Below are 121,807 nucleotides of genomic sequence, written 5' to 3'. Positions count from 1 at the left end.
CAAAAAACCCTGCAGGGAGTTCAGGGCTGGATGCTGATGTGAGGCTTTGACGAAACGAAGATCATGGTTTGTTGTTGCTTTCTGAAGGGAGTGGGATTCGCTGCTTTATCCCGACATCAAAGCCCAGAATCAGCTGGGAGGGCGAGACGGGTTTAATCTGGATCTGAATGATTTTCACCACCTGGGAAACGAAAGGAAGCAGAGCCTGCAGAACACTGCTCGGTCGTTGTTTGATGGTGGAGACTTAAAGCAAACATTATTTTTGCTGCTAAATGATGCTCATCTGCTCTTTTTGTTTGCTGATTTGCACATGAACAACCAGGGTCTGAAAAGCTGCTTAACTTTTTTAAGTTTTTCTGTCATCTCTTAAACATGTGTATCTAAAATGGCAAGCATATTACAAAAATGCCATTTCTATTATAGTCAGTTTTTAATGTGCAGTGGCATCTTTTGACTGCTTTGTGAATCAAACTTGCAGGCAAAGTATAAGCAGGGAGAATTTGGATGTTCTTGTGGTTTGGAGGCCCATGGTGCATTTGGGTTGGGATTAGGGGGTAATCATTGTCGGCAACCTTTTGGCATCCCCTTTAAGAGCATCTCTCTTCGTGTCGTGGCGTCCTGATCTGAGTTGTCCAGAGTTGTAAATGTAACTACAAAATAGCTAAAATATGTCCCAAATGAAATTCTTATTCATTGGTGACAGTTATGAAGCCTAAAGCTGCACTAATCATTAATCCTTATATTATTATTTTGTGAAATGTAAAAAGTGTCGCTTGTAGTGACAAACCCACAATTGATTAATTATCACCCAACTCAGTAGTTCCCCACAACAGAAGCTGAGAACCGCCGTGCTTCCAATAATTTTTTCATGTTATTATCGAAATCACAAGCTTTGTTATCTTATGAAAACAAGATAACTAACCTGTTGTCTTGGGAATGAAAAAGGTTGTTTTATTTTGTTATTAAGAAAATGGGTTTGCTGTCACGAGATAATTACTATAAGGTCGTTTCCTCCTATTAGACTACTTGTGTTTATCAGAGTTGGCATCAAACTCAGGAATTCTCTTCAGATTGATTTAAAGTGCAGTAATATTTGTCAGTTTAAGAAAATATACAAAGAGACAAAATTGGAAGCACAGTCGGCTTCCATACCAGTCAGGTCTATGGGGTGTTAAAGAATCGTTCAGCTCATATTTTTTAATTCTACAAATTTACTGTTTCAATTCACTCTCGCTGTTCCCAGCCTTATTCCCAGCTGCAGCAGGTGTTTTCATTCAAAACGTACATATAAAATCACTGTGTGCTACCTGCTCAGGACTGAACAGCAGACTGACAAAGTCAGCAAGTGTAGCTTTAGAGTGTAGTGGAGCATCAGTTGTATACATTCTCATTGTACTCATGTATATTCTGTGTTGTACATTGTTGCATCATACACATATGTTCCATCTCTAACTTGACATATTAGTTTCATACATTGTATTGAAGCATAAGGCACATAGTTTTCTATTTTTACAATCTCAGCACATTATACAGATTTATAATTTTACATATTTACATACTCGTGATAACAGTATTTCTTTTATTTATATTTTTACATACTTTGTGTTGTACTTATTTCTACTTTCTATAATTCTCTCTTGGCATCAGAGTGACTGTAATGAACCACAGTTTCCCTCAATGGATCAAGAAAGTATTTCTGATTGTGATTCAGGAGTTGGTGGAGACCAAAAAGGAGCTCACAAGGCTTAATATATAAATGTTGCTCTATACTCACTGAAGCTTAAAGTAGGTGACTGTTTAACATGTTCACCATCAACTTTCAAATAAATTATTTTTGTGTTAACATGTTGTGCTGCCCCCAAGTGGCCAAAAAAAGACCCCAAAACCCTCAAGTAATGCTTTAAATAACACAGTGAACCTATAGTCATGTCATTTAAAACAGATAAGCATATTTTTCAAATCTGCAATAGTTGGCAGATTGGATGTACATGCTTTAGACTGCCTGTGGAAAGATTCACCAGACTTGCTCTCATTAATAATAATCATGTCAACATGATAAAATGTAGGGATTAGGAGTGGGAGTGTAATGAACGACCGGGCTTCTGCTGACATCATCATAACACAGACTCACCCATCATTTTACCACTGCATTTCTCAAATAGATGTTGGTCGATTAGGAGAGCTGTTTGTGTCACATTTCTTCCCCAGCTGTATTAACGGTGCAAAGCCCACATGGTTCCAGCTGTTTGTTGAGGAAATCGATGAATAAATGAACGTCTCCGTCTCATTTCCATCTCCCGCTGCTGCCGCTAACACTCTGCCTCCTCCAGTCGCTCTCTGAGGAGCAGCTTTGCTTTCAGTTCATTTACTCACTAAATGAACAGATTATCAGAACCCTGCAATACCACCTACAAGATAAACACAGGTATTTTATACGTGGGCTTTAGCATCCTGGATTCGCCATGATAACAATGGTCTGTAATTAAAATTTAATCATTTACTTCACTCATGAGAGTTGTGCACAACCAAGTGATGGATCTCTTGGTGACTGATCTATTTATTTTACAGTTTCTGTTTTCTCTTTAGACATGTTATAAAACCAAACTGATGCATAATACATGGTGTTGATTAAAACTAACCCTTGGAATTATATTTTACTAAACTTCTTCATTATCTGCAGCACCAAATTGTATTTCACAGGTGTGTTGAAAATCAGTAGGATTGGTGCAGCTGGTGCTAACATGAAAAAGCAGTCACTAATTAAGATTTATTACAATTTGTATTGTGTTGTCTTATTCTTTATTCACAGAGTAAATTTTGTGTTGAAGGCAGCCACTGACATGATGCATTAGTCACATGTGCACATTGTCAGTGTAATATTCATAACACACTCACACGGGGAACACAATACCAATAGTGATGGTGTACTTTGGAGAGCTGGGACTAACCAGATATTTCGTCAGGAGCTTAAACAATGCAAAAGCCAAATAATAATAAAGAAAAATGCAGTGTAGCGACAACTGTTCAAATTGAGATAATTTCAAGACTTTTTTAGAAAACACTTGATTTCCATTGATGGTGGGTTAAATTATTCTATTCACAGTGGTCAAATGCTAAGTCATGAGACAGCTGGACTTGCTTGATATTGAGTGGTTGATCTAAAGCAAGTCTAACTGCCTGTTGACTTGTATATATTTTAAGAAAATAAGACATTACTGTCTCAGAAAGAGATAGAAGTGTCTTTTTGCAGTGGGGAAATGGCACCCCCCCTTGTATCTAATGTCAGCCTTACGAGATCTAGGCCTTGATGAGAGACTTTGCCCAATCACAGGTCATTTCAGAGAGAAAGTGTTCCTTGCAGATTCATGTTCCTTGAGTATAAATCTTATTCAATGATGGTGAACCCTGAAGAGAAAGTTCTTATTACAGCATTGGAAAAAGCATTTCAGAGATGGAAAGAAAATGTTGCTAATAGTTCAGCCTTCTGCTAAACTGAGCTGCGACATCAAGTTCATGTTCATGTTACTAAAGTTAGCTAGACCCTCAAACTCCAGAGTGTCTTCCGCCTCGATCCCCGCCACTACAAACTATCTTGCGAAGAGGAGAGTGGGCAGCAGCTCCAGAGACAAACCCCCAGTCAGCAGCCACTGGAACTTGAATCCAGCCAGTGCGATCTGCAGCTCTTGGGGATCGGACAGCCAGCCCTGACTTACTGCCAGTTCAGCAAACTTTCTGTTGCCGCCATCACACAAGTTACACTGTGTGCTGATGCTGGCCACCAGCATGCTGCCTGAATTCAAACTGTTACAGCCGCCGATCAAAGTTCTGTTCCCCGAGCTGCTGCCCGCTGTCCTCCTGGAGAATCAGTCCACAGTGGTGGAGAGTGAGGCAAAGGGACGGTCAGTTGGCTAGGGTTAGTGGTCTGATAAATGATTAAGAGAGAGTAGGGCAAGAAGGGGCTGAGTATGTACTCTGTGAAACTGAACAATGAAATAAGATTAAAAATATGGGAAACACCTGGTTTCTGTATTAGCCCTTTTTAGATTTCTACCTATTCCAGTTTTAATCTTTCTAAACATGAAACAGAGTTGTCATTTCATTCGTCTGGCACTGGTCTTATAGTAATTCGCAGCCAGTTGACACAGACTTTGTTGAGACCAACAGTGAAGTGTGCTTAACAGATTATGACGTGCTGAACAGACAAAAGCTTCAGCTCTTACGTCCACAAATTCCCTCTTTAAGGTTCTTTTTGCCACAATGTTTTATCGTCACACACAGCTCAACAGTGATAAATGTGTTTGTGTCTGGTGTAAAGCATGAGTGGAGATACACACATATTCGCACATCATTTTTACATCTGGGCCCAGAATTGTCAGATGCTCATGCAGGCAGCTGATTGGAGATGAATGTCTTTTTCACCAAGAACCTGCTGGATTAAAGACTCACTATTTTGGGCTCCCCACTGATCCTCTGTCTGTCTTGTTCTGTATATTTATTTCTAATTTTTACTCTTTATCTTTAATTTCCCCCCCAGCATCTTTTTTTTTTTTTTTGACTTTTTTGCCTTCTTCAGCTGTCTGTCTTCTTTGCTTAAATTATAATATTTGAAATTGTCTTCGACTGTGTTCTTTCTTAAATTTCCAGTCAATTCTTTATCCGTAAGAACTGATTTAGCCAGCTCTGTCTTCCTGCCAAATGTTAATAGCAGTCTTAGTGTTTTCTTTTTTTTATGCAACACTGACAATTATCATTGACTGTGCTGCAATTATGCTGGAATAGACTTAAAAAGAAATTATTGTGGCATAGTAATCACTCTGTAACTGAATAAGATTTAAAAGTGGAATTAAACTTTAATTGGAACCTGTTCTGGTTGTGGGTGTAAAGATATCCAGCTAATCAAGTATTGATTACCATGTGTATGTTCAGTGTCTACTTCATTGTAAAGTTCAGATGTTACACTTGAAACTCGAGTGGAAATGTGTTGTACTTTGCCTGCAGGAGACATCCGATGTTTCCCAGCCTGCCGCATCGGGCCCATTAGGGTCTCTGTCTGCCTGACATGTTATCAGGCTGCTGAAATTACCATCCAAGCTTAGTATTCTCATGCAAACTATGAGCTCTCACTCCAGGCCTGTATGAAACAGTCTGCCTGTTACCTGTCTCTCCTCTATTCCTTTTAGCTACCCTCTTCCTGTTCCCTTTTCACTCTATTGGCTCACCTCTTCCTCTGCCTGTCTGGCCTTTTCCACTTCACCTGACTCTTCATTTTACTCATGTCTCTCTGTACCTGTCAGGTGGAATATCGGTGCATTATTAATGATTCAGCGGTCCTTTCTTTACTTTATCCATCCATCTGTTCCTTATAGTGAAGCCGCTGTAGAGAGCAGACTCGCGTCAAGCTTGGCTTCCCTTCAACAGTAAAGCTGAAGGAGAGCTGTGCAGCCTGACCGGCTCTTATCCTCACCTGTTACATACACTACCTGCACTGCCCTAATGACTAGATGGAGACAAATTGAGTTGGTTTCAGGTGTCCGAGCTGTTACAGGTGAAGTGGATTACTGAAGTTTCAGCATTGACCAGAGCTTAGTTTGGTTATACTTAGTTTTTTACTAGATGAAATAAAAGAATAGCCAACTGTATAGGATCCGATAATCATGATTATTATTTATTATATTATTATTATTTGACAATGGGATTTTTAAGGGAAAACATGCCTAAATTAATGGGTGATGCTCTATTTTACTAGTCCATAATTTCCAAATAATATTAAAGATAATATATATTCATAATATAGATATTTACCAGAAATTTCCTAGGTGATATTAACAGAAAAACAGATTTTTATCTCAGTCAATATTTTAGTTGTGCAATGTGAATGCAATGTGGAAAAACTGCATGCAAAAAAAAAAAAAAAAAAAAAAAAACAGAAAATCTGAAAGCAAATTTTCCATATAACAATAATGCATACTGGATCCTTTTTTTCTGTGATGTGGTGTTTCATTTTCGTTCCTCCAAAGAAGGAAAATTCCTTCTAAATTGTGCCTGTGTCCATACAACAGAAACCTATCCAGAAAATCTGCGGAAATCAATGTAAGAATATTTTTCCCTGTGCAGGAATGTTTTGCAGGACTGTACAAGAATTCCATACCCTCTTGTTGTGAAATGGCATTTAAAGGTTGACTTCAGCAAGGAAGGGCTTGGTAGTTTTTTGTTCAATTTTACCACTGCAACAGCAGCTTGATTTGTTTAACATTAGCAAGCTGTACACCCCAAAACTAATCATGTTTACATTCACTCTTTTATTGAGAGATGATGGTAGAAATACAACAAAAAACTGCACCAATAGATAGGAGAAACCTTTAGAGTGGGGAGTGAATGAGTGAAAATGTGCTGTGGGGGTGTTCTGTAAAAACAAAGCAAAAGGAAACAAAAGACACAAAGTAAAAGTGTAGGGAGGAGGTCTGCCAGCCACAGACTGACTGCTGCTCTCTTATGTGCATTGGGCACACTGAGTACAGGTGTGTCCCATGACACTGATTGCACTTGTTAAGTCTGTCGCCTCTGAATGAGAAAACAAACAGCACATGCAGAGGAACGCCACACTTCTGTTGGTTAAACTTGTAATTGCATTTTTTAAGGATACTAGCCCCTATTTAGCTTACAGTTAGAACAAAGGATAGGAGCTGGAGGGCTGGTCACAAACAAGCAGAAGGTCTCTTAACTCAGTAAGCAACAGACAGAGGAACATACAAATGGTTAATTGGATAGCAGCACAGCAGCGGCAGAGGGGAGAGGGAGAGTAGAACAGAATAGAATGCCTTTTTTGTAACTGCACGAGAAATACAACAGAATTAAAATTGCTACATCTGAACAGTGAAAATCTTTAAAAAAGATAAATCACACAACATAAAACATAAAGACCAATAAATAAACATAAAACCAATACATTTAGATAAATACTAAATGAGTGTCTGGTATATATACTGAGACTAAATTGTGGGAACTAAGCACAGGTGTGCTCAATGAGGAAATGAGGGACAGGTGTGCCAGTGAGCAGATGACTGGTAAAGAGTGGGGAACTCTGAGGACATCTGGTGGACACAAAGTCCACAAGATAACAGACTACTGAAAACTCAGCGTTGTGACAATATACAGGCTATATTGCTATTTTTTTTTTGCTACACTTACATTATGTTTGGGACCATTCCGAACTCTTCCAAATTCAGCAAAATAGCAGTGCTCTGTCAGTGCTTTCAGCATACCAGTGTGATGCCAAAAACCACCTTCAACATGCAGCACGCATAGATGTGTCAGATGATAACACAGTCAGGCAGAGCTGGTGGCATTATTATCATATGCTGGCGGACAGCCAGATGGCAGTAAGTGCATCCACATGCAACATGCACAGGCGGCGTCGCTTTACAACACGGCCGAACAAAACTGTTCACATGCACCTGAATTGCTGAAAGACACTGCAGGTAGTAACGCCGCCAGTAAGCACATAATATAAGGAGCTCAAGTGTGCTTATAGGATGGGTGATGGGGATGGGTCTCACAAACAACCGACCTTGAAGTTCGTGGAGTTCGGAGTTTGCCTCCAATGTTGATGTATATGTGTGTTTCTTCTACACCTTATCATGTGCCTCTTTTGCCCAAACCTAACCATCCGTGACTTTGGTGCCTAATCCCAAGCATTGTGGTGACAATGGTGAGGTGTGTGAAGTGACAGATGGGTTCAAGATGGAAGAGGGATTTTATCAAGGATCATTTCTGAGCTCCTTCCTTATTGCAATGGTGATGCTTGACATACAACATCAGACAGGAGTCTTCATGAAGTATGATTTTTGCAGATGACATTGTGATCTATAGTTACAAAAGGAAGCCGGTTGAGGAGAGCATGGAAAGATGGAGGTATGCACTGAAGAGAAAAGGGAATGGAAGTCAGTAGGAGTAAAACAGAATAGATGTGCATGAACGGGAGGGGCGACGGTGGAATGGTGAGAATGCGAGGATTAGGTGGCAAAAGTGGAGCAGTTTGATCAACTGATCAAAGTAACAGGGAATGAAGAAAAGAGATGAGAAAGAGAGTGCAGGCAGGGTGGAGTAGGTGGGGAACACTGTCAGGAGTGATTTCTGACAGAGGAGTACTAACAAAAGTGACAGGAAGGTTTACAGGATGATGAGACCTGCTATGCTGTATGGTTTAGAGGCAGAGGCACTGACAGAAAGACAGGAGGCAGTACTTTAGGTGGTTGAGTTGAAGTTCTAAAATTTTTATTGGGAGTGATGAGGACTGACAGGTTCAGGAGAGAGACAGCGCAGGTTGGAGAGTTTGGAGACAAAGTTAGAGGCAACATTCAGATGGTTTGGACATGTGCAAAGGAGAGATGCTGGGTATATCAAGAGAGGGATGATCAGAATGGAGCTGTAAGGTAAAAGGAAAACAGCAAGGCCAAAGAGGAAGTTGTTACATGTAATGAAGAAAGACACACGGGTGGTTGGCGTGACAGAGGAAGATGCAGAGGACAGGAAGAGATGATCTGCTGCTGAAAGAAGGAAGAGAAGAAGAGGTTAAGTCCGATGTACAAATATGCATGACAGACCAATAGGAACAGTTTGGACATGTTAACACAATAAAAGAATCAACTGAGGAGAATGTATTGCATGGTGGTCAAACAGTTTTGCAATAAAAAAAAGTTTGCTTAAAATGATTTGACAATTGCTTGACAGTTTCCCTTTTGCTAATTCAGCAAGCTTTTTGACATAAATCATACAGTGTCACCTCTCTGGCATACTGTATATGACATCATTGCTGTAATTGTTGAGATAAACTCAGATTTAATGCAGGCTTTACATAACATTGTGTGACTAAATCCACCAATAAAAAGCAACTAAAATGCTACTAAACTAAAATAGATAATTGACTTTATGTTGCTTCTTCTTGCTCTTCCCTGATTGGTGAAGCCATGGTTTAAAATTATTTGTAGGTCTTATTGGCTGGCAGAGTAGTGATATCACTCCGGACCGTCAATTACTGTAACCACATCTCTCATTGGCTGGTTAACATCAGTTTCTTGACAGACACTGGGTGCAAAAATAAACCAGCAAGATCTCTTTGATTTGAAGTGACAGCCGTGACAGGAAGTGTTCAGACCATCAGCCATCACTTCACTTCTGTTTTAATTATATCTGACAGAGTGGACACAGCAAATCTTTGTAACGCCTATGAAACTGTGAGCCATGCCCCTCTTATCCCTTTTCTCGTTTCTTCCCTTAGTGAAGTGCTTATTAGCTTTGCCATTTAGCTCTTTAAGGATCAGGTTCCACCAGTCCCCAATTCATTTTCACTGCAGCGCTTTCCTCCTGATCTGCCACTACACATTGTTCAGAGCCAAACTAAATACAGAGACTGTTTATTTTCCAGTCCCACTGCCCACACTTAATGTGGATAGAAACTTGTATTACTTCAGCGCATAAATAAGGAGCCCAGATAGATTTTACCAAAATCAAAATATCAAAGTAAATATCGACCTCAATAACATTTACCACAAGTACTTTTGAAACAAAACTGACCTTTTGACAAGAAGTACCTAACATGTATTGAACCGACTATTTTGCCTGTACATGTGAACCTGTCTCTCTTGATTTACATTTGTTTTATCTGTTGTTTTTTTTTTGTCATTTTGTCTTTATTGGACACGCTATAGAAGGTGAGCCTCAGGAATCTGTGGTAAAGGGCATTAACCTGAACCAGTAGTATTGCAGATTCATAGTATTTGTCTTGTTGGAATCTCTAAAATCTGTGTCTGTTAAGGTCGAGTTGTTGGAATGAAAGAAATGTCATTATTTACCAAAGTCTGTAAAAGTTTGCAGAGACGCCTGTGCAGACGTCCATGCTCTGCCCAGAGATTTGTGCCCTTGTGGACTGTATCCATCAAAATGTGATAATCCTGCAAGCAAGCGTGGCATTCCTCGGTATCCTCACAAAGTCAATCAATGTCAGATTCAGAAGGACAAATGCAAATGTTGTCCTGGTTATGCTATAATGGAGCAACTCTTTATTCTCACAGGAACAATTGGAGTTCATAAAAGTTTTCCCACTTTCTCCAAATCCTTGGAGAAGGCTGATGACCATATCTTCCTGAATATCTGGTGGCAGTTACTTTGAGAATGGTTCATTACGAGCCACCCTTTGCTTAAACTGTTCTCTTTATTCTCATCCTTAAAGAGATCACTGCTAAAAGATGGTCTTAGAAAGATGCAAATACTTTTGAAAATGGTTCAATATGATGAATGAGAACTGTAGAAAAGGACTGAAGCATTTGCTTTTGTTCAAGAGGTTGAAAACCTACAACTACCAGACCAATAAATGTTCCTGCTGGTGGGTGATGTGTTGTGAGTTTGGCTGTTTTGACACAGGAAACAAAATGGCGGCCAACTGGTAACAAGAACTTTCAAATACAGGTAAACTGTGAGATAAAACATTTTTCCAAAAACATTTTAGGTGGGAAAATAGTCAACACAGAAACAGAATCTTGGTTCATATTTGATTATCAGTGCCTAGTTTTACCATTTGATCTAATTTTCTTAAGCCTTCTTTTCACATTATAGGAAACCGTATGGCGCCCACTTCCTGTCAACAATTTCTCATATTACAGCTAAACAGTGCACTGAAATATGTCACTGAAGACACTTTAGGCGAGAAATATGCATAACAGTAACAGAGTCTTGTCTTTTATTTGATCAGCACTGCCTAATTTTACAGTCTGATCTGAGATTTGTCTGCGTTTGAGAGAGAAGGGTGACTCTCTCTTGTATACAGAAATTTGGAGCTACAATCTTGATGTTTTGCATCATCTGGAGGATTTGAGCTGGAAAATGTGGGTGCAGGGAGATCTGGGTGCTTGTAAGATGGAGAGAAGTTTACCACAATTAGCTTACACATACTACCCACATTGCTATGTTACAAACGTTTGGTGCCAGTCCTGACGCCATATGCAGCAAGATGTTATTTTGTTGGCTTTCATCAGACTGGGACTTCCATATGGTTGTTTGCTGCTGAACATGTCAGTGTCAGTCAACGAGTGTCAGCACCTCCAAGTTTTTATGCTATTGTTCTCTGCTGGTCAATGGCAGACTGCCCCCTTTTGTGAGTGAGTGGCAGCCCCGCATGATGATGTGAAATACTTGGGGATAAAGTAAGGTAAAATTGAGTGTGTGCTTAACAATCAGATTGACTGAGGAATTGTACTTAATTGTGAAGACAAAGCTGAGCTTGAAGGTGATTGTTTTGTGATTTGATCTATGTACAGTTCATACTCTGAAAACGTTTCTTCACCTCCTGGTGGTCCCTGCTTGTTGTACCCACATGACATGGGCTTCTTGGCCAACTGCTGGACCGCACAAACACAAAATATTTTACAACTCATTCATTTGTGATGGATTTGTGGGGCAAAGGGGCTTTCTAGGTCCACAATTCAGGCATCACATTGCCTTTAGCTCCTATACCAAAACTGAACAGCTCTGTGTTGTCCCCTGGAGGCTAGGGATGAATTCTGTTTGTTGCTTTGTTTCAAAATGTTAGCCTCCTGCTACTGCAACAAAAAGCAGATAATAGCATGGTAACATGAGGACAAGTGACATTTACACTGTTTGTGTGTTTGTTTGTTCTTTTAATGCTTTCCAAGAGTTTGACGGCTCTCAGCGTTTGTGTGTGTACAGTCTCTCCCCCTCTTGCTCTTGCTTTGTATCAATGATTATGTTTGTGCTGTGCTCTTTTTATTCGTGTGTGTTGTTGTGCGGGTGAGTGTTTGTGTGGGAGCTCAGTGGGACACCGGTCAGCAGCCTCCTCCTCCAGAATTGTCCATCTGGCGTTCGAGCTCTGAGGCATCGCTTTGGCCTGACAAAGCACTTACCAACAACAACACACACACACACACACACACACACACACACACACACACACACTTACACGCACACACAGGCTCCTTCTTTCTCTTGTAGCAGTTGTCCATATGTTTGAAAACATTAGTTAAGTCAACTTTAATGACTTAGCTAATCAGTAACACCACAGCCTTTATTGGAATAAGACACATTTTTCTAGCTTAATGTGCGACTCAGCAGCAATTCTATACAAAGGAAATGCTACTAGCTTATTGAAAAAAAACACCTTTTAAACACGTGCCAGCGTTTCTTTCAGTGAATCCTCTTTTATTTTTTTCAGCATATTGACCTAGAATACAACCAATCAATATGTTACAACACTGCTCTTTATTGGTGATACGTAATACGGGAAAAGATGCAGACCTGCAGGGGTACTGTAAAACTAATCAATGTTTGGCACCACATCCTCCTACTGATAATATTCTATATAGCAAAGGATCCAGACTTGCAAGCAAACTGTACAACTAATCAATAGATCATGCCACAGCCTCCTAGCAATGCTATATTTGGGAAAGGATGCTAATGGTCTGGCGATCTGTGCAATGAATCATTGCATGCCACCGCAACCTCCTATTGATGATGGTTTGTTTTGGAAATGTAATATACAAGAATGTATGGAGTAAACTTGTCTGTCACGAATTCAATCCAGTAAAACACATCTGCCATAAGGTCAAAGAAGAGGGAAGCGTGGGATCTCATGCAACAACATTGGAGAGAAGAAACTGTTTCATAAATATTGAAAAATACCACATACTTCTTCTGGAGCTGCCCTTTTTTTAACAAAGAAAAGGCAATCAATGCATAGGTTCTGTTGTGGCTGTCAAAGGGGATTCTGAGATGCAAGGGAGAAATCTAGACCCCATGACTGGACCAATTGAGAACCACAGCTTTATAAAATGGCAGCTAAAGTTATTGTTCTATTAAATTACCTAATTACTTTTTAAAAACGAGATTTATCTTTTTTCTTTCTTCTTTCGTATACATTTTCTGTGTGGGAAGCAAAGAAGGGGCTATATTGGATTCCATTATGCAACCATTTACTGTATAATGACAGTTAAGAATACAGCTTGGAAGTCACATATAATGGTGCATCTGTGGGCTGAAAAAGTTAGTAGAAAAAGTAAGAAAGGCTGTCATCCAGAGAGCCTGCTAAATAGCATTGCATTGTCTCATAAAAACCCCCACAAATGTCAAACCAGCATTAAAGGCTGTGGAAGCTGCAGGTTTGTAAATTGGAAAAATTGCTCACAATTGGCAGAGGCTTTCATTCTGATGAATGTCTTCTATTGATTTATGAAGACAAATGGACTCATGAAATTCCAACATGTACTGTGTCTGAAATGGAAATCAGGAAACAGTCTGTGTAATACACCGCAGCAGTCCCAGCGCATTACATCTTCTAAATTCAATTTTCGACATTAAAAAACTCCTGCAGTGTCCCGCAATGAAACCAATCATCTGTTCCAGCACAACAAGCAAAATACACAACACAGTGTTCAATTATGGTGCTGAAATTGGTTTTCACAAAATTGTGCTTTATCTAGGCTGTGTAACAACAAAATGTGTTGTTAGGTAAGACTTAAAGGTCAAGCAATTCATCCCTCGCACACATAAACCTCATAGACCGACATGTAATATATCAATCTGTGCTTTCATTTTCTCTCTCCCTGCAGGTGCTGGAGGTTGGTCTCCCCTCACCTCAGACAGGTATCAGTGGCTAGAGGTTGATTTGGGCGAGCGGACAAAGATCACCGCTGTTGCTACTCAGGGCCGCTACGGTAGCTCTGATTGGCTGACGTCGTACCTGCTGATGTTCAGCGACACTGGACACAACTGGAAACAGTACAGACAGGAAGACAGCATAGGGGTGAGTCCATAGATTGGTGTTTCCTCACTGACAACTTTATCTGGAGTGTATTTAACAAGTATGTAAACAATGTCAGATAAACATATACAGGAAAAAAATACTTTCTCTGTAGAACACATGCCTTATTCAAGTGACAAGGTATTTATAATTTCCCTGAAACACAATTGTAAAACTCAAATAAACTAACCAAATGCAAAAAAAAAAAAAAAAAAGTAAAAAATATGTCAGCACATATGTGTTTACATGTGTATATGAATTCACAGTAAACACAAAGTTTATGTTGTGCACTCCTGACTCTTTTGCTAACTATAGCTTTCAATCTCAAGCTAACAGAGAGAATATTATTCTTAATCAGAGCTTTAAAAGTCCAGATTTAGTGGGAGTATAAAAGTAGATTTTCTTTAGTGTTTAATCACCTGAAAATAAGAATTGTTTATTTTTATCTACATAGGGAGCGGGTCCTTGTCCACAGAGTCCAACATGATACACTGCTATGTCTCTAAAGTTGCCCAAAACAGACAAACCAAATAATGATTCAAGATATGGCTATTCATATTTTCCCATTGGCCACTGTGGTTAGCAGCTCCTCTGTGATGAGCAGCGTTGGAAAGAATGATTTCTTTTTCAACTTGAAACTGTTTTATTTAGTGTTTCTAGTGGTTTAAAATCACTGGATTTGTTTCTTTAGAAGAGAAAGAGACCTCTGTGGGTACTTTAGCTCCCATGTAAACTTCCCCAACTATAAGCATTGAATCATAACCAGGAGTTCATGCTTGGCACGTGAGAGGAGTTTCACCTCTTGCTGTCTGCAGTCCTCACCACTAGGTACCACTGAATCCTGCTTCTTTGAGTAAAATGACAGGCCAATCAACTATTTCTCAACAATTATGACTTGTAAATCAAGAATTTATACTTATTTTTATCTTATAACAAAGCATAAATTTATTATCCTTCTAACATGAATGTATTGCGTTTTAACTTGTCACATTGGCAGGAAGACATTTTAATTATCTATGATAAATGTTACTTTTGGAACAGGAAAATATATTAAGGGCCAAACAGAGGACAGTAATAGTGCATTCATTTCAAACAGAGTGAGACAGTACCACCTTCAGAACTGTTTCACAAGTGCACTAACTGTTGTGCAGATACTGTATCAGGTAATAGATATAAAATTGAAGTTCATTACAGCTCATTTCCCTGCACTTCCACAGTCATATTTACAGTGGATATGGTGTTTAGCATTGCTGGTCTGCAGGGATCAGTCCATCCTGAGGAGATAATCACAGTCATCACGAGCCTTTGACTTTCCATTAATAATGGATGGACCAACGAAAGAGCTCTGCTGACTGTGCGGACCTGTTGCCAAAACACTTAAGCTGCTGTTGATGGACACAGAGCGGGACAGAAAGGCAGCCAAGCCACTTTCCTGGCTGAGACCATGTGGTGCAGCCTGGAGCACGGCCAGATACTGAAATCAGTGAGGAAAAATTCCTCTGTATCAAAGTTGTGGTGCTTTTATGCACATGCAATCTCACCTGTTCTGTTTCTCAATAATATTTTTAATGATTTGTTGTTTTAAAATACAGTATGGAGTGAAGAATGATAATTAAGACAGGGGAACAGATGGGATGACCTTAAGTGGTGTCATGGTAGTGTTCATTGAAGACAAAAGATACTTGATACTTTTTATTACATGTGAAGCCACATTAGACACTCAAGAAATAGTTCAACATTGTGGACTGTTTGACCAATTTCATTTGTTTAATTTATACAAAAATGGAAGTATATAGACCAACATTTTGCCGTGTTAGGAATGTTATGTGCTGAACTTGTTCTTGTTTTTTCAGTCAAGATATAACATGTTAATATGTGGGCTTTAGCAGTGCTGGTAGTCAGATTTTGTTACCTTTGGAAAAAATTAGATGGTACTTGCAATGTCATTCTTATGGTCACTACCTAAAGTTCATGACCATAGGTGAGGGTTGGGACATAGATGGAACGGTAAAGTGAGAGCTTGGCCTCCCGGCTGAGCTCCTTTTTCACCATGACGGTGCGGTGCAAACACCTGCATTGCTGATGATACTGCACCAAACTTTCTGTAAACCCATGCTTAATTTATCCTCACCTCCACATACTTGATCTTCTTTGCTTGGGTCAAGAACTCTTTCCCAGCCCAGAGGGAGCAATCTACTGTTTTCCAGCAGACAGTCACAGCCTCAGACAGTCACAGCCTCAGACATGAAGGAATGGACTGTCATCCTGTCTGCTTCATACTCGACTGCTGCATGTTGGAGGTCATGGTCTACTGAAGTCAACAGAACCACATCATCTGCATAAAGCAGATCTAAGATTATGAGACACTGGCTGCACTTTTACAACTTGTCCACAAATATCACTATCTTCATGGATATACATACAAAAATCATGCATGGAATACTGTTCAGAATTGCAGGCCTACATCATGTACTTATGACTTTAAACTGTAATGTCAGAAACAGCTGGTCTCTGTTGAGCTGATTAATGTAGAAATCAGTCAGATGAACAGCAGAGGCAGTGAGGCGTCACCTCACACATCCTGGTGAACACAGAATTCTTCTTCAGTATTTTCCTGTCACACAATTGTTGGACTTGTATCTGTCCTACTGTGGTGATGGTACATGCTTCAGTATGCAGCCACAGGAATAGAAAGTAGTTTCGTTCATGTAGAAAGCAAACACAGTGAAAATTCCTGCAAGACAGAGAGCCGTTTAAAATACATTTTCCTGCATGCTCTCAGTGAGCCCTAAACAACAAACATGTAAAGACATGGTTTATCAACACACAGTGAGCATGGACATAATCTCAGCAGTGAAGATTGTCTCTGAGAAAGCAGACAATGACTTCTCACATCTTAAAACATGTTATTCTGACACTCTACATAAACTGAGCACAATCCAAGTCAAAGCATTTCCCAACTTCTGTGCGTTAGTCAGTAGAGTTTACAGAGACTCTCAGTGGAGAAAGTTGATGGCAGAGCTGTCGGATCTACCACGACACATTCTTTACCGTTCCTCTGCTTTCAGCTCGGAAAGCCAAAGAACATGGGAACATTCCTTTTTCTTATTTTTCCTGCTATTTCCCTCTTTTTCTAACTCTTCTTCAATTGAACAACCTGCAGGCAACATGCAATGCTACCTTACCAATGCTTCTTAAGTGCATATTCATTATGTATTAAAATGCTTGGGAAGGCATTTAACGGTGTGAACACAGGACATAGCACTTCATTTTCTCCGCTTGAAAAGACTTCTTCCCATGAGTTTAATCGACAAGATACACATATGTGGTATTATCACACACCAAACAAATATTGGTTGCTTTTGGGTGTGTGTTACTTGTGTATCCAGCAGTGATGCTTGCACGCAAGCACACAATGTACTACTATAAGACTAATATAAATTACATAATACAGTGTCTCTCTTCATCAAATGAAACCTCCACTCTGTCATAATTACAGAGGAATTAATAAGTTAATTATGTGTCTAAGCTTTTATACGGCAGTGGGAGAGACAGTTGACCTGCATGTCAACTTCAAGGGAGGAACATAATTAGGATGGATTGCCAGATGGGAAAGATTGCAAGAGTAATTCAGCAGACATTTAGAATTCACTCAGGTGATCAGTTCACACTTAACATTCCAGATTTTGCAGAAAATGTTCATATGAAATCAGAAGAATTTCATATGAAAATGAAGTACTTTGAATATATGTTACTTTGAAAATGTTGGCAAGACAAAGTATTTGCGCACTGTAAGTGCATCAATACAGCTATAAGGTGGTAACATGCAAAGATGTTCCAGGAATTCACCTGAAAAGAGGCATGTCTTTTAATTTGTACAGTGAATGTCTGACACAGAGCTTTTATTTTGGAGTGCGGTTTCTGTTTATTCTTGCAAGCCAAAAATGACATCATCACACACTTGACATTAAGTGCAAAGGCTCTGCAAGTTGTCAGTTATGGTATCAAAGCTGCCCCATATCAGATAAGCAGTTTTGATTGGCCTTAAGTAGACCTGGTTAGTTTGAAATCAGTCTGAACAGAGGGGGGATCGGAGGCATTTGCCTGAGAAAATTAAAATTAAATTAAATATGAGCTCGCAGATTCATGGAAACGGAATGGAAACAGACTTTAAAAACTGATTCATGACCTATGTGAAGCAAGTGACTTTAATGATCACTGAGGAGACAACAACCGACGTGTGGAGTGAAAAAGAGACTGTAAGCATATATGAAAAAACTTCGTCTTTTGAGTTAAGTGTGTTTGTATTGTTAGTCTTTTCCAGGCAACAGTAATGCAGACAGCGTGGTTCAGTACAAACTCCAGCAGCCAGTGATCGCTCGCTTCCTCCGCCTCATTCCTCTAGACTGGAACCCCAGCGGAAGGATCGGACTCCGGCTGGAGACCTACGGATGTCCTTACAGTAAGTCTTTTCTTTTCCACTGGCCTAACTGGAATCTCAAGGGTTTTTAGGGAGACAGGAGATGCCGGCTCACACCTAACCTGCACATGAATATGTTAAGTGTATTTTTACAAAATTGTACAACTTCATAATTCATCATTTTTCCAAGAATGACAAAAAGGCTGCTCATACAAAAAAATGCCTTTTAATGTTGAAGGCAGGCCTTTTTTTATAATTGTTTGTGTGTGTGTGTGTGTGTGTGTGTGTAGGAACTTTTTCCTTAGTGTAACAAACTTCTAATTGGATTCCAGATTGTTTTCACCCCTGCTCTGTGTATAATAATGATGTGCCGTATCATCTGAATATTTATAATAATTTATTGGTCCTCATGGTTTCTCATTTTTACAGTTTTCACACTATATCGCCTTATTATTTTTACACTGTTTCACATCACTTATCACAACTTTCCTCATGTTTACAGTTCATACACCGAGAGACATGAAGGCTTTATGACAGCCGTTATCTACCCCTACACATTTTAATTTCCACAGCTATTTTTATCATTGACAATCGTCACGTTTCACACTCTCCTCCTCAAACCTGGAAAATGGATTGCCATAACAGTTTTAATGGTTCTGTTTCCATTTCATTGAAATGCTTAGGTGCAAACTCTGGCATTAACACAGTGAAAATTAAACCAACATCACACTGGGATTTGAGGACTTGATTAAGCTTCAGTTTTTCATGTTTCACAGCAGATCATTCGTCCCACTGTTACTCCCATTGCATCCATCTATTCATATCACAGTGTTTATTACTTAATATATAAAAAATACAGCTGACAGTTTAATATGCTGGCAGTAGATTAAAGCTCTTTTTATGCAGAGTGCCTCACAAATTTATTTTTAAAAAATACAAAAAACATCAGCTGTGATATGTACTTTCCCAAGTATTATCTCAATAATAGTTTTGCAATTTGACACAGCTAGATGATGCTATATGTTTGGGAGAAACTAACAATAGATCTATAGTCGTAAAATCAAGAGTCTGTGACCCTGTCTCCTTCAAAATGGCTTTTTTATTACATTGTGATGGCAAACTATGAACGGATATTGTAAAGCAAGACCAGCTATTCTGTTAGAAAACAAATAAATTACTACACCAATGAATATTTTATTGATGATTTAACTTTTTGTGACTTGCCAGATACATTTATTAATAATATTTCTTCATCAGTAAATAGTAATTTGACTGGCATTATGTTAGCCAAGTAAGATCATCCTGATGAGGTGAGCTCAACATTCTGTTTTGCTCTCTGTATCAGTCTGGACTCACTGCCGTCCCAAACACTTTCAGTGAACGGGAATACTAGTGTAATTATAAGCCAAACAACAGTGAACATGAAATTGCAAATTAGCGAGGCTAAAAATTTCTCCCATGTGAAGCAGCCTTTGGTCGAATGTCCTTGAAAAAAACTCAGGGTGAAACATCTCACAGTTATAAACCTTTAGTGAGTTACTCCTCTTTATCCTCTCCCAGAACATAAAGTTGCATGTATGTATTTTCATCTATGCTTCAAGATAGTTAGCCATTTGCTTTTATGACTTTTTAGTTGTGTAAAAACTCTCTCAGCCACAACTTTGCATCACCATAGTTTAGCTCAGTGGTTCCTAACTGGTGGTGTGTGGTCCAAAAGTGGGTCGCTGGTCCATTTTGAATGGGCGGTATGTGACTTGTGAATGTGTCATGTCTGTGAAAAACACAAACTTGAATGTCTGACACAGAGCTTTTATTTTGAAGTGCGATTTCTGTTTATCCTTGCAATATGTTTTATTCTTTTCTAAAACAACGTGGTGTTCACATTTTGTGAGATAAAATTGAATATGTGGTAATTTATCTAGTGTGTGGACCTTGAACTACTGACTTAGGTGAAATCTGGACCCCGTGGCTGGACCAGTTGGGTACCACAGGTTTAACTCAAATCAATAAAGGTACTTTATGAATAGTTTTTCTTTTTTTGTTTAAGCACCCATCATTATTTACAGTTTAGGCATCGATTAACCCCCGAACTCATGCCTGTTTATCAAATTATATATTACAAAATTTTTTCTATGAAAAAAATCCCCTCATGCTTTGAAATGGAACATGAGTTCACAATGTAACTCAACACCTTTGCTTCATTTAGCATGTGCAAATTTATAAATATGCAAATTAGCCTCGTCCCTCAGTCGCTCGCTGGCATCTTAAGTGTACCTGATCACCATCCACTCTGCTCATCAAACACACAAACCTCCACTTGTACATGGTAATACATAACATAAGCCTTTGGCTTGAATATGTTATCAAACAGCTCATAATGTGTTGCTAATCTCAGATGAACCTTGTCCCCAGCTTTGACAAGTTGAAGTCAAAGTGAGACTTAGATTGCAAATATGTGGCCTAGCTTCTCCTTTGATACTGCTTGTTTCATCATAGCGTTATGGGACTGGTTTCTGGTTTGGTTTGGTTTGCAACTTAACAAACTCTGTAAGCCGGAGTCTGTGTTTTTGAGATTTTCATTGGTACACTAGTAAACTAGTACACTACTATTGGTACACAAGTACTAAACTACATGGCTGAAATGTTCAGCCATGTAGTTTAGTACTTTCTCTACTTCTGATATATTTTCAGCCCATAAAAAACACCACACGAACACATTAACAAGGTTAAAAACAGTTTTTTACTGAAGGTGGTCTCTAAGGTATTAGTTTAAAACCATAAAGACCTGACTCTTGTCTCTTTTTTGTCTTTCAGCCTCTGATGTCGTGAGTTTTGATGGCGGCAGCAGCAGTCTGGTGTACAGGTTGAGTCCAGGGCCAAGGCGGATGTCCAGAGAGGCTGTCTCTCTGAAGTTTAAAACCCTGAGGAATTTTGGGACACTGCTGCACTCAGAGGGACAAGGAGGACATGGCCTCAGTCTGGAGTTAGAGAGAGGAAAGCTACTGCTGCTGCTCAGACAAGGTACAGTGGACAATATGTTGACATCTACTGACAGATACTGACATCCTTTCAGAGATATAGGGCTGACTCAAAATAATGTCAGTGAAACAACATTTGGCTGTTGAATACCAGTATTCGACTATTCATTCCTTTTTTCATAAAGAACTTGAACAGGCTTTGGCAAGCATTCAATGTCAAAGTGATGCTCACGTAACATAGTAAACAAGCCAACTTAGCCCTCTGAGCTAATGTGTGCTAACTACACTGACAAAAAATCTGACACATTTTTGCTGACTCTGAAATCCAGAGGCTGTGTTATATTAAGTTGGTGTGAGCTTTAAATTCACCACTTTTAAGGAGAAGGCAGAAGATAACGTTGTCTTGGAGCCCCAGGCAGCAGCTGTATCATATTAGTACAGAACATCTGTATAAAGTGCAGGACAATATAAACCCCTCTGGGATCAGTTTAGATTGGTTGTGGTTGGCCGAGATTTATGACACGCATGCTGCGGCCTGATTGGTTTAAATATTGGCTCATACTCTGCTGCTGCTTCTCTGTCTTGTTGCAGAGATGATGGATGGTTACCGTTCACTGTAGCATGTGTTCGGGGTGCACTGTGCAAGACTTGTGCAAGATGCATGGCTTACAGTTTGTGCAGTAGGAGGTCTGTATGTGTGTGTGTGTGTGTGTGTGTGTGTGTGTGTATGTGTCTGTGTGTGTATGTCTGTGTTAACAGAGTTAAACCAGTGGTTGTCAGGCTGCCATGCTGAATCATCACCATGTGATGAGGAGCCCCATCTGGCTGCTTAAATACTGTCTCCATCCATCTATCCATCCATCCACCTATCCATCCATCCATCCATCCATCTGCCCACCTCTGTCACCCTCTCTTGGACTTTACATTCCCAAACACTCTCTCCTCCATCCTCTGGCCTTTTTCTTTATCTTTCCTTCCTTTCTTCCTCTCTGCCATCAGTTTTTTCCACACATTTCTCATTCCCACATCCTTATCTTTCTGCCATCCATCCATCCTTCATCCCTCTCTCAGTCTTTCCATCAGAGTAAAAGAGGACAAACAGAGTCTTGTAAAGACTGGGCAATCTTAAAGACCATAAACAGACTGTTCCAGCTTAAAGAAAGTCTGTTTCTTACAGGAAGGCAGTTCCACCGTTAAGACTGTGTCATCTGTGTTCGAAGTCTGTGTCACCATAAAGGGAGACTCAGTGGGAGGAAATTTAATGAAATGACAGAAGAGAGAGTGAGAGGAGTTCTGCTTCAGCTGTGACAGACTGACAGTGAAAACAAAAAGCAGGCGTTCTCCCTTTATTTGTCCCCTTACAACTCTTTTCTGTTCTATTTTTTTGTCTCCACAGATCTCCCATTCCTTTATTTTTTCCATACCACAAGAAGCCATTTGCTTTCTTCAGCTGTACACGCTTCATCTGTCTCATCGTGTTTTTTATTTTCTCCTCACAGTTTGGTTCACTACTGCAGCTCTCAACCCTTTTTTTTTTTTTACCATTTTATCTTAGTTGGATGCACTTCATCATTCTGTCTGTCATTATTTTTGTCTCTGCATTTCTTCCCCTCTATTTCGTCTTTATCCTTTCTCCCTCTCTTTCTCTCTAAATTGGCTTTTTAGGTTGCATATTGTGTAATTTAGGTCATCTTGCTCTGTGCATTGACCCTGAGCTTATGCACGGTCTGCTCTGCTCTAGTAACACTAACACCTTTAGATCTGACCCTGTGGAGCAGATGGAGTTCACTTCATGAGGCAACACTGAGTAACAGCCTGTCACAGACACAACAACTCTGTTCTCGATAATAGCAAAACAAAACACTAATAGTTAGGAAACTTGAAATAATGAGTTTTTCTTGTTGTCTTTCATGTTAAAGTTTAAGATGACTGAGTTTAAGTTGAATTTGGCTGACAGGTGCACAACAGTTTTACACATGAATATCTAAAATACCTAAAATCAACAAAAAGTACAATTAAATATGCTTATGCTGCATGTATTTTCATTTTCTTGCAGCAGCATAACTAAATATTAAAGAATTTTGTAAACGGTTTATTTTATTTTATTTTTTCTTCTATTTTGATGTGAAAATGTAAAATAAAACAGTTATTACAAAATTTCCGCAATTTCTTTTAGTGGTAAAACATAATTATTAATGCACAATAAATGAACAATATGATACTTTTTGCAGCACCCTTGCCTTGTCTTCAAGGTACACCCACTTAAGGAAGCACTGTTTCATTTCCCATCATATTTTGCACTTTTCTGTAGTTTGTGAGTTTGATTTCATTTTTGTATTTGTCCACCGACTCTTTGAAAGTGGGCTGCTTTGTTTAGAGACCATCTGGGTTTCAAAATAAAAGTCTCAGATTTTTTTTTCTCTCTCAGTGAAAAAGTCTTTGTTTTGGTGATCTTCATTTAGTGATATTTTCAGATTCCAGTTCAGGAATCAATTTACAGAAGCCTCTTACAGCAGACTTTTCACTCCACTCAGTCTGCTAGTTGTTGCTCAGACAGCTGGAATAAACATGGATTACAAGATTTATACGCAAAACCATTCCCTTCTACTTTACATTCATCAAACTGTCAGTGTGGTGTATTGTATCTTTGTTGGCTCATAACTCAGTGCAGCCCTTTGCTGATACTGAAGTTATTTTGATAAACAAACATGCAGAGGGTTGGTGGGTCCTGCTCCAGTGCACAATGTCAGCTGTAAACTGTTGCTTGGATTAATCAAGCACATATTCAGAGTCTAAATGGTTTATGAAGAAAAAATAGAGCAACTTATAAAATAATAGTTGTAAAACAAAGTTTGTCAGTCTTGCTCATCAGCCATTACCAGTGGCTGGTACAAAGTGAATGCTGGGAGACCTGTCTACTCCAAGAAAGAAAGACAGAAGCCTTATGTAAAAGACATGGGCAAAATACCTTCAACTTTCAGCTTATATTATGACAAACTAACAAGTTATCTCAATCCATTTTACCAATCTAACTAAACGGTAAGGATTCTCTTCTGTCCTTCAAGTTTCTTGACAACTGTCCATGCGGTCAAAAACCCGGAAATTAGTTATTATCTTTGCCTTTCTGGTTCCCTGTCTTAGAATCAAAGGGTTTTTGGTTAGATACCTGAAATAATTACTCTATTTAACACAAGCTTAAGAAATTGCACACTTTGTTCTGCAACATCAAATACGCCCATAAATAATAAATTTGTAAATTTTGAAACTTCAACCTTTCTTAAAAAAATTAGTTGCTAACAAGTGGCCAAACGAGACTACAAAACGTCATCACATCAAACATGGGTTTGCAGCCTTGCTGTGGTGGCAACAATGAAGTCATATGACCGTGATGTAGTTCATTTGTAGCTAACTTTAGCTTTTCACTTTTGATGATTGCAGTTTTACTTCAAATATATTAAAGTGGTTGTTGCTGAACAAAACATAAGTGACAAAAAGTCCTGCTTTCCATAGAGCTTATTTTCCATTGTCTTTCTGTGAAGGGAACCAGGGCAATGCCAACCTCTGTGCTGGCCTACAGTTTAATATCATTCCTACATCACTCTATTGCTCAGGACCCATGAAAGCTCTGTGTTTTCAGTGCAGACTCTTGAGATCTAAGGGATATATTTAGTGGTGTGTTACTACAACCAGAAGGACACACTGTGTAGAGTATTGAGAGGGGACCCCTATATACTGTTACACTGCCAAATGGCATGCTGGGGACAGCTTGTCCTCTTTTGCTTGCTATTGTACATTCAACAGCAGACGAAGAGAGAGAGACAGGAGATGTTACATTGTAGCAAATTCAAACATCTCAGCATTAGAGAAGTAACTTTTGAAATGAATGCTTTTGTCCATGGAAATAATTGGGTCTTGACTTCATTGAGGCCATAAAATATTTTTGTGATCATTGCTGAGGGACTCAGTTGTTTCCTGGAACGTGTAGTTCTCAAGGCCGGAAGCCTGATGTCAGTGTGAAGTTGTTTTGATGAGCCATTCTCGAGAAAGCTGCAAGCAGCAATACCGAAGGGCAAGCAATTGTCTTCGTAACAGGCATGTTTTGAACGGGCACTGAACTAATATGTACAAACATTAGAAAGATGAGGCTTGACACAATCTTAATGACCTATCAGTGTGCTGAAATATTTGCTCTCCCAAAGTGTGTTTACAGTTTGAAAATTATGTTTGGATCTGATTACAGTGACAGCGGCTCCTGATAAGGGCTGTCGTTGTCTTCCTGTGTAATCAGATTTAGAGTCACAGTGAACAGCTGTAATGAAATTGCAGACAGAATGTGATACAGAGTTACTTGGCAAGGAAAAAGTTTGGGAAGTGTTCAGCATAAGCTGCAAGAATGAAGCAAACACATCCAGTCTGTCCCTCCTGCATATGAATAAAAAATGTTGCCATCATTAGCAGTTTTTTTAATTCATTATTTGTCTAGAAATGTTGCTAAGTGTGCTCACTCACCCTCAGCAGCTTCACACATCTAGATTTATAACTGCAGCCTGATTTTCTGGGTTTTCGTAGATCTCTGAATACTTAGGAAATGTACTGTGCACATTCATGCACTCAAGATAAAAAATGATTTTTGAGGCCCTATGACCTTTCTTCTGTGCAACCATCACACTGAGATTTTCATATCTGCTGACCAGTTGCTTATTAATATTTCCTGTGCACATTTATGCTCCCATCAGGATGCAAACCATTGATTTCATTGAACATTCTTGCTCAAGGTTTTACACATACACAGAGGGCAGCATTAGTTTTCAGGAGTTTTCCCAAATGGTCAAAAAAATAAAACTACTGACTGCTGTGTCATGAAGCTACATGTGTAATCCATTGGTGTCAGTTCTTAAAAAATTTAATTAATAACTTTTTCTCCCTGGTGACCTTGATACTGCCAAAAAAAATCTGCTGCAGAGGAAAGAACAGAGACAGCTACAAAGAAAAGGAAAAGGGGTGTCTGCATATTAGAATCAATTCATTTTCTATTTGTTTGCCCTCTGATCTCTCCTATTGATTTCCGCTTTCTCTTTCCAGTCATTCAGCCAGTAATCAAATCATCCAGTTTAACAAAACCCTCAATCATAAGATCCTCTCCCTCTCTTTTCTCCGCCTCCAACAACATCAGATTTGTTTTAAAGTCTTGCCATCCTTCCTCACATATTGATTTCACTGTCTCTTCCCACTCATCCAAGCTATAACTCATCACAATAAATGTTTTGACAGGACGGACGTCCCATGTTTCATGAGGTCCACATCCTAACTGTCTCTCTCTAGATGAAGTTGTTTTTTTCATCCAAGCTGCAGACAAATAAACCCGCTCACCAAATGGGCTGAAATATCAAAAATACATTTGTCCATCATCTTCCAAACTCTTTCTTTGTTGTTGGAATTGTCGCTCCCTAAAGAATAACTCATACATTTTTAATGGCTGACTGTCTTCAGCTCTCGCTACAGTTCAGTCTTTCAGCAGAAACACAAAGTTTCTCTCCCAGCACTTTAGGGGATGCAGAAATGGATCCACTTATTTGGACCTGCTGCTGCTCATCTATCATTAATGATGTCTCACTATGTTTCCACTGCAGTTTTTCAAATTCTGCATTATCATATATTGGGATTTGGTTCTCAAATTCTACTATGCAGACACTCTATAGTCCCTTGTGAGATGAGACTGGCTGACCTTGATTTGTTCCTCTCTGTGGGATACTGGGAAAATTAAAAAATTCATCACAACTGAGAAGCTTTTCTTGGCCTTGTGTTTAATTTTCTTTGCACTGGGTCAGAAAATGGAATACAGTTTATACACTGAAATCAGAAAATTACTCTCATCACTTTCTTCACCTCTTCTCTTCCAGGTAGGATTTCATCCTCAGAACCCCAACACCTTGCCTCACTCGGCAGCCTGTTAGATGATCAGCATTGGCACCATTTAGCAGTGGAGCGACGGGGCTCTCACCTCAACCTCACTGTGGACAAACACACAGAGAGGGTTCAAATCCCTGCAGAGTTCAGCCATTGGGACATTGAGAAGGTGGGAAAAACACAAAAAACCTACATCCCACACTTGTCATGCAATGAGAAAACTACACAACCACTGAATGTTTACAATTGCGTCAGGCCAGAGGAAATGTAGATATTGCATATTTATGATTATGCGTCCTCATCTGCGATAGTTGTGGTCCTAGGCATTATGTTTTTGTGTTGTCTGTCTGTCAGTCTGCCCATCTGTCCCATTCTTGTGAACTGGATATTTTCTGAACACTTTGAGGGAATTTCTTCAAATTTGGCACAAACATCCACATGGACTCAACAGTGAACTGATTGGATTATGGTGGTCATAGGAAATAGGTCAATGTCAGTAAGACCTCCTCAGTCTCATTCCTGCAATGCAATGTCTATTATCTATCTATCATATATCAAACTGAGGACATTTATTTAAATTTGGCACAAAGACTCAAGAACTGATTAGAATTTGGTCAAAGGTCAAACATCAAGGTCACTGTGACCTCTTTCTTTTGGTCATAACTCAAGAATTCATACTCTAAAATTTCACACAAATAGGATATAATGATGAGGTGATGACTACTATTTCCAAAAGGTCAAAAGTCAGCCTAACTTTGACATCATTATTTTCTAAAAAAAAACTCTTTTCTGGCCATCATTTTGTAACAGAAGGGGAGATATTTGGTCAGATACTGAACTGGTGACACTAATTTTGGGTATTCATCTTGACACTGTGCTGATTTTTTATATTTTCTGTGCAGCGCTGGGGAAGATGCATGTGAAGCATCCATGTTTTCACAGACATGGACGAAAACTGTAAGCACAACTTGACTGGTGTTCACAGGCACACAGTCACAAAGCAGTAATTCTGGTTTAATGTGCATGCAAACCACTGCATGTATCTTTTTGTCTTCATACAGCTGAGTGTAGGGGGACTCCACAGCCAGGGCTCTCAGAAACAAGTTGTCTCCAAGAAGAACTTTCATGGCTGCCTTGAAAACCTGCTGTACAATGGCCTCAACCTGATAGAATTAGCTCAACGCAAGGATCACCAAGTTACTGTAGTGGTAAGTTATTTTTGATTAAAACACAACCACGTGCTCTTAGGTGGGCAGGACTCTTTTTATCTGAGAGGGAACAGCAGAATCACTGGAGAGGCAAACAGAAATCAAAAAAACTTTCTCCAAAATGTGGATAGAATATTCTGCTTGGTGTTTTTCGTGACTTTTATGTGACTAATAACGAATAATTCAACACAGTGCATCCACGACCAAAGACCAGCATGTTCATCTTGTTTCAAGCAGTGGGGTTGTTTTCTTCACTTGGGTTTTTTTTCTTGGTTTGTGAATTTATTCTTTTTGAGTGTGATAGATTCTCTTGTCCCCACTGGGATTCAATCTTCGTGGTGAAATATTGGCTTTACCTCTGTGGCATGTCATTTGCTGGTTATACTGGACGCTGCTGAAACAATCTGCTGACTGGTTAATGAAGCCAATACAAAAGGACTGTAGACAGTGGTTAGACCCTCACTAATGCCTCCTCATCTTGGCCATTAGGACCTTCAGACGTTTCTATATTCACAATGAGTGGAGCAAGCTCATCGGGGAGAGGCTGTGAAGCGTTTCTACGGGGAGTAAAAAATGCTCTCTCATTACATTAAAGGCCCAAGCAGCAGAAAAAAAGAACATGAATTCTTGCTAAAGAGGTTCAGAGATTTCACATGCATGGCTAAAGATATAATAGAGGCAATTTAATGTTGGTGCGGAGGCTCTTACAGTACTAACCACAAAGTTATGATCCAATTTAACACAGAGACTAAATGGTGCATCATATGGCTCTATGAGGGGGCATTAACACAAAGAAAATCAGAGTGAAGGAGGACTGGTGTATCAGTGCTGTTGTCCTTAAGCTTATGTGGATTTCTAAGTTATTTTTTTTTACTTTCTGTTGTGCAAAAGTACAGCCCACTCCCAACATGAATCATTGTACATCACTCTAACTGCACCACAATGGGCTTTAGATGTCATCTGTGTTTCCAAAGCATTATAAAGATAGCAGGCTGATATTCCCAGCAGAGAGCTGGGACTCTCATATATTACTTCTGCAGGCTTAGCAAAGAACCTGGTGTCATCACCACTACTCAAAACAATGGACTGTAACAGAGATGTCAAGATATTTTAGTGCTGGCTTACTGTATGCTTTCCTTCTTTCATTCTAATTTGTTATCTCTTTTACCTCCATGCGAGGTGACTTTGGTATTTTCAGTTTGTTTTCCTAATCTTATACTAAGCCTTGCTGTTATCATTATGGTAATATCGGTGTCCTCTTAAGGAGACTTGCTGATGAGATCATTGTGACAGAGGTCACATCGACACGCCCTCTGCAACTGATTAATATTCATGTTTTATGTTGTTTTATCTCTTTAGTAATCATTTTTCTGTCCCACCTCCTCTCTCTCCACTCTATCGCTCTCAGGGCAATGTGACCTTTTCTTGTGCTGAGTCAGTTTCTGTCGCCTTGACATTCCCCGGCCCCGGGAGCTTCCTCCAGTTGCCGGGGGCGACAGTGTCCTCCTCGGGGGGCTTGTCTGTGGGGTTCCAGTTTAGGACATGGAACAAGGCGGGGCTTCTGCTAACCTTTGACCTGCCTCAGGATGGGGGCGTGGTCTGGTTGTACCTGAGTGAGGCCCGACTCCGGTTGCAGATCCATAAAACTGGGAGGTCGCTGCTGGAGCTCAGCGCAGGTAATCCTACATCCTCTGATTCACTTCTAACCAAAACAGTGCAGTAAGTGGTGACTACACTGAGTAATAACTGTGTCATTCCATATTTAAGTGAGATAAGTTAGCCCTTACACTTAATCCCAAGCTTTTTAAATAAACAAGAAATCAAGGGGATAAAAAGAATAGAATAACCATCAGATTTGAGTGGCAAGTAACAATTTGCAGTGGATTTGCTAGTCATCGGGATGTAACGATATATAGAATGTCATGATATGGCGATAACTAAATGTATTGATGTCGTTATCGGAGTGTGACAAAGTCTACCTTGATATTACAAGAATATTTCCATGGGTTCTACTGTCTCTCCCTAAATTTTTGAAAATCAAGAGAGGTCATCATTTACACTTGCCTTCTTGCCTATGGAAAGTACAATCCCTTTCAGAGGCTTTTTAATCTAGCCTTACATTGCAATGTCTCATTGAGAACTTAGTAAAATAAAAAAAGTTAAAAGTCATAATGACAAATCTGACAAGAATTGTCTTTTTAAAATATTTTTCCATTTTTTCCATCTTGAAAAAAAATGTTGTTGGTTATCCACCAGCTGTCAGAATTTGCAGGTTATTGTATGTTTTTTTGTTAAATTGTAATACTTGTCCAAATCCCTGATTGTTGATTTTTCTTTTTTTAAACTTAATGGCAACTTAATGGCCCTGATAGTAGTTTGAACAGCAGAGGATGCAATCATACACATCAGGAAACAGCCTACCATCATCCTTGGCGTACAAGCAAAGCACTCACAACTGGTTTCTTTTCAGAGACAGATTCAGAGTCAGACCCAGCGAGAAAACGGCAAATGTACACACGAAAGAGTTATTATTTAATAAAATCAAGTCATCAATTTTCTTTGGTTTTTAATATCATGCTAAATATCACACCATTGACTTTTTCTTGTGGTTTTATAGTGCTCTGTTTTTGGTATCCTTACATACTTTGATGCATATGTTAGAGCAGATAAACACACTTTTGAAGCCATTCCCTTCACTTTCCCCCTTGGTCAAGGCAATAAAACAAATACAACCCTTTAAATGGTTTAAATGCCAAGTATGCAATGCAAGGGAAAGAGTTTAGCAGTCAGTTCGAACCATTTCTCCAATAAATTGGGGCCAAGGTTTAAACCAACAAGGACACATGAGCACTCTCTCTTTCAAACTATTTGTCACAAGCAGGCTCAGTGAATGTGACAAGGAGGTAGTCCACATAAGAGATTAAATAAAAAATGATTAACTAAGATTAATTCAAATAAACAATGGCGTGTGTAGATAAGGAAAGTCGGTAATGAAATCTATGCATGGATGTGTGTCAGGTGTGCTGTGGAGGTGTTGAAAGTGCAAAACCAAAAGGCAAAAATGCAGGTTGGATGTCTGCTGGAGGAAAGAAGGGAAATGAATTACTACCTTGCCCAGCTTTTATAGCCTGCAAGGCCCAGGTGAGCGTAATCAAGGTAACCGCCCTCCCATGTCAGCCAGCTGCCTGATGAGGTTGACTAGGATAGTTGCTGAGACAGTGGGAGGGGTGCCATGCCCAGGCTCAGTGAGCTTGACAAGAGGGAGATCACACAAGATTCAAGTAATTTGAACAAAAGTCCAATGTTTACTTCATGATCTCCCATATTAGCCTTATTGCCAAAAGCTGTGGTCACACATCCACATCACTGTGGCAGAACACTGTGCAGCTGATGGCACTGGAAGATGACTGGGGTGTGTTCTTGAGCAAAGTATTGTCAGTAAGAAAAATAGAGGAGATAATGAGATATTGATTTATTTCCTCGACTCCTACCAACATCCAGATTCACAAGGCAAGCACAGTCTTTCTGGCACTGTTGCAGATCAATCACACATAGGATGCAGGAAAAAGTAGACGCCTGTGTGGTCTGCTTTCACCTGCCCCCAATGTTTTCTTGTAGTCCATTTGTACCAAGAATCTTTATTCTTTTTTCCAAATCATTTTTAGTTTTGACTGATACTATTCTCCAAATTACTGTTTCAGTGTGAGAAAGACATGATTTCCAAGATGTTTCCAAATCCGGATTTTAGTGCACATGTGGCAGGTTGTGGTGTGAAACGATATCTAATAACGCTATGTGAGTGTCCATGGCTTCAGCCTTGGAAAAATATCTCATACTGGCAACATCTGCGGCAGGTCTACACGGCTCAGTATGCAGCCATGAACACATGGGGGGAAAAAACTAATTTTCAGTTGTGTGTTTTAATGAATATTTGGTTCCCAGGTTCTGCTCTGAATGATGGTCAGTGGCATTCAGTGGAGCTGAACTCCAGACGAGGTCGTGTGAGCATTACAGTGGATAAAGAGGAAGGAGGCAGCACTCACGAAAGTCCCTCGTTTCTTGTCACCATAGAAGGTCACCTCTTCTTTGGTGGTAAGAGTGGACCATGTTAACTGCATCTCTTTAAGTAATTAAACACTGTCCAGCATCATACACCCATGGGGAACTTGACTAAAAGCAGTTGAACTTAATTGTGCATGTCAGTTTACATATTTCTCAGACCCGAGTGATAATGGTCATATATGTCCCCTATTCTATGTGGCATGATAGTATCATATAAATACTGTTTCGATTAGATGATGACTATTATGTGATCTCAGACTGATGTTCCCTTTGTCTTCTCTTCAGGTTGTCCATCTGAAGATGACAGGCAAGAGTGCAGAAACCCCTTTAATGTCTTCCAGGGCTGCATGCGTCTCTTGTCTCTGGACAACCAAATTGTGGACCTGATCCTGGTGCAGCAAAAGCAGCTGGGAATCTACAGCAATCTGCAGATTGACATGTGTGGAATCATTGACAGGTCAGTTTAAGAAAATGTTCACTGACATTTGCTGAGACACATTTTTGTTGCTTTTCTATTATTTGAGATGTAACCTTCCCCTAATATTCTGCACAGCCCACAGAGCTTCATGACACGAGCATTTGAATTCTTGCAGAGTTAAAGCACCATCATGGTTCTAAGGCTTACTTTGACACACAAATTGTGATGCTTACCTATTGCAAACCTTAATAACAGTGGCGTATGGAGAGTCAAAGTCCAACATGAAGGATTCTATTCAATTAAGCTGTGTTGAACCATTCAATTTAATAGTAGTGATGATGCCACAAAGCTTCCACTATGATGTATTTTTTATTGGATTTTGCTGTGCCACTTTCTGATCAGACAAGGCACCGATAATGTGCCTTTTTTTTTTTGTTTGGTTTTACATAATTTCTACACCCCGTAATCAATAAACACCTATCAGGAGTTGGATTCAAACCCAAGGGGACTTGTGTGCAACGCATTAAAACCACTCTGCCATCCTGATGAATGCAGCCTTTTTGTGTTGATGGCACATGAATGTGAAGATAAGATTGCCACGTTGTTACCTGCACAACATGTCAGTCAAGAGTATCCAAGCACAGACTAATTTGCCTGTGGATTTGAACAAAGACAATCAGAGACAAAAGACCTGCTGTTATCCACACAACTGTTGTCGGAGGTGCCTTACTACAGCATTTTGATTTAATTTACATCTTAAGATCAACATTTGAAACCCCTCAGAATCCTGGCGCATTCAGATTTTTTTTTTAATGGCAAAAAAATCATCAATATTATGATCAAACCCCCTGTCATTATCTGCCCAACACCACTTTAGCATCTTATTTTAACCACTCAGCCATCCTGGTGGGATTAGCAGGTATTTATAAAGGCTGCAAATCAGTCACCTGAAATGAACTTATATTGATAGGAATCATGACAGTATTTATATACTCAAGCACAATGTTCAGTTACCAGTGGTTTGAAACCATGAGGGCTTTGCCCATTGGATCTTAAGTCCAACGCCTTAACCACTCAGCCATCCTGGTGCCCTTTGGTGTTTTGATTTAACTCCTAAACACTGAAACCAATCAGTTACATGGATTTCAGAGTGTGAAAGGTCAAAGGTAAACTTCTCAAGGATGATAAGCTCTGGATGTTTGTCTGAACAGTGTTGATCTCAGATGTCCATACATGCTTACTTCAGTAGGTTTCACATGTGTTCTAACAAACACGCACTGTGCTTTCAGAGAGACATTAAAACCAACAAGGACACTTTTCCACTTTTGTCAAATCCAATAACTTCAAACTCTTTCAACAGAAAACACCCTAAACTAACAACATAATACATCATTCTTTGAAAGTTGTAATGGAGCGACACACTCAAGCAGAGTATATTTGACACGATGACAGGAACTATTATTTCTTCTTCAAAAACTCTGGAAAGGTCTATTATTCTTAATGGCATATCTGTAACTTTTCACAATACAAACCTCACACCAAGAATGGGATTTGAACCCATGAGATTTTATGTCCTTTGGAACTACAATGCAATGCCTCAACAACTTTGCCACCCTGGTGACATTAGTGGCTACTTCTAAAGGCAGAAAACCAACTTGCTCCCATCTCACACTATAGTTACTGATTTCTTAAAAGCTGCATAAAAAAAAAAAAACATATTGAGGAATTCAGAAACTCCACAAGGAAGTTTTTATTGCATTGATCCTGCTAAATGAACATGTCCGATTACTGGGAATAGGAGGTGAACCAGGGGAAGCTTTTACCCATTGGATTTGAAGTCCAATGCTTTTATCAATGCTATCCTGTTGACTTAAGCTACTAATTTTTAACAGCAAATAAGCAACAATTTGACATTGATCAGGAGCATTGAAACAGTATGAGGTATCTTAACAGAGCATATGGATTATTTAGTAGGAGTAGTAATATTTTATTCAGTCATCATACATAATACAATAAGCACAAACAGTATCGTCAGTATAAACAAAAACAACAGTCTGTGTATTATGTAGTGACTGAACAGTAATATTATAGTAATATAAGAAATACTTTAACTACTAGGAGTTACTAGGAGTTAATATTTGTCACTTCGACAACTGCAATGCTTGATGGCAGGTCTACAACTTTTATCAATGTATTTACGGATACCAGAAGTGGGAACCCATAGAAACAGGATGTGTGCATTTTTTCTGAGTCACTCAGCTATCCTGGTAACATGAGCAGCTACTTTACAGGCCATTAAACAACTGTGAGAAAATAAAAATGGAGAGGTATTCATTAAGTCAGTTAATCAATCAATATTCCGTGGATCTAAAGACTTGAACAACCCCAGACTTCACAGTGAGAACGTAATTAGATATATATCCATGTTCAATAGACCTGCTTTTGCTGTGGTTGGCAGTAGTATATATAAAGGCAGCTGGGCGTCATAATTAATGCCTCCATGTCATTGTTAATGTTGGTTAAAAGACGGAAATAAATACGCTACTTGCTTACGGACAGAATCAAACCATATAACATAAAGGATTTGTTTTGTATTGCATTTGCATTGCAAATGTCATGTTTTCTGAAGTCAACCACTTTTTAAAGCTTGTTTTGTCGTTTACCTATTTGCTTATCTCATTTAGCCAGAAAACTGGAGAAAATTCTGTCTCCTTCAGCTTGTAAGAAGAATTTAATAAACAGTGCTTTCCAGGTGAAAACACAAATATTTGACAAGGGAAAATAGCAGCGTCAAACTGCGTGCTCTGCTATTTCTTAAGCAGGAATGTTTCTTTTCTCCTCAATTGTTTTGTCACATGGCATTTTTTGAGAAGCAAAGCAGCATTTTTTGTTTTGAACCATTTTTCTTCCCTTTTCTTTGCTGGCAGAGTAATAAGTTTGTGAGGTGAAGCGGGGCAGCAGACGGCACCATCCAAGAAAGACACACACACACACACACACACACACACACACACACACACACACACACACACACACACACACACACACACACACACGCGCGCGCGCGCGCACACACACACACACACAATTACGCACACGCATCCTTGGTGATATCTGGAAGTCAGCTGCTCTGCTTGGACATTTCATATCCATTTTTTAATTCTTTTGATTGGCATCTATAGAGCCATCAGTAATAAATGCATTTATAGTAATGTGCGGGTAGAAAATGTCAAGTTACTTTATACAAATGTCACCTTCAACTGAGTCATCTCCACGTGGAAAGAGATATGAAAGATATGTTTGATAAAAGGCTGGTGGCAGTTGGACTGTACAATCATCAGCGCCTCGACATCTAGCGATATATTTATGAATGACAGGGACAGAGAGAGAAACACTAAACATTAAGTGATTGTAAATAGAATGGAGATTGATACAATCTGATGCAACTGTAACTTTGGCACTTATGATGCTTGACTTACTGTACATGCATGTTGTTAAACACAAAATGATATCTTATATTTTATATTATATTTAATTTTCAATTTAAGTCATTGATGATTAACATATACTGTAATATGTATATCATCAATAACAATGCAGGATCAGAGCAATAACCTCAGGAGATGAGAGAGGGAGGGAGAGACGATGGGAGGGAGCGCAAAACAAATCATTTTCCTGTCTTGGTGTCACGCCAAATAGCAGCACAATTAATGAGACAATTACAGCAATTATAAACCCTCCTCTAGGGCATAGCACACACGTACACTCTTACACACATGCACACACACACACACACACACACACACACACACACACACACACAGAGTAAACTGGATGTAAACACCAACGTACACACAAATATTGAACCAACCACATATCCTTGCCAGATAAGGAGAATCTGCTCGAGTGGTTTTAATTAAATGCCTCCCTTTCTCTGCATGAATTAGATTATTATTCAGCAGAATGCAGTTCCTGCACAGATCTGACTGCTCGCTGAAACAAACTTACAAAAAAAAAAAAAAAATCCTGTTTTCCAAGTAAAGAGAGAGAGAAAAAAAACCACCATATGCTTTCTTGCTGTAATCCTGCTGATTGCATTTTGGGCCCATGGGATATATTGTACTGGAAAGTTAGGTGGAAAATTGACTCACCGGCTCAGCTTCAGTGTGGTGGTCATACTTCACAGTAGGTTATTATATCTGAAGCAGTGTATGTGTGTGTGTTATTACTGTTGCCAGTAGCAAACAGTATTATTAGCCAAAGCAAACACTCCATTAACAGCACAAATGGAGCTCAAGCCCACAAGCAGCCTCTCCATTACATTATCAGCTCAACGCCTTGTGTTGCCTAACCTGCCTGCTCATTTTAAGTCACCTCTGAAAAATGTTAACAGCCATCAGCCCAGTTTCTAGATGAAAATGTGGACATTGAATGTTTCAGCAAACCTCGATTACATTACATTTGTATGTTTTATAGATATCATCAATATCATCAATGTTTCTAAAGTGACATAGCTCAGATTCCATTCCATTAGAGCATTTGTCTTTCTCATTTTCATGAACATGATATCTCAAGAACACCTTGAGAGAATTTCTTCATATTTGGCACAAATGTCTACTGGGACTCAATGATAAACTAAATAAATTTTGGTGGTCAAAGGTCAAGGTCACTGTGACTTTGTGCCCATCTCATTCTTGTGCAGTATTTTACTAACGCCTTGAGGGAATTCTTTCAAATTGGCACGAACATTCTTTGGCTCATCTATACGAAACCATACCATACCATACCATACACTTTATTGTCCCTGCAGGGAAATTTATCTTGGACTCAGATTCTGTGCCCAAAAAACATTCAGTCACAATGAAACAAACCACATATAAACATAACAGCACTAGCTATACCAAATCACCCCAATAAATTGCACATAGTCGAATTTGTACACACATCACACAAAACACGTTGCACACACACCACTGTTAAAAAAACATAAACTAAAGCACAATCTCTGCAGCCTTAAGCAGCATTGTTTGAACGTTTGATGGAGGTAGGAACAAATTACTTGACTTGCGTATGTGTCATTCCCATGAGCACAGTATCTAAAGAAGGCACTTAGGGAATTTCCTCAATTTTGGTACAAACAACCACTTGGGCTGAAAGATGAAATTTTTAAATTTTGGTAGTCTAATGTCAGGGTCACTGTGACCCCAAAACACATGTTTTTGGCCATTACCTCCAAATTAATACATTAATTCTGACAAAATTTCACACAAACGTTGAAGTACATTTTATGTCCAAAAAGTCAAATGTCAATTTCACTGTGACATTATAATGCTTTGAAAAAGCACTTTTCTTTATAATAAAATCCAACATAATAACTCATAATAACCAGTTGGATAAATCTAGATCTTCTTCTGGTGTCCTTCTTCTTTTGTTCAAAACTGGATCCAAATGTGGGGAAGTATTTTTTTAACACACCTGAATCTGTACACCAAGTTTACAGTGACTATAAACAAAAGCATGGTGCACAGTCTGAAAGAAGACAAGAATGGGGCTCAGTTGAAGTTTTTGTTTGGTCAGTCCAAATTGGCCCCTGTTGGACCCTGAATTAGTGTTGAAAGCGTGTGGGTGCCTCAGGGCTGAGTGGGAATATTGTGTTTTTGTGAATGACATTTCAATGGATGTGGGGTTTTAAATGAGGTTTTTTGAAGACTGAAAGAGACTCAACTGTTTATCTATTAGTAACACTGCATTGTTTTGTCTCTGCGGGAGAAACCGGTTGTCAGAAGCTATCAATGTTTTGCTTTCATGATGGCATGGCAGTGTGTAGGTATATATGAGCATGGAGTGTGTGTGCATTTGACAGAGTGGAGGATGAGCGAGGGTTTTTATTTCTTTCCTATTCTGTCTCTGAGTGGTGTTTTTGTGCTCAGTGCAGGTAAAGGAGGGTAGAAGTCAAGTTTCCGTTTTTTGTTGTTTCTTCAAGTGCATGGTCTTCGTCTCTCATCTTCATCTTCATCATCCTGGCTGAACAAAGAAATGCACGCCTCCTTGACGACTCATATCAGTTAATGTCTCTATGTCACTTTACTTACACACTAAAACTCAACATAAAGAATAAGACAGCAGCAAGCTGCGGTAGTTAAGGTTAAAATTCAATATGGAGTTAATGTGAATGGTAAATAGCTCAGTTTGGATCACAGTGCTGTTGAGATAAATGGAGGAAAAAATCACATTGTAGCAGGCTGACAGACTCCTGAGTCAACACTTTTATCTAAATAAAGGGGAGCTTGCAAATTCTGTGCAGTCATCTGTTTTCTCTTCAATATTCCTACCTGAGTTTGGGCAAACACAAACGCTGTCACATATGTTTCCATTTCAAAACATGCATTTCCCAATATTACAATATTAAACAGAATCGTACAGAATACCAGCCCTGCAAAAACAAAACAACACACAAACACCCTGTGCACACTCACAAAGGTAGAAGTGAGAATTTATGACATAGGGATTGGGGCAAAGTGATTATTATTATTATTATGTATTGTGTCCGTGTAGGTCTGTGAATCAAACCCAGCTGAAGCAGTCATCCATGGAAACAATCCAAGTGGAAAAATATACTGTTATCGTGGTCCGATGCAACAAGAAAAAGATGTTTTAAAAGAGGCCAAGACAGAATCGATATAAAGACAGTTTAAAAGCTCTTGGTGCACACAAGTCACACGAAAGTGCACACAGTGCAAATGACCAAGTTGATGTAACATGCACAGCTCAGGAAGAGGAACATTTAGCAAACAAGGTGCTTCCATGTGTATACAAAGCTAGGTATCTTCATTTTATCCTCACTGTACTCTTTCTTTTTTTTTCCATTCAGCAGAATGAGGTCACTTGACGTCTTTATTTATCGACCCAGTGACAATGCAGAACTGATGCTGAGCTTTGCTGAAAGAAGACAAAAAAGCCCTTTTACATAGAGATACAGCCCTACAGTGTATGTATTTTAGTAGTATGTATTTTATAATCTTAGAATAAACTGTGGATGAACTTTAAACACAAAAGGAACATGCGTTAAAGGGTATCTTCACCCATTCATATCATGGAACTTGCTCAGGTGTCACATGACCAACAGTAAGTGTTTGAGTATGAGTGGACATGAGGTGATATTCATTATTTCACAAAATTATTTATGTCAATTATTTAAAATTAGCCATCAGAAAAAAATCTATTGCTGGAGTCCCTAAAAACATTTTTGTTTATTTATTTGTTCTTTTTGTTTGCAACCATAGACTGTATAAAAATATGGACAACGCATCACCACTTACTCCCACTGTACAAAAACTTAGCCATAATTATCCCAAATATGGCTGCTGCCATGTTGCACTGTTGACATCATTTAGAGCCATAGTCTGCCATCGAGTTCCAACCCGTACATCTGTCCAACCAATGGCAACCAATACTATCTATCAGGCCCCCGCTTTATAGAGAGCCCCAAGAATGAGTCCTAAAACCAGAACATTTGTTGGCATTTTAGCAACTCTGGTTCCCTCGTCTCAAAGCCAGTGAGGTTTTTTTTAAATAAGTTTTTGGTTAGAATCCTGAACTAAGGTCTGTGGGTAACACTAGCTTAAGAGACTTTCAGGTTTTGTCTACAACATAAAATGTCAGGAAATCTCCCCACTCATGAACTTTGAAGCTTTTATGTGTCTTGAAAAAGATGGTTACTGACAATTGACCAAAAACTACAGAAAGTCACCACAGTGAGCCACGCCAAACACAGCTTTACAGCCTCGTACTGGTGGTTACATTAAATCATGCAACCGTATGGGGCTGGGATTTATGACCTTTACTGCAGACAGCCATCAGGGGACAATTGCAATGTTTTGGCTTCACTGTTCAGGAACTGTGTCTTTCTTTATTATACAGCGTATGTTTGCAGCTAGTTTGGAACAAGACAATGATGATATTGTAATAGGTCTCAAAATAATAGAATAAAAATTATAAACTATATATGTGTATTTGAAAAATGTCTTGACTATGTCTGGACTAAGTTTAAAAGAAGATGATAAAAAAGTCAGCATCTTCTGTTATCAATGAGACAGAATGTGTCAGTTAGTTTATTTTTTAATTTCCAGAGGGACAATGAGCAGTGGTCTTTCCAGTCAACACCAGAGGCAAAATCTTTCAGATTTCAATTCAACAACCTCCCACAACATGTTGCCTTAATGGAAAATATGACCTCCTCCAAATGTTAGAAATGAAATATTTTCTCTCTCCACTAGTTACATTATTCCCAACCCTCCTACACACATCTAACCATGAAATAAATATGCTTGGGTAAACATAATTTGAAATGCTCTCTGCCCATTTGATGGAAATATTTACGTAATAGAGTCATTTTGACATTTATTTTGAGTACACTTTATTTTTGTTAGGATTGCAAGAGTCTGAAAGCAGTTTTTGCCAATCATCACCATCCATCATCATCTATAAAATAACCCCAGAAGGGCAAAGGTTTGATCCCGACTAAGCCTGCTCACTTATTGTGAGATAAATGAGTCAGCAAAATGATGTTTCAGCTGCTTTTTCAAACAAACAAACAAACAAACAAACAAAAAAAGTTAAGTTCTCCTGACAATAATGGATGAAAGGTGTTTTTTGGCATAGACTGTTTTCGTCCTCTTTGAAAGGTTTTTGGCAGTAAACCCTGCAGAATTGTTTCCAAATGTTTAAGCTGCCAAAACAAGCAAATGGATTTTTCAAAACTGCTGTTTCAGTATATATAAAAGAATATATAACAATACAATTTCTCTTTTTTTGCTGAATTGTCTTGACAAGAAAAATATATCCTCCCACACATGTCTATCAGGATACTGTTGGGGACTAAAACAAAAGAAACTTTGCGATAAAGTTTGGTGACTTCTTGACTCTCTCCGTCTCTCTCTCTCTCTCAGGTGTTCTCCCAGTCGTTGTGAACACAGCGGCCGCTGCAGTCAGTCCTGGACCGTCTTCCACTGTAACTGCTCTGAGAGCGGGTACAGCGGAGCGACATGCCACAGCTGTAAGTCAGACATCAGCACATACAGTAACTAATGGATAGTAGGTCCTGACTGAACTATTACTGAGCACCACTACTACTACTGAGCACTATCACCCACCAGTGACCCTTCAGTTAGTCCCACTCTTTTTGCATTTTGACTGTTGCTTTTAAGTACCCATCAGGTGCAGAGCACTCAGCAGGTCAGTGCTTATTTGATGATAGCACAAAAGTTATACTATTTGGTTTGCCAATTAAGTTTTGAGGTAAACTGGATTATGCTGCCTGGTTTATGTTTGGTGCTACAAAGCTAGGGACTTTGACACTGAAGGTCAGAGTTGCATCTTAATTTCAGCCTGTAGTTAGGTTTTGGCAACAAATGAACTCAGGAAAAGTTGCATCTCTTGGTAAATATCACTAAAGTAACCATGCTGTATCTTGGGCTTCAGGTCATTCGTAACTTTTTTCAATATTTAGAGGTCCAGTGTGTAGGATTCAGGGGCATCTATTGGCAGAAATGGTATATAAAGATAAACAGATTGTACTTTAGGGAATAGATGCGTGAAAATTCGCTGTAGGGGTGTAATGCTGCAAAAACAAAGAAAGCAAGGGTGTGGTGAGTAGGTCTGCCAGTCAAAGACTGACAGACTGCTGCTGTTCTTATGTGCATGGAGCACACCAGCACAGGTGTGTCCATTGACACTGATTGGGCTCGTCAAGTCTGCTGCCCTGGAATGAGAAAACTGTGAAAGCGTTTTTTTTGCGTGATCACACTGCTGCGCTGTAATAGATGATGATTTTCCAGATGTAAATATTTTTGTGTTGTGTTCCCTGTCATTTATAGTATTATTGCGTTAGGAGATGCGACCACATCTCTAATGAGATCAACCATAAACATTGGAGCTACACTATCTACTCTGTAGCATTTCTTTACTTATTGCCATTCAGCATTTAGAGAATATTTTTCCTCCCTTTTTATCTTTCTGTCATTTTCTTCTCTGCTTAAGAAACTCTGAAGCACCTTACAAGTTCTCCTCCCTATACTCCTAACAGTTTTTTACTTAAAGAGCCCCCCTAGGCAAAGATGCTATGTAAATAATTAGAATCTTTACCGTGATCTTGACTTAACTTCAGGGAGAAATTATTAGAAAACTTTAAAATTCTAAGAATTTTCTTAGAATTTTGTCACTGGGAGCAGCTCTTTGTCACAGGAGTTGTGCTTTAGTTGCTATGAGTGAATCTTTTAATGCATGAGTGAAGAAATGAATGTGCTGCCAGTCAAATGTTTCCTGATTTTGTTGATATGAAACATAATTGGGGCAGAAATGCATCACCTGCAATATGTATTTGCTGTTATGGATTTGTGGCACATAAATGTCACTTTTACAAGACACAGCTGGAGACAGATTTAGACAAGGAGAGACCAAGAGTAAGAGAGCTATGACAGATAGAAATTGAAATTAAGTGAGAGGCAAAATGTGAGAGAAAGTGTGCAAGAAAGGTAGAAAATGAATTTCCTTTTACATACAGTTACTTTTACATTTCAGCAAGGAGCCAACAAATATGACCTAAAGGACAAAATGTAAAAGCAATAGTGCTTACAGCAAAACACTTAGGGGAAGAAAACTGAATAAAGCAGCCTGGAGGCCCCTCATAGTTTTCTTTGTTGCTTCTTTTATGCACATGTCAGTTGATTCATGTCAAAGTGCTGTCTCAAGCCGGCAGTTCCAAACGGCAAAGAGTCCAAGTATACAATTTGAACGTCAATCTGCCAGTCACAGATGCACTTACAAGTTATAGTTCAGTAATTATAGTCGTTCAGGTTTCCCCCTGTAGTATTGGTGCTGCAAATTGTGCTACAACAGAACAGAAAAAAGAGTTTTTGTCTACATGCAATAGCTGCACTGGTAGTTTGTCCCCAACTGCAGAGTATTTAAAAAGCCTGTTTATATGTGAGAGATATGATGAAGGTTAATTGGGCTGTATCCATGACTAAACCGCCAAATACTGACAAAATAAATGAAACCGCAGCAGTGAGGTGAGCTTTGGTGAGGTCTACCAGCTCTGTGCTAACTTGCTCGAGTCAAATCCTTGAAACCAAAAGAGGAGAGTTTCCCACACGGTTCACCTCTGCTCTCATTTTTATTGCTGATGTTTCTGTGAAAACCTTTTTCTAACCACACTGAGGGAATGAGATGAATAAAAGGCCTTTGGCTGCAGAAGAGAAGAGAGATAAACAGGTGAGCAGAGTGTGGGAACCTTCAGATATGGATTTGACTTGAAGGGCTTGATTCTTTGATTGCAGAGGATGTACCGGTGTGTGAGTGAGGCAGAGAGAGGAGGGAGGAAGACTTATGGAGTCAGAGAGGAAGAGGCAGGGCTGATAAAGGTCTGAAATTTTATTTATGGAGTCTCTGTACTCCCATCAGTCATTACCGTCCTCTCCAGTTGGATTAATCTGTACTTTATGGGACGCTGCTGCAGAAATAAAACTTGAGATGATTCTCTTCACTCCAGTTATGAGACAGTGATTCAGTGGTGGCAGCACCCATAATCCTCCACAGTGTGTAACCTTCATCCCCTCATGGCTCCTGTGTGCGTCTGCCAGCTGATGTGTTGATGTTGATGTGATTCATGTTGAGCTGATCTCATTATTTTGTTCCCAGCTGTGTACGAACAGTCGTGCGAGGCGTACAAACACAACGGCAACACGTCGGGGCATTTTTACATCGACGTGGATGGCAGCGGACCAATCAAACCGCAGCTGGTCTACTGCAACATGACAGGTGACACATAAACACACACACACACACATTCTCCCGCTCTTCCTCTCATTATCACTTTTTATGATTAACATTTACATAATTGTAAATGATGATCCTCATCACACTCTGATCCACTTAATCTTCCATCCCCCCTTTTTCTACAAGACTCTCTCTTTCTGTCCTCTTCTCTGCTTCAATCTCTCTCTCCCTCATTCATTCCCCTGTCTGTAAATGTCTTTGTGCTTTATATCATTTGTATCATGATGATAAAGAATATTGTTGATTTTATTTTTGTCTCCTTTCTTTGTTTACATGTTTCTGGCCATCTGCATCAGTGTGCTACACCATTTACATAACTGTTGAAATTTGAATAGATGAGAGTTTGGTGATATATGGATGTTAGTGTATTGCTCTGTATGACAAAAATTTTAAGATTTATGATGAATATTGGTACATTTATTTACCCTGTTAATTGTCTTATCATTTTCTAATACTTTGATAGTTTTAAAGAAGAAAAAATATCTTCTTTTAATTATGTGGATGGTGGCATATGTGTTTTTTTTCAAGCTGTTACAAACAAGGGGTTCCCAACTATTGCATGCAAAGGCCCCCACAAAGAACATTAGCTTATGGCCAGGGACCCCCTTTTGCAAGATGTCTTTGAAAACACATTGACAGTACTCCGGCAAATGTAAAAAAAAAATAATGTCTAATAATCTTTTGACAAAATTAAAAAAGAACTCATGAATATATTTCTTCACTTATTCATAATGATAAAGATATGTTTTTAGTTATTTTCCTTTATCTTTCCTCCAATTTGCTGAAGCCCCCATGGTGGGACACGCACTTTGAAAGTCACTGGGTCTGTACCATTAGCACTCTGGCATGTGCAGGAGTAGGAGGAGTCAGCACACCATTTAATAGTTACCATAGATTAGATATGCTAAATTTTAGTGGCAAGAGCTGCGTTTATGTCACCACAACCACATGGCCCATACAAACACAAACAAGAGAACGGCTGAATGTCATTCAGGCTTCCATATAATCAGATTGTGAACATTACTGTCCATGTGGGCAATTATTTGTCAACTAGGAAAGCTGCCGTGGCATTTGCCCCGTAGGCCAACGTTGTTGTTTGTTTTGTCAGCTGACAATTATGTGGTTTGGACTGCTGGCTGACAGATTACCCTCTATTTAAACAGATTTCCCAGCCCTCGCCATTACATAGTAAGTAGTGCACTGGCTTGCTGAATTAGTGTGGACCCACTGTTTCCAACAATTGGACTTACTGAAGTGATACTCTGATTGAGCAATTTAGCCAGAATCTCTTTTTACAGTATGAAACTGTGATGGCTTCCTATTTACCTGATAAATGTTGGTTTAAAGGTGACATCTGATGCAACATGGACTTTTTTGAGGCTATTTAACTTCAATATGTGTCCCTAGTTTGTCCAGAGACCCCAGAGTATCCATCATCTTTCTTTTCCCTCCGCGCCATCTATCTGAATACCCACAGTGAGTCCTATTTGATGCTGGATATGACATCCTGTGGAGTCAATATGCCATACAGGTTCTTGGGTGGATCAGTGTAAAACTGCCTTGAGCTAGTTTACCACCCCCATTCATGGAATACCACTTAATTGACTTGCTCTGTTGTTAGCTGCAAGAACCAGCATGAAAGCCAACATACACACACATTGTGGGAGTATGTTACTTCATTTTTGATGGAAATATATCCATAACTATCACAAAAAATAGCATGCGTGAGCAAATCATTTTACTCCAGACGTGGAATTAAGCAAGACAGCGTGCAGAAGTTTTTCCACTTATGTTAAATGTTTAATAGAAAGAGGGCAGGAAAGTTACTCTTCAAAGTTAAAAGTGAAGATCCGTAATAATCCGAAAAATTTCCATTCCTGATTTTCAGCTTTTTAACTTGCAAGTAGAAACCAAAATACTTTTGATCATATAGTGTTGTTTGCTACACAGTGGTTGTGTTGTCTGTCTACAGAGGAGAACACGTGGATGGTGATCCAGCACAACAACACAGAGCTGACCAGAGTCCAAGTGTCTCCAGGTGGAAATCAGTATTCAGTTCACTTTGACTACTCGACTAAAGAAGAGCAACTATTGGCCGCCATCAGCCAATCAGAACAGTGCGAACAGGAACTTTCCTACCACTGCAGGAAGTCCCGCCTCCTCAACACTCCAGGTAAGGGCTTGTTTGTTTACCTGTTTGTAAAGGTACCTGTTTAGTTGGCTCTGTCATCGTCCTGGCTCAGATTTCTGTCACAGGGATTAAAACCAGAAATATACAAAGCTTCTCTTTTCTTACTTGAAGCCAGTTGATGAAAAATGGCTTTGTGAAAGATCCTTTCTGCTTCATTTACATCCAGCAGAAAAAAAAATAACAAAAAAAACGGTTTAACTCAGACAAAACAAGGGGAAAACAAATCATCATCTTTAAAGGAGCGAAATATTCTGTTAGTGTTTTTCTTTTCTATCAAGAACATGATTTACTCAAGCTGTAACCACTGAACCGCATGGATAGTTGTTCTACATTTTTTTGCTGTCTTTGAATCTAATTTTATCAGAGTGAGTTATGAGGCGTTTTGCACGAAAACAAAACCTCTGGAGAAAACAATCCAACTCCCTGCGGCTCCACACATCTTTCTCACTCTACCAGACAAAACAACATGATTGTTATGCTCATTGCTGCAGACTTAATCAGGCTCCAAGGATTTTCTTCCTTTTTACGAGTGAGCCAGGCGAAGGGATTCTGTGCAATTTGTTTAAACATCTCCTTCTTTTAGACTGAGCCCAATTAAGTTTGTCTGTTTTTTTTTCCAAAGGTGTTCTCACTGTTTCTCTGTCTCTATCAAGTTTACAAGTCATTAATTGACCATAATGCTGTGAAGAACAATGTTTACTTGTGGCAAAACACTGCCAACAACAAAGCGGACTGAAAAATATTCTTGATCGAAGTTTTACTTAGATAATTTCAACAGTTATCTCATGCATTATAATCCCTTATCCATGTCCTGTCTGGTTGTAGCAAAGAAATGAAAAAAAGTAGCAGTCTGGTGCAAACAGATGGGTTGAGGGGGAAGAAGGGGATGAAACACATGTAATGGAGTGTTTTATTTTCTTGGCATTCAGCAGATACTCTCAAAATGGCTTACAATAAAGTGTAATTGTTTAAAAAGCTGGAGTTTGTGTTTGATCATTAGTAGAAAGGACATGCTGAGTATTTCCGGGCAGTATTTATAGACATACTTTACTGTTGTCGTGAAGGAGAGAAGTTGCAGTAAAATACATGAAATAAAAGCAATATAGAGAGTCTATATGACTTATGTTTTGGAGTTAGAAAAGGGATGGACCTCTCCTGGACCCTAACTCACAATGTTCTCATATTATAATCCTCGCCGCACACAATAGAAGACATTTTTATTTCATGGCTTCAATGTTGGTTTTGTCCAAAGAGCGTTTTCAGTTTTACTGTCAGAGCCAAGATAAAGTCCACAGCTTTCCTCAGGGGAAGGGAAAAGAAAGCAACACTTTCAGTTTTTTCTTAATTCTTACACACTAATAGTGATTCTTGACACACTATCTCTGAAACCATCAACACTTATAACCAGTGCATTTATCAGATGTGCCAAACTCAATCTGCTTAACGCTCAGTTTGCAATTTAATAGTGAGACTTTGCCAATATAGAGATCAATGTTCACAGTATTTTGCCAATTGTCTTTTCACACTGACAAATGTGAAAACACCTTTAGATCACAACCTGAGGACACTGGAGCAAAATATAGGACAGAGAGATGAGTGTAAGTCTTTTGGCAAGAGAAGGCAAGATTGAGTATATACTTTTTCAACACCACTTTGCTTTTGTCATTTGAGGAGAGTCAGAACATTTTGATGAAAAAAATGTTTCCCCTTATGTGTGTTTATAGTGTGTAGTGTGCTATGTTCAGAAAACACATCCATACTTTACACATTTGGATTCCTTTGTGTATGTGTGTTTATCAATTGTATGAATAAAACATTGATGCAACCTGCTTGGGATTCAGAAAAAAAACTAAAGCCACAAGTGTTGTTTGAAAAAAAAAATAGTTTGCTGTGGTTAGTTTTGTGGTTAGTGTAGAAAGTTAGGGCAAAACAGCTAGTAGTTTCAAAGATAGTGTCTGAGCAATCAGAGAAAACTTGTTAAAAACATGTTACTTTGAAGCCAGACGTTGTTAAACACTTATTGTTATCTTATATATGTCTCTTTTTTGCTCAAATAGGTATGAAACAAATAAATATCCATATCCCCTTGCTTTTAAACAGTAAAGCACTTAGTACTTCTCTCTTGGCACTTATTTCTTTGTTCATTTACACAAAATAGTAAGAACAGAATTGTTAGACTAATGTAAGAGGCTGGACAAACATTTTCTATATGAAATATGTATCTGTTGTTTTTGTTGCTGGCTGTGTGTGTTTCAGAGGGTTCTCCGTTCAGCTGGTGGCTCGGGGGACCTGGTTCCGGTCGTGTCCAGACTTATTGGGGCGGAGCTCAGCCAGGCAGCCAGCAGTGTGTCTGCGGCCTGCAGGGCGACTGTGTGGACCCACAACACTACTGCAACTGTGATGCCGACCGCATGGAGTGGTACTGAAATTCTTTACATATTTTTATCACCATTCAAGGTAACAGCTCTTTTGAGAGGAGTATATTACTATTAATATAATTTTACACATTTCAGTTAAAGCATCTACTCTACCATATTTCATGAAAGTCTCAGGCAAGTTCCAAAGTACTGTTGTAGGAAACGAGGAAGTCAAGTTGAGTTTGTGCTTTAAGTCAAGCAAGACAAATAAAGTCATTGCTCAGGTGGAGCAAGTAACAATTGAGTCAAGAAATTCTGATGATCTGGTCAAACGTTAGCTTTCTAGCCAATAAACTATCATGTAAGTTAGCAAAGAAGACACATTCAGACACCTGTCTCCATGTGATTTGTAGTTACGAAGTTGGATGTTGTGTCACTGATTTTTTAACTGCATGCCGCTGTTCTCTTTGTTCTACCAGCATCAACAACATAACTGCTGAATCCAAATCTGATTACATTTAGACTTCCCCCATTCATGATAGCTGCCTCATGTGTTGGCCAATGCTTGTCTGCTACATCCTTGTAGGCCGCCAGGTTTGGAAAAATGTAAATATTTAACATTTTAAAAAGTCCCTTTGAGTTATCTGTCTCAACTGTTGGTCAAGTCTCAAGTCATGAATAAGTCAAAATCAAATTTAGTCTTTTATCAGTGTTTGTCGAGCCATTCTCAAATCCCAAAATGTGCGACAAGTCTGACTTAAGTCTCGTCATTTGGTTCCCTGGGTCCAGATCTCTGAATCCAACAACTCCATTAAGTTTGAATTTACTGAAGATGGAAACGGAGAGATAAAAGTATTCCGTCTGCAAGTCATTTCACCCAGGTCCTCCATCTCTGCTCTCAATTTTCGTTTTCTAGAATACTAAACATGAGTTTAGCAAACATCAAATCAACTGGGATAATTTGAGCAAAAAGAACAAAACAAAAAAAACAGAGCAGTTTTAACCTCCTCCCATGTTGACACTAATCCTGTCTTTGCCTCACTTCCTGTCTTCTATCATTTCCCAGTACAAACTGTTTGTGCAGTGCTTGACTCTATTTTTACAGACTGGAGCTGCTGCTCTTCAATATTTCATCACTCTCTCAAAGTGCTGTATACACTCCTCGCTTCCAGTCCTTCTCATCCTGGATGTATTTTTTATACACAACTATCCTCAGCAGCAGGGCTAACAGACGGATTATCTTAAGTGCGTGAAGCTGCATGTGGGCGTAAATGGACAGGAGGTGTCTTGTTTGGGGAGTAGCTGTTCCAGAAACTGCCAAGGATGGATATTAACTGTCAGGACGGCTATAATTCAGTTTAGGACTAAATAGGTCCCAGAGAGATTGCACCTACACACTGCAATGTTTTCATCAGCTTGTTAAAGCATGTAATATTGTCACAAGAGTGATGTAACATTCAAAACAAACACCAAGAAATCTGTGTAAACAAGTGGTCATAGTTTGCGGTTTCTGAGTATATTTGTTAATTCTCCACATCCATCCATTTTCTTCTTCTACATATTAATATTGTCCTAATCCTCCCCCTACATCTCCATCTCTTTCTCTTCTCCTCTACTCCTCCGGCCTCTTGTCAAACCTCCCGATCATCTCCTGCTTTTTTTTGTGTCTTTTCTTTTCCTCCAGGGCTGAAGACTCAGGCCTGCTTACCCATAAAGAGAGCCTCCCGGTCAGGTCTCTGGTGCTGGGTGACGTCCAGAGGCCAGGGTCAGAGGCCGCCTACAGGGTGGGGCCACTCCGTTGTCATGGAGACAGTAAGTCCAACCTAGTTTCCAGTAGTTAAAGAGTTACACCATGATTCTAAGATGACAGAAATGCCCTTGTTATGGAAATTACTGTTGCCACATGTTTATTCTGTCAAACTGCTCAACTAACACAAAAACAAATGTTTTTGTGTGAAAAACAAATCCTCATAGAACACGCAATCTTCAGATTTCATCACATAGTAACCTTCTAACTCAGTTATTTCCAGCCCAGAAATGTTTTTAGTTAAAATTTTGACATTTGGAGGAAATGCTCTTATTTACCTTTCTGGCAGAGAGTTACATAAGAAGATTGATACCACTTTAATATCTGTGTGTTTGAGTTGCATAAAGACTGGAAACAACAACAACTACAGCAAGGTGGCTTACCCCAAAGGTGAAAGGTAAAAAAAATCCCTCTACCAGCATCTCTAAAACTTATGAACATGTTAACATGAGTGGTTTGTTTAGTTCTTATGTTGAACTGCTCATTTAAAAATCAAACCCTACAGAATACAAAATCCTTGAAGCTGGCACCGAGGCATTATATTTTTGGGTTTACTGTCCATCCATCTGTCTGTCCCATTCTTGTGAACACAATATGTCAAGAGTGCTGTAAAGGATATCTTCATATTTGGCTCAAACATCTACTTGATGAATTGATTACATTTTGAAGGTCATTGGTCAGAGTTCAACGTCACGCTGACCTGATCTGTTTCATTTTTATGAATGCCATATCACAAGAGCACATGGAGGGAATCTTTTGTTAAAATTTGGCACAAACATCCGGTTCGATTCACTAAGGAAGGAATTAGAATTTGGGGGTCACTGTGACCTCACAAAACATTTTTTTGGCCATAACTGAAGAATTCAAGAATTCATATTCTTATGGTTACACAATTTCACAGAAATGTCTCAGGATATAAAAATGAAGTGTTGACATATGATATCTAAAAGGTCAACTATGACATCATAATGCTCTGCAAAAACACTTTTTTGACCACTACTCAACGTAATATCTTAGGAACAGAAGGGCAGACATTTGGTCAGATACTGAATTGCTGACACCAGTCTTGGGTGTCCAATTTCACACTGTGTTGATTGTATAGATCTGCTGTTCTGTCGGTGGGAGGATGTGTGTGAAGCATTCATGTTTTCATACACATGGATGTAAACTGTAAGTGCAGCTTTACTGGTTTGTGGAGGCAAACAACTGTGAGGCAGTAACTGTTGATTACCTGTTAAATTTGACACATAAAAAAAGCTTCAGCTTTCAGCTTAGTAACTACATGGGATGACTAATTTGTGTCTAAACTGATTTTCATTTAAATATTTTGACAATGAAGCTTCAAATTGTTTCTCAGAGAATTTCTGGAATGCTGCGTTTTTCGACAAGGAGACGTCGTACCTCCACTTCCCCACCTTCCACGGAGAGCTAAGTGCAGATATCTCCTTCCTGTTTAAAACCACGGCCTCCTCCGGTGTGTTCCTGGAAAACCTGGGCATCAAAGACTTCATCCGGATCGAACTGAGCTGTGAGTAGGAGCTGGAGGGTGAAGACTGAATACAAATCAAACACTTAAAAAGGGATATGTGTGTGCCTTTTAAACCAAGGCTGTAGCTATGGAGTCAATATTGAAGAGGATCAAATCTGCCTGGGGGCCTGTCATATTATTTTTGTTGATATGATGTTACAATAAGTTTCCCGTCAACAACGGATGAGAACATCCACAAATCCTAGTGTCACGCAAAGCTAGCCAGTGGAATATTCTCAGTATGCATTTTCTGTTCAAAGAAACTGCTTCTGCTGGGGTATGGCAACACCACTTGGACAAACCACACCATAATACTAGAACCAGTAATAATAGCATTGGCAGTTTGCTAAGTTTAAGTATGGTTATGATTACATATTCTAATGATTATTTCTGACGGCAATATATTATAATACCTGCTTTGTTTAATAATTTTATGGTTTGTTTGTACTTCATAGCATGGCAGCAACACTAATAGATCAAAACTAGTTTTTGTACCAGGCTGTAAATTATGTTTCTGCTGTAAAGTGAGGCATTTTAACATAGGGGTCTATGGGTATTGACTCTTTTTTGGAGCCAGCCTCATGTGGCCAGTAGAGGAACTGCAGTTTTTGGTACTTCGTATTGGCTTTTTGATTTGATTTTTAGCATTTGAGGTTACCACTTGATATAACTGCTGTTAGAATATGCAGTTAGAGGACACTTTAGAATTTAAATTTCATTTTTAATCTGATTTTCACTTAAATGTGGTGCTTGTGAACACTTGCATTTCATAAAACCATGCTTCTATATCCTTATAAGTTGTTTACCAGGGCTTGGATTAAAGTGTCTCAAAACAGAGGACGGTTAAATTTTTTCCCATCATTTAGCACTTAACTTTTGAGACTGAATAAAACTGGCTGTGCTGTTTCTGCAGGCTGTATGGAGTATGTGTTTTACCTCTCACTGCTTGCATGTTTCCAACAATTTGTTCTGCTCTAGGATGCATTGTTTGTTGTTTTCCGATCAATTTCCCTCCCCCACAGAATGCAGCTGAATGCATTACATAAGCCGCCGTAGACAACATATGCTTGCCCACATGGGACAACAGTGCATTCATAACACAACAGATAAAATGTAACCAAGGTGAAATCCATAAAAAAGGGAAGTCATAATCATTGCAGGGCTTTGTTTTTTGCACCTTTGTTTTTAATTTGACAGTTGTTTTATGAACTCTCAGGGGCATTTCAGCCGTGACCCTCCATTTACTCCTGTTGATTGATTCGTGTCTAATACACACATTTATGGGCCCCATGGTGTGTCATTTAGATTATGACAGTAATAACCAACAGGGTGTTATTTGGTTTATGGGTGCCATGGAAATGTGGCGGGGTGTGAGGTGTATGTTTATAGCCTGCCATATATTGTGTCATTTAAAATATAGCTGTATTACCCAACAAGGTGTCCTTGTGTTTATATGGTTATGGCAGTATTGCGGATTGTATGAGAGGCATGTTTATGGCAGCAGTGTTGTATGTCACTCAGAACTGCTTGTATCGATGCCTTGAATCTGTAGTTGCCTTTTGAAGCTGTTTCACCTCACTTTACCTTTTTAGTTTAGTTTGCTGTTTTGTGGTTCTTTTGTGCTGCATTTTGGATGAAGTTGTTTTAGAAATGGGATTTGAAGGGACACATACAAGAGAATGTAATACAGGGACACTGCTGCACCAACAGCCTCTCTCCTCGGGGAAATCATTGTCAGTGTGGTTGTTCCAGCTCTGAATACTGCTGCTCTGTTGCCTGCTTCCTCAGATCTCTTTGTAACACTGAGACTGAGCCTGAGAATGATTTCCAAATGAAGTTAGTGTAGGATGCTGGGATAGTGTTTCATCCTGCTTTTTACTCCCATAGTGATACATCTTCACCTTCCACTATTGCAACATGAGGGATGATGGTTTCATTCATCTGCACTCTCCTAAATCTTTTGTTGTTAGTGGAGAGAACAGAGAACGCGAGTGGAAAGAATAAGATACAGATGTTCAACACTGAGGTGCTGTCCGTGGTGCTGAAACAGGGCAGCACCAGCAGGGCTGAGGTGCTGGCCGTGGTCCTGACTCATGATGTGGTGGTTCAGAGTAGGGGGAAAGAGGGGCAGTGGTGGAAGAATTATTCACATCCTTTACTTGTAACAATACTACAAAATTATGTACAAATGAAAGTAAAAAAACGTCCATTGTAAGAAGAAATCCTACATCAGAAAAAAAACACCAAATTAAAAGTCTTGAACTTTCAACATTTCAGTCCTCATTTCAGAGTTTTAAAAGCACAGGTTAGGTATTTTCTTTCATATATAGACTATTTATTTCTGTGCTGAATGCCTCTTTTAGAATTTCAACTCAAACCAATTAAGATTTGTGTTGTGTTTAAATGTTGTAGTTATAGCTATAGCTATATATAAACGACATGGCAGACTCTGTGGACTCTGAATTTTTCATTGTGATGAATTTTATACTCAATTTCTACTAATAGATGCCCCTAAATTCTGCATACTGGACCTTTGAAATATTAGTTAAATATTTCAAAGTATCAAGTACAAAAGTACACATTATTCACTCTTTCGTAATGTGATATCATTACTATATACTTGTACCTCTATGCAACATTTTATGCTGTAGCTGATAACAGAAGAGCTCATTTTTACTTTATACACTCTTAATCAGTAATAATACATTACATTTTATAGCTTATTGTATGTTTTATTTGTAGAATCTCTATCTTCAAGTACATCATAATTAGATAAGTGCAGTATTTCACTAAGTTACCAGCCGGGGACTAGAGGCCCTGAGAATAGTCTGCACCTGCCTCCACCTGGAATGTTGTATGTATGGCATTTTTTCCCTTCACACTGCAAGGTTTAGCAATCTGAGGTAAAAAAAAACAAAAAAAAAAAAAACAGTCTAGCAGTCTGGAAGGAGGCACTGAAGTCTAGTTCCTCCATGTAATCAGGACATAACTTCTTGCCAGACCTTCTAGGTTTTTGTTTGTTGTTTTCCTGTGAGAACTGTACCCTGTGTGCCTTTGTAGAGGCTCTATTGGCTTTTTTCTTTGTTGTTTTGTTGTGAAGGGGTAATTAAACTACATTCCAGGGAGCCCTATGTTTCCCCCATCTGCTTGTTTGGTCTCCATACACTTGAGTCCAACCTACCTGCTTGTTAAAGCCCCTGCGTCTATTCCCATTGGTAGCTTTGGCAGGTCTGAAACGGACTGTAAGAGCAGTGTGTAAATCTGCAGCTAAAGAGTGAAGATTCATGCCAGCTTTTTATGTAAAAAAATGTACCTGCCTCCTTGAGCCTAAATCACAAAGTGAGGTTTCAGCAGAGTTTCATCCGCATTATTGACATACTTGTGTTGTTTACATTAATTGAATGCTGGCATGTGGGGTCTGTGGCCTTCTTGGTACTTTCTTTGTTGAGACTTCTGCAAATCTAAATCTGAATTGTCTCCTTGAAAGCCCGACACACTAAACTGATATCAAAGAACTAGTAGTGATGATGGCCAACTGTGGTGTTACCTGTGTTTCGGCCAAAAAATTGCAGATGACAGCAGTAGTCTGTGTTTATAATTCAAAAAGGGAAGACGGAAGACCATCATACAGTTATCATACTCCTATTTACCAGTTATCACTTAACACAATCTATATATAGACAGACAATTACCATGCACTCGCGAACAATTATGGAAACAATTAATCCATTTCTGCCCTTAAAGAACTCAAGGGCCATAAACATAATCTCCCACAATTTAACAAGTTTGTCTCGATCGCACACCTTCTTGACTTTAGCCATTTCCATTGGCTCAATGTGTTTAAAAACCCATCAGCACCAGTGAATCAGCTTTCTGTCCAAACAAAAGTAAAGGACAATAAAAGACTTCCATTTGGCGACATTACATTTAGTTTATGCAAAGTTTTACATTTCCAAAAAGTACAACTTTTTACTTTTTAGATTTTGCATTTTTTTAAATCCTAGAGAAAACACAGCTCTAAGTAGAAAATGTTTTTGGCTGATTAAGAGAACAAATTTTATCTGTCTGATTAAATCTGATTCTTCTTTAATGTGACAGTTTGATTAAAATACAGCATTTTTAGAATTGTGGAAGAATTTAAAAAAAAATGTCTGTTTCTGTAATAGCATCGTGTTTTTTTTGGTAAATAAAGGGCAAGATGTGCAGTGAACTTGGTTACCATGGGATTTGATTGCTTATCTAAGTATAACTCACACCGTAAGTTAATTCTTCCTCTTCTTCTTTTGTTTTGAAACTTCTCTGTTGCCCTCTTTTCCCATCTCCCTTTATTCTTCATTCTTTCCAATCACCCTCCTTTTTATCTCCTTTCATTTCTTGTCCCCCTCATGTCTTAACCTCTGTCAGCCTCCACTCAAGTGGTTTTCTCCTTTGATGTTGGTAACGGGCCACTGGAGGTTCACATGGAATCGAGTGTGCCGCTAAATGACAACCGGTGGCATCGAGTTCGAGCAGAACGGAACGTCAAGGAGGCGTCGCTTCGATTGGATGAACTTCCTGCTGCCACACAAGAGGCTCCTGCTGACGGACACCTCCACCTGCAACTCAACAGCCAGCTGTTTATAGGTGAGAGGATGTTCTCCTAATACTCCGTACTCTCATTGTTTTCTTGCTTTGCACTTCTTTAAAGGACTGATTATAATTAAAAACACCATCTTATAATCATATAAATGTGTGTGATTTTCTGTGTGCTGTGTTGCTGATGGGTTCAAGGCCCTTTATAAAGTCTTGTGGGACTCAAACAATAGTCTCTTTCTGTCTCTGCATATCTCTCTAACTCACTGACTTCTACTGTATGCGCACTTGCCTTGTTTCCGTTATTCCATTTCTTTTATCGCTCTCCAGAGAACCAGTGGTTCAGTGCTCCTTTCTCTGCAACTCCTGAAGTCAGTAGCTTGATCACAGAACTTGCGGTTGTATTTTTTTTTAAGTCTTACCCAACAGAAAAACTGTTTCTTGCTTAAGTTCCCATCAGGCTGCACTCTATGAATCACAGCCAAGAACAAAGCTTTGTCTTATTATGCAAGCTTTCACAGAGAACATGTCATTTATATAGGAGGCCACTGGAGTCTTTCGTCATTTTTACCAGGAAGTATATACCCTCCAACAAAGTTCATATTCTTGTGTATTTATATCACAGGGAAATCTCAAAAGATTTCATAGAAACTGACAACAATTAAAAGGTATGTGTATGGTGTGTACCTGCACAGCGCTCAGGTGAGGTCAGGGCTTTATTAAAAGGTAGCAAACAGGTACCAGACCATAAGCAGCAGGAATTCAAGACACACAGCGCCAAAACATGCACAGCAGAGCAAAATGTCAAACAAAGATGAATCTCAGGTTGGTTTTTATTTTCACTTTCATTGACAAGCGTGTTTACAGACAGCAACCAACAACTGTGCATAGTATACCTTTATATTAAAAAAACTGCATTATGTGAATCCTAAAATGCTCCAAAGCCTAATACATAAGTTAGTTTCATCTCTTTCCCCATAAAAACATTTGAACAGCCAGGGTTCGTGAGAATTTGAAACCTATATTGTTACGATATCTTCCCAGTCTTTGATGGGACATTGTTACACTATGAAGCACAGTACTGCCATCAACTGTTGATCCTTTGTATAGCTCACAACCAAAACTGTGCATCAAGTAACTTGAGCACACGAGATACTAAAAAAAAAAGAAGAAAATCAGTAGTGTAATAGCCTGCAATGACTTTCCAGATTGATTGTTCAGTGCAATGCACTTCTGTGTGGTTACAGAGTGTTAGTTAGTTAAATGTTCTTTTTGTGTCTTTAGTTTGTTAGTGACCTTGTGACATTTTTGACCACTACAAGTGCTGTGGAGCATTATCTACAGAACTTACAGAATTCCTTGGTGAAAACATTAAAAATAAAATAAGAGAGATGAAAAAATATTGTAAGTATTATTTGGAAGTTAAAGGACATGAATGGGATTTACATTTAATTGATTTTAATGAACAACAAGGTGTATGGAAATATGTACTTATTTGCACCCAAAATCATTGTGGCATTCTCATATGCTAAAATGTTACTGACTAATTTTCATTCATTTGTTATAAATAGGGAAGATGCGAGTTGGTCACATTCACATACAGGGGATTCAGTACAATCCAAAAATTTAGTAACAAGAAGTACATGATCCTATAGTGCTGTGTGTCTCTGTCACACTGAGATGAAATCCTCAAAAAAAAAAGCTTAAATATTATCTTATTATGACATATGTTAGTCCACTATTGACTGATTCTTGTTGTCTGCTCAATGGTACAGGAAATGAAAGATGCATATCTATGCTATAGGGCTTTTCCTGCATCTCCATTCATGGCCGTACAGTATAAACTCTGGGTACACTAAGATTCAAGTCCCAAGACAGCAGCAGGCCTGACCTCTTCTTACAGAGTCCTCTTACTCTGAAAAGAAAATAAATATTGTGTTTCAAAGTACTAAACTGCTATTGGTTAAATGCCATGAGCTGCTCAGCACTACTGAATGGAAAGTGCTGAGTCGATGGTTTCTGACCATGAACAATCATCAAGTTTTATAAATATAGCATGCATCAGGGAGCAGTAATGTATAGTGTAGTAGTGATGTGATTTCTTGCATTGAGAGTCTTTAAGTAATCTGTAAATGAAGCTGAATCTGTAATTGATTCATTAGGCAGTCATATAATTAACCATCAGAAAAACCTCTAAAACAAATGTCATCAATGCTGCAGACCTGTTTAACTCAACCTTATCAGTCCAATACCACAATCTGAATTCTACATGTGACCTCACAGTAGAGCTACAGGGGAAAAAATAATGAAAATCCATCATTTATTTTCAGGTTTTATCATTCTGCAGATATTATGTTTGTCACTTCTCATCAGTAAACACCCACCATGGGGGGGAAACAGCAAACAGTGATGAGATTGGATGAAATGAGCATCAGGGAAATCAAGGCGAATATTGATTGACTGAATAATGTGCTCTGAGGTCACCAGCATTAGCCTAAACCCATATATGTTTACCTCTGAATTATCAGTATCAGAAAATGTGCTGGTGTTATTTCCCAGAATGGATGCTTGTATTAAGGTATTTGACTCTATGGTCTTGATTTGACATGCTAGAATGAAGAATTTCCATCCTCCTTGTTTAGCGTGAAAACGGTAAACAAGTACAATGTTTACTGTTTCTGTAAAATTGTCCTTGAGGAAGCTATTTAGAGCACTGACTGTATGAACTGTCTAAAAATAAAATACACAGTGTAAAATACACAGTAATAAGCATTCATATCAACCCAGCCTGCATGTAATCATAAGCCACAACATTGCTGTACAAACTATGAGATTATGTACATCTTTATTTATAAGCTGTAATCCTGCCGTCGACAAACAAACATCGAACTATGTAATCACATGCGGTGCATGAGACCTTCACAGACTTAAAAGTCAGTCTTAGTTTTACAAATTGTGTCGCCACCATAAATTCATAAGCCATAACTCATTAAACAATGTATATTTATGAGCCTTAATTATTCCTTCCAGAGATTTATAAGGCAATGAGTTACATAGTTTTAATTAATAACCCATGTTATTGCCCTGCATGGATTTATAAGCCATAGGATTGCTTTTCCACTTCCTTTATTGCCTGATATTTGTAGGTGTGAAATACTCAAACGCAGCAATTTCAAGTAATAGGTTTTTACATTCATTCCAAGCAGCATTTCACATTACTTGTTGTATTGCCTGGTTTGGGCAGATAACCAGTAGCTTCTTGGTGCTGCGTTGGCATCCCTGTTAGCTGGTGTGTTGAGATATTCGCTTGCTGTATCCTGCGAGTGGCATTGTTAAGAGACACTATTTTTTATTTAGTTTAAAAGAGAACTATTCTAATTGTCATGCTTGGAGGTGTTGGTCAATATCCATCCATTTAGTATAACTGCTTCATCTCTTTAGGGTTGGGAGGGACAACAGTCTGTGGACAGATGCCACAATAAATTGTTTGGAGGGCGAAATGATTGACCTCAATTTCACACATAGAAAAAGCTGCATCACCAGCTTTGCATTGTAGTAACTGTCGTTACCGTAGCTGTGATGTCTGGACTGAATTCAGTCTGATAACAATTAAAAAGGTCTGTAAGAGCAGCGAAATTAAATCATTTTATCTGCAGTCAAATTAAAGTAGCTCTAATCCTGATGTAGCCTGTCAAGCCTGTTGAAGTCTCGAGTGTCCTTTTTCTATGGGCCACACAGTGTCGAAGCAGCACCAATCATTCGGGTAATTTTATGTGTGGTAGTTGAACCATTTTGGCTTCATGTGCTATCGAGCAGCTTTCATAGGAATGCACAAGGCCCCGCTCTTAACGCCATATCCAGAATTCTTTATACACCCATGGTCTGAAAACACAAATCCAAACTGATTATTTGCAAATAAGAGTGCAGACAGGCTGTTTTCAAGATCTGAATGGCCTGCACCTTGCCTGAATGTAGCCTCGAGCTAGGCAACCATTCATGCCCACTCCCACACCTACGGCAGTTTAAAGTCACTTTACTTGGGGCTGGAGTCTATCCCAGCTGACATTGGGCAAAATATGGGGTACAACAAGGTCGCCAATGTATCATAGGGCGGACATATAGAGATTCCCTTTCATATTTACACCTTTGGGCAATTTAGACTCAACAGTTAACCTAATCAGACTTTGAACCTGGAAAAAGAAAACCTCGCTGACACAAAGAAAGACCACACAGAAGAGCCTCAGTCACCAACAGAGTTTGAACCCAGACACCAACAGTGCTAATCACTGCACCACCATGCTGCCCATATTGACTGATTTAAACTTTGTAAATCCTCATGATTAAATCAAAACTTCATAATAGACCCTATTTCTGTGACAGCACAAAAACTGGTACAAATTGCACTCGCTCTGACAAATGCATTCAAAAGTTTTTTGATTTAGATGCTATTAAAGCAGAAGCACCAGTGATAAAATGGTTTGCATGGATCTATGAATTTAAATAGGTGACTTTTACACTATCAAGTAATACATATGTAATAGCTATAAAGATGTTTGGACCAACTTTTAAACTGATTGGCAGACCAACATTGCTATCCTTGGAGCTTTGGAGCACTGGTGTTGCTAAAATGAATTATCTGTAAACCTAATTGATCATTAATTTGATTTCAACCTCACAAATATATGGCAGATGGCTCTATCTGGTGTGTGCTTTATTGCATAATATCCTGCTTCCACGTCCTCTCAGAACGGAGGCTGTGCTTTAAGTAGTTGAAACTCTCTCTGCTTTGGTGTTTTCTTCTGCAGACCCTCCAGTTCTAGGTTAATTTTCTCTATTTGCAATTTCTAACGCTTTCTGTTCCTGCAGGTCGAGGCTCTTTGCATTGTGAGCCATGCGCTGTTTGCCTTTGATGCTTGCTTTGATCTTCATTTCACTAATTGTTTTTGCATTCACTCCCATGTGGTTTCATGCTGTATGTACAGAGCGTACTCTCACAGCGTGATCTGGTGTAGAGAGGCTGCGGTTGACTGGTTAAAGCTTAGGTTGTATATAAGGTCGAAATTCCCACTTGATCTTGAAGGTCTTATTTGGTGAGAGGTGGAATTTGTCTGCATTAGGACTCTTTGATCTTTGTTTTAAACTTTTCTCTACAAATCACTCATTATGCTTTTTTTTTTTTAAGAAATGATCTAACCTGTATCCTGCAAGGCCTGTCTTCACTTGATGTGTTATGATCAATGTTTGACAGCTGGATAAGCATTGAAGCTTCAAGTTGGCAGGCATTTCTGAGGGTTTCACTCTCAGGCACTTTGGGTCATTTTTTTTGGAATGTTAAGAGGATAGACACACTGAATCTATTAAGAGTGACTATCTAAGTAGTTTTACAATCTTTACCTCTGAAGTGTTACATTTATGATGGCTCCCCATTTCAATATTTCACTGTTTGGAACTTTGGGACTTGCAGAATGAGGGGCTGAACAGAGCTCATTGATTTATTAGAGTGAAAAGCAGCTGCTGTTTAGCAGCGGGAAATTGTCAACTTTGAAGACCTAATGCAAAGAGAGGACAACAATAATTTCAATGTTTGATCTTCGCAGAAATGCCAGGTTGTCAGGTCTTAACTTTTGCTGCTGCCTTAGGAAGGCTTAGTATATACATTATATGTGGGCAAAGGTGCACATGTATTTTTGATATCTTTTCAGTGCCCTCAGGTTTGTTGCAACAACAACAACAAGAAAAAAAAACAGATTCCAAATGAAGTGCTTGAGATGGTGCAAGAAAAAGTGATTGAAAGGGAATGGAATCTGTCTTTTTGCTCCACACAGACAGACAGTATTTCAACAGGGCAGCCAACTACCTAGTTAGCCAGTTAAGAGCTAAAATGATGCTATATGGACTGAGGAAGACAGTAGTTGAAACTTATGTCCCTTGCTTGTTGCCTCAATGCTGTTTCAGCGTTGTGTCATTTCATAAGAACAGTGTTGACAGTTTGGAGCTTCTGGGGGAGCAGAGGTGACATGTGGATCTGCTGTAGATGATGGGAGAAGGAGAATGAAACACTAGAGAAAGAAAACACACACACTTGTCAACACACAGAAATAAATGAAAGGCTGGAACAAAGGGCACACAGAGATATTTGCTCTGGGAGTGCTAGCTTTGATTCCTATATATTTTGACAGTGATTGCTGGTGATATCAGCCATAACATAGCTGTTCCATCCACAAAGGAAGTTTTAAACTCAGAAACTAAATCGGAAAAATAACAAATTTTTTATGTTTTCAGGAGGCACAGCATCCAGGCAGAAGGGCTTTCGGGGCTGTATTCGCTCCCTGCAGCTGAACGGCGTCACTCTGGACTTGGAGGAGAGAGCGAAGATCACACCCGGCGTTCGACCAGGCTGCCCGGGTCACTGCAGCAGCTACGGCTCGCTGTGCCAGAACCAGGGCCGCTGTGTAGAGAGAGCCAACGGCTTCCACTGTGACTGCAGCCTGTCAGCGTACACTGGAGTCTTCTGCCACACAGGTACACACATACTGCAGTTACTGTTTTATTAGAAAAAAATAATCTGTTTGGAAGACATATCTGCTTAGAACTTTTGTTTGTTTACTAGAAAACTGTTTGCATTCAGCGTTACTCACTTAAATGCATTGTGTGTATCCTTCACGTCTAACAATATGTTGAATGCATTTCTTTCTTCTTTAACACCTGTAAAGCTCAAGTCATTGTTAACATCTGTGTCTGCTTGCTAGCAGTCCTACACTTCTTCTCTTTTATGTCCAGTGGACAAAGTCAGTCACAGTCTTTGTGGAGCTGACGTCATTATAAGGGTTCATTCTGTCATATATTTTTCTTTCACTCAAATAGCATTAATGGTGGCACTGCCTTGACCTCCATCCCCTACTATGTGCTTTACATTTACTGTGACTGACTTTTGTATCTCCAAGTTAAGGCTGTTGGGATGTGACAGCTCATGGGTCCTTGATAAGGAGAATGAAAAAATTGATACAAAACATTATCCATCAATCAGGAGATGTTTCCTGAACTTCAGTGTCTTCATAAAGACATCTAATCAGTCATTTATTGCATATAAGCACTACAGCTGCAACAGTTAGTCGATTAATCGAGTAGTCGATTAAATGACAATTGACTGATTAATCGTTTCAGTCATTTTAAAACAAACATTTGCTAGTTCGAGCTTCTTAAGTGTGAAATTTGCCTTTCTTAGTTGTTTATGGTAGCAAATGAAGAATCTTCAGGCTTTGGACAGGCAGATGGACAAAATTAGCAATCTGAAGGTGTCACTTAAAGCTCTAGGAAATTGTGATAAGCATGTGACATTTTATAATGTCATAGCCCGGTGCTTAGGCTTGGCAAAAACAAAGACAATTACCAAATAAAGTGATTTATTGAGCAAAAGTAATCAAAAAAAGGGAACAAGTTTCACAATAGGTACAAATAAACAAGAGAAATCTGTAGGGGGTGGGGGAGAATGTGCTGTGTATCTATTGTGCAGTAAAAACAAAGAAAAGCGAGCAAAGACACAAAGCAAAGGTATGGTCTGCCAGCACAGACTGACTGCTGCTCTGTTTTATGTGTGTGTGGAGCACACGAGGCCCAGGTGTGTTGCATGACACAGATTACACTCAATCAGTTCTGCTGCCCTGGATTAAGAAAACGCGACATAATCAGAGGAACCAAGCAAAGGGGCCATCATAATAGACTAAATGATTAATCGATTCATCTTGAAAATAATAAGCAGATAAATAATTCATGAAAAATATAGTTGTAGCTCTTATGGTGAGTTATATCTATGTACTCCAAAAAGTTGGACATTCAAATTAAAGTAAACACAGTATGAAGAGACTTCTTTCTAAAGCTTTCATGTGTGGCCCTATTTTTTGTTGCTTCTTTAAAAGGTTAAGAATCTGTAACATTTCAGGTAACCTTTCAGTGCACTCTAAACTCATGAAGTAGTACTTAATATAGCTATATATCAGAGTCTTCAATGCAAATGGTGTCTGTGGTGTTTGAGTCTATTTAAGTTGCCTTTTTGATGATAAATTAATTGCACTAATATTGCATCATCGCCTTGAACTTTATATCTGAGTTCAATAAGTTAAGTGAGCTCAGTGATTAAAAGGACTCCCTTTGCCTTCTTACCAAATATGGCTGTTATCTACTACACTTATCTGCATCCACATCAGCAGGCTGAGGGAGAAAAAAGTGCATTTTAATTGCTTTGATGCATCCGTGAAATACTGCATGGATATATTTGGAGCTAAAAACTGTTTTCTGTAATCTGTTGATTTTTTTAAAATTTGTTTTTATTTTGGTATTTTGAGGACAACCTTGAGTGGTAATGTCAAAGATGTTTAGATGCTGCAAATGTCTTAGAGCTAAAATAACCCCAACAATTTCATTATAATATTGAACAAAAGTGGAAAGTTACTGTAAATATAGGAGCTGTGCTCTGACAGGGAAACAATTATTCTCTTCCTGGTCATATTGATCATCTACTCTACTGGAGGAAAAAAACAAAACAGATGCTGCAAAGTGATATAAATGGTGTTTATGCAGGATGAAAAGTCAATGTATTCCACTTCCAGCAAATCTATCAATAAAACTAAAGTAATAAACTGTGGTGAAAGACTTTGCTGTCATTAGGGCTGTGAATCACAGCAGCATTTTAATGCTGCAGAGTCCTACTCTGAAACCATTTCTGAGTGGAGATACAAGAGTGGAACACAATATTATGAACATGCAATATCTGGACTGTGACTAAATACTTACAGGTTCAGTTCCTCAGAGTTTATTACCTGCAAAGCATCCTGTACAGTTATCCTTTTGGCAGATTTTCTGCTGGATCTTCTAAAAACTGCTATTATAATGTATGTTTAAAATGAAGTCTAACATTAAGACCACCTGAAAAGGTTTTTGTCCAGTTCCATTTGGACTTCGGTGGTTTTCATTTGTGGTGTGAAAGTGTCCTAAGTCATTGTTAATGAGAGGGAGTAAAATCCCTAAAATATTATATAGAAACAAGAGAGAAAAAGTATTCAGGTCTACCTCCTTGATGAAAAATCAGTGGTAGTACTCTTGATGTGAAAACATCAAAAAGCCTCCATTTATCTTTCAAGATTCAAGAGGTTTAAATTTGTTTGTAGTCTGCATGAGTCAATGGCCAGAAATGAAAGCTTTATTGGCTTTTGCATGCTCCATCTTTGATGTTTGTTCTTTGAAAACAAAGTTGCCGCACTGGCAAAACAAGGCTTTCATATATCTATATACCAAAATCAGCTTTCATTTTCCCCCTCCATTTCTGACATTGCCAGATAAAAAGCCTGTGATATGACCTCTGTAACTCCTCTGTGGCTGTGTCTCTTCCTCCAGAGGTGTCGGCCAGCTTCAAGTCAGGGACGTCAGTCAGCTACACCTTCAAGGAGCCGTACGAGTTGAGTAGGAACAGCAGCGCCCGGCCGTCCTCCATATACTCGGACATGACGCTGAGAGGGGAGAACATCTCCCTGAGCTTCAGGACCAACCAAAGTCCCGCTTTGCTGCTCTACGTCAGCTCCTACTACAGAGAGTACCTGGCCCTGCTCATCAACAAGCACGGTGAGGAGGCTTTTATTTTGAAGGAGTTTGACGATTGCACAAGCTTGAGCTCCTTAAAGGGTTCCCACTTAAATGGAAAATCTGAAAAAAGTATTCACAATTACATTTTCCTGACCTCGAAAAGTCATGGAAATAGTAAAAATCATTTGGAATGTTTTGGAAAAATCATGGAATTGTGTTGTGTGTAATGAATTTAATTACATTAATCATTGACATAAAGGTAAGTTTGTTTTGTTTTTGTTTTTTTAAAATGTTTTATTCTTTTTTATTGTTTTTATAGAAACTTTAAAAAATGGGCTTTTTAAAATAAAAAAATGAAATTGGGTAATTAGGATTATTTTTCTGTCTTTTATTTTTTTGGCAATTTTTATAGACATTTAATTTATTTATTTTTCCACCAATCATCATCATGTTGGACTGTGAAATTAGGTTTGAATAGAGTTTGAATCTTATGTTTAAAAAAAATGCCAGGCAAGTGGGGCAAGGGTGATTTCATGACCCCCCTCCCCCGTTCGCCTTCTTCTCCCTTGCAGTCTTCTTTCACCCTCTTAACACCTTTTTTGCATTTTTACTCCCCCATCCATCCCCTTCTACTTAATTACATCTCTTTATTTCCCCTTTTCCTTCTTGGTTGTTCATTTCATTTTCTTTTATATTATTCTGTTCACATTTTCACATCTAAAATGAAAAATCTTGTCGAGGCTTTTCCTTTCCGCCTCTCATCGTTCTCGTGCTTCCTCAACTTTTTCAATTACTTTTCTCTGTTGGCGTCTCCTCCCACCCTCTCATCTTACCTCTCCTCCCGTCTTCCTCTCATTTCTGTCATCTTCTCCTGATATCGACCTCTCCTGCTTTCCTTCCTCCTCCCTCTCTCCTCCTCCTCATTCTCTGCTGTGCTCTGAAGCTCTACCAGATCAGGATCTGTCAGATCTTTCCTCTCTCCGGATTCAGCCCATCAGCCTCTGCTGCTTTTTAATCCATCCAGCCTGGCAGGCTACTATGTTTTGTCTCAGGCTGGAAAAAAAGTCTTCTCACTCAGATCTGATTAGTGATGCTGAGGGGATAAAATTTTGGTGGGCTGTTAATGGGTGGCAGGTCAGTGTGCCACTGAATAAAACAGCAGAAAACTTGCTGATGTGTTTTATAAACTTTTGTGTAAAATAATTATGTTTGGCTTGTAAGAGTAGTAGGAGGCACTTTGTGTTTTAAAATTACATTTTCAGCATCAAGTAGTTGAATAAAAATTGCACTTTGCTGCCAGATTAGCTGTAAATGGATTTTTTTCTGGTGTTAATGACTCAGAGAAAGCTGATGGACAGCAGGGCATTAAGGGTTTCATGCTGACCGTGGAGTTGTCAGGTAAATGCACTTAAACTGAAGTGTCCTATTAAATCCCTGAGAGCTTTCTCCTGTTCAGCTCATTTCTTCTTTCTATTCCCACTCTGCTGCAGTTACACCTACTTTCGCCCAGATGCAGAAATTCCTTGTCAATCACTTAAGGCCTGTTTTCAAGGATACATGCATTTATTATCAGCTAACTGGATGAGCTCTTGCACCCAAATAATCCCTTCCTGGGAAATATGCATTCGTAATATGAAAAAGAAGAACGTAGCAAGTCATAATTATGAAATGCTCTTTATGTAATTAATTACTATACTTGAAAAGTATAAAAAATTGTTAATATGTATGCATTTTAAGGATGTGTAATTTCTTATCCTTATTATTAATCTTAAAAGCCCAAAGACATCACAGGGCTTTCATTAAATCTGCTCTTAATCCTCCAAATGTTAGGAAAATTAATTAGATTTGGAGTTGTGCTATTAATAGGATTAACTCCTAATCCTCTTAATATGGAAAGCTTTATTTACGCAGATACTCATCATTGAGATTCATTATCGAAGTGAAAAATACATCTTTAAAGATAGGTAAAGATTAGAGAAGAAGACCCAAATGTTTTCATTAAAAGGAAAAGTCTAAATTGGAAAAACTTTGTGTGTGTTTGTGTGCAGATAAACTTGAGGTGAGATACAAGCTGGACAGCAGCAGAGATGCTGAGGTGTTGAGGAGCAGAGTGAAGAGCGTGGCCAATGGACAACTACACACCATTACCATCAGAAGACTGACGGACTCTGTGACTGTGCAGGTAACAGTGCACACACACATATACTCATTATTTACAAAATATACCTGCAGGTGCAGAGAATTCAAATAGTACATAATATTCTGGTAGATTGTCCATTTGTGCATGAGTGGCAAAAGTTGTGAGCGTTGCAGATGATTTCAGTCTGACAAAAGAATCGTGTGACTGCATTTGAATGTTTAATAAGGATTTGAATGTCAGTAATTATCAAAGTAATGGTAAATGGACTTGCACTTGTATAGCACCTTTTTGGTCTTCCAATCACTCAAACAGCTTTTACATTTCAGCGCCATAACCACCCATTCATACCCTGGAGGCTGAGGCTACCATACAAGGCCACAGACCATAGCCATGACAATAATCAGCTTGAGTTGATGTCCACCCAATTTCAAGACTGAAGAAAACCACACACTCCCTCAGTATAAACTAGTTTTCCATCCATTTTCTCAGTATATAATAAATATTTCATTTTTTTAAAGATGTGGCTAATACACATTTATCTTCCTTTTGTTGTTAAAAAAGTATTTCACTGATATAAAGAATGTCCTCACATAAAACCAGGGTGTCTATGCAATAGAAGGATTCAATTTTTTTTTTTTTCAATCGGTGCTATATGACCGAAGATAAAAGAAAAAAGGACTCTGATATTCAGTTTTGCATAGGCAGAAAATATAGCTACCAGAATGCACTGCGCTGTAGATCAATGAATGCTCACGCTGACTGGTGACATAATACTTAGGTTTGACACAATGACAGCCGGCTGGTAACAAACATTCTCGTCCTACAAAAGTGCAGCCTGTAGTTAGAGCAACAGCTCGAGAGCCAGTGAAACTCCATGGGATGACTCAAAATTTGGCATCCGGTGGAGTTTCGTCATTGTTTTGATACAAAGTCGGTTTAAATCGAAAAAGTATTCCTTTATTGATTGTGACCACCGACCCACCTAATTTTGTGCAAGAGATAAACAGCTAGCCACACCAGTGAAAAAATGGAAGCTGTAGAGATTATAAACTGAACACAGCCAATGCTGTTAAGCAGAATGAAATTTCAACAACCATTTTCCAAGTCTACAGGTGACGACTATTCTAAAGATTTTGGATGAAGTACCCTTTTAACTTGTCATCATTTATTGCATGTTTAAACTACAGAATCATACCAGTGAAGGTGATTTTTATCTCCATACAAATATTTAAAGACATTCTAATGATCAATTTTGTGCTGAAATGTTGTAGCCAGTTAAATTTAACTGGCTGCACATGGTCGTCTTCGATTAACTGCCTTTTCCTGCTGTGGAAACAGGGACAGTATCTCCAAGTAGATGAAAACAGTTTCCACATTTTTAGCTTTTTCACACAAAAAATAAAACAGATTTGGCAGTTTAAATTATTTGTTTTCCCACTTTTAAGATAACAAGTCACCTGCTTTCACTCATGAAAATATACATTAAAATGTTAGAATACTGGAAATTATGATGTACCAGAGACAATAGATCACGTGTGTGTTATGTAATTTTAGTCAGTAAAATGTAGCCAGTAAACAGAGCCTCCTTGTACTGTGTTGGTCCAGCAGTGATAATAAAGCCTCAGTGATGACAGCAGAGGTACGGCAGGGCAGCAGGGACAAACTACACATTAGTGGAGCTTCAGATGAAATATGAAGCATCTTAATCATATCTGGGTCTACTGAATGTCTTATCTTGTTAACAACAGCCTCAGATGATGTATGAGGTTAACTTCATCTAAGCAGGAGCCAGCAGCCTGAATGTCTGTATAATTATCAGCACCCCGAGATAAAAAACAAGGTGACCTCATCTTGCATGGGTGCAGCCTCCTGATTCACCGAGGCTCCAGTGAAATATGAGGTGTATCTCATCTTGCCAGATTCCATCATATTGAATCATTATGTCATTATCAACATACTCTGGGGACATCAGGTGAATGTCCACAATAGTTTCAGTGTGCTGTTCCCTGATGGCCAGTAGCCTACAGTCTCCACACTGGTCTCTCATGTGGACACTATCACATCCTCCACCATGAACAGATGTCCCATTGAAAAATGACTCACTGAGGCCTATATCCCTCAGGGCTACCAATACACTGTGTCCTCCGTTTTCCTACCATTTTCAGAGAGGACAGTGTCCACTGTTTTCCTCTGAGGGTTTCCTGTTGATGTCACAGCATGCTCCAGTTAGTCCCAGTCTGTCCAGACACCGGAGGACAAACACTCCAGGATATAAGATGTGGAAACTGAAATAAATAATATCAATTTAAAGCAAAGATTTTTTTCCCTGGAGCTTATTTTTCAATATTAGAAAAACAGGACTGACCACTTCCCTGACTATTAGTATTTTATTCATTAACATATATATTTTCTCTGAAGTTTTCCGAAAAACTCTGTATGTGGTCCCATCCAATGTGCAATTAACCCACAATTTTAATTTCAGTGGTGACATACACTAGAAAAAGTAATACCATTCTCACTAGACATTGTTGTACATTGTGTTTTGTTTTGCATCGTTTGCTAATTAGAAGATTAATATATCTAGATCTGAACTGGACTTAAGAACACTACACACCGAGAGCGTGATGAATAAACACGAAAATAGGAACTCTACCCCTGTACTACCGGCGATGTGAATTTGCAGCAGATGCAAAAGGTCCGCTGTTGTTTGACGCTGTGGCATGATGTCTGTTTGCTGCAATTTTATTGGGTAATGCTTTTAGTTGTGGTGCAAAAGCTCAGAAAAAACAGGCTTAGTTGTGGAAAAATTGTGCCACATTTTTTTGCTACATAATTTGTGTAAATATTTGTAAAAACAAATATTTGTTAATGTTCACCTCTTTTCTTCTTCATTTTGCAATGTCTGTCTGCGTTGATTACTATGGTTCTGCCAAAAATGGGTGGAAACGCGTGGGTTGGTTCTTTAGATAGCACCAAGGTTCCAAGAATCCTGAGTACCAGAGCTAACTTGGTGGAAAAGGGAGCACTGAACTGGCCTGCCATTCCTTATGAGATGGTTTGAACACATTAAACTTCTTTCTACTTCTAACCAACGTCAACTTTTGTCCAACCCCCCTTTAAGTTGAGTTTTAATACATCTAAACAAGACTTCTGTCCACAGGGGCTCTACTCTGCAGCTATTATTTCATAATTAACTGCTAAACCACAGAATGATGTGACATGAAACACTTGTTTTTCTGTTGAACTAAATCAAATGAGATGAAGAATGAAAAGGAGTGTAAGGGCAGACTAAAGGCTTAGGACATGCAGGTCTTTCACAGCAAATATGCAATTTGGAAAAAAACATTTACGATTAAGTGTATGACCCCTGCTGAGTGTTTTTGAGTTTCAAGTCAAGTGAAACCTCACTGAAGTAATCAGTATTGAAAACTTCTACTTCAAAAAGTCAAATGGGACTAAAAGTAAAATATTAGACAAAAAATAAGTGTCTCTTCAAGCTTTGGTGTCATAGGGCCTTTAAATGCTGAAGTTTGAAACTTCCGTTTTGCCTTTGACTAGCTCTCCTCTCCACAGCCACATGGTCAGACTCTGTAGAGAAGCCCTCATTAAAATAATCTCCAGTGGAGAATTTCACCTCGGATGACTGAATGTTTTCCCTGAAAGTGTGGACTCTGTCGCTCATTTCTCCCACTGAGCTGCTGAGATGAAACGAAGGGAAAGCTGAACACTGTTCTAAAAATTCAACTATAAACGAATGAGGTTCCAAATACAGACATCCACAGTTTTTGACTTCCACTCTGAGAAAACAATGACACAAAAGTCAAAAAGTTACTGTTTTACTTTTTAATTACTCTAGTGAGGCAGCAGGAAAAAAAAGTTGTACTAACAGTTATTATGACAAATGTTGGTTGTTTCAGATCGACCAAAACGCCAGAGAAGATTTCAACCTGACGTCAGATGGAGAATTCAATGCCATCAAGTCGCTGGTGTTGGGCAAAGTGCACGGTAAGTGAGGCTACAGTAAAAGCAAAGACAAGGCCCTTTGAGTTAGAAAGCACTCACACTTACAAGACTTACACTCATTTAAATAACTTTGAGATGTTTGGCCTCATCTAGCACTCAGCATGTGCTTTCTGATGAAAATCTGCAGGAATAAATGTAGCCAAACCTGTCAGTGCTCAGTACTATAAAGTGATTAATATTTTCATCTCTGTACTAAGTAGTGCTGAGTCAAGTAAACAGAAAACTACTTGAGATAGTAATGCTGGATTTAATGGCATAGTGTATAAGTGCTGTTATTACACTCTCAACTGGCGGCCACTTTTAGAGCATGTTGTAAACGGGTGGCGTTTATGTTCATGTTTTGTTCTCCCCAGCATCCAGATCACCCTATGATGAGGTTATTAAATCAATATTAAGCTCACTTTTGCATCATACATACATTTATTTTCTCTTGTCTGACTAACTTTCTGATCAGTCAGCCTGGTGTCACTCTCAGGGTGTCAAAATATGCCACTTGGGCAGTGTCCCTGGGGTCACTATAACAACAACATTGACACTGTTTAGCAGTATTGCACAATTAGTGCTCAGTGCAATGAAAGTCCACTCAGTGTGGGTAGAAGGGGAGGTGCATGGTTACAACAAATACTGGACACCGACTGGTGTTCGAATCTGAGAAACAACACTGGTTGCAGCGTTTGTGCAGCTCGAAACTGAGTGTTTTTTAGTGACACATGGCTGCCTTTCCAACTGTGTTTGTGCCAATAAAAGCTGGGTGTTTTGTTGCAACATCTGCAATCTTTCCTAACCATAACCAAATAGAACAAAAAAAAAAATGTAAAAACTATATCACAATAAGTTGTCGATAATTTACTTAGATAAGCCAAATATTCAGTACATCAGTACATACATTATATTTCCTTACTTTTGAGCAGCAATTACTCACTTTTTATTTTTCTCCAACTATGACCAGGTTGCTGTTTGGGTGGTTAACGGGTAGGTCAACACCCTCTTCAAAAAAAAAAAAACAAAAAACAATAAAACCTACCAACGTCTGGCTTTTGTCCTTAGCGGAAAGGTTGCAATAGGCTTTTATTTCTGGGAAAAATTACTGTGCAGTAGTCACAAGTATTTATCAACTCCAGCTCCTAATGGCAGTGATGGAAACATGACACCTAAGAGTACACGCTATATTTCGCCGAATTTCCAGCACAACTGTTCATAACTTCTGCAACTCTTTATTGTCTTACACACATTTTGTTCATCCCCTTCCATACAGCGCTCAAACATTGTTCCAAATTAGTTAGCCCTATCCCTGATTTTCGGCACATTAGTGAATAACATGACACACCAGTTAAAAAAAACAAAAAAAACATGTCATACTTTGTACTAGCACACACTTCTTTGAAAGAAGTCTATCACCTATTTTTAAGCAGGTTTTCCTGCATTTTGAGAACATGCATATCTGCGTTAATACTGGTGGAAAGTGGGTATTTTTTACTTCTCGCCTTGCTGCAGTGATGTACAGGCTTACTCCAGAACCCTGTGATGTCACTGTTGGGTGTGATTACATGTTTCACCTCTGACCACAACCAATAATGATGCTGGCTGTGGTCAGAGGTGAAACAAATCTTGAAATGTACAACCAAAAAAGGCAGGGAAATGCTGATTTTCCACCTGCAGATAAGTTATATTAAACTTCACTTGAGAAGTCTATTTTATGGGATTTGAGTTGGGGTTTTTTTCAATTGTTTATAGAAACATATTTGTTATTCACTTCATTAGATATATTGTCCAGAAAGTCAGACCATTTGGTCAAAGCTCTCTATGTTCACAGACCTTCCCCCATGTTGTTACAGCAGTGAACAGGAGTCCATTTAATGGATGCTTTATTGCAAAGTGTCACCAACATGAATGGTTTTAGTGCCTAGCTGTGTATTCCTGGACAGGGACCTGTAACAGAGTCAGGGTGAGACAGTAATTGGCTCCGTCATGGCTCCATCAGAGGCGGATGGAGATATAAGCTGTTAATAACATGAGGGGCTGAGAGGCCGCAGGCTGCAGTCACAGCTCTCTGATAAGACAGACACAGCATCTGCACTGTCAATTTTAAAGCAAACGCACTGGCTGCTCAGTAGTAAAACATGAGTCAGCTATTTAAAGTGGCTTTCATCTGCACTTAAGTAATACCAAATAAGACAATGATATGTCTTGATAAACTGTTTAATTTCTTGGGTTTAGTAGTTTATTAAATTAGCTCGTAAACTACACTCTTACAAGATTCTGGTTTAGAAAATATGCAGAAGTTTACTGATGCTGTTGTAATATGGCCCTACACATAACATATTTTCAGAAAGAAACATTTCAGGTGTTGGTCTGTACTGTGCTGAGGTTGAGCATTGTTTAATGAAAAAGATAATATCGTATGATCATTATTTTCTTTTTTTATTGATCTGCAGTTTAAGTTTCATGTATTGTGTGATCACAGCCAGGTTTCAGTTCCAACTAGTCCAAACCAACCTGTGGCGACCTTGCTATGGGTTTTGGCCGCCTTCCTTTGTTCAGAGAAGACCTGCAGTCCTGACGCGCTACAGTTAAACGATCAGTCTGGCTTGGATTGAACAGAAGATTTATTGCTGTCGATGGTGCAGTGTCCATAACAAAAACGTTAGCACAATTAGGCCTTTACTGTAGTATGAAAACAACAAAAAGAGAGAGCGGTCCAAAAACAATACAGCTCTCCCCTGTCTCATCAGTAACACCTGTCCCTTGCTCCTCTATATTTCATTTCCGGGGAGGAGGATCTCATGATATAAACATTTACTCAGTTAAAATAAAACATAAACTTAGAGCCATTAATTTTTTCAGCATCCATAATGCAATATTATTAATAACAACAATAACCAACAATAACCAAAACATGCCGAAACGACTAACACAAACCAAAAACCTTTTTGTTGTACCATGCAAACATGTTTATTTCTGCTGTAGGGGCATTTTTAGCATGGGAGTCTATGGGGATTAACTCCGTGTGAAGCCAGCCTCAAGTGGCCATTTAATGAATTGCAGCTCCTTTTACTCCCAAACTGGCTCCATTTTCAGCTTTAGAGGTTGCCACTTGGATGCGTTTCTGTTGCCTAAACTGAAGAAAGAAATATATATATAGGCGACAAGGCCATGAAGCCCGGCGTCTATGTTTGTGTCTCCAAGTATCTCGACTGGATCGAGGAGACCATCAATGACAATTGAAAACCATTCACCTTAAACACGTACTTTTACAAATGTACTGCAGCGTGACTGCTGTTGCCTGATATTATTTGATGTCACAGATGATTTTGTTATCTGTTGTTGAAGAACATTGAACAGATCATGTTCCTGGTTTTAGCATTTAAAGGTGTATTTCTGTAAGAGCTGAACAATAAAACATACAATGGAAATAGGGAAGTCATGCGTTTTAGAAAACACACAAAAGAAACTACTTCTTTGGTTTCAGCTATCTATGCACACAAAGACAACACGAAATAAAAATAAGCCAAAAGGTAAATATATATTAAGAGGAAATAAATATATTTCCTCTTTTTTGAGGACATTTTTGATGTTGCCATATTTATAGACTGGAGCTGTAGAGGAGAGAGGGATGGATCTGTCTCACAGACTGTGGTAACACCTCACAGACAGCCTCAGTCAAAGCAGCCTCAGCCTTAATTATGCAGAACTTTGAGCTTCAAGAAAATGTAAACAGGTCAGTGATATAAAAAGCCCCTTGCAGTTTTCATGACAGGGAACTAGCTATAAAGATCAAAACTGTATTGTGTAGCAGGCTTTAAACTTGTTTATTTTTGCTGTTCAGTTTGTCATTTTAACATGGAGGTTTATGGGGACTGACTGGCTGATCAAAGAACTGCAGTTTCTGGCCCTTTCACCTTGGCATCATTTTCTGCTCTGGAGGTTGCTATTTGCATGAAACATCAGTGTGAGAATGCACTGTGTGAAGTATCTCGATGTGCTTTTAGTAGGCAATCTGTGTTTAAACAGAAGTCTGTCTTCCAGTATTCAAAATTGGAGCAGAAGAACACACAGACTCTACTCTTTCACTCAACAGCCTTAAACTGAAACAAAGTCAAGCATCTCTGTCAGCACCAGTGTCAAACAGAAGTCAGTGTCTGAGATTACTTTATATACAGCTTTGCCAGATCCATACAAAGCATCCTATTGGGTGATTCCCTCTTTCAGTAATCAGGCAATCATCTCGGTCACCTGTGACTCCACCTGTCTTCACTTAGCAGTTAATCAGTGCCATCCTGTGAGCCACCTCAGTGTGCCTCTTGTAATGCATTTTACACATCAATCAACAATCACAGTTTTTCAATCTGTTTTAAAAGCCATAAATCCAGATTTACACTTCAATTTGAGGAAAAATGTGCTTAAATCTGCATAATAGTATTTTTTAAGAGCACAAAATAGAAAAATTAAATTCTTTGTTGAAACAAAACAAAGGTCATTCTTCAGCATTTGGTGGACACGATTTTGAATTTGCATTCAACAAAAAAGACATGATTATGTTAAATAACTATGACAATAAATAAATACATAAATTCATAAAAACTTCCCTTTAACTGTGTTTATTGTTATGATTGTCTTGGGAAGTACAGGACCACAATGGAAATATGTTATGTTAAGATTTAGTGTCATACTGTCCAAACGTCATGTGTTTTTTACTTACTGTGTATTTTATTTACTCCTTTCCTACTTTCTCTACATATCCCAAGTTTATATAATTATAAGTATATGTATATCATAAGTATATATTTTTTTTAAGACAGAATAAAATCAAACTAACCATATTGTTGCTATTTTGAGGCTGAGGGTAACAAAATCAATATTCTTGCATTGATCAATATTTATATTATATATGAGGAGAATTTTATATTCCTGAAGCTTTTAATGATTGATATGCTCTTTAAATCTAAAATTACCATATATGGAAGAGACAGGAAGTGTCCCAGGTGCCTCAGCTGCTGATTACTATTTGGGAACCACACCTGTGGGAGGTGTAGTCAGGTCTATAAAGTGAAGTGTTTCAGTTTAGTCTCGGTTTGCTCTGAGAGGTCTGACACACTGATCTCTTGACAAGCACTATTTCACAAAATGATAGGGGGAATTGTTCAGCAATATGGTAAACTGTGGAGGAAAGCTATCACTGTTTACCTTCACAACCATGCATGAAATAGGAAATAATGCCTGTCAGCACTGAAACATTGAAAGAAAACTTAGTTGGATGTAAATTAAACTTAAAATCATCCTCCGTGGAAACATGATCAGTGATAAAAAGTTCTTTTAGATCAACGTGGCATTTCTGAGACTGAAGTAAGAGAAAACAGACTTTGTCAATAACAGCTGAATGATTTGATATGTTGAGGAATAATTAAAAATGATTGCCCATGAGAATGAATATTTCATTCATTTTGTTTCAATTGCTGATTCCTAGTAGTACACAGATTTCAACATGTAGTCTAAAAGTCTTGTTTTATTCATGTTTCACAGCAGTTTGTCTGCCTGCAGATGCATCTCATCCAGACTGATTTAACTTCATTTGAGGTTCTCCCACCACTAAATTTTAAATCACAGTCTTAAAGGATTTCAGTTCAATCCAATTTTATTCATAAAGCCCACTGAATATCCATATCAGTTGAAACATAATTAGAGGTTTAAAAGAACTGAATGTCATAAAACTAAATAAATCCACATTTTGTGAGGCGTGCACACCACATATCTTATAGAGTATAAGGAGAATATAAATTCTCCAAGATCTTTTGTCTGTTTGGATGTAAATCTCCAGTATATTGTAACTCAGCACAGTGTGTTTTAACCCTGTCATGTCAGCATGTGACCGCCCTCACCTCTGTCAAACCAGAGGAGGCAGAGAGTTAGAACGGGATCACAAAAACAGCAGGAAAGTGGGGTTTTCTGTCATTTCCTGTCAACCCTGTCATCCATCAGCCAAACTAATGGACCCGCAAGGAATACAGGGAGACAGAGAGGGGGAGGGAGGTGACGGAGTGAAGAGTGTATCAGCTGAGAGGAGCTTACAGACTGCAGTAATGTTTCCTGCTGCTCTCATCAACATGCAGATGTGTCCTGGTGAAAAACAGCGTCACCTCTCAGTCATCTGAGCAGACACTGATGCAGCTGCTTACAGCGGTAATGTCGGCCTCTGCAGCTGCTGTTTACACTGTTGTGAAGGAGCTGAGGTGAATGATGAAGGGATTTAAGTCAATACAGTGAACAGATAGAGGTGAGAGTGCACATCTGTCTTGGGGAGTGACAGATGCAGACTAGAGGCAAAATCATTGACACTGTGTCTGCTGTAATGAGGGTGTGTGTGTTTGGCCTTCTTTTTGATTGGATGGTGATGAGCATTATGGATCGTGACCCCGATGTCAGTTTGTGTCCCACTACTGCACTGAGTGGAACAAACGGAAAGCATTGTAGTCAGCATAATGAATGACTATGTTTACAGGGGCTTCATCAGCTAAAGTCAATTTACTGCCAATAATGTTCCCACAATGAGGGATAACAAGAGAACCTGCCGCAGAGTCAGTGGGCCTGTTAGTGTATGCCATAGCCTTGGGTATGTATTGTGTATGTGTTAAGACCCTTCCTGACTCATTCAGTGTAAAGGCCCAGAGACACCAAAACAACAAAGAACACATGGCGATGAAAGCCAACCACTCACTTCCTCACGTCACCTGTGTCTCAGCCAAAAGTTGTGAATATCCCGTAATTGGAGATCCAGCAGCCATCTGGCAAGCACATTTTGTGCCTGTGTGAGAAAAAATAACTCTCCATAGCAGCAGGCCATGGTAGTTTGTAATCGGCATTCAAAAAGGGGCATAGAGCAGTTCAAGACTCTAGTTAGCCAGTTAATGCATTATTGAAAGAACAAAAGGATTTTATCTTGCGCTAATAAATGATAACACAAACAATTTCAGTTTCTACTGAAGAGCTCAGTGGCTAAGAAATATAATTTTACCTCAAAGTTTGTTTTGATCTCATGACCTCTTAACTAGAGCTGTTTGTTTGCTTTCCTCATGCCCATTTTGCTCCTAGTGCCCTGAGCTGATCTGCTAATAAGAGAGATTTCATTCACCGTCAGGCTCTGACATCTCTGCTCATTCAACATGCTGAATCAGCCCCCAGAAAAGTTGCTAATGGATAACTAGTGCTAACAGTGTGGGGGAAACCACCAAAAGAAGGGCGACAGACCCCCACTGCTGGCCCAAAATTGATCATCAGCCAACTGTCAGCTAGTGGTATCCCAGGGCACTAAGTCTGCCAGGATTTGAATTTATGAATAAGCAAAATATTTATTAACATTCTCACGTGTAGATTCTAATCCGATGTCACTGCACTGGCACCAGAGCATCTTGAAGTTGTCAATGTGTGGCGGTTGCCCTAGAAACAGTTACAGCTGCCAAAACATACATCAATGCCAGCTGAGAAGCATCTGTAAATTATATATTTTGTTTTATTGAAATGTATTTATTAAGTCATATTAATTAGATTTTTTTCTATCATGAATGCACTGAGATTCTCCTCCACTGATGTTAAACTATTTCACAACACAGAGACACCCTTTAGGAAGAAATAAGAATTATATCCAGGAAAAAAAAAAAAAAAAAGCTCCATTCTAAAGATAATGTATTTTACTTTGAATGGCCTGTAAGTGTTACTCCTAACTATGAATAAATATGTAAATATGCTTCTTACATCTCAGGTCTGCTCCATTCACTCCATCAGTATGAATGGAAAATATTGTATTTTCAACCTGTCAGGACTGTGTGTGATAAAAGCATTTAGTCAGTTGTTTGCACCTTGGAATAAAGTGATTCTGTCTCAAACCAAAAAGAGAAAAATCAAAGCACTGTGCTATTACAGGTAAACACCAAATAACATGAAGATGCTGTTGATTACAGAGACAACGAGCAAGATCAAATCAAGGATAAAGTTAAACTTCACCATAATGTTTTAACTATACTGAGAGAACTTTATAAAAGTGGAGAGCAGAATAAGTTTTTTAACGTTCAGAACTCTCTACATTTTGTAATTTGTTCCCTTTTCATGCAGTTTACAACAGTGATACATATTCACCTCTCTCATTTCATTTCTTTCTACAGGGTCCGATGACTTGGATCCAGACCTGGCCAGGTTGGCGTCTCTCGGTTTCGCAGGTTGTCTCTCGGTGGTTCACTTTAACTCCATCAGCCCTCTGAAAGCTGCTCTGCTCCACCCGGACACCAGCCCTGTCATCATTAACGGACCTTTAGTCCAGTCCAACTGCGGCTCCTCAGCTTCAGCCAATCCCTATGCAGCAGAGAATACACCCCACCTGTCAGGTAGGACAGGGAGAGTTGGTTAGGTTAATTCAATACAACATTTTATATTGAATTACTGTATTTTCAAACAGGATGGTGAGGATACTTATTAGGGTTAAGTCTCTGTTTATGCATATGTCACATTATATATCAAAAGAAAGGTCCACCATGTGTCTTAAATATTTATTTGCACATCTAATAGCTGCCATCCTACAAAAAAAAACAATACTAGAAGTTTTAAAAACAAGCCAATAGTAATTATAGAGTAATAACATTTTATGACCTTTAAAAAAATATGAGACTGGATTCATAAAATGCAGTTGTCTAATTTTCTCATATTAATAAAATTCTATGAAAAGACCAAAACCAACAATAAATTGATCCCACTATTGCCTTTGTAGCCAAAGCCTGATATACTTATTCCTCTGCGCCACAGTGCTGCACATGAGAAAAGTTTGCCTTCAGGGCTTTCTGCCATAAACCCAGTCATTTTCCCCCCAACCAATCCCTTTCTGTCAGAAGGCTCTGAAAGTAAACGCCCCCAACAGCCACCGAGCTCCATAGCTTTCTTAAAACTGTTAGAAAACATTGTGTTGCACCATGTGATGTGTCCCTTCATTACCATGAAGATAAATACTGCACTGTATTTTGGATCAAACCAAAATACACCTCACTGCCAAAAATACTCACTAGAGGATGTAAAAATGTGATAAAATTCACTGCTGAAAACAGTCCCAAATAATTGCGATTATTATTTTGAGTAGCATATTTAAAAAAAAAATAAAATAAAATACAGTGCACCGCTTTTTTTTTTAGAAGGTTAATTTTCCTTTCTTTTCTTAAACTGAAACCATATATTTCTGAGCAGTTTTGGTTGTCAGTGTTGAGAGGCAGACTAATTCACTGTCCATTTAGGTTGCTTTTTTTTTCTTAAATGTATTTGTTGACAATAGCAAAATGTACAATATCATCTGCTTTATCCTTTAAGTACTAAAGAGGAAGCCATAGTCAGTGCAGCCGACAACAACAATGGTGCAGTGTTGTTTGCCAGAGTGGGAGTCATTAAAGAAACTTTGGTTCACTTGTCAGGCCTGAAGCCCTTATTATGTAGCATGACAAGCTACACTGCTCAACTCATTCAAACCTGCTATGGTATTTGCCTCTGTTTATGCTTTGTTCATCAGTGCATTTGACAGCACAATTGGTCCAGAGCTCAGAATACAGCTTTAATACTTGTCACGGAAACCACAATAACAACTTCAAATTGTAAAATTAGGTTGTGTATTTACGTAAGATGTTGAATCTACTGTAGTTAATGGCTCTAAAACAAGTTTATAATGACACACTGTGTAATGTAACTGGTAGTGTTACATTAGTCAACACATCTTTCTATCTGCTTCAAGGTTTTAGTTTTATAACAGAGTAGCTTGTGTTTCCTGTTGTCTTTCCATTTCTGTGTTGAAACTGCAAGAAAGCCATTTTTCCAGCTCATAAAGGGGCTCATTAATTACATTCCTTGTTTTTTGGAGACGTGATAAACTCTTTAATTCATTTGGACCACAGAGGAGAGTTTTCTATGGGATTGTTTTCCTCTGGGCTCATCCAGTTTGTGATGCCTTATTAGTTATTTGGAGAGCTGATGTAGTATTCCCCGTCTACTCTAAATTATGTTCAGATCTTGCGTCTGTATTTTTCTGTGTCTCTTTATGATCTGTTTACTGTTTGTCATTTGTCCTCTCGTTTTCTAGGAGTCCTTTATCTTTCCTTCTAATTGCATGTTGTCTGGTCTCTTAACTCTCCTTTCTTTCATTTCTTTCTTACTCTCTGACATCTTCTCTCCAGTTTCTTTGTGCCCTTTGTTTTTTTTTTTCATTTTTAATCTCTTTTCCCCCTCTGTCTGCTTTCTCTGCTGTAGACCAGTCTGGTTCAGTGGGTTCAGGTCAACCTTTAGTCAATGCCATCAGGACTGACTCCGCTCTTATTGGAGGTACTGAACATTTTCACCGTATTTCGCTGCACTAGAAAAAGAACCTGTTTCACCCTGTTTCACTGGGATCTTTGCTATTTGGTGCACTTTTGACAATCATTGTCAATTATATTGAATTTCTTCTATCAAATCACTTTCCTTGTTTTGCTCTTAGATGCCTTTTACAACTACTTCACCTTAAATTACTGAAAACTATTTAAAATTATCATAATTATCTATTTAAAAATTAAGTAACTGAATTATTTTAGTTTTAAGTACTTTTCCATTTTTTTCTTTCTTCTATTTTTATAATTTTTAGGTGATTTTCTTGTCCCTTTTTTTTTTTACTAATGTCTTACCTATTTTGGATAATGTTCTCAGGTTTCTAAGGGTCAAACTAGGTGACAGAAGATGAAGCTTAAAGGTTACATGTCACCTTTGCTGGTGTGAACAAAGTTGTGGACAGATGTTTAGCTTTAAGAAAGCGTAAAGTGATGTGCCAGGCTAGAGTTCATTTAAAACTAATTTAAAACTTTGTTGCTCTGCCAGCACAGATTGATTCAGACTGAAGACTGAAAAGGTTCAATCTATAATCGTGTAGATAGAAAAGGTGAGACCCAGAGAATAGTCATTTAAAACTGTCCATTAAACCGGCCTGACTCTGTCTCAGTGCACAAAGGGCAGCTCACCTAATTAAACCTATGCAGGAATGACTTGCTGATGGGAAAACTTTTTTGCTTTTATCTTAAAAAAAACCCAAAAAAAAGCATGGTCTCTTTATAAAGTAATGTGGTATTAAATTGATTTCAGATGTATTTTGGAATTCCAATTAAATGAAGCCTGCTCTCATATTCCCAAATGTGCTCAACAGAGCAGAAGAGCCCGATAGATTCGAAAGATTTAAGATGGTGTTTAATGTACTTTAAAGTTCGATTAGCAAGATAATGAAAACATTAGGAAATTAAATGGCAGTACAATGGGGGAGAAATAGGCAGATATTTTGATCTGATTTCAGATTAGTTAAAGTTTCACTTGTATTAAAATTGGAGAAGACAATTATCTTATCTCAGCCTTTTACATCTTGAAATATCCTCTACCTTGCAGGCATCATAGCAGTGGTGATCTTTGTGATTGTGACCGGCCTCGCAATAACTGCCAGATTCCTCTATCGGAGAAAAGAGACATATCGAAACCAGGAAGTGAAGGGAGTCAAGCAGGACAGCCCAGATTTCCCTTTCAACAACCAGACTGACTCCCAGAGCGTCTCCACTGAAAACCCAAAGGAGTATTTCATTTAAGTGGAGGGCTGATGACCTGATGAACTGGCAGTTGCAGACTGGGGAGTCCTGCCACACCTCAGAGCCACTCAGAGACTCTGCTGGCAGAAATGGCTCCACAGCATGGCAAACAAAAAAAAAAAAAAAGAACAATTCACAGTGTTGTCTCTCTGTTCCTTTACTGTAAATTTTGAATATACTGATACGAACAGGCAACAGTGTTGGACTTATGAGCTGTCGATATCCTTGTTTCAACTGTAAGTATAAAAAAAATGTAAATGTTGAATTAATGTCTTTGTAACAATCTCTGGCTACTGTCACATATTGATATGTTGGAAATAATGAAGGTGTCAGTATTTTCTATGGTGTATGGTTAAGGAAGCCAGGCCCTCTTGCGGTTGAGTTTTCCTTTGAAAGAGATGGGTAAAGAGAAATTGGCAGGAGGTTATTTTAAATCCCCTTGAAGTTCCATTTGGTTGTGATCAAACTTTTTACAAGGTCGCCCACTAACCCTCCAGGGATATTTAACAATGTCTTCAACCTCCAGCAATTTTCTTTCTTTTCACCATCTGTCCTACTTACTTCCAGTTTTTAATCCCTCTTTGAAGGTTTAAGCTTTCACATTCTGTTAGATCTTTGGTGAAAATTCAAGTAAATGTACTTGATGGAGGGGGAAGTTTCTCTCACCATATTACAAAAATGATTCCAAATTTGAGTTTGGCTGCAGATCTACTAAGCTTTAAAGTTATAATCTTTAAAGCAACTGTGATCAATATTTCTAACAATGTATGAGATTACAAAGACAAAACAATATTCTATGAAAGAAGTTGATCATAGTAATAAACTCACACAAAACTGTCACCAGAATTTGCACTTACCCTCAGCTTTGTAATGAACTTCGAGTTTAAGCTTATTGTTTTGATTTCAGGCCTGTAACTTTACTTTTTGGTTCACTCTCATAGCATCAGGCAGCTGTTTTTATCAACAAAACAAAAAAAACCACTAAACACTGCCTTACAAGCACTGAACAGCAGACAGACAGACACTAGCTGGTCAACAAAAGGGAGCATTTTGCAGCTAAGGTGACAGATATTTCCCTCAGGTGCTGGTAGAGACCAAAATCAGAGCTAAATAAGGCAGTGAGCAATGGACTTGCTCTCATTGTGTGGCCAGAAACATGACTCACTGAGTCAGTTATAATATTGTTCCATTTATGCTGGATGTATAAATACGCAACATTTTTGCAAACAAGTGTGCCACTTTAACTAAAAAGGTGATGATGTTTGTTGTTTACAACTCGTTTCTGTTGCCCCTATGTGGCCAAAAACTATGATATTGCATGTTAGTCTAGATTTCACTAAATGCCCCTGAATCTTATATATTAGTGGTGCGGATTGCAAATTGCAACCCGCTGAAACTTCTTCAGGAGGTTTTCACTGGGAATTATCAACAGAGGTTCCTCACTCTACCAAACAACCTGATGCAAAAACAAATGGCTGTCTAGAGCTGGTGTTTGGTTTGTGTGCTTTGGGCCACTGTAGACAAGGATCCCACATGGAGATGTAAACAGCTCATTCTGAGGTAACAAAAACTCTATGTTTCCTATTTTAAGTGATTATACACAAAAGAAAGAAAAAAATCCTTTTTGCTAATATATCCCCCTTAATCCTACACACTGGACCTTTAAGATGTCATCGCTGGTTGATTTGTCAACACCTTTGGCTGAGGGCTACTTGCCCCCTTGCGCAGGTAGTTTGTCAGAAATTAAATAAAGCCTCTGTATTTGTATACAGTACAGCCAAACAAAGACATTGTCAGGAAGCATAGGGAGGTTATTTGAATCCAGGGTGGAAATGGCAGACTCTGCTACTATTGAAAAGTATCTATGAAACATAAATACATTGAAAGGCTATTGCTGAAAAAAAATAAACCAACTATCTATAATATCAGATATGAGCTTTGATGTAGTGAAAATCTTAAAAAATATAAGCACTAAGCAGTTTTGAGAAGCATTGAACTTAGATTTTGTTTGAAGCTCATAAGGATAGGCAGTCAGAAAGATGTGATAAATAGTTAACCTTTACCCGACACACAGTACCACAAAAAGGTTCATTAAAACTGCAGACACATCTGGAGCCTCAAAAGGTTCATCTGAAGCATATTAAAGTGGCCTCTCTTATGTAATGTTGCTTGAGAAAGGCTTGTTTAAACAAAGTCAAGCCGCAAAACTCCCACAGAAACTGCCACCAGAGTGACTTCTTGCCTTCCCATACTTCAAACAATTTTAAAAACTTTGTTCGATTAATACTAAGCTCCTAGTCTGAATTCATTTATAAAAACTTTTATATGTAAATGACTTTGAATGTTTGTTGCAGTGAAGGTTTGCATTTTCTGAGCCATAATCAGTGTATTGGTAGACTGACACAGGCATTCCGTTTATTCTTGTCCCCTTTATTTTCTAAACATGGTAGCATTGACAGAAAACCAAATCACATCCATGATCTGTGATCAGTTCTAGACTTGTGTGTGGTTCCCTCAATTGACTTTACATCCAGTTCACTTTGCTTTTTCTTTCTTCCCTACTTAAAAGTTTTCTCATCCCTGCTGTATGCCGCCTGCTGGGAGCGTCCCCTCTCAGCTCTCTAAATGTCTCTGAAGAGTAAAGCTTTTAACACTGACAGCAGTGTCGACTCTCTAACACTGCGGCTGTCTGTCACCTCGTTCACTGCACGCAGAGACAGTTAATGTGTTTTTGAAATGCTAATCTGCTTCGGTCTGACAGGTGGATTGTGTGTGACTCGTCAGAGCAGAGAGATGATCAGAGTGAGGCAGAGAGATAATCCGAAAGATACTGTCAAGCAGACATGAATATAATGAAAACAGGCTGATATTAACACTTGAGAATGAAGCAAATCCCCCCCCATGTGTTAATTCAACCCATGTGTCAAGAGTGCTGCTGATAGAGGGAGGGTGAGACGCAGAAAGACGATCGACAGCAGCTGTTTTTCAAACATACACCACTGTCTCTCTGCAGGACCTCAAAGCACAGATGGGATTTTAATGACAAAAGTTGCTAAAACTTCAAAGGGTGTCTTTAAACTGTGTATTTTAATTTTTACCCAACAACAACAAGCGAACAGCAGATGGCAGCCATTGTGTTTCTGTCACTGGTGTTAACACGTCCTTATCTGCAGCATCTCTGCTGCATCAGTCCTGCAGCAACCCCCTTAACTCAGTGAGGACTAAGAGTAACCATGTCCACACAGATATCAGTGCAACCAGCAAATTTGAGAAGTGCTTTGAACAGAAGAAAAAAAAATTAAATCATGTTGTTTTGATTTATCATAATGGGTCAGAGAACAAAAATTGACCAGTTTCTACCATGACACTGACACACTGACACAGGCTTGGTCCACTGTTCTGTCAAACAATTATCAGTATACAGAAAAACAACGTCAAAACAGCTGCTTATTTTGACTTTTCTATGTGTACCTGTATACCTAAAAATATTTTGACATTGAAGTTTACCAGTTAGGTTTTGCTGAAGGAGGCTTGGTTTTTTTTCTGGTTTGTAGTTAAGCTGAATGGTTCTCGGTGTAACTATAATGGTGTAATAGTACATAGAGTTGGTGGTCGGCGAATAACATTGATGTCAGTGAGTTTGAGTGACATGCCATAAAAAAAGAAGAAAAAAAAACAATGTCCAGAAGATTTTAACCATAATTCTGGTTGTTTGGTTACACACAAATTGTTTGAAAATAAAATGTTTGGGTTTTTTTTCAGAGATTGAGCATGATTTTCCCTTCATTTGGAGGAGTCTGACACCCTTGTATAAATTTAAAGGTCCAGTGTGTAGGATTTAGTGGCATCTACCAGAGAGGTGGCAGACCTGAAACTTTGCTGGCAAACGCAAAAACGTTTGATTTGTCCTCCTTAATTTGAGCTACTGCAATACAACATGGCAAAAGAGGACCTGCTCCATATGTAGATACAAGCTGATCATTCTGAGGTAACGAAAACTATTCTTATTTTCAGGTGATTATAAACCAATGAAAACATATATATACACATTTCTGCCCTTAAATCCTACACACTGGACCTTTCAGATAAATACATATTTACAGAGGTTATACACTTCAAAACACACACAAACACAGAACTTTCATCTAGTAGACTGGTGTGTGTCCCAAATGTAGCCCTAATATGCTCATTTGTGTAGCATGTTATGCTAGACATCATATGTGAGTCAAGTGATAATGTTGTTTTAGTGCCGGTCATACAATTCGTTTTGGAAGTGGGGGGAAATTGACCCTACTTTTGGTATGAGAGAACATTGCTGCAGACCACAGCTGAGGAAAATATGTAGAGCTGTGAAGCATCCAGGAGCTGAGAATGTCAAAGAGATTGAATGTGAAGAGCCACTTAGCCTCTCTGCCTGTTTAAACACTCAAGATGCTGGAGATGATTCAGCTGCCTCAGATCAGTGATAGCTGCTTGATTCATTTAAAACTCCTCTCATTGGCTGTGATTAGAGACGAGATGTGATACTGATAACCGAGTTGTCTTCAATTCGTCAATGTCCTTGATGAAGCAAAACATTATGGGGATTGATTAATCTGCTGCACACTAGCATCTAATGTAATACATCTTCTTAGTCATATGTTGGAAGTGCAGTTTACAGTTAATGTATTTGATTGGGATGATAAATGCCACTGAGATCCATCACTTTGAACCGTCAGCCATAAGCTACAGAATTGTTCGGTTGTGAAGCTTGAATATGGCAGATCATTGCTGCCACAATGGATCGTTATCTGCACACCAGGCCACTGACCTGGAAGCATCATGGAGGTTTGATTATCATCTACTAAAATGTGTCCACATGGTGTAAATCTGCCTTGAATATGACAAAGCCAATCACACATGCACTGCAGTTCAACAACTGCAAACATACTTTTTACAGAAGGAGTTGCCTTGACAAGTTAAGCCTCAGTGGGTGAAGCCAACATGTTCTTATCCCAAGTAATAACATATTGCCACTTTGCAGTAGACTTCTATGTCTATATTTTACACTAAAGATATCTCCATACGCTGGTACGGAGATATCAACAAAAGCACAGTGGGATTTCACTGTTTAAGCAACACAAGCACATGGCAACCAATGCTGGGGGTTAAAAAAAAAAAAGCACAAGCTGACACATATTATTAAGATGAGGCAATAAGGGCACAAATGGTAAAGTTTAGGCAAAAGGGGCACATGGTGAGGTGTAGAAGAAAAACAGACTGGAAGCAAATACTGGACTCTGGAATTGAAAGTCCAGGGTTATTTGGAACCATCCTAATATTATGTCTTTACTCGCAGCATTTAAACCTGACGCCATCCAGTGGTGTATCATGCAAACGTGACAGGGCCCATCTTTACTTAACTGACACCTCTTGTCTGCGTATCATGCTGCCGCAGATGCAGTGGCAACACTTGCCATAGGGCGCCATCCTGAGAGGGGCCCCAAAATTGCCCGGAGTAAAAAGTTTGAGGAAATCATCACAATCTAGACAATGCACATACCAATCAACCACAAAACTACTGGAGTAAGAATAAATCAACTTCCTCATCCGTAACCCACCCAATATACCTCATAGTACACCAACCTCATCAACTGCGAGTACACCATGGAAGGAACGTAAGGGGGATAAGAAAATGGGGGGAAAAAAACCTGAAATTGTCAGGAGAGTTAGTGTGATGTGCTCGAGCTGGTCAGCTTGAAGGCATGAATTCAGTTGCAATTGGCTCCAACTGTGACTTGTCTTTTAACCCTATTGCCACACAAGAATATTATATCAAAGCCCCGCATTATATTCATATATGGCAATATGTTTACATCCAATGCCCAGGTGTTTCCTCAAACCCTCATCATCTTTATGCTCCCTGCTCTCACTGCTTTCACCAGTCAACCTAACACATGCACATTTCTCAGTGCAGTCCCTTTTTCTACACTATGTAGGAAAACCATGTCAAACAACAAACTTGTATTAAAGGTCTACTCTAAAATGTGTCTGGAGAGGGCCTTTAAGTTCAGTGAAAAAAAACAGCAAAGGCTCCAACTGATTGACTCTATTACTTCTTTAAGAGGCACTCTAACCATCTACTCTTGATGTTTTGTAGCTAGGAAGTTGATTCCCTCATCAGCAACTCCTCAGAGGAAAACAGGGGACTTGATGGACATCTGCTCACTCATTGCTGTAAATTCACAGGTTTCATTTATGATAACATGTAATTAAAAAATTAAGATCGACCATTATTTTATTAATTTAGAAGAACACTCCATGAATAATATGAATGTAGCAGAATAATTCAGCGCAGAGACACTGAAGGGATTTTAAATAGCCAACATTTGCTCCTGGTGCTGTAATGACTGAATAATGTACTGTATCACACACGTCCCCCTTTAAAAGTAATATAAAGATTAAAATCAGTTTTCTCAAATATGTTTGAAGGGAAATGAACAGAAAACATTATTAATTCCAACACTGTTGCACAGCCAGAGCTTTTGTTGAAATCTACCTTATGATCATGTAAAATGGGCTTAATTTTCTTGCTAATATCACTATCTTTATTTTAGTCCATTTACAGCAGTATGTATTTCCATGTGTCACAAACAGGACAGATATGTAGCATTTACAAATGATGTCTGACACTGACAAGTTGAGGCTCCAACGGGCTCAAAAACATTCAATCTATTTTCACCACATATTACCAGAACTACTTATTACCATGTCAGGGCAATTACTGTGGTTACACAGTTGTCATAATATCATATGTCTGATATACAGGTGGAGAAACTGTGTGCAAATTATGGTCTTCTCTAGAATAATAATTGGATTTATGCAAAGTCGAGACAGGTGTCGAGCTTTTAACATAAGCAATCCCTCAAATATTTAAATCATGAAAAAATGCAGTTAAGGTCTGATTTAGCTGATGTTTAACGCATAATATGCTGTCCTGCATGCTGTCATTTGTTTTTATTGTTGCCTGTTTCAAATACTGATGTATAGCAAATTAACTGACTCGGACCTCCAGTGTCACACCAGACTGGATCCATTTCAGTCATTCAAAAGGTTAAGGTGGCATTTGCTACAGCTTAGAGACATCTTTAGAGTGACTGACAAAATACCAGGGACATTTGCTCCTTTTATGATATAAAAAGATAAGATGAATCTGAGTAAAAGTCATTTCCTCATATTGATTTCCCTTATCAAATCAGTCACAAAAGGAGAAGATAAAAAGAAGGAGTTTCAGGCTTTGAGATTATTTATAGGTGGATGCAACTTCATATCTGGAAAGTTAAACATATTTTGTTAAATCAGTGTATACTAGTGGAGTGATAGACCTTTTCTTCTATACAAAGATTCAGGAAAACTCAATTAACAAACTGAAAAACACAATTGCTCTAATGAGAAGCAAATGCACCAACAAGGGCATTTAAGGAATAGATTAAAAAATATCAATATTTGCTTGGCTTGTCAGTGACTGGGACTGCAACTTGGTATTTCACCAGCATTGGAGTAGTTTTGCAGGACAAGCCAGCATCTTGACAGACTCAGCCTGTGCACATTCATACTTGTAGTAATAATAATAATAATACTAGTAATAGTAATAGTAATAGTAATAGTAATAATAAATAATAATAATAATAATAGTAGTAGTAGTAGTAGTAGTAGTAGTAGTAGTAGTAGTAGTAGTAGTAGTAGTAGTAGTAGTAGTGGTAGTATAATAACAATAATAATAATAATAATAATAATAACAACAATAATAATAATAATAATAATAATAATAATAATAATAATAATAATAATAATGTGAAATTATGTTAATTTGATGCATGTCAAGTATGAAGGCATACAGAATAATATTTTCCCTTTTCCTATTTGGTCTCATACTTATGTTCTTATGGAAACTGATAGTCTGACTTGTAAGCCTGTTTGGACATCCATTGATGCAAGATACTACATTGATATACTGACAGTCATCTGAGTAGATTTGTTGGACATATTTGTCAAATGTCAAAATATTTTACCACTATTAACAATTAATCAGGAGTTAGGTAAGTCATTTGAAAATCTAAGTCACTGTAAAAGCCAAGCAAAGAGTATCGTCATAATCCATGATCTCAGAAAATAAAAACCAAAGATAAGTCAACAACTTTAATTACTTTTATTTTTACACAAGAAATATTATGAGACACATGAGAACACACATAAGGCACCATCCCAGCTGAAATATAGTCTTTATATATTATATTTAGTCTTTTGGGAGTCTTGTCTGTCTCAATAAGACTAAATTTATTTCATTATTTCATCTCACAGTAGTAGAGTAACAGAGGACGATCTCTCTGCTTCCTCTTTGACGCTCTGTTGGAATGAAAAGATCTCCCCTCATCGCAGGCTGCTGGTAATTATCCCGCCCTCCCACAGTTTATCATATGAGTGGCTGCGGAGATGTTTCTCACTGCAGTTTGAAATTCAATCAGATGAGTAATTAGATGGCAGAGTTTGTCCTGCTAATTATCAGCCCACATACAGCATGTAGGAGAGAATCAGTCCACTATCACCCCCCTTCACTCCTCATTTCTGTTGTCTAACAAAATGATCGAACATACACTTCATTTCATGTGTGGGATTGTTATTCAGAACATCTGTTAGATTTGGTAGCTGCCTGACCAAACAGCTCATTAAAATCTATTAACACTGAAGAATGTGATGTCTGGGACCCTGTAAATATTAGTTAAGTACTGAAACTAATGTGAAAGAGAACACAATCTTTTAATTTTCCTCAGCAGTGAGCTTTGCATACAGGGGCAGATGTATTAAACTACAAAGCCCAGTATATCACTTGTCCGTTGACGCAGAAGTTTCAAGAAAAAAAGTAAATGCACATGTTACATTGTGTGAATCTGGGCTTTCTCCACTGTGTCACAAAGGTCCTAAGTCCCCCAATTTAGGAATCAATAAGTGTCTTCTGTACCAGTGTCTCATGACCAGATGGAGGTTAAGATCCAAAAGTTAAGGGTTTTTTTAAATAGTTTTTAGAAAAAATACAACTGTTCTTTAGTTTGTAAAAAGTCAAGGGTGTCTCGTTGTGTTGAAAAGTTGTGGGGTCGAAGGGCTGGCTGTCTTCCCCCAGATATTTTGAGCATCAAGCACTTCTTTCCCATTTTCAGGGAGTTTTTATGCACAAGTTTATTGGCTAGGGTCAGGCTGCAGGTGAGAGGCCAGACAAGGTTTTTTTTGTTTAGCATTCATTCTTTTTACAATGCAGATTTGTTTCTTCTATATTAACATTGCATTGTATGTTGTGCAAACAAATCTTTCTGCGTTCCTGTTTTTTGACATTTCTTGGTGTAAACCAAGCTTTGGAACATTTGACAAATTATGATTGTAAAAGGTGATGGGTACAAAATCAGCCATTTTAAAAAAAGTGGTGGGGACATTTTCCCAGTATTCCCTGTGTAAATGACTCCTATTCAAAAAATGCAAGGGGAAATACAAAGAAACATAGCTAAGTCTACAGGTAGGTTTGGGAAATAACTATGAACTGCTTCTGTACTGGAGGTGGGGGAGTTAGTCTGATGTACAAAGCCCAAACCAGCAGCTCAGTCCTCATATGTATTGTGTAGAAAACAAACCATTTTGTGAGCTATGTGGTGGGCTTTCTCCATGTTTTCTGGCTTCCTCCCACATTTCAAACACATGCAGGTTAATTGGTGACTCTAAATTGCTCATAGGTGTGAATGAGAGTGTGAAAGGTTGTCTGTCTCTATGTGTCAGCCCTGCGATAGTCTGGCGACCTGTCCAGGGTGTACCCTGCCTTCGCCCAATCCCTTGAGAGTTCAAGTTGGCTGAAAATATGCAAGGTCAACTGTAAATTGTTTCACGTTTTCTGTGAGTTTTTGATCAGCTTTGAACGGCAGCTGACCTTCAAACCTTCAAGCTACCAGCTTTGCTGTAGCCTACGTAACTTCAGAAATCCTCTTTTCAGGGTCTTGACTTGGATGTCCAAGTTTTCAGAGAGTCAAAAAAAAAAAAAAAAATTTGTTTGCATTTCTCACTGGACCATTAATCCAGGGTTCTTCTGACAAATGTCTGAAAATGTAAGAGGTTGGACGCTAGAACAGTTTTCCTTTCCATCCTGCTTGCTCCCAGTGAGCAATTTCACCTGATATCTCAGGTAAGGACAAGGAGAATTAAGACAAGGCAATACGCGTAAGGGCAGATTTATCATGAAACAGATTAAGCTGATGTTACGTCTGCAGAGAATATTTCAGATTGCTCTACAGTCTCACAGCTTTGGCTGAAGAGCACCTCAACTCTTACACCTTCCCTTCTTAATAGGAGATAACAGCGGTCTAATCTCTAATGGAAAAACAACAGCCCCTGGAGAAACAGAGCTAATCTGTGACAGCAAAATAACCGCAGTAGAGGACAACTTTTTAAACATGGCTTCCTGCAGACGACGGGTACTTTTAAAAAGGATAATCCTCACACTTGTCACCTCTCTCTCTCTCAAAAACATTTCCAACTTCTCCTTTTTGTCTGCCTCCACACAGAGGAGTCAGTGTTCCTCCCTGATACATATCAGTTATCACGGCAGAGCCACCTGACAGCCTTGCTATCCAATAATAAATTGATTTTCTAAAAATATTTTTCACTTTCACCTCTGTGCACTCTTATCAGGTGGTTGGAGAGCTATGAGGGAGAGGCTGCAGGCCTTCAACAGAATCCAAACGACCTCGACTATTAATTACAATCTTTTGTCTTCAAAAAACCCTGCTGGCTTTAAATCCCTCAGATAAATGAGTAAAGACTTAAATCTGATTGAGGAAATAGAGAATATTTGAAAGTAATGCTCAGTTTTATGGGGAGGATCCAAATGAACAAACCTCCTTTACTGATGTTCAGTGTCTACACCTACATCTCCTGCATTTTATTTAATGTCTTGCTATTAAAGAGAGTCATCTGCAATTGGATGCTCCAATTTTGTCTGCACCACTAAACCCTCTGGCACTAAAAGTCTAAAAGTCTTTTCTTTTGAAGCATAAAAGCATGAAATAATCTCCCAACTAATCTGAAACTTTGCACAGACTTCCATATTTTCTCCACAAATAAAAAAAAATGGATTTTAAGGAACCGGTCTTGTACGCATTAATTTCTCATCCCAAAAAGTTTTCAAGAACTCTGGGAAACAGGTATATAATTTTCTAATATCCCTATATTGTTATGTGCTCTTATCATTTATGAAACATGGCCTGTGTGTGTGTGTTTGTGTGTGTGTGTGACTGACTGTTTTGTTGTTGGTATGATCTGTATTTCACTGCTGCCCTTACCTGCCCAGGGACTACAGATGGAAATTAGCTAGTAAATTAAATCTGGTACAAAACATCTTTTCTGTCTGAGACTAATGTTATTGTGTACATTGTCCCTGATTCAAATAAACTTAATAAACTAAACTCGTAGTGTGAAAGCGCTTTGAGTGGTCGAACAACTAATAAAGCGTTGTGTAAGTGCGGGTCTGTTTACCATTGTCTCCTCGTGCAAATGTATACATATACACACACATCTGCAAGTATCACAAACATCATCCTGTAAGTGGCTCATAGTTACCACATCCCTCACATCTGTGTGACTCCTGATAGCACGGCCACCTATTAAGAGCATACAGTATGTACAGCTCTGCTGGGTGCCATCATGCATGTGTTTAAAATGAGCATGTGGAGCCAGCAGCATTGTGACCATTGTCTCACTGAAATCTCCCGCCTTCACCTCTATTGACCAGGACCTGATGTAACGTTTCCATGTCAGCCATCTTAAGTTTCTTTTGAAACTTGATCGCATGGAGATCTCCCTTGCCACACACACATTGATCAACTATTCCTTTTTAATAAACATCTGTTAGGTGTACTAGAGCAGTCTTCTGTGGTTATTTGTGGGTTTTTCTTTTATTGTGACAAAAGTTGGTTAAGACAGTCAGTACTCGCGTTCACACCTTCTGACCTACCTAATTGTTAAACATTTTATAAACAAACTTGTATTTTCTCAATAACAATCTGTAATTATCACTAACCAGACCTGACTTTAGAAGACCTCTACACAGTCAACGGAGGATATATGCAGCAAGAAGGCACAAAGGTGTTTTTTTGTATCAGGACAAAATGTAGACAAATCCATTGGTTTTTGGATTCATTGATAAAGCCAAATAAAGCACTCTGCTCTGTGTGCTGACGCTTGCTGTTGAAAGGTACATTAGTAAGAATGATGTGATGAAACTCAAAGACTTCTGTGTTTCAGTTTTACACTTCAAGTGTATCTCTCTCCGGATCTTCGCCAAGCCACTCTGTTGTCATCAGTGTCTTGAGGCACTCACTTGCTGAAGTATCTCATTCAGCCCACTGCTCCTTGCCCATTACAAACACCTACATCCTGGCATTTACACTGGAGACCTATTTTGCTGTTACCTCGCACACAGAGACAATAAAGCTATTTTCAGCTCAGCAGGCTCCTTCTCCCTATTATCTGCCTTTCCATCTGCAGTTTACTTCATCCTCTTACTTTTTCCAGCATAGTTTTTTTTTTCCCAGCTTGTTTGTTTCTTGCCCTATTGTCTTCTTTTTCTCTTGCTTTCTGGTTTTAATTTGCAATTTAGCTGCACGATAATTTCCTACAGACTGAATATTGATCAACATATGTTGCCTGCTAGTTGTAATAAAACACGGGGAGACCCTGCACTCTAAATTGATACTTAGCAAACACATGCTTTGCCAGTTGCAGCTGGTTCAGTACTATTAAACTGAAGAATTAACAGCTTTTTATAACAACATCTGTTCTGTGATGTTTCTATTTTGGAGGCAGACATTTTTATTAAGCCTCTCTGTGAATCTGAATACGGAAGTGGTCTGCTGTACTGATCCTTTAACTTTTGTGACTGTGGCATTCATAGTGTTTATATTTCTCCTGATGTGTGTGTGGACAATTGATCACGCAACATCCAGGCTGGTAGATAGAGTTAGCGGCTAACCAAAGAAGAACAGTGCCCATAAATGTTGGCAAATTCATTAAACAACGAGATTCCAGAACTGCTTACCCTCCATGCAGATGATATCAGCCACCAGATAACAGACAGTAAATGATTTTTATTGCCATGTTATGCCATAGTTATCATTTATAAAGCGCTTTCATGTTATGAAACATGAAAGGCCAACATTGTTGTGTTAGATGTCCCGCCTCTATTGCCTCTGCGATGCCGGCATGCTATCTAAACCTCACACTCCAGAGCAGCATGATGCCCCTGTGGTCCATTCTGTGTAAGCATTCAGAGGTGGCATAAAGAGGGGACATGGTCAAGGGCCTATAGCATGATCTGTGTAAAAAGGGCTTTGGAAGGAAATTTTCTCCCTCATATAAAATGCTCAATTAGTGTCATGGTGTGGACAGAAAGAAAGTTTAGCCATGTTGTTTTCTGCCCACATCCAAGAAACTTGGACAAAAAGTTGCTGCAACAGGTGTGGCAGACTGATGTTAGTTGTTCATTAGTGCTGATGCCATTTTAAACACTCTGCTGTCAGGGGAAAATAATGACAGTTTGGCCACAAGCTCAAACTTGTAGCACCTGCTATTTGCCCTAATTTGGTAACCCCCAGAGGAATATTTATTTTGAAAGGACAGTCGATTTTGGTGCTAGATTGATTTTTTTTTTTTTTTTTGGAGGAGAAGGGACCATTAGTGCCATCCAGGGCTTGCAATGGACACAACAACCTCTGAGGAATATCACAACATCTCACAATTTATTCATCCGGTTTGGAGGCAAGAGCAATGTCTCCAAGTAATGAATTAAACATAGCAGCAGGTAAAAATATATTAGTGCTTACCGGGGAAACATGAATAATGTATTCGCAAATGGATCCATTTAAACCGAGATAGGTTTTCTCTGCTCGTTTGTGTGTTCACACAGAGAGCAGCACAGCTGAGGTGGCGCTGACAGCTACAGTTTAATTTCCCCACCGGGCAGATTTGGCCCTGTTGAAATGAGGGTTTTAGAAAGCATTCCCATCTCTGCAGGTTATATATAGCACGTGTAAAGAAAATGTTGAGGTGACTGAATGTTTTTTTTTCCCAAACCAAACATGGGGAAAGTATTTGTCACTTTTAGTCTGCTGTTTATTCACAATGACATAATTCTAACAAAAAGACTGCCATGCCAATATTTGCACAGAGATGCCAAACAATGAGTGGCAGCAGCTGAGGGGGTTGTGAAAGGCATGGATGCAATTTAATTTCAACATCATGTAGATTTGATACTCTCAACAGGATGCTTTTGGACAGCATTTCCATTCATTAGCAGATGTCCCCAACACTTGGGCTGTGGACAGACGGGTACTGGGTTTCAGAGCGTTTGCTACCTGACCATGAAGAAACTATGATATGGCAAAGCAACCTGACATATTTAAGTTTGTCGGCCATTTTGGTGGCAATACCCTTGGAACTTTGCACAACTGGCTGCCTTTTTTTCTCCTCATCATTCCCTTACATCTGACCAAAATATACTGATATTTCATGAAAGTGTTATCTGTGCATGAAGTAAGTCCACCAACACAGTCTTGGAATTTAGCAGTACATGAAATCTGTGTGAGGACATTAGTGTTGCTTAGAGGTTTTGGAGTGTCCAATACGCATAGCATTTCAGACCTCCAGACACAAATTCCACAGTGTGTTTATCACCTCCAGCATCTCCAATAATCTCATCTGTAAGGTCCCCTAAAAAAGGAACCTCTCTCTGGGACCCAGTCTCCCATCCTTTGGCACAAAAACACTGTGATATTTTAAGGTTGTAAGGGTTAGTAGTCCTCATTTTTACTATCTGTAGCTGAGCCTTACTGGGCCTCAGTCCCTCCTGTTTTTTTTTACAAATATTTATTTAACAAGTTCAAGCAATTGCACTTTTTAAAAACCTAGGTTTCTTCTTCTTGGATAACCAACATAACATGCTTCTGGTCCTGGAGAGATCGCTATGCAACCAGCTGATCTGCATTTTGCCTGCAGAAGGAAGAATACAGTCATGAAGTCAAAACATTGGCAAACTTATCGCTCCTTATAGCGACTCTCATCAGGCAGCAGCTTGAGAGTATGTCTGACTAAGAAGAAAAAAAGAGTTTACAAAGACTTTTTTCCCACTGCAATATCTATTTTATATAAGGTCAAATAGAGCATCACTGCTTTTCAAATAAAGCTTTGCACACCTGCCACTATTTATGCAATTGTTTGTGTTTTAATATTTGTCTGTGTGTGTGTGTGTGTGTGTGTGTGTGTGTGTGTGTGTGTGTGTGAGTGAGTGAGAGACCTTAACTAAAAACAATGTGATAGAGAAAGTTTTCTAAATCTTCATCCAATCATACAAATTGGGATGAGTATTAACAACCACTCTCAATGTGACAACTAATATTTCATTTTTGTGACTGGTAGCCTATACTCCTGCTATTTCAATGCCAAACTTGGTAATGAAGTATTATTTTTCACCAGACTGGACACGTTTATGTAGCCTGCATGAAACCAGGCTGTAAAACTAATGGACAGTGCCAGCGTGACATAACCAATTAGTTTGTGGATTCCCAATTTGTAGCCTCAAGTTCAGCATTTTTGCTGCTGCCATTTGGGAGTTTTGGAGCCAGTAGTGACCATATTTGGACCACAGGATGAAGCTATAGAGGAGTGAGGGCTGGATCTGTCTCACAGACTGTGGTAACACTTCACAGACAGCCTCAGTCAAAGCAGCCTTCGCATTAGTTATGTGAAACTTTGAGCCGTAATGAAATGGAAAAAGGTGAGTCGTAAAAATTCAGCCCCCTGCAGTTGTCATGACCAGGGAACTGGCTATAAAGATCAAGACAGTTTTTTTTGTACTGTAATAGATGAGTAGATGATTGTTTCATAGTCAGTAAATGAGAGGGGAGTCATGTCCGTTGTCAAGGATGCCACTGCTGCACCGACAGGTTCACAGTGTTCATACAGTCTTTGCAACATGAAGTATTTTGAATTCCATCTCGTTTCTACTTTTTGTATGAGCTTATGTGGTGGCTTCTGTTGTTGATTTTGAACCTCTGTCAGTTTTCCCTTTACTTTTCCACTGGTTTTAAAAGTTACAATTATTCAAGCTCTTGTTCTAAGATCAGTTAGTGCAGGAGTTAGTTCCAGTACCTTCTTCACAACAAGATTGAAACCATGTGCAAAAATGGCATATTCCTCACATTAAGAAGTTTAGCACAAAGGATCATATTGGATGCATTATCTGTAATTAAACATTGAACTTTCTGTCTCAAGCCCCATTGATTCAGTTGCAGCTCCATGGCATCCCTCAAGTTCTCTGCTGTGTGGGAGTGTGTAAAATGTCCCACATTAAGCAAGACACTTGCTAGCTCCATGTACTAATTAACAAAGTAGCAAATGACCCCAAGATATGCATCCATGTTCGTGGATGTCCACATGTCTGCAGTCACACTGAGTGCCTCTGGTTTCTCCAGCTCTTGCATTGCCTTTTTTTTGGCCTCCTCATACTTTTTGCTACCATAGTTTTTAAAGTCTGTCGAGAAGGCAGGACATATGTGGGGTCAAGCCTTTGTACAAAGGCCCTGAAGCCTCCATCACTTTAAAGGGCTGTGCATCCAGTACAACCATATCAACCAATGCCTTATCCAACTCAGCTTGCTCCAACTCCACTGATCAGTGACCCTAAGGTCTTCATTGAGCGCTTATCCTTTTCTGGAGCACACGTTTCTTGTGTTTTAGTTGAAGTGTCAGGCTTTGAACTTCTTTATTTCTGCTGTAAAGTTTGTCATTTTAACATGGAGGTTTATGGGGACTAGCTGGCTATTTAAAGAAGTACAGTGTTTGGCCCTTTCACCTTGGCTCTCACCTTAATTTTTCAGCCCTGGAGGTTGCCATTTGCATGAAACATCAGTATAAGAATGCACAGAGTAAAGTATCTAAGATGCACTTTTAGTGGGCAATCTGTGTTTAAACAGAAGTCTGTCTTCCAGTATTCAAAATTGGAGCAGAAGAACACACAGACTCTACTCTTTCACTCAACAGCCTTAAAATGAATCAAAGTCAAGCATCTCTGTCAGCACCAGTGTCAAACAGAAGTCAGTGTCTGAGATTACTTTATATACAGCTTTGCCAGATCCATACAAAGCATCCTATTGGGCGATTCCCTCTTTCAGTAATCAGGCAATCATCTCGGTCACCTGTAGCCCAACCTGTCTTCACTTAGTGGTTAATCAGTGCCATCCTGTGAGCCACCTCAGTGTGCCTCTTGTAATGCATTTTACACAAAATCAAAGTTATCTCAACATGTATTACAGAGATGTACATACCATTAAAAAAGAGAAAAAAACTTACATGTAGAATCAACATGTTTCATTTATGTATCAAAACACTTCCTGTTTTAAAAGCCATAAATCCATATTGAACGAACTAAAAACGACCCCCCGCTGGATCAGGCTGAAAGCTCTGCCACCTCCCCCTCCTCCCTGTCACACAGACAGGGATTTCAACTTGTGCTCCAGAAAAGAATAAGCACTCACTAAAGAAAGGGTCACCAATAAGCTATTATGGCTTAAATATAAAGGTCAGAGAGCAGTGAAGACAAACACATCTTTGGGGTCATCAGGTGGGAACCTCCTTTCATCAGTGTTTTACCTAGTTGGTCCCACAACACCTCCAGGAGGCTAGGCAGTGAACTCTGGCATCCTAAAGCACTCCCCATGTGCCAGCCCTCACTGCTCCTATGCAGCACAAACAGTTCTGCCATCTTCAACAGACCCAGGCTCCGTTTATGCAAGCTCCAGGTAGTGGCAGTACCACCTGGCTATTACAAATACAGGGCTAAGCTAAACTACTCACAGATACAAGCTAATCTACTACAAAGCTATCATAGTTACAAGGCTAAGCTACAATAAAGCATGGCTATCACAGATACAAGGCTAAGGCTAAACTACACTAGCCAAGCTAGCTAGGCAAGTTATCACATGGCTATCACAGCCTACAGACAGATACCACAGGCTACCGCAGATACAAAGCAAAGCTAAGCTAACACATGGCTATCCCCCAGGAGGCTAAACGGAGCTAACTAAGCTAGCTAGGCTGGCTATCACATGGCTATCACAGCCCAAACAGCAGTATCACCAGGCACTATTTACGCAGACTCCAGGTACTGACTGTGCCGATGCTACCTTTCCTAGCACATGCATCACAATTGCCAATATACTACAACTCACATACAAGACTCAAGCTAAGGGAATTAAGGGTGAATTGGATCAACAAACACACTTACTTGGATGGCAGCATGGTCTCACACAAAAAGACTCAAACAGGCCACTCCCACTCCTAAATACCCTCCCACTTCCTGGATTTTCTCTTGAGAAGACTGATTGGTGGATCTCTCCACCTGATCTCAAGGAGTTGTCCATTCAGTGGGTCCCCCTGCTGGTGCCCAACTACCATTGTTTCTCCTAATCCAAATCCACTGACTGGATTTAACTGCCTCATCTGACATATCCCTCACTGTCTTTCTCAAGCTGTGTCCCCTTACTCCCAGCTACCCCAGGAGAGAGGTAGCTGATCCAGCTACAAATCCCCTACATCCCACTTCAACTGGGCGAACCCTAGCTTTCCATCCTCTCTGCTCAGCTTCTGCCTGTAAGTCTGTATACCTCAATTTCTTCCTTTCATAGGCTTCTTCCACTGAGGCTTCCCAAGGGACTGTAAGCTCAATGAAATAAACGATCCGTTGACTCACAGACCACAGCACTATGTCAGGCCTCAAATTAGTACACACTATTTCCTGTGCAATAACAAGCCTTCCTCCTAAATCTGCCTGCATTTCCCAATCACAAGCTCCTTCCAGGTGACCACACCCCTGCCTCTTCCCTAACTTACTGCCTCTTTGTTTCTCCCCCTCACATACAAACTGGACATTTAGACTCTCTTTTTTAAAACCTCCTGAATTTACCTATCTTCTTCTCTCCTCAATACCTGCAGCTAAGCTTCTCAACACCTGATTATGTTGCCACGTATACCGGCCCTGTGATAAACTAATTTTGCAGCTTGACAAAATATGTCTTAAGGTTGCAGTACCTGAACACAATGGGCATGATGGGTTGCCATTTACCCAGAGCTTCAAGTTCTGGGCGGTTGGCAACACATCATATGTAGCCCCTATCAGAAATCTAATGTGGCTCCCTCCAGCTAAGCTTCCTCCTCTCTACACTTTCCCAGTTCAACCACTGACACTGCTTAGCCTGAGCCACTGCCTGAGCACCCCTTACAGTCTCCTCCTGCCTACGTACCTGTTCCACTACCAGCTTTCTTCTATCCTTGGGGCCTGCCGTATTCAACACTGGTTTGCCTAGCCCAAGCCCCAAGCCTCCCCGGCCAAATTGAACATTACCTATTATCTCTGCATGCCTAAGAGCAGCCTCTGCGTCCTGAACTGCTGCTCTTGGGTTCCACTTTCTCCCCTTGGATGGATTTGAAACCACTATCCTAATTATTACATCCTTACTCCCGGCTGACAACAGCTCTGCCTTGACCTTGGTGCACTTAAACTCCCCTGTTAAGCTAGATACTGGCAGCTGAAGAATCCCTTTCCCATACAATGCCACACTACTTAGACACCTGGGAGCACCTAACCACTTCCTAATATATGAGCTAACCAACCTTTCCATTCTCTCCACAACAGATGCTGGAACTTCATAGACTGACAGTGCTCACATTAACCTAGGTAATAACCCAAACTGCAAACACCACAGTTTCAACTTTTCTGGGAGCCCTGACTCATCTATTCTACCCAGTCCTTCACCGACATCTTTTCTAAATGAAATTGCAATAAATGGTCACCAGCACAGGTATTATACTTGTAAAAAATTGCATGGTTCTTTTGGATGTACATTCATCTGTGTCTGGTGGCCAAAACACTGATTTGTATTCACTGAAAGGGAAATGTGAATGTGTTCAATAGCAATGGCAAAAAGAAAAAAACCTGCATGTTACAACTTTACTTCAATAGCTTTATTGTTATCCATATTTATAGCCCTCTCAGGCAAATTGTAATTTGTGAAATTGGCCCTATAGATAAAATTAGAAATTGAAATGAATTATCATGATTTTGGGCTTGGCAAGATTGCAAAAGAAATAAGTTATGTTAGGTTTTAGTGTCATACTGTCAGAACATCATTAGTTTTTTTTTTTAATATTATATATATTTATATTTTATATTTATATTCCAGAAGATTTTAATGACTTAAATTTTCTTTATATCTAAGATGACCATATATGGAAGAGACAGGAAGTATCCCAGGTGCCTCAGCTGCTGATTACTATTTGGGAACCACACCTGTGGGAGGTCTATGAAGTCAGGTCTATGAAGTGAAGTGTTTCAGTTAGTCTCTGTTCGCTCTGAGATTTCTGACACATTGATCTCTTGACAAGCACTATTTCACAAAAGGATAGGGGGAATTGTTTAGCAATATGGTAAACTGTGGAGGAAAGCTATCACTGTTTACCTCCACAACCATGCATGAAATAGGAAATAACGCCTGTCAGCACTGAAACATTGAAAGAAAACTTAGTTGGGTGTAAATAAAACTTAAAGCCATTCTCCATGGAAACAAGATCAGTGATAATAATGTTCTTTTAAATCAACAGCTGAATGATTTGATATGCTTGGGAATTATTAAAAATGACTGCCCATGAGAATGGATATTTCATTCATTTTGTTTCTAACTGATTCCTGGCAGTGCACTGGTCTAAAAACCTAAATTAATTTATGTTGCATAATAATTTATTCACCAAATTCTGGGGAGTAATGCAACTTATCTGGACCAATTAAACTCTATTTTAGCTTTTTCCACCTCTCAATTTAGAATCATAATCTAAAGAAATTTCAACTTCAGTTTGTGCTGCTCCCTGCTCTTAATAACATAATCACTTGTTCAGGCTTGTTTTGTTTGAACATGGATCTGTATGGATTCACCTGGGAAGGAAAACAAGAACCTGAGTTTGCTGTTGGCTTTTCATGCTCAGTCACAGTCCGTGTGAATAACACCAACACAGTAAAGCAGCTTGTTATTTCAGCGTCTATGGCCATGCCTCCTTGTTCTGTGGCCCTACTGTGATTTTGACTGTTTTCTGCCTGTGTCGGGAATTTTGATAAGAGATGGCATGGCTCAATGCTTCTCTAGGTTTTCATGGCTCCAAAGACCAGTTTGATAGGAGCAGAAAAACGACAGCAAGATCAGATATATTGGGTCCCAGAAAACTGTGGTTATGGGAATTTTGAGGGGGATTTTAACTTGTATTCTTGACAAAACTACCATAATTGCTAAACAATCAAGTATAAAAAAATTTTACAAAAATATAGCTTTCTTTAGTAACATTCTTTACAATGTCCTAAGCATCAGGTTTATTAATCCGCTGTCATGACTTTGCAGTAAAATTTGCTCAAGCCGCCTCCCTGAGAGAAAGAGTTAATTATCAGCTTAGAAGGAAATGTATTATTTTCCCTCGAATGACAAATGGACACACATTTGCAAAGAATCAATATTTTTCAAATATGGTTTTGTTTCTGCTTGTTTCTGATCTGGACATACATTATTTCATAATCACATTCAGCAGGAATACCAGTCGTCTGACAAAAAATATTTTCTCTGCTCTGGTAAAAAGTGACGTATTTAAACACCTAGTTAGAATCACACATACACAAAATTAATCGGAGGGAAAAAAAATCAAATAGCTGAAAGAAAACACCGGCAGTTCTAATGAAATCTGATCCATATTCATTTCAACATTTAGTTTATTCACAATTACATGATGAGTCATTTCATTACCTGTATGTTAGTCTTCAGCTGGCCTTCTGTCTGCAGAAGCCACTTAACTCTGACACTGTTGCCAACGGCAGACGGTGAATATATCGATAATGTTTAAAGAGATTCCTCCTTGATCTAGTTAATTGCATCAATTTGAATACATCTGTGTGCATTTTTAACAAATGATGCAGTTTGGGATGCTAATTGTGATTAGCGTGTTAGCAAGCTAGAGGCATTACCATAGTATTAGCTATCAGTGTCATACAGGAATTGGAAGATTAACAGTTGTGCTAATAAATGTACACACACCTGGCAGAATTTGTGAAAACTGGACTTTTTTTTATTATTATAACCGATCATACAGCCCACCTAAAATATGCCAAACATCACACTGACAAGCCTCAAAACTTCTGGAACAAAATCATTTGGCGTGATAAGACCAAAATTGAACTTTTTGGTTATCATTAACATGACTTGCAGCTGTAATACTATGCCTTGTCACACAATAGCAATTTTTGGTTATCTAAATTTCGGATAATGCCAGTATTCCCACACACTTCCAGAAGATCATTGCCTTGGCTGTGCCTGACCGGGGTGATAGCTGTACTGATGCTGTGACCCTGCCTTTGGATGTGCTCAGGCTGTGGCTGTACTGATACTGTGCCCCCACTCGCCCTGATTGTGGTCTGGTCCTGGTTATGCCGATTCTGTGATCTTGCCTTTGGACACCTCCCTATCAATATACACATGAGACTCTTATCATCACCCTCAACATCATCATAGAGTGCAATTAATAATTTCACACCTATCGTTATTGTAATATGACATGCATCTGTTTCTATTATTGCTGTGCCTCTCTCCTCCTCTCTCTTCTCTTTCCTTTTTTTGCCATGATTATATTTCATTTGTTATTTACAACATCTATTGCTCGTCTGTCCGTCCTGGAAGAGGGATCCCTCATCATCCTCTACCGCTCTTCCTGAGGAGTTTTTCCTTGGGTGATGCGAGGGTCTAAGGGCAGAGGGATGTCGTACACTGTAAAGCCCTCTGAGGTAAACCATGTTTTGTGATAATGGGCTCTATAAATAAAATTGACTTGACTTGACTTGACTTTTCCTCCCTATTAGCTATTTAGCCATTCAATTTTAATCAAATGGAAGGGCTTATTCTCTCCATTGCACAGCAAATGGATCATAAATGTGATGCAGAACATCAAGCAGGAAAAAAAACAAAAACAAGAAGCACCCTCAAGGGTTCCATAGAGAGATTTTACAAAATCTGGGACCCACTGTTTTTCTCCATTCCTTCCATTTAAAAAAAAAAACGTTTTTATATCATTACCTTGAGACTATAGCTCATGTTTATGTCTTGTCTCATGAAGTGAAATCTGTCTAAAGTAGTAGCAAAAACAAAAACGCTATGTTTGGAGAGGAGGGCTTACTGTGATGCATGGCGATGGATCAGTTATGTTTTGGGTTCCCTGTGCATACAGCGGCAAAGGAAATGTAGTCAAAATTTATGCTAGAACAAATGAAGCATGTTATCAACCAATACTAGAAGACAATTTGCATTCATCAGTCTGGAGGGTGCACATGGCACTTTCCAACATGACAGTGATGATTTAAAATGCAAGGCCAGGAGGAACTTTCAATGGCTACAGCAGCAAAAAGTGCAAGTTTTGGAGTGGATTCACATCCCAGTCTCCTGAACTCAATACCCCTGAGCTATGTTGGGAAGACCTTAAACATGTAGTCTATATCAGTCAAACTGATATTTACCAGCAGCAACAATAGGTCCTGCTGCGTTGCACATGAACATACGAAACTGATAGCCAACCAGTACATACATTCTGCACCTGTGTGAGTAAAATACACCTCCATACCAGCAGAGGGTGATATTCTGTGATAGTCATTCAAAAAGGAATCAGAAAGACCAACTTGACGCTAGTTAGCCAGTTAGCACATTAACAACACAATCCAGTGTTCAAAGAACAAAGCATATGTACTGTGTGCCAGTGAGCAACGCTAACTGTCAGGAAACATCTCTGCTAAAGAGCACAATGGCTAAAGAAAAAGTCTTACCTAATAAGTTTGTTTCGATCTCCCTCTTGACTTTAGCTGTTTGTTTCCCTTGCTTCCATTTATCTTATGTGACGAGTTGAAGTGCCAATCAGAATTATTTCATTCACTGATACCGATTCAACATGCTGAATTGATGGAAAAAAAGTAGACTAGTGCCGACAAGAGCGGTGCAGGAACACACCCCACTAACTAGAGCAATGGACACTCACCGAGGGACCAACATTGACTGATTATGGTCTTGATGTGTCAGGGCCTTTTAATGTCTTGTCCATTGGACTGCATGGTCTGTTTGTGCTCCTGGCAGACCTCACTCTGTTAGGATAGCTGTTTCATTATATCTATAGATCCAGGGGATTATTTTTGCTCCAGTATGACCTCTGCTGGGACATTTGCACTTCAATTTCTAAGCCTGTTCCCATCACTCTGCTCTGTAACATCCAGTTTATGGCAGAGCAAATGTTTCCCTCTGTGTCTCAGTGTATTCAGTTTTTTCTGAAGCAACAAAGCGGTTATAGTCTAACACACACTGTATAAAACCATTGGTAGATCTTTACAAGCCACTTAAATCCTCCTCATTCAAAAGCCCCTGTGTTAAGTCCACAGTGTCACCGGCTCATTTTTCTATCTGATCCAGACGATGAGATGAAAGGCAATCACTGCGGCCCGCCCGTCTGTGTTTTCAGGTGAAAAGGTTTCATTATGTTGATTTCCCAGGAGCCTCACATCTCCTCGGTACGGCCTGTTGTTGGGTCATTTCTGCTCAGTTTCTCAGACCTTCTCATTACTCTGCAGCCCGATACCAAAACATATGGATCAACAAATGATACTGCAGCTCCATCTATTTTTCGGCAACAATACCTGTTATTTTTCTGCTCTAATACCTGCTCCTTTTCTGCTTCTCCTACAGAATCATTTCCTTTTTTGTTCTTCAGTGCTGTTAAACCAGCAGCAGCCATTACTCATGAGTCTCAGTGTTTATTTCTTAATCAGTCTACAGTCTGTCGTGGCTGCCTCTTCCCAGAAGGCCGCTGCAGTTTACAGCTTGTTACTGTGTCAACTCGCTGACCTCCCACAACTGTCTGCATGTCTTGGCCTGGAACCCAGGGCTCATGGGTAATCCTTCATCCAGTATCTCTGTAAACACAAATGTCATTATCGATCGTTTAATATTTTCACCTCACAAAGACCCTAAATGCACTCCCATACAGTCTTAATTAGGCTTAATTAGGCTCTCAGCAGTCCTGAAGCAAGAAAGTGATTAACGTAATTGTGAGAAAGAATAAATCATGTTAGCTTGTGCAATGTGTATATTGAATCCATTGATCTGAGTATGCATGGTGGATTATGCTCTATTTTAAAGGTTAACCTGGCCCCTGGCGCCACTGCAATATCTACAGATCCTACAAACTGTCCAAGACAAGTAGGTTTAATCATAGCTTTGGATAAACAAAGAAGAGAAACAAGTGAAGATCACCCTGTAGTTTAAAGCTGGTCTGCACAGGAGGTGTTATAGGCACGTGTTTTGGTCAGACAGGAAAGATGCACTTCTGTCCCTGTATGATGTCAGTGTGGATGTATAAAGTTGTCGGCTAAACTTGGGCTAAATTTCTGCTGTTTTATTTCTAAGTGTTGTAAATGTACAATGCCAACACTGAGGATAGCAATTGGGTTGTCTTTAGAAATATAACATTTATATAATCAACACATACTGTCATAAAGCACATCATTGTTTTGATCCAATTCATTATGAGCCAAATCCCGAATAACACGACTGGTGCTTCATGTCTTGACTTTTGAAACCCACATTCAATTTCAAGAGAATCTAATCACCACTTTCCAATCTCCTGAGCTTCGTGTTTTACGCCGGTTGCCGAAAACACAAAGATTGGGCCTTTGTATTGCTGTGAGTGCAAATGAATCCGAGCAGCTTGAATTGATCCTAATCAATTTGGCCGAGCACTTTCTACAAACACTTTGTCATCAAAGCAGAATGTGGATCAACTAAAACAGATGCCATGATAATGTTGGCTTTTCTGTGAGGAGAATAAAATCTGATTTCTGGAGAAATGTGTTCTGTCAGCACTGATAATGAGTCTACAAATGAATTCTGGAAACAAGGGTGAAAACAGACTTAACCCTCAGAAGAGTGTCCCCTGAATGCCAAAGTAATTACAGAAACAAAACACACTGTCTACATCAGTCACCACAACTGGTGTAAATGTCTTAAGTTGCAAATGAGTACAGTTATCAGCTGTCAAATCATGTTTAACAAAAGTGTGGGTGAACGCAGCCTATTTGGTTTTGGTTTTGACACAAAGTTAACTAATAAAAGCCAGTTAGTTGTCTGAAAGAGTTCAGAAGTATTGGATTGGTTCAGTCAGGCCTTTAAGTCAATACTGTCTTGCATACCAGCAACGTTTGTAACATCCCCATGTTCACATGCCTCACCTCCTCCTGACAGGAAACATATTCACTCTGTCAAAGAGGGAACTTTGTCAATGGATCCCTCTTTGGAAATAAATATGGAGTTGTGTGAAGGACTGAGCCATACATCATTGTATCTGTTCTGATAAGACTAGATATCATCATAGATTTCAAATATCTTTATATTATATTTTTTTTCTAAAAAAAAGGCTGGATTACAGAGTGATGTAATTTTCTGAACCAACCTGTTTGAGTCATTATATCAACATTACTGATTTATTTATCAAATCTCAAATATTTTGTGAAAGCACCAATAGCGAACCCTACAACATTTTTGCATTATCAGTTTTGAGGTAAATCAAACATTTTATTTTTTTTCTATCTCGCAAGCCTATAAACATGGTGCTTTTCTACAGGAAAAAGATTTATGCAGACAAAAGGAACTAAAAATACAACCCTTGTATTACCAGATTATTCTAGCTGTTCTATTATTTGTTTTTACCCAGTTGGAAGAAAAGAACACTTTGCACATCCATTTCAAAACAGGTGTGTAGGAGAAAAAAGACCTGGACACACTTTTTGACAATCTTCTGCACACTAACTGGAAAAATAAATGATTGTGAAGTTTCAGTGTCTGGATCTTCATCAGACAATATAGCTGCAAAGAGGACCCTCTTAAGAAGGGAGTAGCTGAGTTTGCAACCAGCTACTCAAGTGCAGTTAGACGGCATGAACACAGAACTTCTATTTACTATATGACAATATTTAAGGTTGAACTGCATTCTCAAGAAGGTACATTTCCAAATCTTGTGTTGCTTTAGTATAACCTGTAAGGATGTGTTTACATGGAAAATAAAAAAAAAGCATTAATGCAAAAATAGAAACCTTAATAATAATACAACCAGGCCTCCCAAAAAGTAAATATATCCAGATTACTGTTTTGTTTTTTTACTCAATAACATCTTTGTGTACATATTTTGTCACAGAACCATTAGGCAAAGCTACAATAACATCACACTGTCAATAGAGGTATTTGGTAAAAAATAAAGATTTGACTTACTCCTGCCCAGCCTTATTGTGTGATGTGCAAAACTATATATATATATATTATATATATATATATATATATATATATATATATAGATAGATATATTATAGATAGATAGATTGATTACTTTCAGGGACTTTGGCTTGTCAGCAGCTCAATTTGTTTTGAGGTCTTTGACATTGTTTTCACATGGAAATGTCTCACAGATCCAGAATAACTGAATTATAGAGCAATACAAGATTAGGAGTGACAATGGTTTAAATAAGAGCAGGTGGGCGTCAGAGTGAGAGGAGAAGCCAAAATGGGACAAAATGAGGAGACAACAGAGGGCATGAAGAAGATAGAAAAAGGAAGGGAGGTGAGAGGGCAGTACGCTGAGGAGGAAGAGGAGGGCTGATGTGGTTACAGAGAGTCACACACAGTTTGAAGTTCATTTGTCCGTCTCCTGACAGAAACATCATAGCTTCATCCTCTGACTGAAGGCTTGCTATCAGCCAGCTGCAGTCTGTTACGGGCAAAAGAAGAAAAGGATGAATGAAAAGGCAAAATACAACTGAAATAAAAAGCCAGCTTTAAATTGATTATGCAGATTGCAGTTTTAAATGGCTCCATCTGTTAGTCTAGCAATTTAATGGCTAAAATGAACATCTCTGCAATCTTAATGTACAATAAGTAAAGTGTTCTCAACATGAATAAAGTTGAATTTATTTTTTTTTAAATTTTTTAAGTGACAAAATACAGTGGAAACAGAATTGGTGAATTTGTTGTGACATACTGAAGCATCTAGCTGGCAGATAAAATCATCTATGGAGCAATTAGGAGCTCTCAGATTTAAATGTGAAATATAAGTGCCATATTTTCATCATGTTTTATACATTGTTTAAGCAGCAGCTTATAGAATATAACTGTTGTAACTATAACTGTTTACTAGGTGTCTTGGGGGAAAGTCCAAGGTTTTGTGACAATGCCACCACTCAACCCGCCTCCTTATGGGAACCACTTCCTCATTTACTCCCATCAGTGTGTTGGTTACATGAATGCAACCATCCCAAAAATGTGTGTTACTGGCATGAAATTAGGTAGTTTCACTTTGAACCAACTCCTGAGACTTGTGGAACAGCAATTTAAGGCCAATTTACAGGAAACTGCTCAAAAATATTCTATAATTGGATGGAAACCTGCTTATATGCTCCCTTGCATACATTTAGCATAGATGGAGTAAACATGATAATTAAACTGGTCTTAATATAATTTCAAACCCTTAAACTTGTTTCAAAACACAGACACAAAATGGTTTAGATGTGGTATATTTATTCAATGCTGTGTGAAAATGAAAATATGCAAACTGTCTGATTGGAAAGCTTAAACATTGTTTTATGTTCAGGAGGAAAATGATGAATATTCAACAAAACATTTAACTCGTTGCACTTGATTTGCAATTAGAATTAAAAAGGACAAACAACAACAATAAATCAATGCATAATAATGGTTGGGGTCAAAATGCCAGTGAACAATTAGTTTTCCTCATAACAACATGTATAATTTGCCAATTAACTGCGTGGGATGATTGAAAGGAGTGGTAAAGATTCTGAAAGATGTCAAAATGCTGCTTAACGTTTACAGTACATAGGCAGAGGCTGGAGACATTAAGACTACCACTGGGGCAACTCATAGAGACGAAAACAAAGACAGAAGGTAGATGAGTGGATGAGATTAGAGAAAAAGGGAAGAACTAAAATGATAAAACCGAAAGGCACTCAAGGTGAAATAATCATAAATCATACTGTCTCCCCAAAGAATCTCTGCATCCATCTCTCCTTCACTTTCCACATCTTTTTATGTTTTATGATCAAGGACTCAAAAGTCTGTACTTGTCCTTATCATTTTTGTGCTCGATAACATCTTTCTTCTGGCCATTTCATTTTTGTACAATGTAATCAGAGCAGCCACTCAAAAGATGTAAAAACAAAAACAAAAAAAAAACCCATCTCTTTCAGATGAAAGCAGGTAAAAAGCATGATGGAAATGCAAATGTCTAAATCCCTGCAGAACTGTTTTGGAATATTATCCAAGCCTCATCATTTTGTCATTTCAGGATTTCGTCCATTTGCTTGCATGGCCGTAAATTGTTTCGGAAACGAGATAGCTCATTATAGAACAAAACTCTTGAAACAAGAACTTCCCAGGGGGATTTTCTTACACTTTTGCACCCACAAAGATTTAGCAAAGCACAGGCAGGGATTTAACTTAATTAATGTCTTTCCCAACAGTCTCCGGAGTGTTGACGAAATGATTCAAAGCCAAAACAATGGATGCTGTCATACCTCTGTCACATGCTTGGCTTGTTTTTGACATCACATCACCAAACACAAATACACTAACAGCATCACATAGATCATTTGTGCCTCAGTGCAATTTTGCTGTGATTGTAACATTACCATTATAACATTATTGTCTGTGTGCAAAATTAAGTCTCAAAATGAAAAAAAAAAAAAAAGCTTTCTGAGGATCACATTAGAGACTCAAAATAGCCCTCCTCGAAACACATGCAAGGACAAACATGATCTGATTTGGACAGTCTGGGGACAAATGAATCACAACAACTCCGAGGTATCCTGCCGTGTCTCTTCTCTGCCTGACCTGCACTGACATGGGTCAATGGATGAGATTGTTTTGTGGTCACAGGGAGAGGAAAATAAAAACAGAGTTTGGAAACTTGAGGAGAAGCTCTGCGGCCGACTGTCAGAGACACTAATTGGTTTTGCTGCCTGAGGTGGAAAACAGAGCGGTCGGCCTGCTGGATCCATGGCAGCAGCTGCAGGTGATTGACAGATTAAGGGTAAAAGATGGAGCTCAGACTGAGGCAGAGGGCTGAGCAGGTGGAAGGGCTTGTTTTGGGGCAGGACGGTGCAGGAGTCTGAGGCTAGGCTGGAGGTGAGGTGAAGCCCTCATTCTCTCAGTGAACTCAGACTACTCTCAGGTGTCTGAGCATGTGTTTGAGTCATTGAGAGGTGTTTGTATCTCTGCTATGATTTGCTCCTGACAGTTAACTTTTTCCCTGGAGGAATGTTGTTTCATCTGATTTTCAGAGTACTTTGATCATTTTCAACTGCACTTTTGTTGAACTATAAAATCCACATGATATATATTTTTTTATTAACAACTTAAAAGGAAGAGATGACATTTTGGGAAATAAAATCGCCTTCATTCTGAATTGGTCGAAGATTGATGCCAAACATCTGGACACAAAATATGTTGCCGCAGCTAGTGGGTGATTAGCTTAGCTTATTAAATGGGGACAAGGGGAAATGGCTATCCCAACTCGTCATTTATTATGTTTTAGGTGTCTTTCTGCATCTGCTGTTTACGCTCCGAAAATGCTGCTACCGTGATGTAAACAAATGCACATGGTGGGATGATGCAGCACGTAGTTACGTTTAGACAACGGGAGCACATGGAAACAAGCACATGCTGACACGGATGATTAGGTGTAGGGGAAGGAGGCACATGGTATGGTGTAAAAACACATTGTTTAGCTTGACTGCAATAGGAGATAGCCAGCCATCATTGTTTCACACAGACCAGTCTCAGCAAGAGCATTTATTTGTCTAGCACACTAGGCTTCACTTTCGGTAAGCACAACGAATTGTTAAGACAATTTAATCACACTGCACCTGCATTTGCTTCCCTCACCTAACATCTCATTGCCAGCTCTCAAGCCAATGGCAACCTGACCTTCTAACATGAACCTTAATTGTCTTTAAAAAAAAAAAAAAAGAAAAAAAGGCAAGGATCAGGGAGCAGGTGACATTACTGGCTAAAAGTTTTCTGTTTGTGTCATAATTGGACATTGGTCAGATGTTAACTGATAGAGAGATTTTGGCTAATTGATTCAGCAATCAAGGATGTTGTGTTTTGCTTCTGTTGTAAACCTTTAAAAAAAAATTAGATTAGAAAGCTCTTACAAGAGCATGTGTTAAGAACTAGGACAAAAAAATCAAGCATGCTTAACGTCCATGACAAATCAGCTAAGCATATAAAGTTTTCATGAGTTGGACAAAAGTTTGGCCACACATAACGCTGTGTACACTGAAAGGCAGCTTCATTTCCTCGAGTCATTAAGTTGTAGTCCATTAGTCATGTGCTGATGCAAAAAATCCGAACCAGGCTGATATTTTGGAGATCTATTTGGTACATTATTTGTATATGGATTCACAAAATGCCTGCATGACGAATAATGCATGCTTTGATATTGTTGACACTTTGAGCCCATAATTGTTGCACTGACCATTTGCATTATTTGTAAGCCATTTTGGCATTTGTTGTTGTTGTTTGCTTTGATGTATGCATATGAGCCTTTGTGTTATTGCTGGTATGGTCCATTGCAAATAAAGGGGCATCATAATTGTATTTTGCTGGACAAGCAAAAGTGCATGCACCAGCCCTGGTCATAGGCTGTCTTAAATCACACAGCGGCACAGGGGTGCAGCAAAAACACTCATACAAAAATATTTGACGGTATTAAAAACAAGTAAAAATGAGATGCTTTTAATTACTGGAGTTATTTGGGGCCAACTGAATTTCATACAGCCTTGTATAAAAGTTTCAAGGTCGTTTTGCACCAAAGGCTGTTAATTTGTGTCTCTCAGAGGGCGTCTCAGTGATGTTTGTTTCCATCAGTCATGTTTGGGATGATGACATCGGGGACTAGATTCACTGACACTGATGAGTGAGGAGGGACTGGACAGAAGCTGTAGCCTGGAGCTGGACGTAAAGGTCAGAAGACAAATGTAGCCCGAGGCTGAGAAAGGTTTGATTGAGTCTTAAAAAAACCCAACAACTTTAAATCCACTGCACTTGAAAAGAATTTCACAACAAGTTATTGGAATGACCTTCAGTCGGTCTACGGTCTTTTACTTTTCCACCTTGTTTGACATGCAGAGGGACTTTCTGTTATTTTACTGTTTAAGCTGCAGAGAGTCTGAACTGGTCAAGTGCTGTCAGCTCTGCCTGCTGGTCTTCAAGCTTCAGCAGCTGCCATTATGTTCTCTCCTCATTGAAGGGCAGCAGTGCTGTCAACTGGAACATGCTAACAATATAATATAAAGGGTCTACCAGAGTGATGAGCAGGGGTCACACATGAACTTAGCATGGTGCTTTTACATGGAGACTACCAGCTTAACAGCCACCATCCTTTGGTCCCATAGATTTCAACCAGGGCTTTCACAGCATGTTCTTATTCCAAATTGTCACATGTTGCCACTTTGCAGTGGACTTACGTCTACATATTATGTTTTAGGGATCCATCTGCGTCTGCTGTTTACGTTCTCCTTATGCTGCTACCATGATGTCATCAAATCAAGCACATGGTGGGATGACATGACACATATTTAGACAACACAAGCACATTTATCATTCAGCCAGGAAAAAAGGAGGAGGAACTTGTAATCATTAATTTCAGTTGGTGTCAAGTCAACCTTTTAAATGTCTCTTTAGCTTTTCATTTTTTACCAGAGGTGTTAAGTTAAGCACGTTGCTCTTAAATGCAAATTCTGCCTCCAGTCAAATGGCAGGATGCGACAGTTAAGCTGCTAATCTGGTTTTCCAGCTGCCAGAACTTTGAGATTCAATTAGGAGATGAGCGTTCAAATTTATAACTCTACTTTCAATAAAACACTTTTCATGCAGGTACAAGTCAAGAAACACAGTTCAAAGTGAGGCACTGAAATTTATATTACTACTTCTCCTGACCTTCCCTCCATTTACAAGACAGATTGAGACAGCAGACACGTATTTAACTCCAGCTCCTACAAAAAGAAATGGACTTTTCCTCTGGATATAAGAGAAACAGATAGCAAACACTAAGGGTAGGGATTATACTGTGACACCCAACTGCTTCACAGGGTGTGGAAAAAAATGAGATGGAGCCCAGCCAACTCATTCTGTTGGAGAAAATACATAAAATAAGACTCCCATCACTGTAGAAAAGAAAGGGGAATGAGAGGATAAGAAAGTGTTGAGTAGTCAGAAGCGAGGGGTTTGAAGGAGGCGGTCGAGGATGAAGAAGAGGACTGAAGGGAAGGAGTAAGTGAAGAAGAGTGGAGGCTAATGAGCTGCAGCGTCACAGCAGGAAGGCAGGATGCTGTTTATTCTTCTCTCACTGTTAATGACTTCTGCTAAAGATTGACACAGTAATTTTTTAAAAGGCTCCAACTTTGACTAAAGGTCCCCATTAATGACTCTCACTGAAGTCTTTCACAGACATTTACAAATGACTTCTACAAGGACTTTTACTACCGAATTTTACTGAGTCACACTAATGTTTTTTTAATGATGTTTACGAAAAACTTCTACTAAAGAACTTACTACCTCACTAGATACTAACTCAGTCTCCTTTGGCCGTTGTCTTTGTTCAACTTGACATTTATGATTCCATTAATACCATTTTACTGTTTAACAGTTTTGCGGGTTTGCTCATGAAATTCAAGAAAAGATAATACTTTTTTTTTCCATGCTCTCTAGTTATGGAGTTATCATAATGTGATTAGTAAAGTTGGGCTTTCATCTCTGGGGAAATGAAGTCTCCCTGCATTATGTATAATGGCCCAAAATGGTAATCCTTCACTACCTGTATAGACAGTTTTTTATGTACTCCATTCAGACCCCTTTCACTAGCATTTAAATGTCTAAAAGCTTATAAAATTGGTTTGATTTCTTTTAAAAGCACAAAAAACATAATGAGTAACTTGGCAAGAAATGTCCTGCAAGATGGGAAAAACAGCAATAGAAATCATTTGATAATAAGCTTGGCATGGGAAGTGAAAGTTATATATATATATATATATATATATATATATATATATATATAAAAGGGAAACATGTCCAGGAAAGTATATTTATAATTCTCTATAATTACATTATTTGCATTTAAATGATGTCACAGCAAAAAACAATTATAGCACTTTCTTGAGTTTTTTTAATCTTGTCTTTTATTTTCCAGGTATTTTTCTTGTAACTTTATTTTAGGGCCATTTCTTGGTAAGTTGCTTGTTGCCCTCCCATGTTTTTGAAAGAAACCAAGCCAAAGGGTTAAACTGCTTCCATCTTCCGTTTCACTGGACCAAAGCCCAATAGGAAAAATACACCTTCTTTGATTACAAATATCTACCAGACTCTCTTGGGTGTCTGGATTTACTATTCGTCGCTGAATCTGTATATTTAATCATGAATACACAAGGTTGTGTTCATCCACCTGATTCTTTGAGGCTTTTCACTCATTCCCTCTTTTGCTCATCTTTCATATCATTGTAAGTACTCCACAGAAGTGAAGTCATCAAGCTCCACAGGATCAATAGCACTATTCTGATCTCTGGACAAGTGTGTCATTATCAGATGCTGCACTTGATTTGTTACCTTACTTTACTCTTGGTGCTAAAGGCATCATTTTTAAAGGTCTGTAAACCCCAGAAATAGATTCCAAAATTGTGTTGTGGAACTTGGTGCAGCCACATCTTTTTAGCAGATATATTTACAAAGATATATCCGTCATAGACAAAGATCAAACAAACAGCTCATCATCAAAAACAGATACCTTTGTGGAAATGTAGCTGTTTTGATGCTGTTAAAACATGTTCGACTTGCCAGTGGTATAGCAGAGTCTGAGGTCACTAAGCTAAAAGAAAATGTGTGCTAGGCAAAGGCTTAAGGTGACTGTAGGATAATGTTGGTATTCTCATTGACAGAAACAGCATTGCCTTGCAGGTGTGTGCTAAAATGTGGATCTCTTTTTAATGACTTTCCCTCAAGTGTTTCCTTGTTAAATTACCTTTTGAATAAGTCCTTTTTTCATGTCACTAACCTTTTTGGCCAATTTCACCAGACTGAAGCTGTTATGGTTAACAGTAGCCAGGAAAAATCAGAAACATTAGCATATTTTTGAGAATGTCGCCACCTGATAAATTGGTGGAAACTCCTGGGGGAAATAAAATCTATGTGATTCCTTAGTGGCTGGATGATCAATCGTCTTACAGATCGTCTCTAAGTTTGTCATACATTGCTGGGCAGGTGGTGTACAGTGGGTTTATCTTCACTTTTTGCTGTATTGCAGGCATGTCCAAAGTCTGGCCTGGGGGCCTGTGGACTTTAAAGCAAGACTTTGCATTTTTTCCCATTCACCTCACAATGACAAGCCGATCATACAGTTTGTAGACATGCACCAAATAGGAACTACACAGGTGGAGCTAATCTGTTTTGACAGATAGAAACAGTGAATTTGTCATGTATATGCACTTTTTTAAAAAATAACCTGTATAATGTGATGGCTCCCAGGTATTTTCACATTATCTAATCTGACCCCAATTCTAACAAGTCTGTAAACCTCTGCCACGCAGCAAAGAGGCCTGCTGTGGCTGGAAAGTGTTGATAAAGGCAGTGGGCAGCACAGACACTGTATGGTTCAGAGTTGGGTGATAATTTCTTAGTTTGCTACAAGCTTTTGAAATTACAGTCATTTGACAAAATACTCATTGAGTCTGATGTCTCTTAAAGCTCCACTAATCAAACAGTAGAGACAGACATACAATTGGATTTTCTTTGTACAGAAACAGTCAGCCTCGCAGAGCTCATCCATTAAAAAAAAAAAAAGAGGACCATCGCACTTGAAATGTGTGGCAGACCGGAATGTGCACAGAGGAGAGCGTTGCCGCAGCTCAGGGATTATCCCGAAACATGGACGGAAATAAACAGGTTTAATATAGATTTGCTGTCAGACAATGATCCATGTATACAGTAAATGAAATGTCTGGTGAGTTGCAAGGTTCTGATAAAGACTCATAACACACAGATAACACTCACATCATGTTCCTACCAATATGCACTCTATCACAGGCTCTGTCTGTTGATGCAGCCTTTACAGCATCCTCTATTTGAAGAATGGCTCTACTGAGGGCCCATGTAGAAACAGCATGCTAGCAGAACGGCATTTGATACATTCAGTACTTAGACTTGGCGTTATAGACATACTGCTTTTCTGTGCTTTTCTCTTGATTTCCCATATAGACATTACATACTACTGCATAATAGAGCACAGTGATAACTCCAGGACATCGTTTTCAACATGTTTTAACACACATTTGAAACTATCATTTTTGTACACTTTCAATTTACTACAGCTCACATTATTTGCATTTTACATTATTCGGATCATGTCCTGTTTACATTATAGCACAACCCTGAAAAGACAGCTGTGCAGGTGTGTATGTAGCTCATTTAATGGACAAGACATAATGGGAAATGTGAACTTGTGTTTGAGTATTCTTTTTATGCCTCGCCTGGAGGCACTATATTTTCGAGCTGACCATCCAACCATCTGTCCCAATTTTTGTAGACGTGATGGTCAAAGATGAAGGTCACTGATCCCCATCAGTCTCATTTTTGTGACTATAATATCTCAAGAACACCTTGTAGAAATTCCTCAAATTTGGCACAAACATTCACTTTGGACTCAAGGGTGCACTGATTCGATTTTGGTGGTCAAAGGTCAGGGTTACTGTGACCTTACATCCTTGTCATTTTCATGAACACAATACCTGAAGATAGCCTTGAAGGCATTTCCTCAACTTTGGCACAAACATTCATGTGGACTTAAAAATGGACTGATTAAAATCTGGTGGTCAAGGTCACTGTCAGGTCAAGAACGTTGGAGGCCGACCTCGAAACAGAGCTGATTGTATAGATAGATATGGATGTTTCTTGCATATATTTTTTTCTGCAAATAGAAAAACAAATACGTGAAACCAAAGAGTTTCATTTGTCTTGCTCCGCATCCAGACATCTTGAAATGAAGGATCCAGGTGTGCATGGGTCCCATCCCAGAAATCAGCCCTGTAAATACTCATTTTAGATTGAAATACAGCTTTCGGTAAATC

At 38.9% G+C, this 121,807-nt stretch overlaps 1 protein-coding gene across 1 annotated transcript; it reads left to right on the top strand.

The window, feature by feature from the left end:
- The first annotated feature begins 13,696 nt into the window (after window positions 1–13,696).
- Window positions 13,697–84,543, top strand: LOC121951098 (contactin-associated protein-like 5). The gene is made up of 22 exons (XM_042497319.1): window positions 13,697–13,810; window positions 18,122–18,269; window positions 21,042–21,248; window positions 27,106–27,281; window positions 28,174–28,317; window positions 29,729–29,996; window positions 32,263–32,412; window positions 32,668–32,839; window positions 41,749–41,855; window positions 44,498–44,617; window positions 46,608–46,808; window positions 49,083–49,245; window positions 50,868–50,995; window positions 52,348–52,518; window positions 56,923–57,141; window positions 63,373–63,612; window positions 66,481–66,705; window positions 68,715–68,848; window positions 72,724–72,811; window positions 80,983–81,201; window positions 83,096–83,167; window positions 84,251–84,543. The coding sequence occupies exons 1-22, from the start codon at window positions 13,754–13,756 to the stop codon at window positions 84,442–84,444; spliced, it is 3,603 nt and encodes a 1,200-aa protein (XP_042353253.1). The 5' UTR covers window positions 13,697–13,753; the 3' UTR covers window positions 84,445–84,543.
- Window positions 84,544–121,807: the final 37,264 nt, after the last annotated feature.

This window comes from Plectropomus leopardus, chromosome 12, assembly GCF_008729295.1.
Source record: "Plectropomus leopardus isolate mb chromosome 12, YSFRI_Pleo_2.0, whole genome shotgun sequence".
Classification (NCBI taxonomy): domain Eukaryota; kingdom Metazoa; phylum Chordata; class Actinopteri; order Perciformes; family Serranidae; genus Plectropomus; species Plectropomus leopardus.
The sequence above is the reverse complement of the archived record's forward strand: the minus strand, read 5'-3'. Positions and strand labels throughout refer to the sequence as shown.

Coding starts and splice junctions, on each gene's coding strand:
- LOC121951098 (XM_042497319.1), top strand. CDS start 13,754: ATGTTCAGCGACACTGGACACAACTGGAAACAGTACAGACAGGAAGAC. Junction 32,840..41,748: donor ATGTGTGGAATCATTGACAG/GTCAGTTTAAGA, acceptor TCTCTCTCTCAG/GTGTTCTCCCAGTCGTTGTG. Junction 72,812..80,982: donor GGTGTTGGGCAAAGTGCACG/GTAAGTGAGGCT, acceptor TTCTTTCTACAG/GGTCCGATGACTTGGATCCA.